Source organism: Papaver somniferum, unplaced genomic scaffold, assembly GCF_003573695.1.
Source record: "Papaver somniferum cultivar HN1 unplaced genomic scaffold, ASM357369v1 unplaced-scaffold_117, whole genome shotgun sequence".
Taxonomy (NCBI): Eukaryota; Viridiplantae; Streptophyta; class Magnoliopsida; order Ranunculales; family Papaveraceae; genus Papaver; species Papaver somniferum.
Window position 1 is genome coordinate 3,196,401 of NW_020620714.1, and position 144,179 is coordinate 3,340,579.

General features: G+C 36.9%; 8 protein-coding genes and 1 long non-coding RNA gene across 10 annotated transcripts; 3 read left to right on the forward strand and 6 right to left on the reverse strand.

The window, feature by feature from the left end:
- Positions 1 to 27,023: 27,023 nt before the first annotated feature.
- Positions 27,024 to 32,690, forward strand: LOC113329629 (putative disease resistance protein RGA1). The gene is made up of 4 exons (XM_026576484.1): positions 27,024 to 29,957; positions 30,120 to 30,875; positions 32,265 to 32,331; positions 32,436 to 32,690. Exons 1-4 carry the CDS (start codon positions 27,124 to 27,126, stop codon positions 32,688 to 32,690), a joined length of 3,912 nt encoding a protein of 1,303 aa, XP_026432269.1. The 5' UTR covers positions 27,024 to 27,123.
- A 9,468-nt stretch (positions 32,691 to 42,158) lies between these two features.
- Positions 42,159 to 43,058, reverse strand: LOC113330247. The gene is made up of 2 exons (XR_003350122.1): positions 42,709 to 43,058; positions 42,159 to 42,616 (listed from the first exon to the last, which is right to left on the reverse strand). It is a non-coding gene; the product is annotated as an uncharacterized LOC113330247 (long non-coding RNA).
- Positions 43,059 to 49,506: 6,448 nt separating this feature from the next.
- Positions 49,507 to 53,539, reverse strand: LOC113329419 (WD repeat-containing protein WRAP73-like). The gene is made up of 6 exons (XM_026576295.1): positions 53,184 to 53,539; positions 51,335 to 51,823; positions 51,004 to 51,225; positions 50,828 to 50,900; positions 50,418 to 50,528; positions 49,507 to 50,206 (listed from the first exon to the last, which is right to left on the reverse strand). Exons 1-6 carry the CDS (start codon positions 53,298 to 53,300, stop codon positions 49,788 to 49,790), a joined length of 1,431 nt encoding a protein of 476 aa, XP_026432080.1. The 5' UTR covers positions 53,301 to 53,539; the 3' UTR covers positions 49,507 to 49,787.
- Positions 53,540 to 66,767: 13,228 nt separating this feature from the next.
- On the reverse strand, positions 66,768 to 67,565 carry LOC113329630. The gene has a single exon (XM_026576486.1). It carries the CDS (start codon positions 67,563 to 67,565, stop codon positions 66,768 to 66,770), a length of 798 nt encoding a protein of 265 aa, XP_026432271.1.
- A 19,123-nt stretch (positions 67,566 to 86,688) lies between these two features.
- Positions 86,689 to 87,745, reverse strand: LOC113329631 (tropinone reductase homolog At5g06060-like; the record flags this gene model as incomplete). The annotated part of the gene is made up of 3 exons (XM_026576487.1): positions 86,689 to 86,984; positions 87,086 to 87,302; positions 87,530 to 87,745. Coding segments are annotated over 3 exons (729 nt in total), but the record flags the coding sequence as incomplete, so codon positions are not given.
- Positions 87,746 to 93,837: 6,092 nt separating this feature from the next.
- Positions 93,838 to 94,798, forward strand: LOC113330004 (protein NDR1-like). Its single transcript, XM_026576856.1, has one exon. It carries the CDS (start codon positions 93,866 to 93,868, stop codon positions 94,532 to 94,534), a length of 669 nt encoding a protein of 222 aa, XP_026432641.1. The 5' UTR covers positions 93,838 to 93,865; the 3' UTR covers positions 94,535 to 94,798.
- Positions 94,744 to 97,081, reverse strand: LOC113330005 (uncharacterized protein YwbO-like). The gene is made up of 8 exons (XM_026576857.1): positions 96,900 to 97,081; positions 96,492 to 96,639; positions 96,299 to 96,418; positions 96,178 to 96,221; positions 95,962 to 96,087; positions 95,542 to 95,626; positions 95,361 to 95,417; positions 94,744 to 95,026 (listed from the first exon to the last, which is right to left on the reverse strand). Exons 2-8 carry the CDS (start codon positions 96,621 to 96,623, stop codon positions 94,937 to 94,939), a joined length of 654 nt encoding a protein of 217 aa, XP_026432642.1. The 5' UTR covers positions 96,624 to 96,639; positions 96,900 to 97,081; the 3' UTR covers positions 94,744 to 94,936.
- A 147-nt stretch (positions 97,082 to 97,228) lies between these two features.
- LOC113330003 (uncharacterized protein At3g06530-like) lies at positions 97,229 to 109,670 on the reverse strand. Of its 2 annotated transcripts, none has more exons than XM_026576855.1 (38): positions 109,171 to 109,670; positions 108,977 to 109,072; positions 108,651 to 108,768; positions 108,385 to 108,558; positions 107,780 to 107,950; positions 107,578 to 107,633; positions 107,376 to 107,465; positions 107,131 to 107,279; positions 106,848 to 106,930; positions 106,639 to 106,767; positions 106,474 to 106,548; positions 106,042 to 106,204; positions 105,735 to 105,874; positions 105,512 to 105,619; positions 105,232 to 105,409; positions 104,681 to 104,763; positions 104,451 to 104,600; positions 104,194 to 104,356; positions 103,928 to 104,076; positions 103,638 to 103,719; positions 103,318 to 103,495; positions 103,089 to 103,164; positions 102,743 to 102,913; positions 102,584 to 102,652; positions 102,397 to 102,501; positions 102,168 to 102,257; positions 101,858 to 102,069; positions 101,545 to 101,734; positions 101,254 to 101,436; positions 101,051 to 101,146; positions 100,871 to 100,938; positions 100,466 to 100,796; positions 100,108 to 100,323; positions 99,183 to 99,851; positions 98,659 to 99,068; positions 98,091 to 98,337; positions 97,809 to 97,979; positions 97,229 to 97,650 (listed from the first exon to the last, which is right to left on the reverse strand). In XM_026576855.1, the coding sequence occupies exons 1-38, from the start codon at positions 109,542 to 109,544 to the stop codon at positions 97,420 to 97,422; spliced, it is 6,444 nt and encodes a 2,147-aa protein (XP_026432640.1). In that variant the 5' UTR covers positions 109,545 to 109,670; the 3' UTR covers positions 97,229 to 97,419. The 2 variants fall into 2 exon arrangements, with proteins under 2 accessions (XP_026432640.1, XP_026432639.1); XM_026576854.1 differs by having other exon boundaries at positions 104,681 to 104,781.
- Positions 109,671 to 126,449: 16,779 nt separating this feature from the next.
- LOC113329602 (nitrate regulatory gene2 protein-like) lies at positions 126,450 to 129,899 on the forward strand. Its single transcript, XM_026576461.1, has 4 exons — positions 126,450 to 127,765; positions 127,867 to 128,048; positions 128,224 to 128,447; positions 128,834 to 129,899. The coding sequence occupies exons 1-4, from the start codon at positions 126,610 to 126,612 to the stop codon at positions 129,633 to 129,635; spliced, it is 2,364 nt and encodes a 787-aa protein (XP_026432246.1). The 5' UTR covers positions 126,450 to 126,609; the 3' UTR covers positions 129,636 to 129,899.
- Positions 129,900 to 144,179: the final 14,280 nt, after the last annotated feature.

The following is a 144,179-nucleotide window of genomic DNA, read 5'->3' on the forward strand; positions in this document are numbered from 1 at the left end:
GAATGGTGAGTTGACTGAACTTCTCAGATACTGCGAACATGAAGAAGGAAAGATCAGTACACGAGCGATAAAACCGCACAAAACAGAAAAGTGCAGAAAAATAAATGGCGAACCAAGGCAGTCAGCTCAATGTGACTACATTCCTTCTGAGAAATGAAATACTGAGACAAGGCGACACTACACCAAATTTAGTTATTAGCAGCGGTAGCTGGAAGTTGCAAAACCAAGTCGCAACAGTCCTACTCTGTTACGAAAGTCGATGTTGCAATATTTCGCAATGGCTTCAACACCGTTGCAAAGTTTCGTTCTTGCAACATTTTTCAACTGTTACAAATTTGTTTGCAACACCAACAAAAAATTGTGGTTTTGACTAGTCAAAACCAGATATTGACCGGTTAAAACCAGGTCAAGCAACAACAGAAAAAAAAAAAACTAGTAACAAAATCAGGTTTTGACCTGCAGTATTTCCTTGTAACAAAATCAGGTATCCATGATCATTTGTAGCTCAAACTAATCCAACAAAACCATGACGAACTCCATCCATACACCCACAAAGTAAGACATCACAATTCACAAAAATCATATGAAAGGAATGTCATCTGGAATTTTGGATATATCTATAAATTCAATATCACACCAAGGTAATCTTATAAAATGAATTAAAGAAGAAGAAACTCTCACATTGAAATCTAAATACATAAAGCCTGCTCAGTAAGATGACGATGTGATCAGATATCTACAAAAAAGTAGTTCGTTAGTATGTCAAAATTCACAATCAATCTCATACAAAAGTGAATTAAGAAAAATCTCATAACAGAAATTTCGTAAATTTCAACTTCATTTTTATCTTGAGAGTTTGCTTTAATGTAGAAAGAATTAACAAAAATCTCATAACAAGTCAAGTCTTACCGATGATGTTGCTTTGGTATTAGAATATGCTTTTTTGCACTGGTACTGGGAATTTGATATTTTTTGTTGTACTACAAGTTGTTGCTGCATTGTTGTGGTTGCGGTTGGACCAAGAACCCCGACATTCCATGACTCAAATTGTTTGCCAATATTCTGCATCAACACAACCAGCAGGGAGAGCATTAGAATGGTGGGATTTGCTTGCGACAATGTAGCATATAAAAAATTAGGACATGAATGAAAGAAAAAAGAAAAGAAATTAACTGGGAGGCCAACAACAAAGTAGACTAACCCGTAAGGATATGCGCAGGTCATGATTAGTTGCTCTTATTAACAACGTTCCACACGAAGATCTTTATTGGTCAGACAAAGGCAAATCAGTTTTAATGAGATGTCAGAGTCAGAAGAAAGTTGACACTGATATCACCACACACATCCCCAGTTCTTGTCGGCTTGTTACCACCAAGAAATACAGAAACACCCACTGGGTAAATCTGTGAAACAACAACACAGGTAAGCAAAGCCATATTTAATAATAAACACAAAAGGAAGCCTTTCTAGCAAGAAAAAATTCTTGAAAGGATACACATGTCTATGCTTGAAGCGGAGAACTTGCATGATTTTAGTTTGCAGAAATTTGCTTAGGAATCCAACAAAGTGATCTCTCTCCTTTGAAGCCGAGTTTCAAGTAGATAAAAGCAAAAAAAGGATTCATCAGAGGAAAAACATATTGAAGTATGTTAACAGTTAAACTAAAAAAATATGATATGATTATGGATTTCCAATGGGTCATGCTTACTATTGAGCTGTTCTTTAACACAACAGGAACTGCTATCTGGACAGAGCATTGTGCCTCCACCATAGGGCTTCAAACTATTTCCCTATAACCACAATTTATTTCACTTACTGAAAAGATTTCCAGTCTAAACTCTATCATTTGTCATTCTTTATTATTAAATATTAATAGGATGATATAGAATTTTATTCTCGTTAGCCTTCCAACACTCAAATTGATGGACCGATCATTTATAATAAAACATCATCTAGCATTTGTATAATGCCATCAAGAACGCGGAAAAAGTTTAGAAACCCATGGACACAAAAATTCACATTGATGACTAAATGATATTGCCTCCTACTTAATTGAGTAGTTATTAATCCCATTGATCAGGTGGATATGAGCCACGGTCCAATAAATAAAAATGATATGTTTGTGGCCAAAACAGAACCTACGTAGTAACACAAATCATAAAGAGATGATTTTGAGAGTTTTACTTTTCAGCTGAGATAGACGGACTTTCTATGAATAACTTCTATTCCAACTAACGAAATTTGGGTTGTAGAATTTATTCCCACATCATTTGCTTTTAAGAAGGTATAGGAAATTGGACAGTATAAGAAATGAAGTTGTAGATGAACAAAAGCATACCTCTTCATCAACTGGTACTGCACTTATTGTAAATAGTTGATAGACAAGCTGCAAACGACAAATTCACCAATATATTATATATTATCATGTACACAATATTAAAACAAAACTGCACAGTTAGGGGATGCGAATACAAGAGAGTATAGTTTAGAGTATGAGCGGTTCATGTTAAGGAGATATTACACTTGGGAGCTCACCACTGTCGAGAAGACAGTACCTCCAACTGATTAAAAGGGCATAAATAAGTCACTCCGTACTCGATAGATTCAACAGAGGCAAAAACCCAACGGTGATTTAATCTCCCCGTTACAGTAGGCTGCAACCTATAAAAACCGCAAAAAGAAATTTTTTTTATTTAAAATGAAGTGCTTCAAATAAGCTTATATCCTCAGTTACCACAAACAGAATTCACTAAAGACAGCAAACAGCCAAATGTCTTCATACTTAAAAGTTAAATTAAAATTTGAAGAACCAAATAAACTAAAACCATACGCACATTAGTCTAGGACAATCCAAGAAGCAATACTTCAGGACAGTGTTTCAGTTAATACTCAAGCATCGTCCAAAGTAGCCAGCATGTCTCGACAAGTTGGCATAAAACATCTAACAGGTCAAGAGTCAAGACATAACCAAGACTGATTTCCGTTTTCAGCTAAAGCTTATGACCATGATCTGCATCAATGTACACCCGAACAATAGACCAGAAATCAAATGAATCCAATAAATATAAATTACTTTAAGTAGCTATATATACGAGCAGTAGACTTGCTTCAGAGTTAGCTAGCACACAGTAATTTAAATAACTTCGGATAACTACATCAACTTAACGCACCATTAGAAGCAACAATAAATTTCTAGATAAATCACCAGAACCGTCCATAAGAACACTAACATGGCCAATAAAATCTATTCTCACCTGCAGCTTTTATTAGTGCAGAATTACATGCCGACTTAAGCTTTGAACTTGATCCAAGATCACACATCACTACCTTTACGTATAGCAAAATTGAATGACTACTTACAACAGAAACAATTAAAATCAATCAAAAATACCAGAATCTACCCATTTGAAATCCAAATAAGAACAAAATATTAAAATTAAATAACCCCTATTGAGAAATTGAAATCAGAAGAAGTAATGATGTTTGCATACCGTAAAAGTTGTTTCTCATGAAGTTGTTGGATCCGTTCATTCAAAACCCTTTTGAGCACCAACCAAACTGAAAACAAAAAATCAATTTATTCATTATCAGAAACCCTAAAACCCAAATCTAATAATCAAAATAAAAATTAAACAAAACCCGTATGCAAGTCTTTCCATTATAGCAAACAAACCTAGCAAACTAGAGAAATCTTTCTAAGAACCTTAGATTTCTTCGTACTGATTCGGATAAGAGAAATCTCAAAACTGGGTCTAATAATTTCATTTGTGATGGATCTATTTGTAGACAAAGAGGAAGCTAAACCTAAATACTGAGTTTGCATAAGAAGAGGAAGTTATACCTACTGATATACAAGCGATTTATTACGATAGAGAAAAAAAATATACTGAATCATAGAGAGTGAGGAAGAGAGGAAGAGAACCAGAGAATGAGAGGTAGAGAAGAGAATAGAAGAGAAAGAGGTCTTCTCGATAATGAATGAATCAATGATAATCCCTAGTCAGATTTTAAGCTGACTCTGAGTATCTGACTGGGACGGGACCGAGTCAGATTGAAAGTGTGGGCTAGCACACACACGAGTCGCACGCGTACAACTCCATTCTGTTGCGAATCGCAACTGAAGAATACAGTTGCGAGTTTCGTAACTGTTTGCAACTGTTGCGAAGTATTTGCAACAAAAATTAGCAACTGAAAATTCGCAACAGCTGATAATCTGTTGCTAATCTGAGTTGCTAGATCCCATATTTGGTGTAGTGCGAGACCACTATTTTTCATACTCTCCGGATGTTTATCAAAATCATCACCTATCCAGCCTTCAAGATGTGAGCGAATTTTCATTTCATCTTGAGAGAGGGAGGCATTTCCCTTCTTTAAAATGTCATGTGAACTTTTTATCCGTGTATGTTGTTAACGAAGCTTATTCATATCCACAGTCAGCTTTATTTTACTCATGATAATCTTTTCATTTTCCGAGGACACTTTCTTCATGTCTATGTCATACTGATTCCTCAGAGTGCGAAGAGACTCCTCCTGCTCATTACAAGTCCGCCGTAAGGCAAGATATTGTTGTGTAAAGGCTGCCTTGTCATTATAAAGGGATTGTTTTTCTTCGGTAAGGGTGTGGCTTTCATCTGATAAAGTTTGATTCCTTAAATCATCACTATATAACAACCCAGAAAGATTGGACACTTGGGAATCCAGAAAGTCATTTTGTGTACTAAGACATAGATTTTCATTCCTCATGTTGTCGGTTTGATCAAGACAGTATGAATGATTGTTATTTAGTTGATTTAATTGATGCCGCAACTCCTCATTCTTTATACATGCGTCTTCAGCAGAGTGTTGGAAATCATATCTCTCCATGACACGCTTTCGGTTTAAATCTATGTGTGTATGCGAACAGAGGCAAAGAAGGAAAAAATGCATTCTTGGAAATTCAAAAGATTAACAAAAACATGGTAAAATCACAAAACAGCCAAAAGGAAGGAAAATATACCTTCCATCTCTTGATTTTTGTTGCTAAGATTCTCATCCAGGGTGTCTCCAGCAAATACATCAACTCTCAACTTACCGTTCTGGCGAGAAAGTTCTTGAATGATGGAACTAAACTCCGAAAAAGTTTCAGCCTGGATAAAGCGACGACGAGACTCCTAAACAAGAAGAAAGAAATTCGCAAGCAAGGAATGGTAAAAGAGGACAAGTTCGAGAAAAGGAGGAGATTAAACATCTACCAAACAATCAAAAGCTGCATTAATCCTAGGGTCCAGCTGTGAGAAGATTTCACTCATGGATGATTTATTTGGAGGTGAATCACTCAGCAACTTAACGAGAGACTCGCACATACGGTGCTGGGAAGGATCATTCGTAGATGAATAGGATACCTTGATTATATTAAGTATAGGTCTCGTCCCCGAAACAACTCCATCAGAGGCATACATATCAGAAGTTTTGTCTTTCAAAAAGGAAGAAGTGGCTGGGACAAGAGGACAAATGGTCATCACAGTACTCATAGAGGAAATGATGGGATTAAATGACGCAGAAGGAAAAGTGGGACAATCCACAGATGCGGGAATAGTCGCAGAAGAAGAAATAAAAACACTTTTCATCGACGCGACAACTTTCTTAGTGGAAGAAGTAATAGCTTGAGTTACGTGTGCGACATCTTTAGAAACGGAAATCCCTTTTATATATGAAGAGGATGTTGGAGGAGTTGAAGCAGCGATATCCTTCAAGGGAATGTGGACAACATCAACAAAAGAAGTGGTGGATGTTAAAGATGTGGTAGTGTTCGCTAGTATACGAGGGGCAACATCCTTGGAGGAGATACTAACTTCCCCACCATAGGAGATCTTTTTTGCGGGATTAGACTTCTTTTTGAAGTCAGGCAAAACCATGGTAGTATTAATTGAGGGAGGATTGCGGATCTTCTTAGGCTTCTTCTCACGATTAACTATGCTCACGTCAGCCTTCAAAGAACAACATAGATAAGAAACAGAGGCAAGAATATTGTTTGAAAAGAATAAGGTGTTTCTTACTACCTTTCCCTGCAAAGGCTTCCTCTGGAGAGACTCATCATCCTTAGATTTCGAAGCAAGATTAGGGTTCGGGACGGTGAAACGGAGAGTACCAGAAGGAGAAACCTTGATGCAACAACACCGGTATGGGAATGATCAGAGTAATAACAATAGCAGGAATGGAAAACACGAAGAACAGCAGCAGAACAACAGTGGCGGCATAAAAGTAAAAAAATCAAAGAAAAACAAATAAACATAGAGGCAATAGAGGAAATAAAAACAAACCTTTGTGGAGGATCCATAAAGAATATCACTAGCAGGAGTTGTAGTTGCATCTTTTCTGATGACTACACCCAAGTAAGATTAAAGACTAACAACTACTAAAACATAAAAGATTCAAGATGAACAAGATGTAAAGAGTATGAAAAGTAAAGATTGACACAAGCATATAACGTGGTTCGGACATGAAGACCTACGTCCACGGGAAAGATGATGTTTTCTTATTGATTATAAGGTCTTACCCTTGAAAGAAGTATAAATATCACTTAAATTTCTAACTTAATCTCTATCTAGATCTCTCTCAGGAATTCTTTGTATAAATACCATCTATTGTTACATAAGTTTTCCATCTCATTCTACATGGACCGGTATTTATAGACAGAATAAGACTCGTGAAGGTCTGGCCTCGCCGAGCATATGGAGTCTGTCGTCTGTTTCCTTTGGGCTTCGAGTGAGCTTCTATACTACCCCTCGTGATAGCATGCTGGGTTCCTCTACAAGATATCTCGCCCTATACACCATTGTGTTGTTCTTCCCAAGTAACCTCGTGTTGCATCATTCTCGGGCTATAGTATAGGTCGTACGAGCTTTCTGAGATGCTGTAGACTCGCTCATGCTTCTTCTGATACTTAATTAAATGGCGTCCTCCTTTTTATACTTGACCGTCTGAATTGATTAGACCACTCCTTACACGCGTCATACATGTAACGTAGTAGCAGGCATCTCGATTCAGACGAAACTACTTTATAGATTATGATCTCGTGCTTCTCTCTTATCGTCTCAGCATGAGATCATCTTCTGATATGATGACACGTGGCGATCGGGTATTTTACCCTCACATTTTGCTCTTTTTCTTTGCAACTTGCCGAGGGCATGATGGGAAAAAAACTTCGTAAACGCCCGGTCCTTTCACTACGTCAGAGATTTCCTCCAGGTCTACACTTTTAGTGCGCTTTTACTTGTTGGACTTGAGGCGCCGATTGGTTATCCTTTGGTTTGTTATAAGATCTTTTGGAAGGAGAGATTGTCTCCTTTATTATCTATTTTCAGAGTTCAGAGCTTTTATATTCTCTCTCTCCTTTGTCTCTTACTGTTTCTTCTTTGCTTCTTGTCTCCTATAAAGAAGCTTATTATGTCTGAGAGAAACTCTCCATCTCGATCTTCAAGACTGTATGGTCCCCTGGATTTACTTTTCTTTTTGTTTTCTTCCGTGGTTTTTACACCATTATTTTGAACTGTGTGTCTGTTATGCTTGTCTGGATCAATGGTTCTTGCCATTGATTTATTTTCATCGGGTTCTGTGATCATCATGATTATTTTCTCCATTGTTCTTCATCTGTGAAGTGTCCGAGAATCGCCATTATCGTCTCTGTTTTGTTGTTTTTGTCCACCTTTTTTGATTTCTTCCTTCTGTTTTCCTTTTAGCAATATTGGGAAAGATCCGATGAGAAATCCAGGCTCCGACCGTTCCTCCGGCATTTCTGATGATGCTTTCCTGGAATCGGTGAGGGTTAGACATCATCTTCAAAGGTTTCAGATCTTATTTGCTACTCCCGAGGGTTAGTTCGGTGTTCTTCCGAAGAACCTTTTTGAGAAGAATCCTTGTGGTCCTAACAAGATTATTGTTTCATTGGGCCAACTCGATGTCGGCCTTCGTCTTTCTCTGTACTGCGCGCTAGATCCTTTCCAGTACGAGGTATTGTGTAAGCTTTACCCTCAGCGATCTATATTTCAGCCCAATGGTAATTTTTATAGGATCGCCGGAGAGTGTTCTCGAAGAAGTCATGGTAAGGTTACCGAGAACGAGTTGAATCAGTTCGTTCCTTCTCAGAAAGACTTGTGCAACTCCACTATTTTTGTGGAGAATTATTGGTATCGGAAAGCTATCCGAGGTCCCCTGCTTATGATCGATTTAGATCCTCCTGTTTCTACCCAGCGTTCTCTTCGTAAGACTCACGATCCCAAGTGGCTTGTTTCTCCTATTCGGGTTGTGGGGCCTTATATTTTTGGTTGGGATGAACTTGTAAACGTTATTCTTCCTGGTATTCCTAAGATGCGTTCCCATCTGCCATCTTACAGGCCTTGGGATCTTAAGTGGATCATCTCTCGCAGGCGTTTATCGCAGTATGCCCGGGCTATTGAGGATGCTAAGGTATAAAATACTCTCTATTTTGACGTATATATATATATATATACCTAACCCCTGTTTTGTGCCTTAGCAACTGATGGTTTCGAGTTTTTGGCAAAAGAGAAGGGTTGCTGATGGTTCAGGGCCGTCTAATGCTCATGCGGATGTGGCCGAGCATGCCATGGAATTGGATGTTTGTGCTTTATTTGGTGAAAATGAAGTGTTGGACCTTACTGATTCATTCTTTTATGATCTTGATCAAGCTTTGTTGAATGATCCCGTCCATCCCGATGCTTCTTTCGGATCGGAAGTGAGTCTTCCCCAGGCGAGTGATCTTGCTGACAAGGGTGCTCTTCCCGATACGAGTGCCCAAGGTGGTGGTAGTCTTTCTGTGGCTCTGAGTGTTGGAAGTCCTGGTGTACCGAGTAGATTTGTTAGTGGCATTCCCCCTGCTCCAGCGGTTCTGTCTAGTTCGTCTTCCATCGTGTTTTTGTTTAGTGGAGGGTCCGAGGCGATGAAGACGCTATGATCGTATAAGTATGCTCAGCTGAGCGAGGACGAGCAAGATCGTATCTTAACTTCCTTGCCTAAGTATGCTCAGCAGCAGTTAGTGCATGCGGTATGTGTTGGACAACTTTTTTTTATGAGTTTTAAATTTCTTAGTGCCAAATTTTGACTAGTGTTGTTGTCTGATGTACTAGAGCAATAATTTGAGGACTGATATGTTGTCCGAGACTCGTGTTGCTAGGAGGCGATACAAGGATGCTGAACAAGAGATCCAACATCTTCGTTCTGCCGTGGAGATGGCTAAGCAAGAGTCCTTATCTTTTCCCCATGATAAGAAGGAATTATGAGGTATTTATATTCCTTCGTCTATGTTTTGCGTCTCCATAATAGGTTTTAGACTTCTGAAATATCCTCTATATTGGTAGATATGATCAAATTGGTAGAGGAGCAAGTAGAGAATGCTAGTCATAGGCATGCTAGAGAACGTAACAGTCTTAAGATCGATGTGAGTGCATGCCAGTACAAGATAATGCAAAACTGCAGGAGGATGTAGATGTACATAGGGACCGTATTGTGGATCTTCGTGGGTTGTTGGATAAAGATAAAAAGGTAGTTATGGATCGCTCGGAAGAGATCAAGCTCCTTCGATTTCATAAAGACGAGCTTATTGAATGGCAGTCCAACCATTTGCCTCAATTGGCGCAAGCAAATGATGATAGAGAAGCATTGAGGCAGCTTAAGCGAGAATTTGTCGCACTTGAGAGGGAGCGTGATAAACATATGCTATCATGCCCTTCTGGTGATGCGGTTATAACCCCTGCCGAAGCAAGGATTAGTGCTCTAGATACGGAAAAGATCCAATTAGAACAAAATTTATCTTCCATTTTAATTGAGAATGAAGGTTTCTTTGGTAGCAATATTAATTTGTTATGCATTTATTTTGAATGCTATCCTTGTTGAGCTAATCGTCTCCACTTATGTTTCTTGAAGAGGCTCGTAAGCGAAGTGCAGAGTTGGAGAAGCAATTGGAGGGAGAGAGAGATGCTATGCAAAGTCTTGATGAAGAACTTAATGAGTTGGTGAATCAACATGAGGAGGAGTTAGAGGCTGAACATGCTGATAAGAACAGGAAGTTGAGTAATCTTCATGCAGAATACAAGGTCATGATGACAAATGCGTGTAAAGCCGCTGTTCTCCGTGAGTGTCAAAGGGTTGCGTCAGCCAATGTTTTTGCCAGTGTTGCGGTCCAACCCCTTCCTGTCCAGTCCGAGGCCGAGCAAGTCGCTCCTAACGTTGTTGCAGGCGAGGATCAGATGGATACTGACCAAGGCGCTCCTGGTTATGGACAGACTTGAGCTTGCCTGCCCTCTTGTACATGTAGGTGTTTCCTTTTAAGAACTTTGAATTTTCTTCTTTTGACCTCTGGGTTTCATCCAAGGGTATAGTAGTAACGTTTTTTGGTAGGTTCTCGTGCTCCTTGCTAGAGGAAAATACTTTTTTATCTTTGGAAAGTCCTCAACTGTGGGAGGCGCTATTTTGCTACTCGTATTTTGATAAGTCCTCATACTGGGAGGTACTTTGATATTTTATGTTAATATGGTTAGCAATTTCTTGCTTTGTATCGTGCAATGGTCCAACATTATTGGCTTTAAAGGGTTTGGGTGTACATTATTGGTCCAACCATAGATGACATAGACAAGGAGTCATAGATTCCTTGATTGGATAGGCCGTCTCTTACGGTGTTGGGATTCGAATATAACAAATTTCCTTTTATATTTCGTGCCTTTGTAGGCTTTTTAATAGTGTCCAATTTAAGTTACACTTGCCCCTTGATTGAGTGACCAGATGTTTGAGTCACGTTCTGCTTGTTTGACCAAGTTTTTTTTTGGAGGGCGATACCTCGGTCGAGTGATTCTTTCCCTGACCAGAGGTAAGTACCCCGATTCTGGATATCTCCTGTTCGTGATGGCATTACCTTAGGTATGTTTCCATCTCAGATAACTTAGGTGTGTTACCCGCATCATTTTATGGAGAATGGAAGGTGTGGCTAGCACCGTGCCATAGTTTGTATGGGCTGTCTTTGTAATGAAAATATGACATGATTAATCTATATGCAAATTAAAGTAAAAAACGAAAAACTAAAGGGAAAAATTTAACAGAAAATGAAGATGCAAAATCAACAAGAATACAGAAAAGGAGTAATTTTATTATCTTCAAAAGAGGGTTCGTAGACCCTTAGTACATTTAGTAGAGGTTTCATGACTTGTTTACAAGTAGGGATTAGGCCTTATTCTCCTATGTTGACCTTCTAAGTGTCAGCCTTCATGAGCTTTATACTGCTCTAGGTATTTGATATCTTATGTGTGCGTTATAGCTTCCCTTTGAAGTTTGGGAAACTTGTGTGCTTCATCATCTGCCTCGACAATGATCGCGCGGGCGTCTTTTCGAGTGGGGATAGGTTCCTCTAACTCGTAGTGGTATGGTAGGGTCTCGTGCCAAATTTTTCCGTCTCAGTCGAATTGTCTCTCTCGGGTATACGTGTCATGTCCCCGAGCCTGTCTCCAGTAACAGTTGTCAACCCTTTGAGGGACCAGGGCTTGGTTTTCCTCAGGATTGGTTGGCTTCGACGATGTTATCTCGGAAGCGAGTTCCTTCTCTCGTATCTCGGCTCAACCATTTGGGTTATTGTATCAGCTTCTATGACAGCCGTTGTGTTAAAGGTGGGAACGATTGGGATTGTTTCCGTCATCGACCTATGGATAGTCCGATTGGCCCACAACATGGTGCATAGATGATTACATCTGCTAGCTCCACGTGCTTCTATGTCTGTTATGACCATATTAGCTATTGTTTCGCTAGTGACCCTTTGAATGTTGTTTCCGCCATCTGGTGTGGTGGTTGTTTGATTAATGTGAGTCACAAGAACGTTAGAAACGTCGTGGTTTTGGGCGCGTTTATGAGTTGTGTTTTCAGCCCATTTTGCAAAGTGATCCTGTGTAGTGATTCGCCGTCCTGTGCCAGCCCGAAGGGGCTCAACGATGTTGGTTCCCCTATTGGTGAAGGGACAAGAGCTCAGTACGAGGCTTGTAATTTCCGAGGGGGTATGCCTTCGTCTACCAACCTCGTGTTGCTCTAGGCTCGTCATGGTTGCTTTCTCTAAGCCTTTTCCTTTGTAAGGCCTAATATGCTCTTGTATTTTAGCCTTGCTAGTTGGGGAATTGTAACCCGAATATCTATCCATCAGGGATAGCAGTTCTCCTGTGGGTCCGACATTTGTGAGTCTGTTGAGTTTTTGCGGACTGTTTCGTGAACAGGTCCTTAAAAGTTTGCTGGTGTCAATGTTGTGTCCCTTGCCTCTATTCATCTCTGACATCGTAGTTATGTCAAACATCTTTGGCTATGGCATGATTCGCCGTGTGTGTGTTGGACCCGATTCCTCAGAGACCTCCAATTGGTGCATTAGTGTCACCTTGTGCTCTGGACCAGTTCTCAGTTGGTTTTGGCATTCTCCCTTGTTTTCTTTGATGGTGCCTTCTTCCCTTTTATTTAAAATAATGGGGGTTTCAACCTCTGAGTGGAGGTTAGATTCGCGTTCTCCCTCATCGAGGAGGTTCTGTGATTGTTATAATGGCCATGTAGGAGACCCCGAAATTATAGTGTTGCAAGAGGCTAGAGCATCGTCCGAGCGTTTTGGCTCATTAGCTATTGCTATGTATTCGTAAATTTTATCCAGGTTATTGGCATTTTCCGGCCCTGCTTGCTTGCACCTTTGGGGAGTTTACCTTGTTTTCGCCGTTCTGCACGTCCATCTTGTAGCAGTATTTTTCCTCGCCAGAGTCTCCGACGATTTCCGCAACTCCATCGGGTGTAGGGAACCTTAGCCTTTGATGGTAAGTCGAGGCCACCTCCTTGATCCCATGGACCCAGGATCGGCCGACAATGGATCTGTAGGGTGATAGTACATCTACCACACAGAAAGTGGTTATGGTGAGGATTTTTCCCATCCGGATTTCCAATGTCCCCTCACCCCTTGGGCGGGTTGAAGAGTCGTTAAAGACGAATATGTTGTAAGTAGAGGGTATTAGGCAATCGTCTTTAAGACCCATCTGTTTGAATGTTTCATAGAACAGGATCTCTACGGAGCTACCCCCATCGATTAGGATTTTTGGCATCGCCCGTGGCAATGCCTTAGGTTTTTCTTCCCTGCCTTCGTGTTCGGGAAGTGCAATGGCCATCATGACCACTAGTGGGTCGTTGTGATTTCGTCCCCCATCAGGTGCATCCTAGACCGAAAAGATGATGGTTAATTTCATCTACTCCTTAATCGGGGGCTGTCTGGATACACTGAAGACTTCATCACCTGCGAAGTTTCGTTTGTGAATTCGTCCTGTAATATTCCCTTCAGGCGTGGGGGCAGCGATTGACGAGTGCGATATTTAATTGCACCCCAGATACTGCGCCTCACGAGGGATCTCCACACAGTGTATGGGTGCCCCAGCGACGGGTGGGATCGCTGGTTGCGCGATGTATTCCTGGAGCTTTCCTTAATCGATCATTTCTTGCACCATCTTCTTCAAGTCCTTACACGAGTCTGTCGTGTGGCTATGGAATTGATGGAATTCACAGAAGTCAGTTCTATTTTTGGTCGGCTCTGGATGCTGACCTCAGTTCTATTTTTGGTCAGCTCTGGATGCTGACCTCAGTTCCATGGCCGGCTCGATCTTCTCAAGGATCTCGGATATGGGGGTGTTCAGCTTCGTATAGACTGGGTCTACGAACTTTCCCTTCTTTTGCTGGTCTAGGTATCGCCCCTTCCATCCTCCAGTCCGATGTTTTTCGAACTGGGTTGACCCGTTGTTGGATCGCCCTGCTCCTTGGGCTGGTATTTGGGGATCCTGTGGTTCTACCACATTTGCTCCTCTACTAGTTCCTTTTACCATCTTGTCGTAAGTTCCGTCTTGTAGTTCTTCCAAGGCTACATAATCCTCTTGGATTTTTCTTAATTTTCCCAAATTCTTTGGCATGGTTTCATACATGCGGACAAATATTGGTTTTGTCTTTCTAAGACTATTTTTGAAGCCTAAGATCGCGTAAGCTTCAGGGAATTTTCCAATCTCAGCACATAGTTTTCTCTATCGTGTTACCAGGGAGCATAGTGACTCATTTGGTCCTCTGGATATCTGGAACAACACGTCAACTTCGGGTCGTACTCTGCTATTATGAATGTATGTTTCTAAGAACAACTCGGATATGTGAGCAAATGATACAATTGTGCTTTTAGGCAGGTTGTTGAACCACATTAGGGCTTCGTCTCTTAGACTCGCCGGAAAAAACTTACACAAAACTACACCATAGTGATCCCATTGGGTTAGCGTCATGCGATAAGTCCTAAGGTGCTCGACTGCGTCTCCTATTCCAGCGAACGGAGCTGTGAACGTCGGTGGAGAGCATTTCCTTGGAAATGGAAATTTTAATAGATTTTCAGATAGAGGAGATTATCCTGCCTCCTGCATGACTTCCTCCAATTTCTTGCTTTCTTGCCTTCCTGTAGCTTCTCTATACATTGCCTCGAGCCGGCAGAGTCGGGCCTGCAATTGGTCATCATTCCGTCTTGTTTCGGCCTTGTTCTTTCTTCCCTGTGCCCTCTTGGGCGAGAAAGAAAGATCCTGGTGGCGACGCCTTGATCGCCCTGAATCCTCGTCCGATTGTTCAGTATATGATACAATCTTGGATCGACTTGAACTTGAGGTCTCCCCTCGCTTGGGGTTCACAACTGCGAGGTTCTCGGCTTCGCAGTTGGTTCTGACGTCATCGATTTTATTCTTATCTCGTTTGTTCTTGGGATCAACGTCTGATGATCCCTCGGATGGGATATCCTCCTAGTCAAGGACTCTCATGCTCTCTCTGGGGAAGCGATCTGATGTTTCCTTGTTCGAGGTGTCAGGGATATTGATTCGTTCGTCGTCCGGTAGGTTCTCAAAAGGATTTTCCTCCTCGGGGATCTCTTTAATGGTAGTGAGTGGCACCTTCTTCTTTGCTTTACGCTTCAGCCTGCGGTTTCTCCGTTCTAGCCTCCTCTTTCTTTTCTCTAATATCTTCATTCTCTCATCCTGAGCTTCTTTGGCTTTCAGGATGGCTGCGATGGTAGCGTTGGCACCGCCGAGGTCTGAAGGGTTGTCCTTTTTGGCCTCGTTGTTCGCTGTTTTCCTTGGAAAACCGTCCAACCCTTCTGGTTGGCTTAGATGGACATAATCATGCCTCTCGAAGGGGTTTCCCTATTCTTCGGAGATAAAATTGTCAGTTAGTTCTTCCTGATTATGGTCCTCGGGTTGTCACTCTCCTGGGATCTCACCATTTAGCATGTCTCTCCTGGCTCCATGTCATCTAGTCCCTCTGGATGGGCTTCACCGTTTTCACCTTGGCTCGTGCGAGCAGATCGTCGCGTCACCATTACCTTCCCTGCAATATATGAAATAATACTTAATTTGTCTATTTTCTCAGAAAGATGGGTCCGTAGATTTGCAGGTCATGTGTGCAATTGCTAAGTCAGAGTTCAGACTGGACAGTTTAGTATAGGAAGACTTTGCAGTAAATTTTGGTGACATGTGAAGATGTCAAAACATTCCCTACTTGCACAAGGTGTTAAGGATGAAGAAAAGGTGTTTTATCAGTCCTCTTCTCTCGAGAAAAATACCTCATTCAACACGTTATACCTCTTATGGGAAGAAACCAAATTATGACGATTAAGCATATCTTCCCCATTCTAGGAGATATCTCTCATCATCTTTAGACTTTGGATTTTGGTCAAACTTTTGAGTTTGATGAATGATTATGTACTCATTAACCCTCCTTCTTTACTTAGAGTTAGATTTCTAAGAAGAGGTTTATGGATTATCCTGAGTTCCCTTGAGGATGAAGAACAACTAGTTTTTACAACTTTCATATGAAGATATTTTCTTCCATGGAGTCTACTGATAGCTTTATTATTTGGGACTCTTTCATGAAGGAGATTGTTTGAGTGCCGAAGTATCAAAAACTCAATTTCCACTCTGATCTTCAACTCTCCTGAGCACATTGAGAAAGATATTGAAAGCCGCTACTAGACAAAAATCTAAAAGAAAACTAGCGAAATAAGTGTAGATCTGCTAATTTTGAGGTTCTTCTAGACTTCACAGATCGTGTAGATCATTTTTGAGTCCGAGATTTACTCATAAATCTCAACAGAAATCTACTCAGTAATATGAAAACTACTTCTCTCATGGAGATTATGAAGATAATATAGAGTTGTTACTAAGGAGGTAGAATAGATCTTCATACCTCCCTGTTTCTAGCGCCAAAATGTAGTTGCATCTTTTCTGATGACTACACCCAAGTAAGATTAAAGACTAACAACTACTGAAACATACAAGATTCAATATGAACAAGATGTAAATAGTATGAAAAGTAAAGATTGACACAAGAATATAACGTGGTTCGGACATGAAGACCTACGTCCACGGGAAATAAGATGTTTTCTTATTGATTATAAGGTCTTACCCTTGAAAGAAGTACAAATATCACTTGGATTTCTAACTTTCTATCTGTCGAGATCTCTCTCAGGAATTCTCTGTAGAAATACCATCTATTGTTACATAAGTTTTCCATCTCCTTCTACATGGACCGGTATTTATAGACAGAATAAGAATCGTGAAGGTCTGGCCTCGCCGAGTATATGGAGTCTATCGTCTGTTTCCTCTGGGCTTCAAGCGAGCTTCTATACTATCCCTCGTGATGGAATGCTGGGTTCCTCCCCGAGCTATCTCGCAATGTACACCTCGTGCTGCATCATTATCGGGATATAGTCTAGGTCGTACGATCTCCCTGAGGTGATGTAGACTCGATCATGCTTCTTCTGATCCTTCATTAAAAGTGGTCCTCCTTTTTAGACTTGACCGTCTGAATTGATTAGACCGCTCCTTACACGCGTCATACATGTAACGTAGTAGCAGGCGTCTCGATTCAGACGAAACTACTTTATGGTTTATGATCTGGTGCTTCTCTCTTATCGTCTCAGCATGAGATCATATACTAAGATGATGACACGTGGCGATCGGTTATTTTACCCTCACAGGAGCAGAAAGAATGAGGATGAAGATTTTGAGAAGACAGAGATAAAGAAATTTGACAAAAAAGAAGTAAAGAAAACAGAATTTCTCTCTCCGGCAAAGATTAATAAATAGATAAGAAGGTAAACGGTTGAAGCAAGTTGAGGAAAACACGTGTCAGTTGAAATTGTAAAAATGAGAACGTGTGAACGGTTACGCTGAAAATCCAGGAATCTGTCGGTTAGAAAAAAAACGAAGAGACAAGAAGGTGCGAGGGTGCAAAAAGATGAGTAACTCAAATTTCTCTCACCGCTTCTTTTTTCACAAAGACCGCTAAGAGAAGAGGCAAAATGTAGGAGTAAAGTATCGCACACTTAGTTATTATGTGAAATGATCTTCTCAAAAGGAAGCAAACGCTAACGCACTTAACATATCCGAGATGACGAACCTGATGACGTCACCAAGTCACAAGTAAGGTTAGAAGAGCCATGCGGCATTAGAGAACACGTGCAATACTTTTCAATATACGCGTGCGTCAATGACGTACGCCAGATCCAAAAATAGGGGATTTATTAACTGTCCCCCACTATGTAATCTCCTATATAAAGGACCAACCACCGTTGTACTAAGGGAGATCCTTTGGATAGTTGAGATCGAACTTTAGAAGAGAAAAAGTTATTTGCTTCCCAAGTTAGGGTTTTATCTTATCTCTTTGTATTCATTTCTAAACTCAATAAAATCTCTTAAATATTCTTCATCATGATTTCATAGTTAGATTCATATATTTTTAGTGGGGTGTAGTCGTGGGATTTCCTGCTACTACAGTGTGGTCATTAAATTATACTTAGTTACCTTAGTTATCCGGGTAATAGGTAAGCCAAACAAGACTCAAAAGTCGAAACATACGCACCAGAATCAAGTAAACAGCTAAATTTAAGAAAAAATCAATGAAAATGAGAAAAACAAGACTTACTAATGCGAGGAGACGTCATAGCAATTAATTAACTATATCACTGCAAGAATTCAGCCAACTTGAAACGATATTGAAGGATAAGGTGAAATTTAAGGCGTCATAGCAATCAGTTAACTATATCACTAAAAGAATTTAGCCATCTTGAAACGACATTGAAGGATAAGGTGAAATCAAAAGCAATTCAAATTGTCTATATCGGTGAAGAAAAATTGGATAATTGAAAAATATTTTTTTAATTTTTGGATATTAAAATATTATCAAACTTACATGTCTTTTTCATTCAAGAATTACTATTTTAGGACTGTTTGATTAACTTTGTGAAAATAGAACTTGTACGATAAAGGAAATTAATAGGTTGATCGTGGAAAATACCGAAAAAAAACCGTGTAAGAGAACAAGCGAGACCCACTCCCACCATCCCTATATATCCTAGTGTTGGAATCGCTGCCTAATAGCCCTTGGATCTCTCCGCGGTTTTCCCCCGGGATATTTGGGCGTAGGTGTAGAACCACTCTAAACCGGCATGATAAACAACATTTATATCTCTACGGCAGAATGTTGAAAGTGCGCGAGAATAAGCATTGTTTTAGGGATAATTTAATTATTCAATACTGTGTTATTTGACTTTTTACAACTGTAAAATTGATTTGAAAAGAAAATCATATTATACTATACTAATTAGATAAAATATTATCCATGTAATCTTGTTAGTATCCACGGACACTATAATTCTCACTCTATCTCACATGTCGAATGTCGTTTTTTTTAACAAAACCTAAATGGTAACTGGTAATAAAGATAATATTTTGGGTATATGTTTCTCTTACAGAAATACACATACTGTAGCTACAAGAAATCCTATAACCACATCCAAGTATTGATAGAGAACAGATCTAAGACATGGTAAGGAAAACTTAAAGTATTATTGTTATTAAGTGAAATAACTATCACTGATATAAATATAAGCAAATCCTAACTTGGAAAGCAAATAACTTTTTCTGTCATAAAAATACTCAAAAATACAGATTCTTCCTCTCTTTCCTGGCTTTTTTCAATTTATATATGGGTTACATAGTGGATGACATCTAATTAAGATAGTGGGTTACAGCTAATAAGCCCCCTTATTTTGGATCTACAAGAGCGATTATATCACATAACTGGCATATCATCGCGCTCGCCTTCACGTTTTCTTCGTGAGTCTTGTGACATCATCTTCGCCCTTGAAATGACTTTATCGCGCCATTATGTAATCTTCGTGCTTTCTTATTGGCGGAGCGATATTTTGTATCCACACATACCTATCAAAAATGAGCGCATTCCAAAATACGAATCCTCACCATCTACTAAACATAATTTCAGCGGTTAAAGATTCGCTAGTAGTTAATAGTTGATTTTCAAAGCAGTAGATGGTGTAGTTATACTGTGACGGACCGAAAAAGTACGCCTGGCGCACATGTGCCCGCTGTCCATAACTTCCCCGATGCACCATGATGATGCTACAAAGCACGGGCCTTAAAGTTAGGCAAATGCATGTTCATATGCCCTTGCAAGCATGCTCGTGGAGAATTATGCGGCTAACTTAGCTTACACACTGTTCCAAAGTCACCCTTGTCCGCAAAAGGTATAAGGCCATTAGGCCAAGGCCAATGCATTCTTGCATACATCATCGGCTCTGCCTCAACGTAGAGAATTCATCACCGAATTTCCCATCTATCTATGTAATTATCATACTGTCGAGTCTTGCCAGGCATATGGAATAAGCCTTTGAAATTTGGCATAGTCCCCTCCAATCATGTTGTCGTTTTCTTACTCTGCTCGCCAAGTTAGCTCCCCGTTTAAGTTTTATTCAAAAAATGGCCTCCAAAGAGATAATGTGAAAATTACCATGTGACTGGATCCACCCTTGTAAAGGATCTTAATGATGAGTTATTAATATATAATAATAAGTAAAAAAATTGGCTACTTTTCCCCGTTTTTGGACTTACGAGTTGATCATGGTTTTTCGTTTCCAGAAAAAAAAGTTGATCATGATTTACATGCATTCCTTCACAATAATCGTATACTACTATTTCATCTAAATGTACTCGCTGTGCGTTTCAGAAGAAGAATCATCGATGCTCATGATAGTTAATTTACTGTCTTCCACTGTCTTCAAGAGTAATCTTCTTTCTCTGTAATAAGGGATCCCAAATTGCCACATGTCGACGTCACGATCACTCTTAATTCTGGTGAAGCCATGTCACCCCAGTTTTTCCATGTCACCATTATCTGATTGGCTCCTTCCATATAAAACATAATCCAGTAGGAAACCCCAACAGTCCATTAAAAGACACAAAAGGCATTTCCGAAAGGCATCTATAACAGACACTTAGAATGATCAATAATGACACTTAGGATGATCAATGGATGCAATTTTAAATGTATAATATAACCCTCCTGCACCAACAGTTGCAAACTCAAATATATGGAGCTTTAAGGGAACGTTTTATGAGAAAATCACATCCGTTTGTTTAATTAGTACCCCTTCGCTTTAGTTAGTGTGACAAGATACGTCTTCTGGTAAATAGAAATGTATCAAGAGACGCATCTTTCGGTAATTTTGAACCCTATAAGTTATTTTGTCAATCAGAATCAAGATAAAGTGATTGGAAACCAGCACTTCAATAAGTGGTATTGTCAATCAAAATCAAGATAAAGTGATTGGAAACCATGTACGTAAAGAACTAAATTCTTAACGCACTAGCAACTCCAAAGAGGTAAAGAAAAAACTCTTTCATTCTCTTCAAAACCTTTCAAGACCATCCGAATTGGGAGTAAACCGGTGACTCTCTGCATCTGGAGAGTCTGTGAATAGAAGATGACAAACAGGTGTGAATTTGACGTAGTTATTAAAGCACTGAAGAGTCGTGATGGTACTGAAAACAAAAAAAGGGTCGTGGCGGTAAACCCTAAAAACGCGTGTCGTAAGATAGTTTTCTCATTTATTTGCTTGATTCTTTTCATCCATTTTGTTATAGGTAACAATCGTTACCAAGAGACGTATCTATTCATTCTAATCTGACTCTACATGTAAGGTATCACTTGGCATCTCACGTGGAGCTCTATTGTTCCAGTATTTCTGAAAATGTATCTCCAGGCGGCACATGGGATTAAGCATTCTTTTGGCAATTTTGAACCCTATATAAAGCAAAGTTATTAAAAAATAAGAACGATATGCGTGGGCGGTGATTATTGACCCAGGTTGATATAATATGACCAGAAAGGCACTAACAGGATCTCTATGTGGTAATATTTCCATACATATCCATGATGATGTTGGAAGCGTTACAGAAATTCTGGAGAAGTTATGCTGTCGCTGGAAACGCTAGCCGCACCTTAGCTTATAAGTCTTTCATCTCCTTATGTTCTTCATCTTTCTTACCAAGCTTAAATCTTGCAACAAAAATTCTTATACAAATCTTCTTTCCAAGAATAGGTTCATATTTTTATTCTTCGTACGTGTCTTTGGAAAACCAACAACGGGGAGTGACGAGAAAGAACAAAGTATGTAGTCAAAGACTTTGATCGGGACGACAAGAAATCGCACCTGGAAGCAACGACAAAGAAAAAGAAAAATATGAAATAAATAAGAGGGAGAGTTCAAATTGTCTCCACTTAAACAAAGTGTCCCATCAAATTACGACTTATTCATTTCAAGGTGGAGACCTCATAGCCAATGCAATTTTTAGTGTGTGGTAGTGCTTCCTTCAGAACAATGACAATGACTGCAACATCATCATGTACGTGAAAAAGTAAAGGTTCAACAAATGGATTTCAATCAGTTTACAAAGTTGGAATTTTAAAAAGAACATAATTAACTCTGCATGGGTGTGGAGAGTTCAAGCGTCCAATGACAAACTCCCCGATGAAAATCAAGGTATAGAGAGAGCAGAGAGGAAAAAACGCGGAACACACGTGAGAGTTACATTGTGTTAACTGATTTCCATATTTTTCATTAACATAAAAGTTTGCCTTTACTGGCTACAAAACACGACTCAATAAACCTGCACTAACTCCACAAACAAAACATGTTCGCAACAGCCAACGATCCGAATTACTAGGACACAATATGGTTTACAAGACCACTTCGTACACCCACTAACAGATGTGTATAAACAACTTAAACATCCCTTAGGACCAGGACTAATAATGACCCACTAAAATCATTACTCCATAGTTTCAGTTTAACCAAAACTCCAACAGCCTCCCTTAAACTCAAACTACAATAACAAATTTCATGCGTTGTTCCCTTTTACCTAGCAGAGACGTTATCTATGCCTTCCCTGGCATTCTCCCGCGCTGATTTCGTTTCATTTGCAGACCTACCTACTTCACTTGTAGGCATATATGACTTCCCCGACATATCTTATCATAACATGGCTCTATCACGGCCAACCTACTTCACTTGCAGGTACATATGACTTCACAGATATATCGTATCATAACTCTTACTGCCACTTGAAATCTTCCAGCTGCTTTTGTGTCTTTAACAACTGCTAGTATATTCGCCAACGTCATACTTCTTTTTTAGGTTATAAAACCCACATGTACGGAGGACATAAACAACACATACATCATCTATTTGACTCAAACAAGTCATTAAACTAAAACTATCCCATACAAAAACAGTACTGTTAATGGGTATAACCAAACCATTAACATTTATAAAAATAAATTTTGCTGAAAACAAAACAGAGCTATGCTTAACTTAGCTTTACATGGCTTGCTCGAACTGCATCACTTCTTGTTTCATTCATGGAGACAAACTCCACATCCACAGACCTTTCTTTAACAAGCTAGAGTTGTCGCTCTTTCCCTGCTTGCCAGTCATACATGAAACCAAATCAAAATAATCCTACCTTATTTACTGGATTACCTTCAAACAGTTTATCATCACTTCTGAAATTCAAGCCTCTTTCACACTGGCATTTCACCGAACATCTTCTGAGCACAATTTCAACTCCTCCTATGCTGCTACCAAGTTCATCATCACCAGCCCAAGTCTGCAACAACTCCTTGCATATTGCTAATTCTCCTACAAATCACACCAGAGAAACATCAGGATCAGACTTCCAACTTCTGTTAACACAAACAAAAAACACTCTCTCTAATCATCTATCCTCTCTGAGATTTTTCTAACACCTCTCTCTCTACCCTAACTCTCTGATACCATGATGAAAATCAAAGTATAGAGGGAGAGCATAGAGGAAGAAACGCGGCACATACGAAAGCGTTATATTGTGTTGACTGATTTCCACATTTTTCATTAACATAAAACTTTGCTTTTATAGGCTACAAAACACGACTCAGTTAACCTGCACTAACTCCACAAGAACTATGATTTTGGGCATACCAAAATCTTCCAAGACATACTGAACGAAGACAAAAAAGGTTGTGAAATAGCAAAATCAGATAACCCTTTAACCCAAAAAAATTTTAATGACAAATCTGCCCTTTACGTATTAGTGTTAATAATCTTGATTAGTGATTAAATATTTTGTTTAGTGATTAAAATAATTTTCAGAATTATAAGAGTTGTTTAGATGAAAAATTTGAGGAAAAAAAAATCAAAGTTTTCGTTTGGTTAAGAAGGAGAAAAAGAGAAGGAGAATGATTTTACACCCACTCAAACTCAAGCTCAAACTCAAACACAAACTCAAGATGATGATTTTTATGAGCCAAATCCTGATGATGAAGACATTGATGAGGAACCCAATGCTTGTAATACACAGGTACACTTATATACTATACTTAATCTTACTTCTATAGCTCTCAATTATCAAAAGTTAGGTTTTCTGAATCATGGTTCAGCGAAACAGGTTGAGGTTCGGCTCACATCTATGAGCCGAATCTACCAATTGATGAACGGTTCGGCTTACTGAATCTGTTTACTGCATGCGCAAAATCTATAATTTCCAATTCCAACCCTTTTGCTAGACACTAGTTCGGCTTATATGAAAGTTTCATAGTAAGCCGAACAACATCCTGAATAGCCCGGAATAGAATCATTACTAATTCGGCTTATATATCCAAAATTGTATGTGCCGAACATAATTTTTTAATTTCTGGGTTGAAATATTGTTACTAGTTCGGCACATATGGAGAATATCGTATCAGCCGAAACCTCTTATGTTCAAGGTTCGTCACATAATATGATTATTGTCTGAGCCGAACATGAATTTATTAATTTTTGGGTTAAAATATTGTCCGTGGTTCGGCATATATTGAGGATATCGTATAAGCCGAAACCTGTAAATGTTTATAGTTCGGCACATAATGTGATTATCGAATGCGCCGAACCTTGTTATTATATTCCCTTTTTAGTGTTTTACCTTGTGATATTCTTTGTAGATCGTGCTTGGACCCATGAAAAATCAACCTGATCCAGTAGACATAATTCACGAAGATACCAAGGATCACTTCCAAAATGATTTGACATAATTCACGAGCATACCAAACATCACTTCTAAAATGATTTGGTATGTAACAACCTTTTGTTTACAAGACATGTTCACAACAGCCAACGATCCGAATTACTAGGACACAATATGGTTTACAAGACCACTTCGTACACCCACTAACAAATGTGCATAAACAACTTAAACAGCCCTTAGGACCAGGACTAATAATGACCCACTAAAATTATTACTCCATAGTTTTTTAACCAAAACTCCAACACTCCCAAAGGTGCTACGTTTCTTTTACAATTCTAATTCAAGGAGAAAATGAAATTACATTAGTCTAATTCAAGGAGCAAATGATAATATTAATGGAGTGATTTTTTAAGACCGATGAATACCACCATGCTCACAAATATACACACTTCGTTTTAGAATGAAATGTTTGGTAGTGTTCTGAATCACTAACTTTGTGAAGAGGCTTTATAAAACAGTGCATTCCGACATAAAAATTTTATCGTTAGTATTGGTGTTCAAAATGATATACCTTGCTGAAGTAAGACGTGATATTCTCCCCCCTGACGCTAATAATTGGTATTTTTCATATTTAACGGTTGAAAATGCTAATATTATTGTCGAAGCTTTTAAATTTAGAAGAATGTTTATTTTTCTTCATATGGAGAAAACGAATAAAGTGTCCATCATGCTTCTCTGATATTTATTACCGATTTCACTTCACAAAGCAGATTTCGAGACTTCACATAAATATATCTTCCAGTGATGTTATTCTACGAGTACTGATTGTGGCTGTGCCTGCACTTTTCCAACTCTAGGAAACTACTCATGCCTTCAGAATTCGTTGCCAATAACAAATTCGAACTTAGAAAGAAAGACTCAAGCAGACAAAATTTCTTGGATAAGGATACAAGTTTCAGAGGACCAACATTTATATAGTGGGTCATGTATACATGTGAATCCATTATTGACTGAGAAGCTTCAACGAATAGTTTCTACTTTATTTACAGCTAGTTCATATATACAATTTTTTTCTCCCCAAATGTACTAATTGAGTGGTCGAGAAGAAGAATCGTCATCAATGGGATGTTAGAAAGAAAGAACTTAGCAGGAAAAATGCTCTATAAAGTATAAAGATCGAGTAGGCAGATTAAAGTTTCAGAGGACAGAATTATATATAGTGGGTCATCGTGAATCCATTCTCGACAGTAAAGCTTCAACGTAACTTTCTACTTTATTTACAGCTAATTGACCGGGACTAGTGAGTATTCATTCATTAGAAATGCTGAACTCAGAGCATATTGCAACTTCATTCTCAAACATTATTTTTAACTTTTAATTTCGAAATATAAATATTCACTCCGTCCCACTATTAAGTGACCTAGTTAAGTACAATTTTTAAGACAGACAAAAGGAAAAATATTTTTAAGCATTTTTTATGGTTATACTTTTGTGTATGATAATAGTGAAATTTTGAAATGATTTGTATCTCAAACTACACCATGGATGTTGCCAACCTTCAAAATATTGAAAAACATTTTAAAACAGCTAGGTAAAGAATATAAACATGCATATCAAATTATGCACATTTCTTATAATCAAATAAAAGGATAATTTTAGGAATATCTCCTTGTTTAATGATACAGGTCATTTATTATTAGACAAAATCCAAAAGTAAATAGATCAATTAATAATGAGATGGAGGGAGTATATATCTTCAAAATAACAGGTTAAAGAGCCTAATATAAGTTATTGAGCATTTGCTATATAGATGTAGTACAGTACATATATATATATACTTTTTTTGATGCTGTACGTATATATATACTTAAGCAAACCAAAACAGCAAGGCATAAAGACAATGTCGACTAAGTAAAATTGTAGGTTCTTGTTATTCCTTTGTAAGTTTCTCAAGCAAATTAATTAATGTTCATTGCCTTTTACTGTACATTTCATGCATGGGTGAGTCCAATTGGGTTCTTCCTTATCAGCGAAGAATGCCTGTTGTTGTACTTGTTTGGTTTTCTGTCGTTGTTAAGAAAGAGGTGTGCCCAAGCCAAGCCAACTGTTGGATATATACCTCGCTAACTAAGTGATAAAGCAACGCAGGATACTCTGATTAAAGTTTACTGTCTTCAACTATAACTTTAGCTTTTGCACCAGCACTGATTGTCGCTGCTGCCTGCACTTTTGACCATTAGGAACCATTAGGAAACTACTTATCCTTTCAGAATTCGTTGCCAATAACAAATTCAAACTTAAGCACACAAAATATATTGGTTAAGGATGCTCTGATTAAAGTTTTAGAGACCGGCATATATATAGTGGGTCATCTATACATGTGAGTGAATCCATTATTGACATGAAAAGCTTCAAAGAATAGTTTCTACTTCGTTTGCAGCTAATTGACCACCACTAGTCACTACTCATAAGAATAGTTTCTACTTTGTTCACTACCCATAAGAATAAGTTTCTACTTTGTTCACTACCCATAAGAATAAGTTTCTACTTTGTTCACTACTCATAAGAATAGGATAATTGAGCATTTGCTATATATATATACATGAGCGTTCGAACTCACAAGAATAGCAACTACTTACTCTTAAACATCAGTTTCAAGTATTATCTATAGTTTCTGAAATTACAAGTGCTCTTGATATCTAAATCTTCATCGTATTATTTTACTATGGCGTTTCAAGAGATTCTTACTAGTGGTGCAACAGAAATCTTAAACAAATTGGTTCCTATTGTTGCTCAAGAAATAAGTCTGGCATGGGGTGTTAAAGATGACTTGAAAAAGCTTCAAAACACCTTAGAGATGATTCTTGCCGTCATAGCTGACGCTGAAAGGAGGCAAGAGACCGAACAAGCTGTGAGACTTTGGTTGAAATGGCTCAAGGATGTGGCTTACGATGCAGACGATGTGATGGACGAGTTCTCTTATGAAAACTCACGTCGGGGTCAAAGAGGGGAGCGCTTGAAGGATAAGGTGCTCGATTTTGTTTCATCATCCAACCCACTTGTGTTTCGTTTTAAGATGGCAAGAAAAATAAAAGGGATAAACAAAATATTAGATGAAATTACAAAAGATATGGAGAGGTTTCAGTTGAAAATTATAACTACTGATGCTCATGGGGAAAGTAGAGAGCGACGAAGCCGGCAAACCACATCCTTCGCGAGCCAGACACAAATTGTAGGAAGGGAGGATGACAAAAATAAACTTATAAAAATTCTAACAACGGTCACGGCACCATCATCGGCCTCACCAAGCAGTCATCTCCGAGAAGTACTTCCTGTCGTATCTATAGTGGGGATGGGAGGACTTGGAAAGACGACACTTGCTCAGCTCGTTTACAACGATGATTCAGTAAAAAATTACTTTTTGCCAAAAATATGGCTTTGTGTTTCTGATGATTTTGATGTTTACAGGCTTTTATCAAATATCATGGAGTCCATAACTAATGAGAAATTCAGTGATTTATCAAATTTTGATGTACTGGTGCGCAAAGTTCGTGAGCAGTTGACTGGGAAAAGGTATTTGCTTGTCCTCGATGACCTGTGGAACGAGGATGCCGAACAATGGGAGAGATTACAAAGTTCCTTGGTTGTTGGATCTCAAGGGAGTAAAATATTAACAACTACACGTAAAAAGCAGGTTGCGGATGTTGTGAAGGGAAGCATTTCTCCGTACTTCTTAGATCAATTACAAGCACATGAATGTTGGTCTATTATGGAGAGAATAGTCTTTTCTCCTGGTGGAGCACTGAAGACTCCAAATATGATTGCTATTGGAAAAGAGATCGCTGATAAATGTCGTGGTTTGCCACTAGCTGCAAAATTTCTCGGTAGCCTAATGCACTCGAAAAATAACGAGAGCAATTGGATATCTATTAGAGAAAATGATATTTGGAACACACCTGAAAGTCAAAGCAAAATCATACCAATATTAAAACTGAGTTATGACAACTTGTCACCTGATTTGCAGCGGTGTTTCTCGTACTGCTCGATCTTTCCCAAAGATTTGGAGTTCAGCAAGCAGACTCTTATTCAACTATGGATGGCGGAAGGATTCTTACAGCATTCTAACGTGGGAAGTGATTGCTCGGTGGAGGACATTGGAGATGAATACTTTGAAAGCTTAATGTGGAGTTCTTTTTTCGATGGGGTGGAAAAGAATCAGCTAGGCGACGTCATGACATTCAAGATGCATGATCTTGTCCATGATCTTGCCCAGGCTGTTTTCGGAAATAATGAACGCGCAACTACCAAGGTAACTGAATTGGAAAATATTTCTGAAGTTCGTCGCTTAAACTTAATAATGGATAGGGAATTATCAGCAACCTTCCCTAAAACTATAAACAACATAAAAAAGTTGCGAACGATTATCATTCTTGAAACAAATTATGGTTTGAACCTCGGTAGATTCTCAAGTAATAAACACGTACGTGTTTTACATTTGGGTCATCCGGCTGAAGACTTTTCCAGGATCAGATATACAAATTCTAAGTTTAAGCAATTAAGGTACCTCCATGTTTCCTTTATAAGTCTAGTTGATAATATTTCCTTGAGTAGACTTTACAATTTGCGGACGCTGGTATTAAGTGGGTGTGGTTTTGTTAAAAATCTTGTAAAAGAGATGGGATCTTTGAAACACCTTAGGCACCTTGATATCTCATTTACAGACATTCAAGAATTACCTGATTCTGTCACTAGCCTCCCCAATTTACAAATACTGGATCTACATCATTGCAAACACTTGATGACCTTTCCCGACTCTATCACTGGGTTGGAGAATCTGAGATTTCTCGATATGTCTTTTACACCTATTGAGAAGGTACCTGATTTTGTCACAAGCCTCTGCAATTTGCGGACATTAGATGTCAATACGTGTGATAAGTTGACAAGTTTACCCGAGTATGTGGCAGGTCTTAAGAATTTGAGTATATTTAATTTCAAAAACTGCCCATTAGTAGAAGCATTACCAAAAGATATTGGAGCACTGTATCAGTTGAGATCTCTTGACTTGGAGGGTACTAAAATCAAAGAATTTCCAGAGTCTTGTGCTAACCTCTACAATCTTGAGTATGTGGATCTTTGTGATTGTGATCTTCCAAAAGAAGTAACAAGTTGGGTAAAACTGAGAAGGTTTTCTTGTCGTCAAATGGGAACACTAATGGGTGTTGGGAAATTCATTTACCTGCAAAGTTTGATGTACAACGTGCAAGAAAAAGGAACAGACAATTCTGAATGTAATTATGGTGGTATTGAAGAGTTAGCGAACTTAAACTTTCTTGAGGAGCTACAAATTATGGAACTTCAATACGTCAAAGACCCAATGGACGCGGAGAGAGCAAATTTGAAAGGAAAAGAGAATCTGCGTGATTTGGTACTACTTTGGAGTGGAATAGAAGAAGAAGAAGAAGGAGAAGAAGAAGAGGAAGGAGAAGGAGAAGAAGACGTAGAAGAAGGAGAAGGAAAAGGAGAACAAGACGAAGGAGAAGGAGAAGGTGAAGAAGACGAAGGAGAAGGTGAAGGAAAAGAAGACGAAGGAGAAGAAGAAGAAAAAGAAGAAGAGGAAAAAGAAACGGAAGACGAAGAGGAAATGGAAGCAGAGGACGAAGAAGAAGAAGAGTCAAGCAATATTGATCTTCAAGTATTTGAAGCTCTCCAACCTCCCGTTAGTTTGAGAGGATTGGGTATTTATAACTTCATGGGGTGTGAGCTTCCCAACTGGATGTGTGTTCCATCATCTGGTACTCTTCTGAATTTGGATAAGTTGTTATTCATCGACTGTAAAAGAATAAAACAACTTCCAGCAGGTCTTATTGGGCAGCTCCCACGTCTCAGGTTTCTTTATCTTACAGGAATGTCTCTGAAGAGTTTAGATATCAGCGGATTTCCTTCTTTAATATGTCTTGATCTTACTAATATGCTCCTTCTAGAAGACTTGTGTTATTCGCGTCCTCCTTGTCTTGGGATTCTGAAAATCGATGGCTGCAAAAATTTAACAGAAATACCTTCGTTTCCTTCTTCGTGGATGCTGCTAAAGCTATATAGGATTGATCACAAATTAGTGTACTCAGTTGGGAGAAGCCAGATGACATCTATCACGGAGCTATTCTTGGAGAACATTGGGGAGTTTATATACTTCCCAATAAGCATACTCGAAAATAATTGCGATCTTCGAATTCTGAAAATTAAAGAGTGCAATCAGTTTCTGGGATTTCAAGTAATTGATGACGAGAATGCTGAGGAAAAGTCCTCCGAATTTCATATTGGCTCTCTTCAGGAATTAGAATTCATTGATTGTCCAGTCCTTAAGTTTCTTCCAGATTTACGAGGATGCACTTCTCTTCAGAAATTAACCATCTTCAATTGCCCACAAGTGAAGGAGTCTTTAAACTATGATCTCAAGTCCCTCACATTTGTTAAAGAATTGTATGTTGATTTTATTTGAAGAGACAACACACACAGCGAGGAGATCCATCTGACGTTTGGTTAGTTTGGTGAAAAGTAGCAGGTACTCTCATAGTTTCATTTTTTTGATCATCTGTCCATCTTCCAAGGTTTTATTAATCTACTAAGTTAGTGGGTGTCGTCTTGATTTTTCTTACTTTTATTTGTTTCTTTATTGCTAAGCAGAGGAGAACGTTGTAGTTTTAAATTGTGTTCCTTTTCAGAGTTGTTCTTGGTCCAGTTTTTCTACCAGGTTTTTTATTAAAGTTATTATTTCACATGCACAAAATATAACTTTGATCATCACATTTATAAAATTTATACATTGGCTTCTCATAATTTTTAAGGCGGCATGAATCCCCTTACCAATTGAATTTGGAAACAGTCTAAAACCGGGAATCGAAAGAATTGACGCAAAGGAAATTTAAAGTATTTATAGGAGGTTGATGGGAGATTTTTGATTCATAGCTTAACAATAGAGAAACTTCTGCCTAGAGAAATCCAAGTAGATACTTTTTCACGGTTACCGGCTGAAATTCTCTTGCCGTCCAAACGAGTATGCAAGACCTGGCGAGATCTCTTCCTTGATAACCACTTTGTTGATGTTCACCTACGTCGCCAATTTATAGGATTTCAAGACAAAGAAAATCATCCGTACTACCATAAGGAGTGTTTTTCTTCTTGTTCAAGTAACAGCAAAGATAAATCATTCTATTTTGGAAATTATTCCGACCAGAATCAGCACTTCACTTATAAGAAACTTAAAGCAGAGAGGAACGACCACCTTTCAACGCCCAATTCGAATTATTCCATCGTTGGCTCATGCAATGGCCTGATTTGTTTCTCGACGTTAATAGCATGTAGTGTAAGTGTGTGAGTGAATTTGTGTGGTATAGTGCAAGTGTGTGCAACACACGTGAGGAGTCTAAGAGAGAAAGAGTTGAGTCTGGGTATATATTCTCATGTCTGTCCTGTAAACAGAATCATCTTTCTTTATATCAATTCATTGATTAAATCGTTCACAGTGAACATGTAGATTCACACTTCTTTCATGGTATCAGAGCTAGGCCCTGTATGAGACGTAAGACACAGTAAGACCCAAGAAAGTAGGGCAACCATATAACGGTCCACGATGTAGAGGATTCACGGAGCTCTACACGTGGAGGAGCATGTTGGAGAACTAAATATAGTCCCACATAACTAACTCCTTAGTCTAGATCCTAATATATAAGGTGTGGAGCCACTCTACTCATTGTCAATTGGTTTTGAGTTGGAAGTCCACACACTTCGAACCAGTGTTCATATTGCATCCGGATTTGGTTACCTTCCTTTGACTAACGAGTACAAGGTTGTCAGAATTTGCTACTACAGATGTGCGGACGGGTACAAGGTTGTCAGAATTTGCTACTACAGATGTGCGGACAGGTTACACGTCCAGGTATATACTCTTGGTAGTGGCAACGGGTGGAAAAGGTGGAAAGGAGTTGGAGGAGATGTCAAATCAATCCGACTGTTTAGTTTTATCTGATTACTGTATCACAGGGTGTCTATGCAAATGGGGCTCTTTATTGGCTGAATATCGAGGAGCACGAGGAAGAATTGAGTCTCGTGGCTTTCGATTTGGCAAAGGAGGAGTTCCGTATCATCTCACCACCATCATGTTTCAATATAGATAAGCCTGAAAGCTATCAACTTGAGGTGCTGGGGGGGTATTTATCTGTCGTTCATCAAACGAGAGGTGAATATGTGGACATATGGTCACTGAAGAAAGAAGGGTCTTGGAATTGGATAAGATAGTTGAGGATAGTATGGCAAGGAAAGTGCGATAGTGAATACCATCCCTTTTCCCTCACAAAAAGGGGTTAAGTATTGTTCTGGTATAATCGAACTATTCTATCTCTGTATGACGCTGAAGTTACAAGTGTTACACAATTAATGGATGGTGATGATTTGGGTTCCAAAGATTTTCGAGCCATTCCTCATATCAATAGCTTTGTTTCAGTCACAGCCTTAAAAAAAGAAATATGTTTTGAAGTATACTAAATTTTTTGAGGCATACTAAATAATGCCAAAATAGGGTCCCTAAATAAAAAACAACACCCTTTATCCACCCTTTTCGATAATGGCATAACTATCCTTATATAACTAGTGTTAATGATTATGATTTGATTTGATTAGTTTGGAATTTTAAGGATTGATTAAAAATTAAATTATTAGTGGTGAATTAGTAGAAAAATCAAATGTATGTGAGTGAGTTGGGATTTTTGAGAGGAAGAAGAAGAAGAAGAGGTGAAAAACAAAACTTGGGTTTGTGACCAAACTGTGTGATTCAAATCAGAGGAAAACTTTTATACGAGGTTTGATTTCCTTTTTATAAGTTGAATATGTCAAAAAATTGAATTTTTAAAACCCAAATCTACTGACCAGATGAACAGTTCTGAGGATAACTTTTGAGCCGAACCTCTGTTTTTTGAAAGTATACCTAGATTTGGCTAACGAGTTATCAGCGGAACCTAGGTATAATTTCAAAAAATTGAGGTTCGGCTCAAAAGTTATCAGCCGGACTTCACTCTGTAACTGACGAATTTAGGTTCGGCTGATTCGAACAAAATCTAGCAAAGTCGCATCAGCCGAACATAGTGTTTCTCTAAATTATACACTAAGTTTGGCTCAAAATTGATACTCCAAGATCAATCGAACTGATCTTCTGAAAACCGTAATTTCATCTTTGAAATCATATTCTACCGATCAAACAAAATAAAGTCAATCAAAAACAAGATGAGTTTGTGACACATACACTCTAAAATACATCTAAAAGCAATTGAGATTTAGATTTCGCACTCCAATATCGCTCACTTCGATGCGTGTTTCCTTTGTTTGATTAATTTGTTGATTGAATTGGAGTCCTGGATGTTTAAGTTTAAAGTTTATGTTGATTTTAGGTTTTTGAGGATAAAGGTACTCTGGTAATTCAAATTGTTTAGAGATATATAGGTAATTGCACTACCTTTAGACACCCCTTATAAACCCATCATACATGATATTATGAATGAGTATGCTTCAAAAAAAAATTGAGTATGCCTCAAAACAGGTTTCTAGGAAAAGGTTGGTGTATATATATCAGCTGGAGGAGGAGAGGGCGGAGTCCAACAAAAATGACTAGAGCTTTCTACCTGAGCTTTCAAGTCCAACCACAAGGTATCCATATTTATCTGTTATAATTATCAACGGGAATCCTATGTTCCTTTAACAAAAAATAAAAGGTTTTTAAGGTGGACATGAAATTACCGAAGCTACCCTTGTACTTTCTATTTCCAAGTACGGGGCCTTGTATACTTTGATATCCATACAAACTACTGAAATTCAGGTTCCTACTTCCTACCCAAACTTGCCAGCAAAATTGGAACACCTCTAAAGCTCATAATCTCGCAGTCTATGAGCATTCTGCACATCAATGGAGTTAACAAGACCCCACCAATTGAGATTCTAATTTACCCAGAAATTATAAAAGTAGAAAGAAGATAAACCCCTTCCAAGTGCTGGACAATGACTGCAATGATGACATAGATTTGTTTACAGCAACCTCGCTAGTAGATATATGACCACTTTTGGAGCATTCACCTGTTAAAATCATTCAATTCACACAGGAATCAATTGAATAGCTAAATTCAAGATAACAATATGAAAATGTGAACTCTGTTCATATCTCTACTACTACATACAAATGCTATTACTAGCTGCTTTTCTTGTATCTTCTACGACCCATACATCCTAGCTAACTCACTATGCAAAGCTGCTTGATACCATTCATGACCCCGATTTGCAAAATCATTTCTGACAAAATTTCAATAGAAAGAGTTGGTATAATATTTGTCTTGATTTTTCAAATTTGCGTATGAAGTAGAAGTGGTAACAGTCTTCTAATTGACACAAAAATCATAAAGGTAAACAGAAGATACATCACTTCTAAATGCTGGACCAGGCTCGACTGCAAAAGTGAGAAATACTTTTTCACGTCAACTTGAATAAAATATGAGACAACTCATAATCCATATTCTGCAATGCTTCAGATTTACCCACTTCTGCCAATACAGATAGATGCATGGATTTGAGTCATTTTACATGCTACATTAGCAGGAACTCTACTGTACATTCTGCAAGAATGATGCCTTTCAGGTATCTGAAATTCAGAAGAGAATCGCCAATAAACTGATTTTATTCAATAAGCTCCTCAAAATTGAAACTTCATTGTGCAAACAGTAAACTTTCTACTAAAAGCTATAACCTAAACCTTCTGAATGTGTAGCAAATTTTTGTTACAAATAGAGGCTAATAAATACAGTAACAAAGAATTGTGAAGTATTCGTTTTGTAATCCAAGCAGAAGAGAAATTAATATTCAGCAGCAAAAAAGTTGAAGAAAGAATGTCATAGGTGCTCCTATATTAGAGATACCAAAAAAATTACAATGAGAAAATCCTAAAAAGTCTTTGTTTCATCACTATCTTCTAATCCAATTATATGTAGAAGGAAGGAAGACAAACGCCTGTGCTCTATGTTCCAGAATATCCAGATCTTCCTAGTGTCCCAGAATATCAAAGTGAAAATAAAATTCAAACTAGTTGCATTACCCACTTCATTATAATCAAGTGAACAGCTAAAAATTAGATAAAAATCAATGAAAATGAGAAAAACGAAACTTACTAATGAGAGGAGAAGTCATTATCGCAACCAGAACTAAATAATTCCTTGTGGCTTGATAGTTCAGTAGAAACTCTTTAAATTAATACTCGTTAAATTAATTATTTCTTTAAAATAATAACATTTGATGATCCCACTAGGCTTGCACAAGCTAAAATTTAACTCGTTAAATTAATAATCTCTCTAAATTAATAGATTTCTCTGGTTTCAGGGCTATCAATTTAAAGAGTTTCTACTGTTGGTAGATCTTTAATAGACGGCTGTTTTTTCCAGCTTCTTTGCTCTGAAGTCTGCCTTAGGAAAGCAAATTCCTTATCTTTAAGGCTAATCCAGATTACATCTTGCTATGTTCTTTCGGGTTCAACAAGGATCTTCCTTTTTACTAAAAACAAAACAAAATGTAGCGGCAGACAACTTTTATTCGGTCAGAATGTCCATCGCAAGATTTGCTGTTCCTTTGATACTCTGCATATACACAAAAAGACACACGGAATCGATAGTGTAAGTAGGGAAAAACCAATAAACAAACTATGTAAAATCAAAAATTAAATACTAACTCTAAAACCTCCTCAAGAAAAGCATCAGATACTAACTCCAAAACCATGCAATTGTCGTTAGTGGACTGTGGGGACAATTCTCATATCTCTACCATCACAGACAAATGCTATTGCAGTATTGCTAGTTGCTTTTCTTGTATCTAACATCCGAGCTAACTTTTTCTGGATGTATAACTAGTTTGATGACTAGGGATCGATTCTCTACGAGGCTGTGCACAGAACCAGCAACTTAATGGAAATTAAGTGAAGCAATTAGAGATACACTATGGGTGTAGGCATACATAATGGTTTTCAGTACCACGTCATTGCATCACTTATTTATCATGAGTCATCATTAATAACGAAACCAGAAATAAAGGAATGAAACATCTCTCTGCTCTGTGTTTCAGATTACCAAGAACTTCCTACTGTTCATGGTGCAGTAAATTTAAACTAGATGAGATTACATACTCAGATTCGGTGTAATATATAAGTCAAACAAAACTCGTTAGAAAAAAATTCACACTAACAATTTGTTATTGAGGCTAAAATCAGAAACAACTGAAATATAGAAATAAAAATCAATCAAAATTATAAAAAAATAAAAATTACTAATGGTAGAAGAAGTCATACCCAAATCAGAAAACTGTATAACGTGGGAACCTCTAATTTTATGTTAACATCTGCAATTCTTCTAGCAAGCTTGAAACAAAACTGCAGGACGAGGCAAAGTCACATACACTTCACGTCTTCAAGTTGTTTCTATTGGTGCAGATGCAAGAGGTTTGCAGGAGAATTCATACAATAATTTATCACCATTGCAAGCACTCTGTTTGGGCTTTTTCAACTATTACTTGAACTCAAGGGGTTTTTTAAGAGAATTCACCATTATGTCATCAACATCATAAAAAGTTATATATTGGCGATATGAAAAGCCAGGACACAAGAGAAACAAATGCTGGACTGTAAGATGAATCAAGTAAGATGTCAAATCCTAACAAAACATAATCAAGTAAGATGAATCTGAGTCTAGAGATATAAAAACTGAAATAAAAACACTTAGCACATGATATTTGGTAGAATATCTTCCACAATAATCTTGTAGAGATATGATTCTTATTTATATTACGAATCCAACAGATTTGTTACAGATTTTGAATATTTCCTAACAAACAAAGAAGAGTTGAAAACAACTTAAAAGACCTAGTTTCTAGCCTATAGACTAGAGTTGTTGAGAGTCTCTGGGAAGACTGGAGATTGGCAGTTGTGCTAACACCACCCCTCAAGTTGTGCTGTAGTTTACGGATGTGCAACTTGGACCGAAGAATTTGAAACCTTGAGAAGTCTGTTTCATGGCCCCTTAAATTCCCTTAACTGTTGTATGAGAAAATTGGTGTTTCTCTTCAAATTCATAGTGTGAGATAGTCAAAATACCTCTTCAAATGGTTGTGTGAGATATTCGAAATACCTCTTCATTTGGTAGTATTGATCTGTATTGGTTAACAGATAAAATTGATAATGGTATTAATTTGTTCGGGTATTGTTGTTGCAAGGTGTTAAAATTGGTTGAAAGGTATTGAAATTTGTTTAGTTGAAGTTGAACTGTTTTACCACCATTATCTTTGTGATTTGTGACAAAATTATTATCTCCAAACAGATGATTATAACCGTCTTCAGCTTCATAAATAGTTTTCGCAGCAACAGGCCCATGGGCGTTACTCCTCGTCGTCTCATTAAACCCATTCATCCAGGTAGGCTCGACAGGGTGGATCTCCCTGACTTGAGTAGGATCAGCAGGAGCATTATTTGACAAATTATCTTCATCATTCCCATGAGGGAAGAAATCCTTCCTCCACTTGTTACTAACTGGGGAAAGATCCATCACATCCCCATTAGCCTGGTTTAGTGGTGATGGTGTATTTATTTTATTTTTTTTTATTTTTTTTTTTGCTTATTGAAGGGTGCGCTCCAGAGAGAGATGATGTAGAGTTCAAAACTTTTTGTATGTTTTTTTTTTTTTTTTGAAACTAAAATCAGATGGTGAAGATCACAGCGGAAGAATGAGGATCGAACCCTCCTGATACCAACTTAGCACATGATATTTGGTAGAATATCTTCCACAATAATCTTGTAGAGATATGGTTCTTATTTATATTAGGAATCCAACAGATTTGTTACAGATTTTGAATATTTCCTAACAAACAAAGAAGAGTTGAAAACAACTTAAAAGACCTAGTTTCTAGCCTATAGACTAGAGTTGTTGAGAGTCTCTGGGAAGACTGGAGATTGGCAGTTGTGCTAACAAAAACCTGATACAAACCCAAGAATACGAATCACAAAATCATTCAACTGACTGATAACCCCTCAAAAACTCTCTTTTTATCAACACTATAAATTCATCAAAAATTTGAGTAGGAATTTAATCCGACTTAAAATAGACAGAAATGTAATTGAAATCAATGATTAGCAATGAAATTTCAAACTAATTTCGGCAGTTTGTTTGATACTTATTCTTCCAATGATTAATGATAAAAAACCCCATTTCGAGTCCACACAAACCAAACACCCAAATCGGACCATTTTCCATCCTTCCAGGGTATATGAGACACAAAACCCATGTTCCATTTATAACACATCGATTGATATAGCCATGGAGGAGGAGGGACCGTGTTGGACAGAAGATGAAGACGGCGGCGCTGTTGAGGAGGATCGAAGAGTGAGCAACACAGAAAGAGGCGGAGAAGTGAAAAGAGTTTGATATGGTTAGGTTTTTAAGTTGGAAAATAAATTACCTAAGCTACCCTTCAAACGTGTCGGTTTTGTGGTTCGCAGTATGTGGCACGGAACATTACTTCGCATCCACTTGACCTTGACCTTGGTCAACAAACGTGCCCCCTTGTTTTCTTTTTTTTTTATTATAAAGTTCAAAATAATTTTACTACACAATTGTTTAACTTTTAATTATTTTTTTAATATTAGTTTTTTTATTAAAAGATAAAGGATTACATTAATTAGTTGGAAGCCTAACAAGCTAAGCTCCAACAACACACTACTACATTAATTGAACAGGTTATCGTGCTAGCCTACCAGCGAGTTTTATGGGTAACCTAACCAAGGTAGCCGAAGCGGATGTGGAGCTGAGATTGTGTCACAAGGGAGGCAAGTTAACTCTATCTTCCATGTGAATTCCTGCAATATTATGCCATTGTTTAATTATTTTTTATTTTATTATTTTTTGAAGGTTAGAGGTAACCCTCTGTTTCATTGATAAGATAAAACTGAATACAACAATCCCAGATAGATGTCACATCCAGTAGCACATCCAAGACCATTTGAGGTCCAACAACACAAAAAATCTGTTACCATCTCAACTGCTAAAGGGTCACACCTTTTGTTCGGAAATTACTGACAGTCTGCAAATTCAAATTTCGTTTACGATAACAGTTACTGGTTAAGTTCTACACAACTACCACAGTTCAGTTTTACATCAACAGTCACAGCTCACTTCAACACCACTCCGCTCCTGCATCACGCTTCCGCTGCAGACCAGTTCAACCTTATGTCCTATTTTTGCATACAACAATGGTTCATACCCAACTATTGCCCGCCGATCTCCCAGTCACAACAACCTCACTTGGGGGCGTCTTGATTGTGATTTCCGCAAACAACAAGGGAAGTTTTCCAATCACCTCAGCATCAATAATTCACACTTGGGGGCGAGTTTTTTCATTGACTAAGGAAAACGAATTTTCTTAACCCCCAAAAAGTTGGAGGTTAAGAGGGGGCGATGTTTGTACCATGAGTAAAATTGCCACATATTGGACCAGAATGTTACCTGGGCCGCTGTTCAAGCCTGCTAACCAGTCAGCCGACGCAGCCCACCAGCCTTCCCCAATGTTACATAAAGTCAACGTCGGGTCAATGGTCAAGGTCAATGATCAAAGTCAACGCCTGGTCAATGATCAAAGTCAATGCCCGGTCAATGGTAAAATTCAACAAACTATCAACGGTCAAAGTCAACCATCAGTCAATGTCAAGGACGTGTTGCCGATGGTGCTGCCATGCAGTTTCCACTCATATTGCCAGCGGTGCTGCCAACCAATTCCTAGTAGAATACTCTATCGTACTGCCAGTCAGTTCCTACCCGTGCTGTCAGCTGTGTTGCCAGTCAGCCTACATCAATGCTGCCAGCCATTACGCATGTCATCCAGCCAATCCAGTCCGCCAGCTAGCATCCATCCATACTGCCAGCCATTATGCATGTCAGCCAGTCAATCCAGTTTGCCAGCCACTATCCATCCATACTGTCAACCATCAATCCACTCTGCCAGCATGCAAATTAATTCAGGAGAAATGAATGAGCAGTTTCATGCAGAATTGAACAAGAGGGCAGTTTCATGGGGTTTCATGCATAATTTTAACATGGAGGCATGCGGTATTAATTCCATCAGTTTCATGCAGAATTTAACATGGAGGCATGCAATATTAATTCCAGAAGTTTCATACAGAATTGAAGATGGAGGCATGAATGAGCAGTTAATGCCATTTAAGTTTATATTGAAATTAGATATTGAACTGTATAAATAGAGAGGAGCCGAAATCATAGAGGAGGATAGCCAATACAGAAAAAGAGCACTGCAATTCTAAATATCAATAAAATATCACTCCCCTAGGGGATTCGTCCGTGGATGTAGGAAAACCATGTCGAACCACGTTAAACATGTGTCTCTTTATTTGTTCTTCAATTCGTCTCCTACCCAAAAATACACACCAAATAAGCGATCAATCGTGTTTCGTTCCCAAAAGTAATTTTGGGTACATACAGTACTCCTTGTGAATTATGTAAAGGAATGACTCCTCAAGATACGGAAATGCAATTCCAAGCACTCTTCATCACACTAATCACCACTCAAATGCTAGGCGTTGTACATGTATTGTTCCATTTTATTTAACCTGGACCCATCCTTAGAAAAAGGGGTATACCATTTGAGAAATATAGGGTTCAGATATTATGAGTTGTGAGTACAGTGGTGTTTTGTGCTGTGAATATCATCACCGGTTTTGTTTGACCTGTCAATGGATTTTATGTTGATTAGAACAACGCTGATGGTATGTTAACCGTGTCTTTTCAGAGACAACTTGTATTGGAGATACACAAAAATGTGTGATAAAAATTAAATTTTGAAGTAATTGCATTCGAATTTACCTTGTTGGTGAGACCAAAAAAATACTCGTCTTCAGCCACCCACCGTTTTACTGACGTTAGGTGGTGCAATCTGGTGAACATGACATGGATGTAATAAGAGAAAAATGTTAGGCAGATATGGTAATATACGCAATATCCTCTGTAGCCGTTTAGCCAATTCGAGTGAAACGTTTGGACATCCAGTAAAAGGACACGGAGGTCATTTATAGAAAAGATAAGCATATACTAGTAATAGTATTGTTTCCATCTGCCACCCACCATAAATGATCTCAGCCACGCAACATCCGGAATAAAGGGTTCTTTTGTCCTTTAACATGCACGTGTAAAGCCACTCGTATGGATTGTTTGACCATTTAACGCCTCTTGGATGGAAAACTGACGATGGGCATTTTTCCATAACTTTTTTTTTATTGGGCATTCCCTATGGGGCATCGTAATATGGAGCATTTTCACAAGTTTCTCAAAAGAAAAAGACCTAACGCAATTAGGTTACCGATGATACCGGCAGCTTCACGACCTTCCGGAACTCAAATTACCCAATAAGAGCACCGCTTTGGTTTACTCCAGTGCCTCAGGAAAGATCTTTCAATTTGGCTAAACGCTCTCTCTGATCTTAAAACAAATAAAACCTCTTAGCTAACTCGCCGACGGAGAGTAAGAAAATTAAACAAGCATATATGGTGATATTAGAGCTCAACTGACGTTGATACTCAATTTAATGGTCTTAAAAGGAACTTAACAATTCACGACACACCCATGAATCATGTCAGCTCCATTTTCTAAGAATAACAAGAAAAAAAAAAGAAAAAAAACATCAGAAAAGTATTTCCATATTTTTTCTTAGAAATTAATTTTCCTTTTTAATTTTTGAGTATTGAGTTACATACTGATACACCATTATTATATAGACAAACAACAAGTAATAACACAAAATTGATTTATCCACCGGGTCAAATTCTTAATTCAAATGTTAGTCGTGAAAACCAATCCTAATGGATATATCACTTTATAATCAATATAATGTCTCCTCCCAAAATAAATTTACAAAAATAAAATCGGAGCGCCGAACAATCACTAGATGAAAGACATCAAAACATCATGAGGCTTGCTGATCCTTTGCAATGCATACGACGTGCGGAGCTATTAAGCATTCCGTAGAGTTTGTAAAGCCACTATATCGCTTCGAGCCTAGCTAATTCTCGAACCCAACTTGATCTGAAGCTTAAGTTATATGTATATTGTACTAGTAGGATAATCAAACTTTGCCATGCAATCTTGAAACTGAATCATACGACGAAGTTACCACTATCATGCATTATAATACGAGGCAGGCAGTATTTGCAATTTGTCATGATGATGACTAAGAGTCTTACCTTATCTGCAGGTTCAAGTACGAAATACCCGTCATTGATGAATTGTGCTGATGATCCAAAACAAAGAGGGTTACCCGAAAGAGTTGCAGTTCAAACTAGATTTTTGCTGATTTAATGAACCATATTCTGACAACGAAACGTCGAAGAAGAAATCCAGGGTTAGCCGAAGGAGAAATCCTTATTCTTGTTCAATATAGGGTTACAAGAAGGAGAAATCCAGTACGAAGAGTCGTCATTGTTTGGTGATGTAGGGGCAGTAATAGATGAGTTTTTTGTAAAATGGGAAGAGGATTCAAACCGTGAATATTGATTGAAAGATTGGTAGAGTTAGAACTAGGTATTTTGGTAGAATATCTTCCACACTTTGGTTGTGGAGATAGAGATTATTTATACCAAAACTTGTTACAAGTTGTTACAAATTTAAGATATTGACTAACAAATTGAGAACGAGTTTGAAGCTAACTTAAAGAACGAAATACAAGGCTATTCCAAACTGCAGATTTATTCTTTCTCTGACTGATTATTTATTCTCCATCTGACGGTTGCTGCTGAGAGTCTTCAGCAAGACTTTCAGTTGTGCTAACACTTCCCCTCAAGTTGTACTGCATTTTACGAATGTGCAACTTGGACCGTAAAATCTGAAATCTAGGTGAAGCCATACCCTTAGTAAATATGTCATCTAGTTGATTTCTTGAACTGATGAACTGCACCCGCAAAGAATACATAGTAACCACTCGTATATCGGTGATCATCTAAACATCCAGCCCCGTCCGCATTAGAATAGGAATGTAGTGTGAAGTCTTGAGAAGATTTGATATCCATACCATAGTCGACTATGTTCTTGAGATATCGGAGAATAGCTTAACTAGCTCCCAATGTTCGATATAGGGGTCGTACATATACTGGCATACCTTATTAACAGCCACTGATATATCTAGACTGGTAAGGTGCAGGTATTGTAGAGCTCTAACCACACTGCGATACAAAGTAGGGTCTGCAAATCTTTCACTGCCTTGCTGACGAAACTTCATATTTGGTGCCATTGGAGTGCAGACTGGTTTTAATCCATCAAGTTTAGTTCTCTTTAGAAGATCAGTGACATACTTCCTCTGTGTGAGAACAAGTTCACCACCTTGCCGGATAACTTCAATACCCAAGAAGAAGTTTAGGTCACCCATATCCTTAATTGCAAATTCTGCTCCAAGATCTTTAATGAGCTGAGTTATATAAGCTGAATTAGACCCTGTGAAAATAATGTCATCAACATAAACAAGCACATATGTAATAGATTCTTTTGTTTTCAAAACAAACAAAGAAGTATCTGCCACTGAGCCTTTGAAACCTAGTTGAAGTAAGTAGGTACTTAATCTTGAAAACCACGCACGTGGCGCTTGTTTGAGTTTATTTAAGGACTTGTGCAATTTCCACACATGGTTAGGATAATTAGGATCCACATAACCTGCTGGTTGCTTCATGTATACATCCTCTTCTAGTTTTCCATGGAGGAACGCATTCTCAACATCTAGCTGCTTCAACGACCAATTATTCATCACAGCAATTGATAGAACAAGCCTAATAGTACAAGTCTTTATAACAGGACTGAATGTTTCCCCGTAATCAACACCTTCCTGTTGGTTAAGCCCCTTTGCAATCAGCCGTGCTTTGCGACGTTCAGTGCTTCCATCAGGATTTTTTTTCACCCGAAATACCCATTTAAAGCCAACAACATTCATCTCTGGCTCATACTTAACCAGTGAATATGTACCATTGCAAATAAGGGCATTTATTTGAACATCCATTGTTGTTCTCCACTTCGGATTTTTGCATTCCTCTGAGTAACAAGTTGGATCCATAAAATATGAATCTTGGAGAGGGTGTTTTGTAGCAGATAAACACAGCCTTTGTACAGGTTTGCTGATTCCAGACTTGGCTCTTTTATGCATAGGATGAGAGATTGGTGCTGCACGAGAATATTGCGTATCTGACTCATCTTGTTGAGTTGAACTCGTAACTGATGTTGCTGAGTTATCAAGTGATGCAGAATGCTGTTGATGAGACAGAGATGGTGATGCATCTGAAATCTCAGGATTTTCCATAGTAATTGGGAGTGAATTTGTCGTTGACAGTGCTGGTGATGTAGGAGCACTTGCTGTGTACATGGTAATATTCTATTCAGAAAAGGAGGAGATAGAAGAACGCTAGTATCAGATGGCACTATACCTGTACATTGCAATGGTACTCACTGTTGTTGTGGCATGAATGAAAGGACTTTTCTTCAAACCGTACATGACGATTTATATATATTCTGCCAGTTCCTCCGTGTAAACAAAGATATCCCTTATGCGCACTACTATATCCTATAAAGACACACGGTAAAGAACGTAGCTCAAGTTAATTGGAGTTATAGGATCTTAGACAGGGATATGCTAGGCAGCCAAAAGACTCTTAGGAAAGTGTAATCTGGTGTTTTGTTAAAAAGAAATGCATCAGACCAAAAACAGTAAGGCATATGTGCTTGAAACAAGAGTGATAACCCAGATTCTGTTACATAACCAATGTGTCTCTCTGCAATGCCATTTTTTGGTGATGTATGAGGACATGAGAATCTGTTTTGAATGAGAGAATCATTCAGATACGCTGTGAACTTTTTATATTCCAACGCATTGTTAGATTGAATGACCTTAATCATATGGTCAGTCAGATTTTCAATTTTCTTGCGGAAGTGAATAAATGTTTGTAAAGCCTCAGAACGTTGAACTGGTGGAAATACCCATGCAAAATGTGAGTAAACATCCATGATTAACAAGTAATAACGAAAACCAGATCTTGATAGTTTAGGAGATACCCAAATATCAGAAACAATTAAACTCAAAGATTGTTCATAACTTGTACTGCTAAGAGAAAAAGGCAGTTTTTTGCTTTTGCTAACATGGCAGGAGTTGCAAAAATCAAACTGTTTATTAGAAACTGGTAAAGAAAACCTATTTCAAATGCTAGAGACAGTACGGAGCATTTTGTGACCCATACGTTGATGCCACATGTGGATTTTCTGGTTTGTCTAGTTTGTCCAAGCCTTCAAATATGTATAGTCCATTCCTATTCAGCCCGCGCAGCAGTATTGTTCCACTGAGCTTGTCCTTTACAAAGAAATGAGTAGTGTGAAACTCAAAGAAAACACCATTATCATTGCAAAACTGAGATATAGATAACAAGTTTGTTTTAATCTGAGGAACATGGAAGATATTATTTAAACTGAACAGGAATAAGTTATGCGTGAAAGTTGCATTACTAACATGAGCAATGTTTAAGGCATTGCCATTACCAACTTGCACTTGTTCAGTGTTATCATATTCATGAGGGATGATTAGGTTCCTCAGATCAACAGTGAGATGATGAGTAGATCCAGTATCTGTCACCCACTCATTGTTTGCATTACCTCCTGGAAGAGCTATGTAGGCAGCAAGCGGCTTTTGTTGGTTGTTGTTAGATTTTTCATATCTAAACCAACATTTGTCTTCCTGATGATTATCTTTTTTGCATATCTGGAAAGACTGTGCAAACTTCTTTGGACCAGGGCACCAGGCTGATTGCGACGCTGGAAGCTGTTATTCTGCATCAGATTATACCCACGGTTCTGCTGATTGTAATTCCTTGCACCAGATCTACTAGAGGACGTTGTGTTGGTATTTGTAACTTTGGCTATGGGTTGCTGAATTGAAGTGAGCTAATGTTCAAGCCGCATATCAAAACTCATAAGGTGAGAATAGAATGTTTCCATCTCCATATCCTCAATTGTTCCCAGTGCAGTGAAAATTGGATCATAGGACTGATTTGGTCCATTGCAGATCGATTGTTTCTTCTCATCATCAGTTGTAGTATACCATGATGTTGCAAGTTGATAAAACATATTTTTAGCATCATTCAAAAACTTTTTTAAAGACTTGTTACCTTTGCTCAGGGAGTGAAGTTGTTTCTTTAAGTTCATCAGATGAACCTTTGTTTTTGGCACAAAGTATCCTTCAAGTTTGTCCCAAACCTGTTTGTCAGTATCTAGATTTCTTATATGGCAGAGGACTTCTGGAGTAAATGTTGAATCTAACCATCCAACTAGCAGAGAGTCCTGCAATTTATATTATTGGTACGATGGATTTATGGCTTCTGAATTTGGGAGTGTTCTTGGTGGTATTTCTTCGGTTCCATCAATGAAACCGTGTAATCATAATCCTTTGAGGATAGGTTTGAACTGATTCTTTCAAAGAGAGTAGTTTGTTTCAGCGAGTTTGAGGGTGACAATGTGATGTATCTGGATGTTTCTTAGGTTATTGGTATTGGTATTGTTATTGTTTCCCGCCATTTTGTTTTTAGGGTTTTGTTATTGTTGTTGTAGAAGCGTAGATGGGATCGAAAGGATGATACCAAGTTAGAACTAGGTATTTTGGTAGAATATCTTCCACACTTTGGTTGTGGAGATAGAGATATTATTTATACCAAAACTTGTTACAAGTTGTTACAGAATTTTAAGATATTGACTAACAAACTGAGAACGAGTTTAAAGCTAACTTAAAGAACGAAATACAAGGCTATTCCACACTGCAGATTTATTCTTCCTCTGACTGATTATTTATTCTCCATCTGACCGTTGTTGTTGAGAGTCTTTAGCGAGACTTCTAGTTGTGCGAACAGGTAGAAGAATAAGTAATGCAAGGATATTAATGAAGGAATGGTTTTTCATGATTTGAGTTCTTGTTTGTGTTTGTGCATCCAATTCTTTTCTTTTCAGGATTTGTAACTCAAGATATCATGACCGGGGAACATACAGAAAATAAAACAAATAAACTCTAATGAGATTAAGTAAATTTTTTAACTAAATAAAATAGATTAAAATAGAATTGTACATGAATCAAAAATTAATAACCTACTAGTAGAAACAACAATAAAAACGACTAATTAAATAAAGATAAATAAATAAACTGATGGCGCAGATTTAGACCATATCCGTGAGCTCTACTTTGCCACCTCCACCAGCCTTTTCATCGACGGTCTTGTTATTGATCTTGGATTGCAGGAACTTCCACCAGTTTCGTGGGTTTGGCCAGGAAATGTAATCTTTTGGCTGTGGGTACTTGAAAAAGTAGTACCCAATGACACTAATCTGAATTAGTCCCAAAACCAAACCAATGCCATTGCTCGTAAGAACATATTTATCAAAACCTAGCAGCGAATATGCTAACCAACAGAGACCATTGAGAAAACAGGCTAACGAAAGCCAGAACGGCATGTACTCTAGACTCTTTGTGTTATAAACCCGGTAAATCGCCAAACATGAAATAGCATACATGCCAATGTTGACGAGGACACATAATCATCCAATTACCACACCTTTCCATGACTGTGGATTCGGGATCAAAGAGCACAAAAGCACCACCGCGACCAAAAACACAATCTCAGCCAGACTCCAAATACATGGGCGCTTTCTTTGTTTGTTATCGGCATAGAAGAAATAAAAGGCCACATAAATCAACTCGATCACAAGACCACCCCCATTGATCGTTATAACTCGAATACTGTTGGGAGTTATTAAACCATAAAAAACCCACAAGGCACAGTTGAGGACGGTTACTATATAAGGGTAAGGAGAGAAATTCTCAACTGCACCTTTCTTATAAATACTGAAAAACGTTGGTAAAGGAGAAAGAAAGAACGAAATTACATTACCCACAATTCCAACAATTCTACGAGCCGCAGCTGCGCTAATCATCTTGAACGGCTAACGATTAATCAACTAAAGAAGAGCAGAAAAACTATGAAGAATTGGTGAAGAAGAAAGGTGTAAGTTGTAATCAATGAGATGTGAATAACTAAGAGACGAATTCATTTACTCCCTCCGTCCTAAATTAAGAGTCTGCTTTGACTTTATCAAGATATTAAAGAAATTCTATAAAATGTCATGACTAGCCCTTGACTAGCCTATTTAATATTATGTTATTACCAAAATTAAAATTATTAGTGTTAAAAATGGTAAGAATAAATAGAAGTATTAGTAATTTTATAACTACCTATAAATGCTTTTATTATATAAAAGAAATGGCAAGTAATATAAAAAAATATTGAATGGATTTTCTCCTTATATATGGTGATGACATTTATGATTTTGAATTAAGTTTTATATTAAAAATGATTTTATAATTATAAAAAAAAGAGTATATTTGATAGTTTAAGAGAAAAGTATGTCTATAAATAGAGCAGACACATAAAAATGGACAGATCAAAGTAGAAATTAGGACAGATAAAAATGGACAGAGGGAGTATATATATATCGGGGAAATTATCTGAATCCATAGAAGGATATTTTAGAAAACTTCATAATAATAAAATTATACTCTTGCCATTTCACCGAAATTTGCACCGGATATAATTCGACTTGTAATCCAAGTCTGATTTACCAATTCTATTAAAAAGAAACTTCATAATATTCCCTCCGTTCTTTTTTAATAAGTCAGTTTCTATAAATAAAAGTTTCAAAAAAATAGACCAGTTTACTAATTGAGAAAGTCAAATGTTATTTTAATTTTTTAGGACCACTTTTCTCTTAACTTCTTTTGATGAGAAGTGTCATTTGGACCACTTCACTTTACTTCTTTTGCTAACAAGTGTCATGGAGACCATTTCATTTCTCTTCTTTTATTGACAAGTGTCATGAGAACCACTTTCAATGATTAGTTCTTTTAATTTCCTTAAATTTCGCTAAAACAAAACTGACCTATTAAAAAGAACGGAGAATAATAAAAGGAAACTTAATAATAATAATAAAAGGAATTATGATTACGGATTACGAAACTCAAAAGGATATTTTGGTCCGACAGAAAACACAAAACTTGACTCACCAGTCACCATAGAAACGACCTGGTTAACGAGTTAACACGACGATTTTTGCTCTCCCTTTTAATGGCCTAAAAAGGGAGCCAATGACACAAGATAATTTCCAAGGCTCTTAGACCGAATAAATTACAGAACAACTTTTTGTCACAGAAGCAGATCATAGTCTTGCTTCTACATAGTTAAAGAGCACAAAACAAGCCTCAGTCAATGTCTGAGCTATCATCATCATAATCATCGTCATCTTCATCGTCGTCATCTTCTTCTTCTTCACCGGAATCAGGTACTAGGGGAGGGACAGCAGCACAACAAAATGAGTCTTTATCTTTGAGAAGAACACAACTTCCATCCAAATTCCATTTCAGGTCAGTAATTGTAAACTGGGGCAATGGAATACTGACGCAATAAGCACCCGTTGGTGTCCACATGTACAAGTGGGAGCTACCAGTACACAAAATTACACGTGGACATGTAGGATCCCATGCCGCTGAGCGTATTGCTTCCTTCTGCACCAGTATCGCTGCAAGCTCCAGGCGCCTCATATCCCATATCCATAGAACAGTAGGCATGCTGTCATTACGAGTGAAGAGATATTGGCTGTCATTGCTCCATGACAACAGACCTGTCAACAGTTGGAATCATTATACACCGTCTAGATGCATTTAGAGCAGCGTGGTTAAGTTCTATTTGACACCTAATGATGGTATTGGTTTACTATACATACTTCCAGCGTTATGATCAGATTTGTAGATTGGGAGAAGAATAAAGAAGTGCTCAATATATGTTTACTTTATCATTCTTAGCTAACAAGAGGGGGGATATAGTTTGCTTACCAACGCCCTGTTTTGGGTTTGGTTTGTCTACAGGAGGCTTTAACGAAGGCAAGCTAATGGGTAGTTCCATAATTTTGTATCTCACCGTGACGGGTGCCTCTGGATGACTATCTGAGACAGGACAACAAAACAAATGTTTGAACATTACCCAGGCATTATCATGACAAAAAATCCATAAAAGAAAGGCTTATGGAAAGTACTGTATTAATGGAAGCATGGGCGACTAATATCACAATCAAAATGCATTCATGCTGAAATTGCAAAAGGCGGTCGGGTAATTGAATATGCAGCTAGAGATGACTCGTACAAAAAGCCTGTAGATTTTAGTTAGAGCAACTCAGGCAGAAGTAGTAAACCTTATCTAAATTTAGGTCCACATAAAAACAGAGTGGAATGGCAAGAATATTCACCAGAATTCCCACGAATGAATTCATCGCTCAGACGTAATCCTGACATATCAAGCTGTAAAACTTCGTCAACCTCCTGTTACATTGAGAGCCAAGCAAAAAATGTCATGTAAATGTTAATTGTGATACTAATGCTATTAGGCAAGACTGTAAGAGTAATGGTTTAAAACCATACTAACCTTAAACACAGTAGCAGCGCAAGGACCACGAACAGTGGTTAGGTGTATGAATTCTGCAAAGTTTTTCCATGTTAAGTGATTCAGAACCCGCAACATCTGGTCGTAGCTACCGACTGCTAGAAACTGACCACAAGGAGACCACACAATACTTTTCACACCCAATCCACTTTCATAAGCTTGGAATTTAAATAAACACCTTCCATCTGGAGAATATACTAGAACCTGTATCAAGACATGTCAATCTCGTTTATTATTTGCAAGATTAGCTGGAGCCATCAATGTGGTCCCAATTGTAAACACAGGGAAAAATGAAAAGAATAACATTAAGTACCTTGTATTCAAGAAAAGAATCCCAAACCACGATGGCACTATCATCTGGAGACCATTCGACATCCGCTAAATCCAATGTGTCAACAGGAAAATCATCCATAATCTCCCATGTGTGACAAGATAGAAGACTAATATAGTCTTTACAATCACGTCTTGTGCAGATTACAGCAAACTTCCCATCTTTGGTAAATGAAACCCCTTTAGAGGCATGTTTTGGCCATTGCACATGCACACAAGCTGTGTTTAACAGAGACCACACTGTTAGTCGCAACTGGAAGTCTGATGTGGTAAGAATGTGGCGACTATCAGGGCTCCATCTAGCATATGCAATTCCAGCTTGACCTTCATCTATTTTGCATGTCCACTCAGGCTGGGACAATGACCAGGCCTGGATCATTGGTCGCTTGTAAAGACCACATAATATGTACTCAGAATCACGGGCCCATTCAATGTAGCTTATCTTATCTAAGCAAGAAAACAGTTGCACTACCTGCATCAGAAGTAAGACTTCAATACCCACAACCATAACCAATGAATTCGCATGTCAATGATACAAAGAAGTGGAATTCAACAAAAATAAGCAAAAATAAAACACTCTTTTTCTATAAACTGAATTATGTGAAGAGCAATCATGTATTTCCATAGTATCAGTCATAAGTGACATCCTTGAATCTTGGCAAACTGAAGTGAATTATTTCAATCATGTTAACATTAGCAAACTAATTTAAAAATCCATTCACTATCACAGAAATCAGGAAATTCTGGACCTCATAAAATAGCTCCTTATCCGAGACAGCAACAGCTTCAACTTAGCTCTCACAAAAAGGCTCTTGCTTGTTATTACTAATTGATGTAACGTAGTACATCTAAAGTTGACCTGTAATTCACTCTCACGCCAATTCTTTAGTGTACCAGATTTTAAAAAGTAGGCAATTTGTACCCAAATCACATGGGACTATTTTACGGTTCAAAATGGCCAAAGAGGGGAGAACTACCTTAAGCATGACCTAAAAAACATTGTGTGCAGAAAAGAGTTCAAATTTTAACTCAGACTGAGACTGGGTAGTTGTAACTCAGACTCGAACAGTACCAGCTTTTAGAGCAGGATTCTCTATATCTACATTATGTTGATGCATATCAAGAGATTACTATGGGTTCCAAATAACCAAACGAGAAGAAATTACTACCATCAGCATGACCTAGAGTGAAGCCAAAGTCTTTAAGAAACCCACACAAGTGAATGTCAGTTATCCAAATCCCAGTAGTTCTCTGCCCCCAACCCAAATCCAGCTGGTTCGAGCCGTGCCAAGGATGGGTTTACTTTACACTCTATACTGCTACTGGCTCAAACTAACACTTCACTTTTCACCTAATATCTCTAAATTTCAATGGTGGTGGTGGGTGGTGGTGATGGATGATAGTTGGACCTGCCTGGACCACCACCAACTCACCACCAACACCCATTAACACTCTCTGCCGCCACCACCACCAATACCCACCACCAACAACATCAATCTTGTGGGTAAACTGAGGTGTTACTTTTTCTACTGTGAGGGAATTTTTCTTTTTTAACACCTACTCGCCCTAAATTTCAACGGTGGTGGTGGTGATGGTTGATAATTGGACATGCATTAACCATCACCACCACCACAACCACACATCAGCAACAACACCCATCAACACCACCAGCATTACCACTCACCCATTACTAATCTGGGTTTATCCAACATTCTCTGAGAAATCAATTTATGGAGAAACTCTAAAATCCACTGAATATTCCACGAAATTGAAATTTATTTGGAAATGAAACCTAATTGCAAGAAAAAAAATTGAATAAAATGAATGATTACCTTAAGGGAGAAAGAATCTCTGATAACAAGTCGATAATCAACAGCAACAGCAAGATAACGAGAATTTGGTGAGAAACAACACGGACCTGTTTGTTTATATGACTCAGTAAACTCCATAACCCAAGATTATTTACAGGGGAAATCAGATGAAGAAATAAAATTTGTTGAGTTCTCACTTGTTCTACTTGCCTACATTTGTTGAAACCCTAGAAAATTTGGGGGTGAATTTGTTGAATATCGAGAATCTAGAGTGAAATAGATAATTTAGGGAAAGAGAAAGGGGTAGATCTGCGCGCCAAATGGTATTGAAATTCAGTCGAAAACTCAAGATTTTGACATAAGAAAATAAAGTGAAGGGCATTTACGGTAAATGAAATTCACTTGGTGGATTTCAAAACTCCGCCCTTGAACTCCCCTTAGTTGCGAAGCTGTTGAAAGGGTGTAGGGTGCACCAAATTGCTTGTAGGTGTACCAATATGCATATTTGGGGAAACATGATTGGCGAAAAATGGGTACATCCTTAAGCAATTTTGTATCCCTATTACCAATTTTGGAAAACTAAAACAATAATAGTTTGTTACCGATAGAGGGCAAATTTTAAGCGTATTGACGGTTTCAAGTCATCGTAATTTTTAGTTAAATTCAACCATGTGTACAAGTGTAAAAGAATGAAATACATGGTGAAAAATAATCATTATGGTAGGGGGGTAATTTTGAGCTTCACCCATCACACTATCCATCAAACGACGTGCAAAAATTTCACTCGTCGCCTTTCCATGCGAACAATGGTTACCTAAAGGAAAATGGTCTCAAGACAACCTCAATGTGAGTTTTTTCATCCCTTAGCTATATTGCACAGAAACTGAGTTTCGTAAAAATATTGACCAATGGATATTCAGTTTCCGTTTCTTTTCTCCAAATTCTTTCCGCTGGAGTAATTATATAATTCAAAATAAAATTAGGAGAAAAGAAAAAGGAGTTATAATAGGTAAAATAAAGAGTTTCATTAAAAATATTAGTAAAAAAGAGAAGTTTAAAAATTATAAACTCTTTTAGTTTATCTTAAAAAAGTTCTAGAATTTTGTCTGCTAAAATATTTATATCTTCCGACTATAAAGGAATTTTTCTTTTTTAACACCTACTAGCCCTAAATTTCAATGGTAATGCTGGTGATGGTTGATAATTGGGCCTGCATTGACCTCCATCACCACCACGACCACTCATCAGCAACAACAGTCATCAACACCACTAGCATTACCACTCACCCCTTACTAATCTGGGTTTATCCTATATTGTGAGAAATCAATTTAAGGAAAGAATCTAAAATGCACTGAATATTCCATGAAATTGAGATTTATTTGGAAATGAAACCTAATTTCAAGTAAAAATTGAAAAAAATGAATGATTACCTTAAGGGAGAAAGAATATCTGATAACAAGTCGGTAATCAACAGCAACAGCAAGATAACGAGAATTTGGTGAGAAACAACACAGACTTGTTCTTTTATATGACTTTGTAAACTCCATAACCCTAGATTTCTTCTCTTTAGAGGGGAAATCAGAAGAAAAAAAATGAAATTTAGTGTTACACTCGTTCTACTTTCCTACATTTGTTGAAACCCTAGAAGATTTAGGGGTCAATTTGTTGAAAATCGAGAATTTATAGTGAAATAGATAATTTAGGGAAGTGAAAATTGAATGATTGTCCTTATTTATGATGGGCCTTCACAAATATCCCTAACAGACTTCACAATATATCCCTAGTGACATAATTGAAATTTTCAATAAAAATATAATTCATAATATCCCTTATTTGACCTTTCCCTTATTTCTTCCCCTTCTTTGTTTCATCTTTCTTCCCCTTTTTCGTTTCATCAGCAGATAAAAATCACCTGAACCGACGACCACCAACTCCATCGCTACAACCACTACCACAAGAACCACCACTACCGTCTCCGAATTCTATCAACGCAACGTCAACCAACTCCAAATTCTATCAACGCAACGTCAACCAAACTCTATCAACGCAACGTCAACCGACGACCACCAACTCTATCAACGCAACGTCAACCGACGACCACCACAAGAACCACCACTACCGTCTCCATCGTTACCATTCAGATTTGGGATTTAAATCAATCGAAAGATTTTTAATTAACCGGTTTCAGATCTGAAATTTGTGAAAACTAATTTTACGAATTTTAGAGAGAGCTATGGATCGGGTTTGTATTAGAAACCCTAGAAATCTCCATTTAATTTGAAAATCTCCTTTTTATGATGTAACATAGTGTAAACTAAGTTGTAGCAATACATGAATTTATTGATATTAAAAATTGTTGGATTTCAAAATTAATGGTAATTATCATCGTTTTGACCTAATTCAGTAGTGGCGGTGGTGATGGCGGTGGTGTGTGTTGGTAGTAGGCTTTTTGGTAATAGATTCAATAGTGTTGGTGATGTTTTTGGGGTTGGTGGTGTTTTTTAATAAATATTGGTGGTTCCGGATGTTTGTGGTGATGTTGGTGGTGGAGTTTTAGTGTGATTGTGGTGGATATTGGATGTGATTTTTGTTGCATTTATTGATGGTGTTCCAGGTATAGCAATTGTCCTTTCAGTAAACCTACTTGCTTCAGTTTTTACGGGATCAGCTATTGTTGTTGATCCCATTTATTGGATCAACTCCTATTGTTGACCCAAATTTTTATGGGATCAACTACGATTGTTGATCCATTTATGGGATCAACTCCTATTCTTGACCCAATTTTTTATGGGATCAACTACTCTTGTTGATCCTTTCAACTCCTATTATTGACAATATTTCCTTGCATAAGTATAATCATGATTGTAGTTTAAACCTTACTTGTCGTTTAAATCATGTAAATTTCTTCCAATGTTGAACTTGTGGTGCAATGGTAGCATGACTGACTCCATGTCAGATGATGCGTGTTCGATTCACGCCAAGTTCACTCAATTTACATGGATCAACTTCAACTGTTGATCCTTTTTTCTTGGATCAACTACCATTGTGGATCCCCTAAATAGGATCAACTTCTAATGTTGGTTCTATTTTTATCTGGATCAACTATTGTTGTTGATACAAATATAGATGAACCAGTGGTGGCGGCGACGGTGGTGGTGGCGGCGGCAGACTAGTGGTGGTGGCGACGACGGACTAATGGTGGTGACGGTCGGTAGGTGGTGGTGGAATGGTAGTTGAATTTTGGTGGTGGTGATGGTGCTAGTGGTGGTGGTGAAGGGGTAGCTAGAGGAAGAAATTTGTTCCATTTTGAAATAAAAAAAATATTATATGGGTGAGGGTATTAAGGTAATCTAATTTTAAATGGATACGCTTATTAAAAAATATGGATATATTTATTGTTGTACAATTATATATTTGTAAGTTGTTAAAACTAGGGATATATAATTAATATACCCTTTAGGGAAAGGAAATGCGGTAGATCTGCGCACCAATTGGTATTGAAATTCGGCCGAAAACTCAAGATTTGACATAAGAAAATAAAGTGAACGGTGTTTACGGTAAATGAAATTCACTTGTGGATTTCAAAACTCAGCCCTTAAACTCCCGTTAGAAAGTTGCAAAGTTCCTGATAGGGAGTAGGGTGTACCAAATTGCTTTTAGGTGTATGATTATAATTTTTGATTGTAGTTGTAGTAGTGGTAAGGGGTATCGTTCAAACTCGAATTTGTGAAGGAAATGGATTTTTAGATTTAAATAAATTATATACATAAATATTGACAATATGGGCGAGCGTACTGGGACTTAGGATTCCATCAAACTTAAATTTCATGCAGTTCAAATACCAATTCTAAACAATGATTGCTCATAATATAAAGTTTCACCGACTCTAATTCATTGCCTAAAGTAGATTGCGAAAGTAAATGATGTAAATCTAAAGTATGGGATATCAAAACATTTAAGTAAGTATAACCCACCAATTGAAATGACAACAATTCAATGATAATCATAATTCCATTAAATAACTTTACAATTAGTCATAAAAAGAATTAATATAATTACCGCATTCGGTAAATTTGACTTCCTCCGTCATCCCAGTGTTTGAGTTTAGCTCATCATAGTAAACATGCTCTCAAAGTAATTATTTATGCTCAAAAATGGTTCACATTGATGAAATGGAGAGAAAATGGTGAAAATCGGGAAACTGTAACATTTATAGGCGTTACAGAACACCGTTAAAAGAACGAAAAGTCGAAAGTGTTGTTAAACCATTGCATACGACCCTCGACCTTGTGGCGTTTACGCTGTTGATAAACGACCGCTTCCGCGAGTCCGTTCTTCGTGTTCTTCACGCACAACAGCAGCATAGGAAAATGGTGGAATTGATTTTTCTTCCTCTGCAGTGCTCTCTTCTCCCAACTCTCGACACCCCTTCTCTATGGTCCGAGCATCCTATTTATAACCATTTCACGCATTGAATCTCGTCATAACTTCAAAATATTTCCCATGACTCGGCAGTAAAGAGAAAATATTCTCAGATTGTTTTCTTTCCTTTCTTGCGTACTCACGCTGTCAACCAGTGTTTACACGCTCCAAACATGCTCCCAGATTATCATGGAATGGGTCAAGACGTTGAAAACGCATGCCATCTTTCCATACAGCATCGACACAATCCCGAGTATCTTTTCTCAACCACGTATTCCCTGATTTCTTTCAACCGAGAATCAAGCCCAACTGGATCAATCCCAACAACCAAACTAGCTTCCCATATCCATATCACGTCTACCCAACAATAATCAGAGGTTTAGTCTACCTCTAACCCCTCCAAAATTCGATCTAAAATCTGCCAGGGATTTAAGTTTATTTTCCCGCCAAAATGAAATTTGAATTTGTGAAGAAGGTCACCCCTTATCCATTGGTCGCCCCTTATCCGTTGCTGGAGTCCGAATAACAATGTCCCTTGGGGTGCCTTTAGTAATTTTTCTGGGGTGTTTCCAACACTTTCTATGGGTTCTTCCGTCGCATTTCTGGGGTGCCTTTGGTACTTTATCCTGGGGTGTAAAACACCACTTTTCGAGCCAATTTCGACGCAAGAGCTTATTTCTCTATAAATACCTACAAAGACATAAAATAACAAAATACATACAAAATCGAGCACTAAAAATACATACAATTGAGACATATTAGACACATAAATGTGTCTATCAACACCCCCAAACTTAATATTTGCTAGTCCTCAAGCAAAACTAATCTTGAAAATAAAATCCTAACTCACTAGGTGGCCCCAGTGACTGAGTTAATCTCAGGAGGGTTTACCAGAGGTGTACCCACAAAACCAATACTCCAGAACCTAGCTATCTACACAGAACCTTGGAAGGCACTAAAGAATCTCCTTGGTTGGCATGCTCTCATTGACTACAGGAGGAAGTACCCTGATGCGAAATTCAAATTGTTGTACACGAGTTTGCACTCAAGCATACTAAAATTCGTATATAAGTGACAGAGCTCTACTCAAATATTTTCTGGACATCATAACTGGAGTCAACCAATCACATGGAAAGATTAAGAAGATGGATAAAGAGAAAAAAAACGTAGATGTTGACTAAGGTGAACCTATCCTAATGGACTGAGATACCGGTCAGACTAATATCAACATAACTGGCATATACAAGGGTTCCAGTGGTTGACTTTATTGAATTTATTCCGGTTGGTATGATGGTCTGGTCTCAATTTTTTATTTTTTTTGTATCCCAATCACTCTATTTCACCCTAGCACTGGTAACAACAAAAAGAAAAGAAGTGATCAGGATTCTTTAGATGTTTCCATCACGAGATATGGCGAAACTACCATGTTTTTTTTTAATTCTAACACCTGAGCTATGTGATTTTATGAATAGACTCTTTAGATGTTTCCATATAATCAGATTGGTTCCTCAACTCCTACATCCAAGATGCTTCCATCCACTTAGATTGGTTAGTGCAAACCTTAATAGGCATAAATTTCTAGGCTCTAGAGTTTAATAATTGCGACTAAAAAATTTCTCCCATACCCCCAATGTTCTAAACATAAAATTAAAAGCATGAACAAGGAGAAACTGTTACCATTTGAAGCAAAAGAGTTAAGGAAAGATGTTACCGTGTTGCATGAGATTGGGTTACCTCCCAAGAAGTGCTAAGTTTAAAGTCTTCAGCCAGACTTAGGAAAGGATTAGTCAACTCGAGCCATAAAGTAACAGTCGAAATAACTGCGGGTCTTCAAAACCAAATAGAGGTAACCAAAGGAAACTGCAATAAACCAAGAAATTGAACAAGACTAGCATGCCCTTACCTAGTTTCCTGATTAAGAAATTTATATCTAATTGTGGTTCAGGTTCCGGTTCTACGAAAGGGTCTAAATAGAACGTTTTCATTGGTTGCGTTTCTTCATAGGTGGGATCCGAATTATTAGGTCCTAGAGTCTGGAAAAACTCAGATAATAATTTAGAATCACAAAATAATAACCTAAATAATTGAAGATCATTTAAGTCAATCAGGTTTGACTTACATAGTTGACCACAGTGAGAGTGGTGGTCATTCTTAAGCAAATGTGTCGATTCTAAATTCCTAAAGCATTTAGGTTTAGTCTCACAACTTAATATTCGACACATTTGAAATATAAATGTTCCCACATTTGGAAGAAAACTATTTGGTGGGAAAATAAAGTCAATCTGGGTGTCATAGCCTGGGAAAACCACATCAACCAGAGGATGGGTTTCTAACGACTGAACTTCTTCCTGGACATCATTAGGTTCGGGAAAACGAGTATGAAGGTAATCTTGTAAAATGGTCGAGGCAGATATATCAAGTCCTAAGTGAAGGGACTTTCTGAGAGTTAAAGGTAAGGCACTGAGAAGGTGATAATCACCCCCAAACTTAGAGTTTTCGGTGGCTCCAGATAGACCTCTATTTATTTCTTGAATTTCCGTATCTTCAGAGTCCTTAAAATATTCAAGAGATTCTTCTAAGTTATTATCAGGTAGTGCATCTTTACTCATCTCTACGGGTATATCTTCTTCGTCTAAGACTATTGTTTCTAAGTCGTTAGACTCTAAAAAAATATTTTCGGAATAACGTCGTTCCTCTAAACCACTATCAGCTTCGTAATCAAAAGGAAAAACTACATCGTCTAAAACGGTGGTATCCCTAATCAAATCCTCGTCCTTTATGAATAGGTGAATAATCATAAAAATTATTTGGATTTGAACTAGAAATAATATAATCATTATGAAGCTCAATTGGATTAATAGATTACTGATCACTATGCCTACACATTTCAGATTCTTCATTACTACTATCCTCATCATAATAGTACGAAGATGATTGAACCTTATCTAAATAAGCAGTGTCTTTTACTCTAACCTCGTCCTCTAAATTAGGCAAATATTCACTATTGATATCAAGGGTAGAATTAGAAACACTATTTTGGAAATTTAGATTATTTCGAGCAGCATTAGCTAACTGTTCATTTTCTGCCTCTAGACGTGCCTTAATTTCACTGAGCGTAACACTTATACGTTCACAAGTCTCGTTTATCATCTCAGAATACCGTGTACACTCTTCTTTTGAACTTTTCATTGCAACTAAACGTTTATACGAACAGGTTCAAAAATATCATAATCAGGACTAGTTTTTAAGTAATTTTCCAAAAACGAGTAACTAGTACTACAATGTTCATGATTTTCTTGCTCGTAAGACCAATTCGCGTGTGGATAGTAATTGGGCTCACCATGGTATGAACCATAACCTTTAAAAGGTTGGCGTTCCCAACTCCTATTCCCACCATGGTAATAAAAATGATGATGTTCATATTCAAATTCAGGTCGATACTCATTGTATTGGATTCTATCATACCAGTTAGACATTATTAATTGCAAGGGAATTCTACACAATCACAAAAAAGGCTATCTCGACCAAATAAAACCTATAAAATCTAGCAAACAAAAAGTATGATGGCTCCACTTAGATTGTTTCTAGACCATGTTCTATCTTTTGAAAGGGAATTCGTTACAATTTGAGCATACCCCTCTGGAATCAATCCGAGCTAATGTAAGTGAAACAGAGACGAGGGAAGCTCAATGGAGCTTTGATACCCAAGGTCTCATCGGCATTACAAGGCGGCACGTTTCAACTTACATCAACCATCATGAACTTTAAAGTATTCTTAAAAGAGTAACCAATATCTTTCGAAAGATTTTCCTACCAAGCTCGTTACCCTATCGGTCTCGTTCTAATCAAATTTTAAGCTTGGGTTCGCGTTAGGTTTCGTTTTCCTAAGGCAGGCAAGAAGGGAACGGTGATGACATCCGAACCCTTATCTTATATGGCCAGTTCTTGCCCTTTACTAGGAAATTAAAGCAGCCGATTCATTCCTCAACATATAATCACCTTAAGGAAAACAGTAAACCCGCTGATAGGAGATTCGCGGGTGTTTCGAAAGACTTACTCCCGTACCATACGGGCGATGAGCCGCTGTAGTCGACTCGGGCCACGACTTCTATGTCATGTACGGACCCGAGGGGCCGAGACGATATTGTAATCGTCGTCCTTCCCTGTAAACAGTTTATATTTAAGGGTACCCTTCCGTAGGGTATAAAAAAATAAAAATAAAATGTCCAAAGTTCACAGTCCAAAGTCCAAAAATAAAGTGCAAAAACAAAAAAAAAAATTATAAAATATTTTCTAATACAATTCTAAAAAAGAATAAAAATAAAATAAAATACTAAAACTAAATCCTAAAAAATAAATAAAATTATTTGTCTTCTTTTTTTTCTTCTCTTTTAGCTTTAAGCTTTGTTCCAAGTCCTTAGTATCCAACTTCAAACCTGCAAATCAAAGACACATCCAAAGAAACGTAAAGAGGAACAAATGAAAATAATAATTAAAAAAAAATCTAAAAATGCTACCTAAACACAAATCCGCGTCAGAGGCGCCAAAATGATTATAATTTTTGATTGCAGTTTTAGTAGTGGTAAGGGGTATCGTTCAAACTCGAACTTGTGAAGGAAATGGATTTTTAGATTTAAATAAATTATATAAACAAATATTGACAATATGGGCGAGAGTACTGGGACTTAGGATTCCATCAAACTTCAATTTCATGCAGTTCAAATACCAATTCTAAACAATGATAGCTCATAATATAAAGTTTCACTGACTCCAATTCATTCCCTAAAGTAGATTTCGAAAGTAAATGATGTAAATCTAAAGTATGGGATATCAAAACATTTAAGTAAGTATAACCCATCAATTGAAATGACAACAATTCAATGATAATCATAATTCCATTAAATAACTTTGCAATTAGTCATAAAAAGAATTAATATAATTACTGCATTTGGGAAATTTGACTTCCTCCGTCATCCCAGTTTTTGAGTTTAGCTCATCATAGTAAACATGCTCTCAAAGTAATTATTTATGCTCAAAAATGGTTCACATTGATGAAATGGAGAGAAAATGGTGAAAATCGGGAAACTGTAACATTTATAGGCGTTACAGAACACCGTTAAAAGAACGAAAAGTCGAAAGTGTTGTTAAACCATTGCATACGACCCTCGACCTTGTGGCGTTTACGCTGTTGATAAACGACCGCTTCCGCGAGTCCGTTCTTCGTGTTCTTCACGCACAACAGCAGCATAGGAAAATGGTGGAATTGATTTTTCTTCCTCTGCAGTGCTCTCTTCTCCCAACTCTCGACACCCCTTCTCTATGGTCCGAGCATCCTATTTATAACCATTTCACGCATTGAATCTCGTCATAACTTCAAAATATTTCCCATGACTCGGCAGTAAAGAGAAAATATTCTCAGATTGTTTTCTTTCCTTTCTTGCGTACTCACGCTGTCAACCAGTGTTTACACGCTCCAAACATGCTCCCAGATCATCATGGAATGGGTCAAGACGTTGAAAACGCATGCCATCTTTCCATACAGCATCGACACAATCCCGAGTATCTTTTCTCAACCACGTATTCCCTGATTTCTTTCAACCGAGAATCAAGCCCAACTGGATCAATCCCAACAACCAAACTAGCTTCCCATATCCATATCACGTCTACCCAACAATAATCTGAGGTTTAGTCTACCTCTAACCCCTCCAAAATTCGATCTAAAATCTGCCAGGGATTTAAGTTTATTTTCCCGCCAAAATGAAATTTGAATTTGTGAAGAAGGTCACCCCTTATCCATTGGTCGCCCCTTATCCGTTGCTGGAGTCCGAATAACAATGTCCCTTGGGGTGCCTTTAGTAATTTTTCTGGGGTGTTTCCAACACTTTCTATGGGTTCTTCCGTCGCATTTCTGGGGTGCCTTTGGTACTTTATCCTGGGGTGTAAAATACCACTTTTCGAGCCAATTTCGAAGCAAGAGCTTATTTTTCTATAAATACCTACAAAGACATAAAATAACAAAATAAATACAAAATCGAGCACTAAAAATACATACAATTGAGACAAACTAGACACATAAATGTGTCTATCAGTGTTCCAATATGCATATAGGGAGAAATATGTATTGGAAAAAATATGGTATACCCTCGAGTAATTTGATACCCTATTAGCAATCTTGGAAAACTGAAGGGATAATAGTTTGTTACGGGTAGAAGGCAAATTTTAAGCGTGTTGACGGTTTCAACTCATCTTAATTTTTAGTTAAATTCAATCATGCGTACAAGTGTAAAAGAATGAAATGCAAGGTGAAAAATAATCATTATGGTAGGCGAGTAATTTTGAGCTTCACCCGTCACACTACCCATCAAACGACGGGCAAGAAATTTCACTCGATAATGGTTAGACCAAGCAATATGGTGAGGCTTTTCCCATATTTATAGATTATTTAAAGCTAAGAAAAAGGGCCTCAAGGCAACCTCAATGCATGTTGTTTCATCCCTTAGCTATATTGCACTGAAACTGAGTTTCGTTGAAATAGTGACAAATGGATATTCAATTTCTGTATTTTTTCTCCAAATTTTTTCTGTTGGAGTAATTATATAGTTTAAAATATAATTATGAGAAAAAAAAGAGATATAATATGTAAAATAAGGAGTTTCAGTAAAAGATGAGTATAAAAGAAAAGTTTAAATGCATAAATATGAAAATTAGAAATGGGTGCTCAGTTTCCGTGTAAAATCCCACTGATACGGAGTATCCATTTCATACTCAATTTTTGAAAAGTAGAAAATCACACCGAAACTGAGTTTTCTTATCGTATCCCTTCCCTACATGATGGATGAAATGTGTTCCACTTTTAAATATAGCCAAGAAATATCGCTACATTTAAGCTACACGGAAGACCGTAGTGGTTTGATTTCGCTATAATTAATCTATATCGAAGGAAAATCCTTCTTCATAATTCTTCGTCTTAGGATATAGATACATATAAAATACTGTCCGGTGTGTATGTGCAGCCTTAAATTAATTATATAAAAATCTCGAACGTTTTTAGATTACTTGACAAATCTGGCATCATTATATCATTTTCTATATTGTGGTGCACAATTCGAGTCATGGAGTTAATAAGATTTAGATTTATGAAACAATAATTCATCCAATAAATTTTGGAATGCCAAAAAACCCCCAAGAAACATCAAACATTTCCGACGAGATTCATGGAGCAATTCTTAGATAGCAAGTACTAGATCCCACAATACACTATATTGCCGGATTTGAGACATATTTGTTTTTGGGTTCGAGACACATATACATGTCTTTAGTGTTTCCACTCATATAAGTATCTTAAATAAAATATATGAGTAGCTTTAGTTCTGATTTTTCAACTACTCTTATGAGTGTCTTAAAATGTCTTTACAAAATTTATAATTTTAATATATATCTAATTTGTCATTTCTTTTCCATCATAATTCTATTTTATTTTCCTCCCAAATTCCAAAATTCCCCAAATATTCCAGAATCCCTTCCTTTCCGGTTTCCTCACATTATTTTCAATCTCAAATTTGCCCCTACATTCCCCCCCCCCCCCCCCACACCCCCACACCCCCCCCCCCCCCCCCCAAACTTTGTCTCAGACCAAATCATTTTGAAATATGATCTTCATTTACTCCACCATTTATTTTTAGTTCCCACCTTTTTTTTTGGACAACCATTAATATCATGGACCATTTTGAAAGAACATCACCGCATCAACCATTAATTTTTCCCGATAAATACATCACCACCACCATCCTCCTCCTCCTCACAGCTGATTCTCCAATGCTAGAATATCAAAACCAACCAGAACCAAAATATTCATTCTCATCTCTAACCCCATGATAGTATTGGTGATTTTGCACCCATCCTCAGCTGAATTTGTTGCCATTGCTGAAATCCAATCGATTTTCTCAACAACCTTCATCATTTCAATCATTAAAACATGGGTTAAGAGTCAATATGCCCCAAAGTCGACTATCACCTTGTCAAAATGCCCCGAACGTTAAAAAAAAAGTCAAAATAAGTCCAAATTCTTGTAACTCCAAGTTTGAGTCGTTGTGGCAATATGATCATTGTAACTCCAACGGAAATCACAACCCTCAACAAAATAAGTCCAAATTCTTTTAATTCTCCGACAATCATAAAACAAGTGAGAGCTTGTTTCATCTTCTTCTTCACAAAAACTACATGTTCTATCCACATCCATTCCCCTTCACATTCGCGATAGTTATGTACAAAGCATATTACATTAAAAAAGCCACCAAGAAAGTGTATCTCCTGAACGAGATTTGCAAAATACCAAGGGACAAAAGATTCTCGTTTGCACATTTGAGTGATGTATGTAGAATCACTCTCAACTACTAGTTTTTTAACACCCAAGGATATAGCTAATTTGATGCCTTGCCACACAGCCCATAGCTCAGCCATGTTACGGTGGTTCCGATAGATGTATCAAATTCCCTCACAACCTCATCTCTACTGGATTCACTCTCGATCACTTTCTCTCTTGCTTGATCGATGAAATCGTTTAATATACGATGTATTAATCAGATGGGTCTGGGCTTGATGGTATCCAAGGTCTTTTTATAAGTCTTACCGGGAGCCAGTGTTGGCCCCTCTGTATTGGTGTTACTGAGGATTTTTCCTCCAATTAGGGGTGAGCCAAAACATCCAAATTTAGATGTAAAAAATACGTTGTAATATTTGTAGAGATCTGTTGCATGATACTTGGTTATGTAAGAGCCTACGGGAAGGCAACCATGCTGCTGTTATCTTGTCCAAAACAGCTGCAAATGATGGCCTTCGCTTGGGAGACTAGCGTTTGTTTGGTTATGTTTCGGTGAGAGGCTTCCCAATATCTGCAAGGCTCATGTAGTTTTTGACTTATACCAAAAAAAAAAAGGAATAACAGAATATATCAATATTTGCATCTCAAATAATAATATATCAGACGCCTAAATCCTTCCAATATAATTAAAATGAAGAACACCAAAGGAACTTCTAATGTAATTAATTAAGATGAAGGAAGCACACTCACGACAGAGTTTTAATTAAATAAACCACCAAATAAAACAATCCTTGCAAAACAAATTCAAATACGGAGATCATAGAGGATAAGTCAATGATGCCGATCATGAGAGGGATAACTCATTATGCCGATAACCCGAATCTGAAAGGCGTTGTATCAGTATCATCACCGAGAGCAAATCGGTCTAACTCATTAATAGCATCATCACATGGAGTACGACCCTGGCTTGGATGAACATCGTGTCTCTTTGAAATTTCTCCCATACCTTCCAATGATGCAAAGGTATTTAAGTGAGCAATTGCCTCCACATCTTCGAAATAATCATCTCTTATTGGATTGTCGGAAATCATCTTCAAACATGTTGTTCTCGTGTCATAGCTATATAGCACAGATTCATCATATAAGAATATGATTTCTCCCTTCTTTGTAAGTAAAATCGGCTCAAGCTTCTCCTTACGAGAACCTACTACTGCTTCGTAATCTATATCGAACGCCATACCCCACGTCTCCTCCGCGTCGCTGCTTTCCGTCAACAACCAGATTTCCATACGCAACTTATCCATATACAGACACAAATGCCTTCCCAATGCTACAAGTCCGCATTTATCTTCGACCTTAAGGCCGTTTGTCAGACAAGGAGGGGCAGGTGATGGCAACCAAAACTCCTCATCAACCAAGTCAAACGCCAAAACTTCTTTGTCCAAAATCCAAAAGATATTGTCATTTGCATAGGTGCCCGTTTCATTGCTCCACGAATCCAGTCGATAAGGAACCGAACCTATCGCTCTCCACCCGCAACCACTTCCAAGTGTGTACACTTCAACTTCTCCTTCATCGTAGTCGATGTAATGGATTCTAACAACCTTGTATTCATTGGTTGACCTAACATACCCAAATCCACATGCTACGCTAGAAAACATGTTTACCTCTCCTCCCCTTACACGTGGATTATCAAGACCAACGTCTTCTGGTTTGACAACTAGTTGAGGAAGATAAACATATTCTCTGGTAAGGGGATTACTAATATAGATGGGATCTAAAACTAAATGGTGGATTTGATATACACAAACCAAACCATTGCAGGAGCCAACTAAGTGATCGTATATATCAATAAATGTAGATATTTATTTTCTATGAATGAAGTTACGTTTTTTACGGTTGGGAATTTTAAAAGGAATATTAAATATTTTTCATTAAAAGAAGATGGTTTCAGTTTAACTGTATAAAAACAAGTTGTGCTTGAAAAAGAAAAACAAGCTTTTAGAAAATCTATTACGAGAGAAGAAATATCATGCACAATTAAGATAGCTTTAACACTCAATTTCTCGCCGTGCAAGAAAGTTTGAAAGATTAAGAAGTTGCGTGTGTTAATAAAACCACTCAGTTCAACTCCTTCTCTCTCACTGTGTTTTATTTCTTTTTCTCCTCTCGACTTCTTTCTTCTTCGCTCAAAAGAAACCAGAGATAGAATGAGAGAAAACTAATACCAATCTGAAACAGAAACTGAACCAAAATTCTTATCTGATTTATGATTTTCTAAACCTAAAATCTCATTTGAAAAACCCTAATTTACAAATCAAAATCTTTGATTTTGTAAACTGAGTTTTGCTTTTGGACTGAAACTCTCTGAAGAAGATTCAATTGAGAAGTAGAAACCCTATAAATCTCTATCCTCAGTTAAGAAATATCCTTTTGACATAAATCGATTTTGATTTCTAATTATTGTGTCTGAAATTCGCAGAAGAAGATTGAAGTAAAATCCTTGAATATTCAGGTATTACCTCTAACCCTATTTCTTTGTTTTTTTTTATCTCTATGTTTTCCAAGTTGTGTGTTTGATTTACTATGTATTTATGAATTGGTGAGGGTTATGTGTTTGTTTTTTTACCGTGGGTCTGTGAACTGATTTCTGTTTGATATTAACCCTTTTTTTTTCTTTCTCTAGATTTTTCAAGTTGTGTGTTCGATTTTTTGTTTCTATGAACTGATTTCTAATTGAGGGTTATGTTCCTTGTTATGTGATTTCTCGTTCCCTGTCTTTGAGTTTGCTTTTTGTTAAAAATTCAGTACATACTAAGTTCCATTTTCATATTGCTCGAGGTTTACCTGTTGGTTTAGTTTATTTTGTGTGTAGAGAATTTTGGAAAAATCAAGTCTTTCTTAAAGGGATGACAAGTTCATGCTCTACATGCTTACTGCTGGGAAGAAAGCTCTGGCTGATGGGGGGATCTCGGAAGAGGTCATGAATGAACGGGATAAAACTAGGTGTGGTGTATTGATTGGCTATGGGATGGGTGGTATGAAGGTTTGTTTGTTTGTTTCTTTATTTTTTTTGGATTTCAATGCGGGTTTTGACCTTGAACACACAATATGGGGAAACTAGTGTCGATTTACTGGTCCAATGGCTTCCATTAGGATATAGACGCGTTTCAGGAAAAAAGGCGGTGCCTTGTTTACTTTAACACGCCTATCACTTGCTTACTTTTCCGTAGCCATATGTGCCATGAGAAGCTTGGTGCTACCTAATGATCCATTTATTTAAGATTTCTATAGATATTATGAATCTTCTCATTACCACAAATTACTGATCCAATACTCCATAATATAACTAATGCCAATAAAGAAAGTTTTTGATAATAACATGAACCAACATAAGAAGTCTCAACAGAGATTGAAAGAAAGTTATTCATGTTGTTTCAGTGATTTTCTTACGAGAATTTATTACATTTTGATATGGAATGGCAAAGACTCGGTTTTAGGTTCACAAATATTATGTGTAATAATTTTGATTAATGGATTGATGCTACGTGAGCAAAAATCATTGGTTGAAAATCAAGTCTCGGATATTATTTAATTGCTCGAAAGACACAAATCAGTTGTACGAAAGTGGGTCTTTCTGACCTAATACGACTGTAATAGCAATTTTAAAACGGTATAAAGCAAGAATTATTGCCAAAGATTTTACTCCAAAACGATGCATTGATTATAAATAAGTTTTTCTCTTGTGTCAAAGAAAGACTTATTCAGAATTGTCATAGTATTATTAGTAGCTCAGTATGACCTAAGAGTTGCATTAATTAAATGTGAAAATAGCCTTTATTAATGATAAATTTTAGTCTACAAATTTTAGAAATCAAAGTATGAAATTTAAGCATCCTCCCATAATGGTATATGAAATTCAACAAAACTATAAATGTTTCAAGTTTTGGATGAAATTATTACAGATTTATGCATATACCTCAAGATCACTGGGAGAAATTCATACTCTTGGTCTTGTATGTTAAGACGTACTACCTACGAGTAGTGATCTTGACTTTATGCATATCTCTATAGTTTTTTTGAAGTAAAGGATATGAATGAAACTTACCATGTGATAGTAATATCATATGGATTAATAAATCTCTCGTATTAGGCATATATCGAATATTCAAAGAATTTTAAGATAATAACATATTTAACAGATTTTATTTCATGTTAGATAGAAGATATAAATTAAATCTTCATTACGTCTTAATTCTGATATGAAACTTATAACAAGTTGTTGATATGTTAAAGAATCGAAGAACCAATTACAGGAAAGCTATCAAGAGTTTTGAGATACTATTTTAATTTATGTCTTATAATTAGTTAGCAAACCCAACAGAGTTGATTGGGTTTTCAGACTTCAATTTTTGTGGATGTATGGATTCTATAAAGGAAGAATCCATTAATATTAATTCCACAATTGAGTTTGAATATTTACGACTGTGAACTTAAAGATTTAAGTTTGTCTCTACATTGCTGAAATTTATCGTCTTAGTATCGCAGCATTAAAGCACGATATGATACAAAAGGAACAAAACACATGAACCTTGAGTATATATGCGTGAATCAAGAAATTCAGAAACAATAGTTGTTCATGTATCAGTTAAGCACAATTGCATTGAGAGATGTACGTATTGAACAATTACATTTTAATACCTCTTAAGAGAAGAATAAAATCTTAGGTATGTGGGAGTAATTGATTATTGAATTCAGCTAATTTATATGTCTGTTTATGAACACTTTATGAGCTCTTATTAATGTCGTTCTGAATTATTTCTGTATCCGTGTTTAGGATACACTTATGTGAATGGATGAATGTTAACAAAAATAGTCTTTTGTTTAAAGACATCATTGGACCATTATGATATCCCAATTTAAGGCCTCGTTAAGTAAGTTATTTGTGTTGTGGTACATGGAAGGGAACATGTTGATAACAAGACAACGTGCAACCGCTATGACTCGCATGGATAGCTTAGTTGGCCAAGGTATTATGTTAACCATTAAATTTTGTTAGCAATTACGCGCGCCTTATGTTTTTATACGATTAACCATTAAATAAATTATCACATGGACCAGTGGGAGAATGTAAGAATATTTCTACACATAGAAATATTTCTTGGGCCACGTAATAATTTTGGTTAATTATAGAATATTGCTAACTTATGTCGGTTACCATTTCTTGGATTATTTCGTAATATCTTCTTTGATGGATAGTCGAGATCTAATGCTATTAATTGAATTCTAGGAACTTGGTCCTCCTTCTGCCCATAAGAGGAACACAATAGCCATCGATATTGGGTTCGAGAATTATAATATTCATAACATAAGAGGTGAAGAAGGAGAAACCAAGACCTCCACAAGGTATTACCGATCGATGCTCCAAATGATCATTTTACCATGGACTAGCGCTACCAGGTATTTCCATATACTATTCTTGCATATTTATTGTGTGATTATCATGAAGTTCACGATCCTGATTAAGTATATCTATAAAATAAATCTTATAAGATGTTGTTCCAGGGATGTGTGAGCGTGTACTATCCATATCTGTCTGTGAGTTCGTACGCCCCATTTCCAACAATGCTTTTAAAATGAAAGGTCCTTCCCAATTTTTTGCGAGATTTCCTCCTGATTCTCCCTGAATGGTGGAATTTCGCGCAATACCAAATATCCAACATTGAAATGCCTTGGCTTGACCTTTTTGTTGTATTCTCGAGATAGCTTTCTATGATAATTGATCATGTGTTGCAGCGTGATTTCTCTATTCTCTTCTGCATCATCAAGTTTGGCCAGTATAAGATCTGTGTTTAAGTTCTTTTCCCAAGCTTCGCACTTTGTGGTTGGTATGATGACTTCGGTTGGTAGAACAGCTTCAACGCCGTATGTTAAACAGAAGGGAGACATTCTGGTAGCTTCTCTCCTTGTTGTGTTGTATGCCCATAGATATTGTGAAGTTATTCGCACCATCATTTATGGTGTCCATCAAGCTTGTTCTTCAAAGTATCTGTCATGGTTTTGTTTGTTGCCTCAGCCTGCCCATTGTTTTGATGGTAGAGAGGCGTTGATTTCCCACTCTGGATTTTTGAAGCATTAAGTAACATCGCTATAATTTTTCCTTCAAATTGCTTCCCGTTATCTGACACTAGTTGCACCGGTATCAAAATATGCATATGATTTGTTCAAATATGAAGAAGAAGACATCAGTGTTTATAATGTGTTGTGTCTCCCTGGCTTCGACCCATCTCATGAAGTAATTTGTCGCCACAATCAGGAATCTTCGTTGTTTGCTACCGGGTACTAGGGGTCACACTATATCTAGGCCCCATTTTTCGAAGGGCCAGACGCTTAATACCAAGTTCGAGGTTCTTTCAGGTGCGTGAATACGCTTCCCATACCTTTGACATTCCTCACATTTGGTCGTTGTATACTTTGCATCTTCGTGCATTATTTTATAATTCTTAACAAAATAAACAAAATTAGTCATAAAACCCAAAGGTGACCAAACTTGTGGTACAAAAACCCCATTCAAATGTTGGGATTCATTAAAACTCCATCGTAAACTAAATTGATAGAAAAACCCCCAAATTTTAAAAATTGATACAAAAACCCCAAATTTCAAAATTGGTTTCATCAAATTTTATGATGAAACCAAAATTTGGTTTCGTCATATTTTATGAGGTTTTATCAAAATTTTGTTTTTTGGGTTTTTGTGTTATTTTTGTTTTGACGGGTTTTTTGTGCACGGATAGTGACACCTTTGAGATTATACCTCGCAGATCACAAAATAAAATTAATTTTTGTTTTCTTTGCGAATGAAAATTTTATTAGCCCCACGTCAAGAAGTTTCCGATCTTAAACTGCCCTTTGGTTTGAGAACTTGTTCAAATGTTGGATGTAAGTGCCCTTGGTACACACTGTTTAACCAGTACCATCATTAGGTGTTAAATAGAACTTAACCACGCTGCTCTAAATCTAAATACATCTAGACGGTGTATAATGATTCCAACTGTTCACAGGTCAGTTGTCATGGAGCAATGACCGTCAATATATCTTTACTCCTAACGACAGCATGCCTACGGTTCTATGGATATGGGATATGAGGCGCCCTGCAGCGATATTGGTGCAGTAGGAAGCAATACGTGCAGCGTCATGGGATCCTACGTGTCCCCGTGTAGTTTTATGTACTAGTAGCTCCCACTTGTACGTGTGGACACAAACGGGTGCTTATTGCGTCAGTATTCCGTTGCCCCGGTTTACAATTACCGACCTAAAATGGAATTCAGACGGAAGCTGCGTTTTTATCAAGGATAAAAACTCATTTTGTTGTGCTGCTGTCCCTCCACTAGTACCAGATTCTGGTGAAGAACAAGAAGATGATGATGACGATGATTATGATGATGATAGCTCAGATATCGACCGAGGCTTGTTTTGTCCTCTCTAATTATGTAGAAGAAAAGAACATGTTCCGCTTACAATGAGATGATCTGAGGCATCTCTTGATCATGGAGGCCTGGGAATTAGACGGCTCAAGACAATCAACAAATCTCTGTTCAAGAAGTGGTGGTGGCAGTTTGGGAGAGAAAGAGATTCTTTATGGGCTAAGGTTGTCGAATCAAAATATGAGTTGGCTGATATAGGTTGGAGAACTAAGGCTCCTTCTAAATACGCACGCCGTGAGTCTTTGGAGAAATATCTAAAAAGTGGCAGATGATTTCTTCAAGAAAACCCAATTTAAAATTGGTAAAGGGGATTGAATTAGATTTTGGGAGGACAAGTGGTGTGTACAGGGTCCTCTTTTTACGTCTTTCCCAAAATTATTTTCCTTGTCTAATTCTAAATATTCTTCTTTGAATCAATTGTATGTGCCTGACGGGTCTGGTTATCATTGGAACTTCGACATCTCGAGAAGAAGATTGTATGACGTCGATATTAGCGAGTTGATTTCTTTGATGCATATAATAAATTCTACTATTTTCAATCCTGATAAAGAAGACGAGTTGGTTTGGATGGATGACACTTTGGGCGTGTTCCCGGTGAAATCAACATATTGTATTGATGATTGTGCAGCCAATTTATCAGATTTCCCTCGTAAAAAAATTTGGTCAAGAGCTTGGCCTCACAAGATTGGTTTCTTTCTTTGGCAGTTAGTGTTGGAAAAGCTTTCCACCACCGACAACCTTCAAAGAAGGAACTGTGCTCCGGTGAATAATGCAGGTAGTCACTCTTCTATTCTCCGCAGTTTGTGTAACCAAGTAAGTGAAACATGAAACCATTTATTTTGGGACTGCAGCTTCACTAAACAAATCTGGGAGTTCTTTTTCCGGCAAGCAAACCAGCAATGCCCTCGTTTTTCTTCCCTCTTAAAAATCTTCAAGAATTAGAGATCTTACAATCTTACTTATATTGGTGGAAAAGAGATATGGAAGAGAGTCCCTGCTAATATTTATTGGAATGTATGGTTGGAACGAAATGCCACAATTTTCAGTGGTAGGAAGCGCAGAATTGATTCTGTAATCACTGACTCAAAAGTTAATACGTTTCACTAGGCTCCTACTTCTCATAATCTGTCTGGGTCATCTTAATGATGTCATTATTAATTGGAAAGGGTTATTCTTTGATCCTCCGTACTTTTTTTTAGCTGCGCGATTTTGTAAATTTTCTTTTATCTTAATATATTTTTTTTACCGATCAAAAAAAATAAAAATAAATATATATATATATATGATCTGAGGCAAATTCAGGGCCAGTCTATGATCTGCTTCTGTCTGGAAGTTGTCATGTAATTTAATCGGCGGAAGAGCTTCGAAAATTATCTTGTATCATTGGCTCCTTTCTAGGCCGTTAAAATTGAACAGTATGATTTTGTTAGGTGGAGGCCGTGGAGCCGCGGAGAACAAAAATCTCGTGTTAACTAGTTGACCAAAATACCCTTTTAGGAGTTTTAATGGCGAGTCAAGTTTTGTTCTTCTGTCGAACCAAAATACCCTTTTGGGAGTTTCATAATTTTATTATTATGAGGTTTCCTATCAGAATTGGTACATCAGATTTTAATTACAACTCGAATTATATCCACGGAAAATTTTGGTTTACCGTAGGATTCTTTTTGTTAGTTCTGGTTGGATTCGGATAATTCACTCACTATATAAAGAGATGGAGATCGTGTCTTGGTTATTCATCTCATTCATTACAACTCACACCTTTCTTCTTCTGCTTCTTCACCAATTCACACCCATCATTCATAGTTTCTCTGCTCTTCTTTAGTTCTAGTTGATTAGCAGTTCAAGATGGTTAGCGCAGTTGCAGCCCGCCAAGTTGTTGGAGCAATCGGTAATGTAATATCTTGCGGTCTGTTTCTTTCTCCATTACCAATGTTTTACAGTATTTATAAGAAAGGTGCAGTTGAGAATTACTCTCACAATCCATACATAGTTACAGTTGTGAATTGTGCACTGTGGGTGTATTATGGTGCTATACATCCTGACAGTCTATTGGTTATCACCATCAATGCGTTTGGTTTTGTCATCGAAGTACTGTACGTCATCTTTTATTTTATCTACGCCAGCAATAACCAAAGGAAGTGGGTAGGCATAAAGAGTCTGGGCGGGATTGTTAGCATCTTGTTGGTGATGCTTTCGCTCTCTTTTATCCCAATGTCCAAGTCATTGCAAGGTCTCTTAATTGGAGTGTTTTGTGACATCGTCAACATTGCCATGTATGGTATGCCATGTGATGCGATTTACCAGGTTTACAAGACAAAGAGTCTCGAGTACATGCCACTTACGCTCTCGGTTGTGGGTCTTCTCAATGGTATCTGTTGGTTGACATATGCGTTGCTCCGTTTTGATCCCTTTATTCTTGCAAGCAACGGCACGGGTGTCGTTTTGGGTCTAATTCAGGTCGGTGTTTTTGCATACTACTGGTTCAAATACCCCCAACCAAAGAATCCCAACTGGTTCAAGCAGTCATACAACTGGCTGAAATCGAAGATGAATAACAAGATCGTCGATGACAAGGTTACTGGAGGCGGCAAAGTAGAACTCTCCAATATGGTCTAATTTATTTATTTTTAGGATTGATTAATTATTTATTTAGGATTTACATCGTTTTTTATTGATATTTTACTAGGATAATTAGCTATTTGTTAGATTTGTTTTAATTAGCCTGATATTTTATGTTAATCTTTATTTAATCGAATGAACATTATCTGTTTACTTAATTTCATAAAAGCTTATTTAGTTTTATTTTATTTTTCCCCGGCCTGGATCATATGTTATCTTGAGTTACGAAATTATGAAAAGAAAAGAATTCCAGATTCAATAAACTTTAGATATCTTACTCATAACCAAATTTTCATAAATCTCAGAATCACAAGTATAAACACTGTATTGGATGCACAAACACAGGCAAGAACTCAAAACATGAAAACCCTACCTTCATTAATCTTTGCATTACTTATTCTTATACCAATCTTTAGATGATTACTGCTCCGACTTCGCCAAACAATGAAGAATCGATTAATTTGTCGTTCTGGCTTTCTCACTCGGATAACTTTGCTTTTGGTTTCTGCAAATTGCATGCTTCTAATCTTAGCATCAGGTTTGTCGTCGGGATGAACATGGTTCATTAAATAAACAACTAGAACTCTAATCTGGACTGGAACTCCTACAGGTAACCTTCCTCGTTTTGGATCATCCGTACAATTCAACGACAACCGACCGGTATTTCGGACTTCAACCTGTAGAAAAGGTAAGATTAACCCATTACTTAATCATGACAAGTTGCAAAAGCAACAGGCATCATAAACAGTAATGCATGGTAATGGTAATTTCTCTTTGGGCATATTAAAAGGCATTACGGCACTAGTATCATATTAGGAGGCGGGGCCGTCTTATGACATAAGCGGTTGCCAAGAGCTACAAATTATTGGGGCTTAATTTTATTTTTTCTTTTCTCAGAATAGAGACGAACCTCATACAATATATCGATAACACCGACTATGAAAATCGGAAATATTACAGAGATTTTTCAAGTTCATCATATATTTATCGAAATTACGGTGTCTCCCCCAGTTCTTGAACAATCTTATCCTCACAGACATACTAATTAATTTGTGTGACGGCATAATGCAGTGACTGGATTAAAACCAACCCCAAGTTCTGAAGATCATGTACAATAAAATAACACGATATGTTCTCAAAGTGACAATATCTACCTAAATTTAAGTAATAGGAACAGTAACACCAACGATTTCTAACCTAACAAGGGGCATCGTAATAAAAGTCATTTGAATCAATTTTTAGCGGTCTGGATCGGAACAAATCGGACTTAATCGGCTTAAGAGTCTTTGATAATAGTGGTTGTGACCGATGAAGTAGAAGAATAACTTGATCTCGTTGTATCTGTTTTTGTTTCCGTACCTTGAATTGTTTTAGTTCTTGTTGAAGTTATGGATAACCTTTCTCCAAAGAATCACTTCAACAGATTGAAAATAACTAAAAATTCGAACTCTAAAAAACTTAAACCTAAAACAGCTTTCAAAATTAATTTTCCACCGTTGTTCACTTTACAAAAAAAATTGGGTGTTATAATTGGGACTAAATAATTTCTGTAGTTATAAGGATCACTAAATTTTATAATTGCGACTAAATAATTTGTGCAGTTATCGGCATCACTAAATTTTTAGTTTTTCGAAATCAAAAACAATTTCGTTGGAATATTATAGTGAAAAATGATACATGCCCTAAAACTTTTAGGTGTTTTTCTTTGTTTATTTGCTATGAAAGATGACACTGAGATGCATTCTAGTTGTAAAATCTTTTAATTTAAGATTAAATTTTAAAAAATTGTGGTATCTAATTCCAATTTTGCGCAGCTATAACAAATTCTTTGGGGATAAAATAAACATATATACTGAAAAATAATAAGTAGCCCAAAATTTTTAAGTGTTTCTTTTGTTTATAAACATATATAACCAATTTTATACTAAATCTAGAGTAATAACTGAAAAAAATGGTTTAACCAGAATCGGTCTTTATAAGAAATCAAAGGCTATACAATCTGCTTACGTGAACAATCACATAATCCGTATCAAGTGAAAAAAAACAGAACTTGGTATTTCTTCCATACTAGAATTGGGTGATGTGGGCATGAACATCAACCGATTCTGGTTAAATGTTCTTCAACAAGAAAACACAAACAGAATAATCGGTTAGTGTGGTCATGAACATAGACCGATTATTATAGAAATCAGTCGATATGGATATGGACGTCAACCGATTTTAGTCAAGCACAAAAACCCAATATTGTTTGTAATTTTCAATTTTGAATGAATTAAATCAATCACAAATATAACTAAGGGTAATGGGTTGTAATCGGCGATGTTTAGTTGTTGTTTTTTAATTTATTTAAAAAAGATATGAAATTTCCTTTAAAACGATCGTTGTAGTTAGAATCGATTGATGAAATTCAGTTTTAATTTTAGTTTGCGAGAGAAATAATTCGAATGAGTTTTAGTTTTGAAAGGATTTGAATAAGTTTAAATCTACTGTACAAGGATAGGGATTAAGATCAAACTTAATAATGAGGGTAACTTAGTACGTTTACCTAATTTAGACACCCTTATTCTTTTAGTATAGGTGGGTGAAAAAAGTGATAGGCCTCAAATAATTCCTATAAGTCTGATATTAAGGACAGTTACAATCAATTCACCTAGGACTTACATTTTCTTCTTCTTCTCTTTTTTGAGTAGCAAGTGGACCAGAACAAAAATTAACTAAAATATGAAATTTGATTGACTCTTTTTGTTGTTTTTTAGACACCGACTCTCTTTTGTCTGTTTCGCTTTTATAAAATGGAGACTATTGTCTCCATATACAAATGTTCTTTTTTTTCCTGGCATGCCATGTTGAATTCGATTAACCTACGATTATACACAATCGGAAGACAAATATTATATAGCATCTTCTGATTCTGGGTACTAATTGTGTGTCCCTACATGTTATAATTCTCTGTTATAATCATAAGGAAACATATAACCTATATAACGATTATGTTAATTTTATGGTTCAATGGCGAACAAATTTGTATAATCGGGAGTAATCTATAAAACCTAACTCCCGATTCTGGTCGATGTTACCGAAAACTCTAGAAAATGGACACAATCGGGAGATAAAAATAAGATCTAACTACCGATTCTGGGAAATAACTGAAAACCCTAGAACTTATTTTCATAGATTCGTCAAATTGAAGCAACATAAACACTTAAAACGATACAAACTTACCTAATTGGGGTCATTTGCTGGAGAGTTTGATTATCAGAATCACCACCACCACCTACATCAGTGGCGTAGGTTCATTATTATCAGTCATCGTTTTATAGAAAAATCAACAATGTTTTTGATTCGGCGATGAACGACGATGATGAATTGAAGTTTGAATAGGGGGAATAATGTTTTTACTAGGTTTTGGGTGGTCTTAATCGTCCAAAGGTGGGTTGGAAATTACAATCGGTAATCATATGATGTTCATTTGCTACCGATTATAGAGGGTTGTCCCAAATTCATTTTTTCTTCAAAACCGATAAAATTGATTTTTTCTATTTTAACAATCGGTAGATATGATATGTTAGTATTCTAGCGATTATGGCAATAACCCATTCTTAAATAAATTAGTAATTCGTAGACCTAACTATATTCTAAGATTACCGATTGTGAAGGGACATATAAGTATTTTCAACCTATTTTGTCTTATTTGGTCGCCCCCACACTTTGACGCATTCATAAGAAGGTCATATACCTTTCCATAAACCATATGGAGTTTGATCTGATCCTTAAAAGGGTACTTTATTCAGGATATACTAGTTAAGAGGACTGGCTCCCCCCACAAGGCCGCAGGTAATCCTGAACTAATCAACATGGCAATTATCATCTCCTTAAGGATGCGGTTTTTATGTTCAAGGCTTCTAATTGGTTTCCAACTTCAAGTTTATACATCTTAAGGCTTCTAAGGCGTCATCCTTATCCCTAAGAAAGTATACAAGATAGTACCTCGTACAATCATCTACGGAAGTTATAAACCATCTTTTACCACAGTGGTTTTGGGTTGAACTCATGTCAACTAGGCCTAACTGAATTAATTCTAAAGGCTTAGAATTACTCTGAACACTTGTGATAAAAGGTTTTATAGCATATTTTGATTCTTCACCATTTCACTTTTGTGTTCAAAATCCAAACTAAATTTGGGTACGCAGCCTATGCTAGCCAGTTAAGCATTGACTTATAAGTTTACGGTTCCAAGTCTACCACGTAAAACAATCAATCACACAAAGAAAGCACAAGAATCAACTACGTTCACATCATCAGTTTTTCCGTTAAGCTTATATAGACCCAAAGTCCTATAACTCTTGCTTAAAAAATCACTGCCTAGTTACAACAAGTTTTCCAGATTCAATTAAGATCTTAAATCTTTTTCCATCTACAACAGAACAAGATACAAGATTTTCGCATATGCTCGGAACATGAAAACTTCATTCAATGTGAGAATATTACAGATATGAGCTTCTGCTCGACCTTTTCCTTTTATGCAACCTCTATTGCATATGAGTTACTCAATAAGAGTTTCTCGACATCCTCTATCCTATGATAGGAGGTGAAAAGGTCTCTGTTTCAACAAACATTCTTGGTGGCTCCAGAGTCCACCTACTGGTCTCTCACATTGGTAATTAAAATAATTTCCGACATCATGCCACTAAACTCGTTCTAGTTTGTTTCAACTAAATTAGAATTAACTTTATACTTATTAAGGTTTTTATGTTGTCTACAATTTACTGCCGCGTGGCCAGGAATTTTACAAACATAACACTCACCCTTAACTAAAGTAATGTCGGATTCAGTTTTACGAAACATACCTTTCTTCTGAAGAGTACGCTTAGAATTGTTTGATGTTCTCGACTTTGTCAACTTTGGAAGACTTGTGTTCATCCACGGGCTTCTGGTATCCATGACCCTTCCCAATTTCATGTCATAATCTCCGTTTATACTTTGACCACGGACACGGCAATTTCCCAATCACCTAATACACCACATCTTACAAACCTTAGTTCTGAATCGGAAAATAAAATATGAGTTTTTAAGATAAATTCTAGATCTACAAACTTCGTTTGAATCACCGTATCAAAAAACTCCTGGTTACCCCATAAAAACTACTTTAGTTAACAACAAATTTCTGCTCGTCAGAATTTTTCAGGAACGTTTCTTTGTTTTGTAAAATATCAAAAAAATACTTTTACAACTCCACAAATTCTGAAATTTTTCGTGGGTAACTATCAAGGTGTATACTACATTATATCCAAAGGGTTCGTCGATATTCCTTATAGATTAAAAAATAAAATTAAAAATCTACAGATGACCGGAAATTCGTTTTTGTTTTTCATTCCACAATTAACATCCATGATTAACAAACCAATCAATCGTTTTCGATTATTACAAATAATAATGTCTTAATATTGTTGGGTGCAATAATCAAAATAAAGAAAAAATCAAATAAGCAAAAGTTATTGATACTTAGCTCCTTTATAATGGAAGTGAATGATTGACGAAACGAACGAGCTTCACATATCTCCACAACAGCAACAAGGCAAAACTTTGGAAAAACAGAGTGAGTCACACGTGTTCAACACGTTTCCCATAAGACATTAGCGTCCGGCTACACTCAAGAGTGATGTTATAGCCCTTACAGGACGGATATCTCTAGGATAAAACACCCTACTACACCTACTACTAGCATATGTAGTAGATGCTCAACTTGAGCTTGGCAACTCCGAAAAAACCGTTAAGGAAAATCGCGAACGCTTAAGAAACGCTATAAAATATTTTTCCTTATGGGTCCCTCTAAAATATAGAGCAACCCATTTTCCATGGATTTTACAAAAGTAGTGAATTTGTTTATATAATTGATAAATACAAATTAAAAAGATGAATTCCCCGATGTGGGACTAAAAAGCTTATATAGTCTCTTAAAACAACTAAAGAGTGAAAACTCTACGATGTGAGACTAATAAGTTTTTCATTCACAAAAGAAACAATTAATTAAAATCTTTAAAAATCAATTTTATTAATCGTTTTTCCAACAAGATGAAGTCCATCGGACATGTTTTGAAACATTTCACGGGATTAGGCTAGGCAAATTAAACGGCAGTCTCAGTGGTTCAAGATCTATTTGGAAACAAGTCTGGGCCAATATCGTGTATCGCAGAAATAAAAAATGAAAACCTTTAATTTTGGCTTCTGAAGATTTATCGTTCATTTGAATTAGGATTCAGGAATGAGAGAAGGATATTGCCGGCAACATAGCTGATGTGGATGCAATCTTGTAAATCAAATGCAAACATGTATACCGCCAAAGGCAGGAGGACGTGTAGTTTCCCTTTGTAGTTAGTTGTTCTTTTTTAAACCAGTTTTATAAATAGAAATCTGTTTCGAGGAATACCTAAATGTTTCTAGACATACAAAACCATTTAGGGTGGGATTATAAGGGGTGTCGTAGCAGTGGTAGATTATTAAGTTACCCTTAATTATTTTAAATACTTAAATATCCTTCACCTAAATTTAAAACATAAACAAAAATCAAATATTATTTTCAAAAAAAAAAATCATTTTTTTCCAACCTAATTTAATCGTCCACCTAACTGTTTTGTTTTTATTTTTCGTCGGTGATTAATTATTGATTCGTAAATCGATCATTGATTAACACCACAAGTATAAATGAGTCGTGTGAAGTGTTGCACAAAGAGATTTAGCTTCAGATCCACGTATATTGGGACCTAGTTCTTTGTTCTTCCTTTTTTTTAATGTTTTAGAAGAACAGTTCGGCTGATAATTGAACATGAAAAGCTGAACTTCACTTTATTAAATAACACACTTAGTTCAGCTATTCAATTTTTTATTCGAATCAGCCGAACCTAAATTCATCAGTTACAAACTGAAGTTCAACTGATTACTTGTCAGCCGAACCGTTCATCTAGTTAGTAGATATAGGTTTTAAAAATTCAGTTTTTTGACAAATTCAATTTTTAAAAAGGACATTAAACCTCGTTTAGAAGTCTACCTTTGTATTAACAAACATTAATTATCTATTACTTCAGCAAATTTCAGAAGTCTTTTTCTTATTTTTCTTCTTTAACAAATCCTAGCCTAACTATCTTTCAAAAATAAAAAAACTTTAAAACTAAGATTATTATTAATATTAGATTTCAATTATTATGATTAACACTAATGAAATAAGGATATTATTGTCGTGATAAAATTATGATGATAAGGAGTTACTGCATTTACCATATAATAATTCTATTTTATCATTACCTTGTATGCTCAAAATAATTTAATATGCCTCCACGATTCTATAAATACTTTGATCCTTATGGATCCTACTATGAGGCCCATCAAGGAAGCCCATTATATCCAAAACATAATTCACTTAGAGTTCAATATAAAACGCACGGAAATTATCATGCCTAATCGCTCAAACCTTGGATGTCTGCACTATTTATCTCGATAAACATCTTAAGAATCGAAGTTGTGAGGAATTCTTTGACATCATATCATGTGCTACGTCTTCCGCCGTTATGGTAACTAAATTGCTTCTCCAGTTTACTCCAACGCCTCATATAGTGACCAGGGGAAAGAAGTTAATACACAAATTTGCTATTAAATCCTATAGAAGCTAATGATGGGGATATGTTTTTGATGCGACATTAAAATTTATATAAGCTAAGCACAACAAAACAAATGAACGGCTCATGTAAAATGAGTGCGTCCCTGCTTCTAGGATTAAACACTCGATTTTCTACCGCGGTAAATAATTTTCTAAAGTAATTTTCTAGGAAACAATGCCCCTGAAGACTTCCCAAATTTTGTTAGAGAAGTTATGTTTTTGTTGCTTCTTTACTACTCTTGTTGTAAGATATCTAATGTAGTGCTGAAACATGGAAGCTATGGTGAATGCACGTTGTGTCAACTTCCTGAAAGCTCCATCCTATAGGCTTGGTTACTATCAATGTGTTCCTTTATCCTTTACGCCTGACATTATATGAGCTCAAGGATTAGATGACACAATTCTAGCATTGTGTCGCTTAACTTAGTATAGTTGATTCCATGTTATGGGGATTAGGAGAGATTCAAGTCACACCCATATTATTGTTTGAACTTGGAACTATTCTGCCAATATAGACTTGGGATTTTGCAACTGATAAAGGGTCCTTACTTATCACTCGAAAATCTCCTTTGCCCAAGTTATAAGAAATTGATGTGCTGAGTTCCACTTAGTAATATCATTATGACTCTGGAAGTTCTGTGCCATAGCAATGGAAAACAAAAGTAGTGGGTTCCTGGTTTAAGCCTTGGTTCTTGGAAATTGTGATGTTGAGATGTACTTGGCTAGTTGCTTTAAACTTGCTCATATTTACACGATACAACTTTTAGAGCTACAAATTAAACAATCTGACATTGAAATGTTTGAATTAAAATACAGGTTTTGAGGTCAAGGTAGTTACATCAGACAACTATGTAAAGTGTGATAATGGACTAATATACTCGGACATCAAAGTTGATCAAGGTGATTGCCCACAGGATGGTCAGCAGGTTTTTCTTTCATTGTCTTGGAAGCTAATGTTTCATTCATATTTTGGGAAATAATTCTATATGTTTTTATCGCTCTTTTGCAAACTCATTACCCTTTAACTGACGAAGATACATTTTTTGGTGGCAGGTGACTTTTCACTATATTGTTTCAACGAATCAGGTCGTCGTATTGATAGTACCTATTTACAGGGAGCTCCAGCCAAAATTCGTGTTGGCACCAACGCGTTGGTTCCAGGTAAAATCCTAGACTTAGACTCGAAAATCGTTGTTCCTGCTCCTTTATCTGTGCATTGTTTTTGATTACATCAGTAGCTATACTAATACACGTATTACTGTAGGATTTGAGCAAGGAATTAGGGACATGAGACCTGGAGGGAAAAGAAGAGTAATCATTCCTCCAGATCTTGGACCTCCGGTGAGTGTCATCTCCTTCTCTTCCTTTTTTTTTTGTTTTTTTTTTGACTTGAAAAGTTAATTGTATTGGATGGAACAAGGAGCCAAGAGTGTAAGCTTGTGAAACTCCAATAGAAAAACCAAACAAGAAAACATCCATCTATTCCTACAAGATCAAACTATTTCTTCTTCCCTGCAGATCTATGTCCCCTGCCCATTTTATCAGAGCTTGCATCTCCTTTCCAACCTAATTTTTCTATCTCTCTCTCCTTTTCAGTTTTCTGAGGTTTCTCATCTTTCTCATCCAAATCTTTGTACAAGATTTTCAATTGATCATCTGTACCTGCATAAGAGACTCCCAACAAGGCAGTCATTTGCACTTGTTTTACTAAGCTTTGTTCTCTAGTCTTGAGAATCCAAGCATTCTCCTTACTCATTTCTTCTCCTGCAGAGTTCACACCTTTGTCGGCATCAATTATTTGCGTTTCAGATTCTGTAAGATGTAAGAGTAACTTCCTCTGATTCATTAGCATCCGATTATAATTTCTTCCACCACACTGTCTTCCTCACTTACGTTTGCGTAGTTCAGAATCAAGAATGCTACAAGGATTCAATAATTCTGTACGCTTCTGAAATGTCCTGTCTGCTTTTTTTCCCAGATTTCTTCTTCTTCTTTGGGTTTAACCATTTTCCATCAGATGGATTAGAAACCATCTCCGAAACACCATTCCCTTCAGCACTTTCGGTTCCTTCTACAACAGTGGGTGTTGATTTGCCGGTATCAGCCTTTCCTGTTAGTTGCTCACGAACTGTCCCTTGCTGGATAGTGACATTCTCTTCCCTTACTCCAGCTGCTGCAGTATCCACTGGGATACTAGGGATGTTCTTTGGTATCCAAATGGTTTTAATCTTAGGTGCAAGTTTGCACTTACCACTAGGGTGACCAAAACTCTTACAGTGTGAGCATGAGGGGGGTTTCCATGGGACCACCAACTTTTCATTGTCAATTCTGTAAGGAATCTCAGCTGGAAAAGTGCAATCTGTATCAACTTCAACACATAATCTTGCATAATTCATCCTAGTAAAGCTGTAAATGCTTTCTAATTTGAATCTTAACTGCTTACACTTGTTTCTGCATATGAACATCAGGTTGGCCCGTCAACATTTTTCAGTGCCAAGCAGTTCGAGGTTTTTGACGTGGAATTGCTCAGTATACAAACTTGTGAAAGGAGAACGATATTAGCATTTTACTCTGATCTCGTGTGCAAATAAGAACGGACCATGGTTTTCGCCCTCATGTAATAGAAATCAATTTGCTTAGTTCTTTTTCACAATTTTGTAGTGAAATGTAAAGAACCGGCTATTCTGTTATGGCTCTTGCTGTTAGAGAAACCCATACAAAACTTGTAAAGAGATGTATCTAGAGATTATAAATTTAACTATATCATGCCAAATAGTACTACACAATTATGACGTGTTTGGTGCGAGGAAATGAAATCACTTTTCAGGAATGCAGTTCTGTTTAGTAAACAGAATTAGAGTGGGAATGGCGAACAGGATTCCTCCCAAAAAAAAAAGGGAATTCGAGACAGAAGAATACGTATCTTCACACAACAAATACACCTCGCTCTACAGAAAAGGGTACATAAATTCAAAATCATCAAAATCCCATCCGAGATGCAAATCACAAGCAATATTCAGGAAGCTCTAATCAATCTTGTGTCGGAAAGAAACCATTTACTGTAAATCCACCGTCGACACAGATGACTTGGCCAGTGATGTATGAAGCACTAGGAAGGCATAAGAATGCCACAAGAGATGAAACCTCATTTGGGTCCCCAAGACGCCTCATAGGAGTTCTGGCTATGATATAGTCTTCAACCCTTTCTACTAGCAGATTATGTTCTACAAGCCCGGTTCTAATAAACCATGGTGCTACACTATTGACCCGAATCTTATCTTTCGCCCATTCAAAAGAAAAGTTCTTTGTGATTTGATGAATAGCTCCTGATTCAAATAGAATACAAATTATCTTTTGGCAGCATTGAGCCTTGCATAATTTCAAACTATGGCGCGTATGAATCAGAATAATCAAAATTCAAATATACCGTTGCATGCCGCATAATTGGACACCTTTGGTGCAGCAGCAATGCCACCAACAGATGTAATGAAGACAATGCTTCCTGAACCAGATGCTTTCAAGAGAGGGTGTGCTAGTTTTGATAAATAGTATCCAGAGTCGAAGTTGATAGCCATAACTTTTGCGTGATCCTCATCTGTGTAATCCACGGTATCTTTGTACACAGCTCCTCCAACATTATTAACCTATTCCGGTACATAGACTCTCTCATCAGTTAAGGTTGGAAGGGGGGAAAAAATCTATTAGACAAATAATGAGGAAAATTTGTGGGATTTTTGTTGTGAATATACACTACTAGTTTTAGGATCTAATAATTTGGAAATGAGGACAATTACTCATACTGGCCCTTGTCAGTATGCAGTTGTAGTTTCAAATATTTGGTTAGTCAACAAAAGAAGTTGCAGACACTTACAAGGATGTTGAGTTTGTCACCAAAAACAGATGAAATAGTCTTGATTAACTTCTTTCTATCAACCGGAACCGTGGCATCACTGACTGTACCAGTTACTGTGTAACCTTTTTCTCTCCAATTTTGCAAGCACTGCTGGATATCAATTTCACACTCAACAAGAACAAGTATTTGACGAGGTTGAATCCTCGGGAAGGAATAAGCAATTCTATAAACGATTCAGTTTCAGTACCACAAACATACAGATGGGTGACTTGAAATTTCTATGGTCTTTTAGAAATGGGGAGCTTTTAATCAAAAATGGATGTGACAACCTGTTATATGACCCCAAGGATGATAAGTTCAAAGTCTTAAAATTCCAGGGTATGGACGATATTGATTTGCGACGTAGCGTACTGTTGAATTATGTAGAGAGTTTAGTTTCACCTAACTCGATCAGATAAAGGTGTCATTTCCAAAATATTGCCTAGACAAGATATGCCTTTTCTACAAGATGAAACGCCAATTAATATGGTCTTCAATCCTGAATGCTGGCTCGGGTTAGCGGTAATTGATATTATGCAATGGAGCTTAGTTTCACCAAGAAGATTCAAGTTGATGACAAAGAATGAGGTGAGAATTTCAAATGTTTACCGTTCCCCATCCTAAGTGTTTACATTTGTTTATAAATATGAACATCAGGTTGGTCCATCAACATTTTTCAGTACCAAGCTGTTTGAGGTGCATCAAATTTGCATTTGTGTACATTCGAGTTACATTTTATTTTCATTTATTTATTTTCATACAAAACTATTTTATTGCCACAAGATTATTTAACCTCAGAGATTATTTTTTCAAGCAATTTAACTATTACTTTTGTACAAGTTATAGATGCACCATATTATTTTGAGAAAGATTTTTTAACACTACCACACAAGAGAACGAATAATCAATGGAGGAAAGCGTTGCAGAGAATAATGTAAGTACATGATGGATATTCATTGGTGTCCCTTGAGGCGTTGGAGAAAACCGAAAGCCGGAAAACAAAAATACGTTACTGATAGCTTCTCCAAAGAAGCTCCGGGAGCATGGTTTGAATGTTTCACAGCTGCCACAAATATTTTAGTCTTCTTTATGTATCGATAATATACTTCTCACGTAGCGCTTTGGACGACGGCTAAAATATATATCACATTCAACTCAAAATCAACTTTTAACGGAAGCTCTATATATGCTTATAAAACATTTGGATTTCTTTGAGAGGACTGAACTTCCAACCAGCTGGTATCAGGAAGCTAACCATCAAACAATACCGTTGATTCTAGCTATCAAATGCATAATACAAAGTCATTGATACATTGAACACCAAAATCACCAGACCCTCCAAATTTTTCACTTTTATGACTGTTGATAGAATCTTTAAGTCCATTGACAACAGTTTTACTGTGATCCGGGTGCAATTGAGATTTAACCGGCATCTTTCTATAGTAATCTCAATTTCCTTTTTGCCTTCTACGGTGAAGTGTAAAGAAGCTGAATTTTACTGATTGGTGTTACACAAGCATAAAGCTGCAAAGAGATGCACTTAAACGCTAGTATCTCAAGAAGTAGCATTTCAGCAGACACTCGAGTGATATTCCGAATCTACTGATCGTTCATACGCAACTCGGCGCGGTCATATCCAACCAACCAAAAATATTTTACAAAACAATTAACATCCATTATTCTTTTAGCACCTATTTTCAATCTTAAAACATTTTTTTTCTTGGATCAAAAGTGACTTGGATTAATTAAAAGATTGTACTAAACCACTCCAAGTGCTCTTTAAGTTGGTCGGCAATACAAGTGGCAAATATTTAATGTCTAAATACAATCGGTTAGATGGCATGGACATAAGCAAACACAAATATTATACTAAGTTTTTGTATTCACTTATATTTTTATAGAAAAAGTGTTTCATGCCATATGATACTACCACACAACTATTTCACCTCAGATATTATTCTCATGCAATTACAGGTTATAAATGGCATATTTTGATAAAGATTTTTTCACATCGCCACATACAAAAAAAAAAAATCAAGTATACAGTGGTGTTAGATAATAGTATTTCCTATTGAAATTGTATTTTCTTGTTTATAGTCTGGGTCTTATTAGGTATTTTTGTATGTCTAGCCTAAGGCAACTGTATCTTTTGTTTTACGTCAAAGTATGTAAACATATATATAAACATAGTTTATCTCTTGGTTTTCTCACGTTGAGAAACCTATTACAATCTAAATTCTGTTTTGGTATTATATTATTTTTGTTGATGTTTTCAGTCGTTTCACTTGGATTTATCCTATGTACACAAAATCTGACGTTATTGGTATTTTTGACGTCTTTTATCATCAAGTGCAAACTCTCTTTGGTCGAAAAATCAAAGTCTTCCAAACCGATAACGGTACTGAATATAAAAAGCTTGCTAAAATTTTACAACAAAATGGTACCCAACGTCGCCTTACTTGCCCCCATACATTTGCTCAGAATAGTCTTGCCGAAAGACGACATCGTCACATAGTTGAAACCGGTTTAACACTTCTCTCAATGGCTTCCATTCCGCCTTGTTTTGGTATGATGCTTTCTCCACTTCTACTTATCTTATGAATCCCATTCCCTCTGTTCCTACAGGTGTTAAGTCTCCTTATGAGTTGCTCTTCAATAAAGTTCCATACTTGTTGTCTCTTCGGACTTTTGGTTGCCTATGTTTTCCCCATCTTAGAGACTATCGATCTAATAAACTTGAAACCTGATCATCTCCTTGTGCTTTTCTGGGCTATTGTGCCACTCGCAAAGGTTATAAGTGTTTGCACATTCCCACTGGTCGTGTTTATTGGTCACGTCATGTTGTTTTCGACGAGTCCTCTTTTCCTTTTGCAGCTTCCAGCTCCTCGGTACTACCATCTTCCCCGGATCCCTCACAGGTAATCTCTCTTTCCCCTTTCTTTTCAACACCTGCATATGTATCTTCCACTCCTCTTTCCGCTGCTTCGCCTATTCCTCCTGCACATGTTTCTGCCGTCAGTTCCATTGCTCGTAGTTCCACTAATTCATTGCAGGTACCTCCAGTTGATAGCCTGCCTTCTTCAGCACATCCACAGCGTCCTGGTGACTCTCTTATGATGATGTCTCATAACAGCACATCTGCTGTTACCCTTCCCACCAACCGTGCATCAGAAACTATGCCTGGTGTTGTGCCAAAGTCTCCTACTAAGACTGGAAGGCAGTCATCTTTGTATGCTCCTCCTGATTCACCTCCGTTCGCTGCTACGTCGCCGGCATCAGCTCAACAGTCTCTTCCACCTGCAGTTCCTGTCACGGCATCAACTACTGCAGCTCGACGGCCTACTCCACCTGCAGTTCCTGTTGTTATGTTACGTACAACAGCTGAACAGTTGCTTTCACCTGTTACTACCTCCACAATGGAAGTCCAACGGTCTTTTCAACAAGCTTCCAAAGCTACGGAAGTCCAACAGTCTACGGAAGTCCAACAGTCTTTTCAACTAGCTTCCATAGCTACGGAAGTCCAAAAGTCATTTCAACCAGACTTTCCTTCTGCTACTCGGTTTGGTCACACCTACAGCAGACGTTTACCCCATGTTCCAATTGCTTCTTCTGAAGTTCCGTTTCAACCCCCTGATGGTGATCACCCGTACGTTAGTTTCTGTTTCCGATAAACCAGCTGTTGATATTCAACCAACTACTTCTGATGACGTCCAAGAACAATTACTTTTTGATGTTGCTGTGCCTTCAAGTCCAACAGTGACCAATTTGTTGCCGTCTCCTTTACCTAAGCAATCTACCGCAACTTCTCGACCACCGACTATGAATGATCATTCCATGATTACAAGAGGAAAGGACGGTATTTTCAAACCAAAAGCTCTTTTAACTTCGAAATATGCAAAAATTACTGATGCATTTTTTGATCCAACTTGTTATTCACAGTCAAAGCAACATCCTAAATGGCGTAGGTCTATGGATGACCAATATAATTTTCTTCTTCAAAATGGCACTTGGTCTTATGTGAAACGTACTCCGGTTATGAATGTGGTTGGCTGTAAATGGGTGTTTCGTGTCAAACGCATTGCTGATGGCACTATTGAACGTCATAAGTCTAGACTAGTGGCACAAGGCTTTCATCAACGTAAAGGGAAGGACTATGGTGAAACTTTCAGTCCGGTAATCAAGCCTTGCAAAATTCATGTTATTCTTACTTTGGCTCTTACATCTGTCTGGCCTATTCGACAACTTGATATTCAGAGTGCATTTCTTAATGGTTTTCTTACGGAGGAGGTTTATATGAAGCAACCTCCGGGTTATACTGAACCACATTATCCTGATCATGTTTGTCGATTACATAAATCGTTGTATGGTCTCAAACAGGCACCAAGAGCATCGTACAATAGACTTAGTATGTTTTTACAACAACTTGGTTTTTGTTACATCTTGAGCAGATTCTTCCTTGTTCGTTCGTCGTTCATCTAGTGAGGTTACTTATGTTCTAGTGTATGTTGACGACATTATATTAACAGGCTCCTCTTCCTCTTATTTACAACATCTCATTGACACTCTCCACAAAGAATTTGCGCTCAAAGATCTTGGTGAGTTGTCTCTTTTCCTCGGTGTTGAAGTTACTCGAACACCTGATGGTTTGTTTCTTTCTCAGTGTCGGTATGTAGAAGATTTATTGGAACGTGCCAATATGCAAGGAGCTAAGCCTGTAAGTACTCCTTTTACCACTTCTACTGAGTTAAATCCGCATAATGGAATTCCTTTGAAAAATCCTACTGAATATCGGAGTCTTGTTGGAGGTCTTCAATACTTGTTGATCACACGTCCGGAACTTTCCTTCTCAGTTAATAAAGTTTGTCAGTTTATGCAACATCCTACTGACCAGCATATGCTTCTTGTTAAGAGAATTTTGCGCTATCTACAAGGTACTTCTACTTATGGTCTTACTCTCCGGCCTTCTTCTTCTTTGCAACTAAGTTTTTAAGCCTATACATATGCTGATTGGGCTGGTGATCCAATTGATAGACGTTCCACTAGTGGTTATTGTGTCTACTTAGGATCGAATATCATTTCTTGGAGTGCTCGAAAACACAAAAAAAGTCTCAAAGTCAAGTACCGAGGCTGAATATCGAGGGCTTGCCTGCACTCCTGTTTTATGGTGTGATAATCTTGGTGCTACATATCTTACCATGAATCCTATTTTTCATGATCGTACTAAACACATTGAAATCGATATCATTTTGTTCGTGAAAGGGTTCAACGTGATCAGCTAATTGTTCGTTTCGCTTGCTCTAAGGATCAGATTGCAGACGTCTTTCACGAGATCGTTTCTCATTTCTACGTTCTAAGCTTACTGTCTCTAACCACCCGCTTAGATCGAGGGAGGGTGTTAGATAATAGGAAACCCAGTTTTTATTTCCTATTGAAATTGTACTTTCTTGTTTATAGTCTGGGTCTTATTAGGTATGTTTTGTATGTCTAGCCAAAAGCAACTGTATCTTTTGCTGTAGGTCAAAGTATGTAAACATATATATAAACACAGTTTATCTATTGGTATTCTCACGGTGAGAAACCTATTACAATTTAAATTCTGTCTAGTGGATTTGGATATTGATAGAAGTAATTCATTTCTTGGGACGTTGGAGAAAACTGAAACGATAAAACAGAAACTAATTAAAAATCGGTTCAATCTATTAAAATTGAGGGTAAACTTCTCAAAAAAAATCTTATTAGTTATAAAAGTTTGGACATAATAGTGGGAATATATTACTGCATCCCTATCAATTTTCAAGTCTTCGTCATTCTGAATACTATTTATTTTATTCATAGGTAAGATATTTGTAATCTCTTCTAGAGAAAAAGAAAAATAAAGCTAAAGGGCATTATTTTGTTATTACCTACCTAATACAGAGTATATTAAATTGAATCTTTAGCAATTTTTCTTGGATAAAAAGTACCTTGGAATAGTTAAAAGATGTTAAACCACTATGAGTGCTCTTAAGTTGGTCGACATGTAATACAAGTGTTAACTGTTCAATGCTAGTTAAATACAACTGGTTTAATGGCATATGACATAAGCAAACACAAATACTATGTTTATCAGAAACTTGGGTTGAATGGTGACAGGCAGCCTTTACACTAGGCTTCATCACAGGAATCACATTTAAAATATATGATACGTTGAAATGGATTCCTAGCTGGGTTTTTAGTGGTGATCTTATTGATTCTTATCCTCAATTCCCTTTATAAAGATTCTTATGAGTATAAAGAAGAAGAATTCCTCTTCAACAAAACCCATCAAAACTTATCATGACCGCCTCCACATCAAAACATATCATGGCCACTGCTGAAACTCCTCTTGCTCCTGCAAATCCCAAGGGTAAACCAAGGTTTTTCATACTGACTTTTATTGATAGGTATTTCTTAATGTTCATTGCAATTGTAATCACTGTATCGTTAGTTTCTCTAATCACATGGTTTGGTATGCATCCGTTGAGACCTCGTTGTACGCTCGGGAAATTTTACATTCCGACACTTGATAAAGCTTCAAATGCTACCAATACAGTGAATTCCACAGCCATATCATTCGAGCTCAGTTTTTGGAATCGAAATACGGAGAAGAAAGTTTACTATGATAAGGTGAACATGACTTTCTCTTATTACTACGGTAACGATGGCTTAAGCTTACCGATTGGAAATACATCTATACCTCCATTTCATCAAAGGTATTTGCGTACAAGAGATCATGTAGAGACAGTCCAAACTTTTGGGGTACCCTGGGAGGAAGTTAAGAAAAAGGTTTCTAATGGAAATACCCCTGCAATATTTCGAGTCGATTTGGATACACATGTCAGGTTTAAGAATGGGATATGGAAGACAAAAAGGCACGAGTTAAGATTAGGAGTTAATGTTACTGTTAATGACCATGGAATGATGTCTGTTGAGCATGGTTTGAGGCTGCAAAGAAAAATAGTCTGAGGCTGCAAAGAACACATAAAGGCTGTCTAATGCTTCTGCGTGCATTTGTGATTGTGACTGTATTCCTGCCACCGTATGAATAGTGTTGTGTTGGCTCTTATTTTGCCTCTTTTGATTTCGTTTTCTGGGGTACAATTTTGCATTACTGCTCTGGTCAGTGCCATATTGTCTTGGTTCTTATTTTCATCAAACTCTTATCAGACACCATTAAGGAAAATTTTGAGTTCATCTGAGTAGCAAAATAATTCAGGCATGTTTTCTTAATGTTCCATGTTTGTGTTCTTACAATAAAAACTACTTGGAGAGACGCCGGAAAAAAAGAGTCATGTTTTACAAGATAACAATTTCATCAGATGGTAGTGGTAGTAGCAGCATCAAATATAAGTTCTTCTTGCACATGGATTAAGAGCTGTTGTCATTTGCAGCCGCTTGAAAAGTTTTCAGGAACACCTCTGGCGGTTGGCCACCACTGAGCTTGTGCTTTCCATTAATCTGTTAGTGAGAAAAAGAACCTTAGAGAAGACCAAAACATAGCGTTGAGACTATAAAGTCAACAAGAGGCCTTAGAGGAACTAAAGCCATTTCCACCCAGGCAGACATACTCTCTCGGAGGAACACAAACTCAGTTGCAATCATGAAACGAACCTAGCAAATAATTGACAGTCTCATTGCTGCTTTAAGTTTTTACAAGTCACCATTGACGAATAAAGAAGTAAAGGTTTGGGGTGTCTTCTGGAAAACGAAGGTATACTCAACTGCTTATTTCTGTGGAACAAATATGTTTATCTGAACATCCAATATACACTTAAGAACAAAGTTAACTTACCACATAAAAAGGGACTCCAGAAATCTGTGTCGAATACTTTTGTAGCTCCTCATGAACCTTTTATCCAACAGTTATAAATTTAATAAGCAAACAGAAAGTAACAATTTAGTTTAGCTGCTTCAGCTGGATTAAAGTGGACGGTTAAGACAGTAATTGTTTTCAAGATTATGAAGAAAATAACCTCATTGAGCCCATTGTTAGGATTTTCAAGGAATTCTGCAGCCCCCTCAATCCCAACCTTGCTAGCAGCTTCAACAAGAAAGTCTCTGCATTTAGGAATCCATTATTTAGAGAAAGGATTATCCAACTACAAGTACCTACATGCTCATATTTGTATTGCTTTGTTTTTCTTGCATACATATTGACACTAGAAGCTAGATGCAGTGTAAATTAAGCAATCTTATCATGAAAATGTCGTTTAATAAGGACAAATATTGCAGTTACAAGATACTAGAATAAGAAATATCAATTTGTGTATCACTGCTTATATGCAAATAGGAAATGAACAACATGGTATGCACAAAAACCACCAACCTTTACGCCCCAGGTTCGGTTGTACGACAAGTGAAATGAAACTAACATCCTAAACAAAACCGATTACCTGTCTCCTATGTATCTTCCCTTTGTGAAATAGCCAAGGCCCAATTCCTCCACAAGAGCATGTTCCTTGTCAAGTCCCTGGTGCCCGGCAAAAGTGATGAGCCTGTGGCTATCCAATGTATTTCCCCTGCAAAATTATGAACCATTAAATCACAAAAACTGAAAAACCATAATTACAACCCATTATCAGCTGCACTAAACTATGCTTTATACATACGTGAGACCAGACATATCATAGTTGTACCCAATTCCACGGAACACCTGTAATAGAAATGGAGATGGTTAGTATACAAATCAGTGCATCTATCCTTGATTTTGATAGTGAGATCGAGACAAACCTCGGTCATTCGACCTTCAATTTGTTGAACCCGAGCTCCAAACTTTTCCCTGTAGAAATCCCGCTTAAGAACACCTTCTTTTGGAGCAGAAGGATTAAGCATATATGGATGCCATCTAACCTGCATATACACCTCTAGTAATCAGCAAAACTAACATGGCGAAAGTATGATTAAAAAAAAAAAAAGGACCTACCTCGAAGTCAAATTGATCCTTCGATGATTCAATAGCTGTATCCAAATTCTTCTTGCCTACAAAACACCATGGACACACGGTGTCTGAACTGACATCAATTTTGATAAGCTTCTTCCCACTGGTGTTAGCCATGAGATACTTTGTGTATCTGGAATAAAAGAATCTCATCAGCACAATCAACTCCTAAATGAACACAATTAACTGAAAAAATTAATCGAATTATCTTCTTGTTTTCTACCGATCAAAGGTTCTTGTATATACAATTCAAAGTTGAAATCATTAAATTCTTTGAAATCTCTATATATTTACAACACATTTCCCAAATCCATTTTAAATTAACGAACAATTGAAGAGAAATTCAATAATCTTTACGAACTTAGAAATCAAATTCATAAGACAACGACTTACACTTGGAAGAGATCTGTTGATGTTGCAGAATGGAACCACAAATCCAAGGAATTTCAGTTAGCTCGAAGGGAATTAATTTCTGTTGGTTTTTCAAAATATCTTTAGTATATGCTCAGATGCTGGTTTCAGATTTTCAGACCTAACAAAACAGTGTAGACATGAAAAACGTGTACATTTGTCAACGGAGTTTAATGTGAAAGATAACAGTGAGAATAAAAATCGGCTAGCGCCACCTGGAAGAATTGAACGGTCAGATATCAAGAAGTCCGTATTGACCTATCAACACCAGCACTAGCCATAGGTAGATCCATTTAGAGTAGTCAGTATTCTTGCATCAAAAATTTTAAACAAGATCATTTCACTTGGAAGATCTGTTGAAAGTATACATAGTACATATTACAATACCATAATATTAATATTAGTGAAGAGGATCTCAAACCCCTTTTCTCTGCTGATGAAATCATTTACAAATTCTATTCCCCTAACAAAAATGCACTTTCTTGTGCCTCTCAGACTGCGACTACAAGTAATCCCGCAAGTTTTCACCACTGAGTGTCTCCATTTCTTTGAGAATTTCTTGAGTAAGTGTCTTAACAGGAAGCTCCATATCTTCAAGTAGTTCACCAAGGAACGGAATTGTCTCGGGAAGAAGTGTGAGGTATTCTTCTTTCAGATTCTCTACCATGTACTTGACGACTCTCAATCCTAATATTCTCGCGCGAATCTTCTCACTCCTTGTTTGCATCAACACCTGCAATAAAAACCATAAAAGCTTAAAACTACTATAGAATGGACGAGTTCAGGTTCTTACTAAGAGTCTTTGATCGTTCAATGAGTTCCTAATCTTAACAAACTTGATCAGTTATGCTGTTATATAAGATATAAATACAAGACATGTTCTTCACTCACCTCGTGGTTTAGGGGCTTCCACAGTAGATCTGAGCCAGAAGTTACGGCCATCTGACCAAGACACGCAACCAGTGAATCATTCACTTCCTCAACAGATGGTGCATCTGGAAACTCTTGTAGAGAAGATGGTGGTTCCACCACCAACTGAGCGACAATTGGTTTCAACAAAGTCTACAAAGATAAAAACTCAGATTAATTAACTGAATAGATTTCAAGAAAGAAAAAAAGTATCTACTACTTGATGAAACACATATTTAAAAACGCCAGGTGAAATTAACTAACCTGAAAATTAGTTGCATCAAGAAACTGCAAGCTCCCAGCATCATACACAAAGCATTTGTGCAAGGAAGAAACCATTAGTGCTCTAAGATGCCATTGTCTAGGTGATATTTCTCCCTTACTAGTTGCGACAACTTCGGCAACCTTGGACTTCTTTCTCTTTGGTGTCAACCCAACACTCAACGCATCTTGTGTTAAATAAAGTGTGCATCCATCGAGCAAATACTTGAAATAGGGAACAAACAAAGATCTGCATTGAAAAATACAAAGTTAAGTTGAGCAGAAAGTGCTTGAACCAAATGTTGGTGAATTTCTAAAAGAACACTAACTAATCATTATAAATCCCTAGAACTAAAAACAGCTCTCCACTGCATAAATTTATCTCTTGTAGGCTCTGTAATTAACCTCTATAGACTCAAAATTATTCCCATGCAATAAATAACCAGATCGCAATTAGGCTAACCAACCAGAACTTCTACCCCCAAATTCCTTACCAACCCAAAAACACTTTCTATCACGCTCCGTCAGACTTTCACACACAATAAACAAAAGAAAAGGAAAATCATCTCACCTGTGGCGTTCAACAAGCTTGCTGATTAATCTGTAGAAAGATATAGTTCTATCTAATTTCCTGCTCTCAGTAGAACCAGGTCCTTCGACTTCAGATTCTGCCCATTCAAGGCTTCGGAGAAAAAGAGGCTTGAACATGTTCTCCGTAAGTTTCAAAGACAAAACAATCATCGAGTCAATAACACTTTCTTCTACAATATCGACCTTCTTAACTGAAACAGGACTTTCCCGGCGAAGATCAAGTGCTAAAAGGCACAGTTCAAATATCCTCACGTGGTACATTCCAATAGCGGATTTATCCATGGTACCAATTAGATTTGATAACATTTCGAAAGTAACTAATAAACTGGATTCACCGGATTGGATAGCCTTTGTGTACACCTTAAGCAATGGTGCAACAGTAAGACGGACCTGAACAAAATAACAAGTCAAATATTATATAATGAATACGACCTTATGTAATAAAAAGTCAAAGGAAATACAACTTCCATTCTCATTTTAAACTATCTGTGTATAAAGACTTACAGGTACTTTCTCACAGACGAGTCTCCTCACTGTATCTGCTTTAGCCTTCAACTTTATATCCGATCCTGAAGCATATTCTGGATGCAAGACCATGAGCTCTATAATATCTTCAAGGTAAGGATTTAAAAACCCACCAAGCTTGTCTACTACAGCCTCCAAAGTAACAAGAACAGATGTCAAAAGAGAATCCTGAAGTCCTGCCTTCTCGTGGCTGTTTTGGAGTACTTTAGCTGAAGATGTGATGTTACGAGCCCTCTTCAACAAGTAGTCCATGATATGAGGAAGCTCTGACAATGCCCTGGGACCAAGCACATTGACTAAAGCACCTGTCGTGCGAAGGCAGCTGGAAGAAACCGACAAGTTTTCAGAAGCAATTTGCTTTGTAACAGATTCAAGGCATGAGTTGAAGATGGAATCTTGCGAGGGAAACTTATTAGCCAATACTTCAAATGCAGAAAGTGCAGATAGCTTTACTGGAACACTGGACTCATTTGTAGAACTATCAACCAAGTGAAGAATTTTCGAGCACATTCCTTCAAAAGACTTCAAAGAACACTCGTCCAAATGAACCCAGGAGCTAGCTGATTCGTGTTTCAAATTTGATTTACCCTTCCGCTTTGGTTTAACCATGTCGCGCTCCCTGATTGCCTCACAAAGAAGCCCAAGAGCCTGCATGGTTGAAAAAAAATGAATTAGTTAGTCCAACATATTAAACCAAACAACTGCAAGCATAGATGTTTAGAAGCTAACCAAACATCCCCAGCTTTCATAACATGAATGCTGGGGCAGAAGGAAAACTCTTCCAATTCATCATTTTACACGTTACTAGGTGTGAGACTGAGTAAGCCACTCTCAAACCATAAAACACTTCCAACGGCCCAATATCAGCCAGGCCTAATATTGAAAGATACAATCACCACCATACCTTCTTTTTCACATTTCCATTTGAATGATCTAACAGCAGAACTATTCCTTTAAAATATGATGAAGGAACCATTTCTCTTGTGATGGTCTTCAAGACAGCATGCATACAGTCCCTTAATTCTTTCTTCACACTACTAGTAACCTTCGATTGCTTTCCTTTTCCATCGAGAAGTTCCAAGTGAGAAACAACCTGCTCCAGAAGTGCTCCTAGTGATCTCTGTAAATGCACCCACCAGATAATTTTTCAGACATCAAAGGAAGTATGGTTTAGAAAACTGAACCAAATAATTATGTTGGCCAAGAAGAAAAGAGATGAGATGAGACATTCAACTTTGGAATAAAAACCTGAAATCGCATACCTGAATTTCATCCGAGTCTTCTCCGGATTCAATTTTGAAAATCAACTCAGTGTCCTGAAGTTTGTGAGCAACAAACTGCATTCCAAGTAGCAACTCGGCAAGTTGTTCTTCAGATTGGTTACCCACCGTTATTTGTTGAAGAAGAGAAACAAGAGATGGAAGCCATATAATGCATGAATACTGCTCGCACAGTTGTGTAGCAAACAGATACTCCCACTCTTTGCGAGTCACAGACGAAGCAGAGGACTCTAAGGACATGCTTGTCCGTGAAATCAATGAACGAATAAGCAGAATAAATACAGACGCCAGGGTAGTTCGTTCTCCAAGAACCCTGCATTATAAACATGCCAATTTGAGTCTCCGAACATGAAATTTTTGAGAAATACTGCAAGAACTAGAACATACCTCAACAAGAAGACTACAAGTTTGATCCTTCTGCACTCGGCAATTTCAGGCAATACCTTTATAAAAATCTGAAAAACAAAATTCACCAGCAGATTCATCAAGGAAAAATTAAATAAGCAAAAAGGCAGCACAATATATTTGGTTATCACTTGAAATAACACGAATAACGAAAAAAAGTACCTGAAGAAGTTCCTCAGCGTTATTTGTTTTAGATATCCAATATGGAACTACCGTTGATATCAAGTCCTCAAAGACTGTTTGTGAATAGCTGTCACTCTGAAAACAAATTAAAATAAAGTAGCAGAGTCAACGCATAGCTTATGGTTCCATAACAGCGACTTTCAGACAACAATAAGAACTAGGTAAGGTGAACATTAACCAACCTGGGAAACTGCGGACTCCCCAATTACAGTAAAGATACCAAAAATATGGTCCAAGACTTTTTGTGGTGCAACTTTCGCGATTGAAGTTAACAGAGAGAACGCATGATTGCGTGCCAGTGCATCCTTCGCTGCCCATGCACACTCAACCAAGAGCTTAATATCCAATTTATTACTTATGTTATCCTGCATTCGGAATATGTACAAGAATGCAAATGAGACTAAAACAACGATTTCTTGTATTCTTTTATAAAACTATATATGAATTATTACAGTATGTGAACGTGTGGATACCTCTAATGGAACAGCAGAGAAAAGAGACGTAGTTATGTCTTCAAGGACTGATAACACAGCCTGTTGAACATAACTTACTGTACTGCCAGAGGTTTGTGTAACTGCAGAAGAATTCTGAGCTTTGCCAGCGAGCCAATCATCTGAAAAGACCTTTTCGAGAACCTCAAATAGAGGCCCAATCAGAGACTCCCTACAACATAGAATCCACCCTTAGTTAATCTTACAGCACAATATTGTTGCTTAAACTTTGGCAGCAGACAGTAACCACGCTAATGAAATAATCTTAAAAAGAGTCATATTTAGGTGTCAATACCTGTTTTCTATAGCTTTCTTCATGAGCAAAGCATCAAGGAGTGAGCTAAGGAAAGTGACTATGCTTCCTTCTTTATAAAAGAGATCATGTTGTAGGGGGTCACTCAACTGTTTTACTTGTTTCTTTTTCTTCTTTCCACTAGAAGAAAGACTTAACTGGCCTTCTTTTGCAAGAATCAACTTAAGCAACTTGCTTACAGTTAAAGAAGTAACCTGCCAAACATTAGCACAAAGTGGTTAAGTTCAATTGCTAAGCTAAAGGAAACATCCAAAAGTGAGCACCAAAATTCGATCAAGGTAGAATAACAAACATTGATTCGAAGAAGAGCATCTTTCGCTGCATTCTGGATTTCACCACAGTCATTTCGGAACAGAAACACAAGATTTTGAACAACTTGGTCCTGGTTAACAGAGAGAGGAAGAAATTTAAATAACATGTAAAACAAGTATTGTAAGCTGGTCGATAACATGGTAACTTTAGCAATGCACACCATAAAACAACGAACATTTGGAGAACAATCAAAAAAAGCACAAACAAACCTGTGTCTCAGTATTCAAACAATTGTATAGGGAGCAACTCAGATTTTGAAGCACAGTTACACAGGGCCTTATGATAGCAGGATCTTCTGGGGGCTCACTATCGACCTAGGAGTATAGAAGAACAAACACGTTAGTATAAATGAACAAATTAGGCAAGTAACAGTAACCGAATAAACTAACTGCTTACTTTCAATGCCTTGATGAGATGCTCGGACCATATCGTTTCAGAAGAAGAAGCACTAGATGAAGCGCAGCCCTAAAAGGCCAAAAGTTACTCTTTCAGATATTAATATAACTACAGCAACAAAGCAACAAGAGAGGAAGTCTTAAAATTTTATAAAAGTACCTCCAGCAGAATGCATAACGTCTCGATTTCAATTGTTGATAATGCTTGGAAGGATTTATTGGGGCTAAAACATTGGCTGCGCCTTTCCAGGAGTTCAGACAGTAATGATTTAACACCACTTATATGCATGATAGAACCGCTCATTCCTTTAAACAATGACAGGATGACAAGCTGCGAAAATATTCTTCCTTAAGTGAGAGAAGGTCCAAGATTTATAGAACAAGCTAGTCTGCTCAACTAAAAAAGCAAGAACTTGAAGACTAATTTCTCTGCTGAAATAGTGCAACAATGCAGAAGACACATAACAAGGAAGAAGACATAGATATTTATATATACTAGGGTGTACCTTCCCATATGGAGATAGTTTGAGCACAGATTTTAAAAGGAAAAGGAGGATAGCTTCCTTTGTGCGCTGATCAAAACTGAACATAGAAGACAGAAACAATATATAAGAGGAAGAAGAATGACAAGGTAAGATAAGCAGACTAGAGAACTGCAAGTGTCAAATGACAAGTTCAGGACATCTCCATGCCATAAGAGTAAATATACTAGTCTGAGAAGAATGTTTATAGAACCTTTCATCAACACTTTGCGGCACTACAAGACTATTGCAAGGAGGGCCAAGTACAGCTGTAAAAAATGATGGAAGAAAATCCCAATCCGATAAGATCAGCCTCTTCTGTTGTACAATTAGATCCAAAACTTTCCCTAGGGAAGGTGTCCATGTGCTACTAGTCAACATAGCATCATTCCCTGTCATGTTAAAAGCATTAGAACACTTCAGTCTAAATCGGAAAACATGAAATAATGATAAGAAAAATAAGCCGCATATAAATAAAGGTAGACTATTTGATCTATTCAAAGATTGTTCTAAGCAAAATTAGCAAATAGATACCATTTTTCCCGCTAGATTTGAATACGTACTGCCACAGTGCATCGAGCCCCTCCATGCACGTCATGGCTGCTGCTCGGATGTCCTGAAGATGAAGATGAAATGTGGCATTAAGGTACAAATAATTATAATAATATAACAGCAAATTACACACAAGACAACAAAAAACTGCAATAGAAAAACAGAATTGTTAAAAATAGAACAGGAATGTGTACTATACAGCATTCAGTTACCATAATTATTAGCATTAAGTATAAAATTAAAAGACGCAGAATGAGCAACCAAGAGCGAACCTTGTTTTCGCTTGAAAGCGGAACCAAAACAGAAGGAAAACTGAGAAGGGGAAGGAAGTGGTCATTTCTTAAATTTTTCTCCAGGGACAGCTGCGAACAAGTAGAAGCAATACTATGAAGACTTTCAATTTGAACTGCAACAGGAGCGCCTGAAAAAAGAAACTCATTAGAATGATAACTACAGCACCAAATGTCATCAAACCAAAACAAAGAAGAAAAACAAAACTCCACCAATCGCCAGGCATAATCAAAAGAAGAATAAGAACCTTCTTCAGTAAAATATTTGGACAGGAAGCTGACTGTAGAGATGTTGCATTTCGCCACAAGTGAATGAAACTGTCCCCGCAAAATATGAGCCAATCGAGATGTTGCAAAGAAGAAAAACAACTCATGAAGAGTAGATAGCAACTCTTTACTGTCATCTTGAGCCTGCAAGTAAAGATATAAATCCGTGAATGAGTGACTATACACAATGCAACAACTAACACTAGCCAAGACGATTAAATAACAAGCAGCAACAGACCATGTTATTCAGCTGGACCGCCGAAACAAATGTTTGCAGTAACCTCCAAAAAATGCAAACCAAAATATTTGCATTTAATGCTTTGAAGTTGGACTTAAAAAGCTGGCCCAAGAAATCATCGCAACCCCTATCCAGCTGCTCCACAGTTAACTGTCACATGAGAGGAAATGTGAGTAACAGGAAGTTTGCAAGTCACCAAAATCTGAATTTGGCTATAAATTAACATCTACCTCTTGCTCTGGAAGGTTATAACTCGTAGACTCATATACACTCCATTCCTGCTTCAGAACTGGGAAGCAAGCTTGAAATAGTACTGAAAATCCAGCAGAATCTAATATAAAGATACACAAGTCAAAAGAAAATCAGGAAATAAAATACTAGAATTACATGGCAGACAAATAAATGACTAACATACAAGGATCTTAGCATGACAGAAGCTACTGATATAGTTCAAATGTTTGGCACTTGAAATATCAAACGATCTAAACATTTCAAATAGCAATTTGAATATCATATATAAAATCTTTGAGAGTGTCAATTTCACCATGTACCAATTTAACCTATACAAACTAAAGAATACAATGGTTTAAACATCGATTGCTCGCTAGAGAAATAGAGATGATACAGTACAGAAAGTATCTGTGAGAGAATGATACAGATAGGCATAATAAGAAAGAAAGAAAAGGGATGCAAAAATGTGAAGTAAAAATGTGAACAGAAAACTTTACTGAACTGAAGAAATTGGATTAAGATTCCTGAAGAAATAAATGCTTAATCTAACCTTTCTTCTCGATATTAAGTGATTGCAGTATAACTAAGAAGAACAATGTCTTCGACAGCTCTGAATCGTTGGAGCACTCAATCAACCAAGTTAAACATTCCACGGGTTGTGCGGCAAACGTTTCACCAAAAGCACAAATAGTCTTCATATTAATTTCAGTTGAGCTAGGTTCCAGTTTCTGCATCGTTTAAAATTAGAATCAAATCTATTTAACTCATGGCAACATGACATTGATCATTCAAATTTGTCCTGATCTTTAACAGAATTCATGAGAATTTACCTTGTCTTGCGCTGAGGATATTAGATCACATGAAAGAGATATACTCTTGTAAAATGACCATTGAATTTCCGTAGCCAATTCTAGAGCCTTTAAGTTTAACTTCTGTGTCTGTAATACAAATGCATCAATACAATCATAAACCAATTTTTTCAAATTGATTGGGGAAATAAACGAGAAAATGCATTAAGATTTAAGAGAAAGGTTGTAAAGACAAGTAACGAACCTTCGGAAGAACTAGAAGTAAGGGAAACAACATTCTAGCAACTTCTTTTTTATATTCAGTCAGATCTTTGAAGTTCAAAATTGCACATTCAAGGCATGAACGAGCAACAGCACTAGCTTCAGATGGGACAAGTGTCACACCTACAAAAAATAAAATCCTAATCAGAAGAAGGTACATGTCAATCAAGATTGGCGACTTCAAGGAGAGACAAAATTGTAACTGGAGGCAGAAGAATAAGAGGACCTGACTTCATTTAATTCTAACCGACACGTGAAGGTCTTTACAAGTATCCATGAAGAATACTCACTTGTGATTTCAGCACATCTAAGAAGAATATCACGTAATGCCTCGAGAAGATCAGGCCCGCTAATGACTCTAGTCAACCCGTCCAGAGATAAAGCCGCTTGAACAACACTAAGATCATCATCTTGAAGCCGCCTCGATATTGCTTGTTGAATAGAAGCAAGCTTCTGGAACACAATATATAAGGGAGAACGAAATCAGTTGACTATATTGGCTATCGCAAATCTATCGAGCCCAGGAGAAATCATGGTCCAGAGTATAAGGGATATGTTAGAAGCGAAGTATACTGGTGTAATACAGCAGAAAAGTAAACATGCCCAGATCTCCATATTTTTCAGTACAACTACAGCAGAACTTTTTTTCCATGTTAGTCATGTACAGCAGAACTAAATAAGATTCAAAAACTTCTTACGTAATAGGAGATAAAGCAGCGAACCTGAGAATCATCAGCTTCAGCTTTCAGAATCTTTGATTTGGACAAACTGGATAGGGTAGCTTTACGGATCTCCGCCTTCCAGATTTTAAAAGAAAAAATGTCAGCTAGAAGAAAAGCAAGTAATAAAATCTACTTTCTGACATAGATTTTCCTTGAAATGCATACCTTAGGATGTTCAAGTGAGAACCACAGTTTTGAATCAGTTATAGGTAGTGATGGATCGACACTGCCATCAAACATCATGCATAGAACCTCAAAAACCGAGTCCCCTTTCTTAGTTTTCTCACTTGAGTCCTACAACAGAGAAAGCATAGTTAAAATTTGAAATTGTAGAAAAAGTACAGAGTATGAAAACCTCCTATCAGTAACCAGACCTCCAGGAACTTTCTAACAGCTTCACGCAGCTCGGATGGATAATTCTTATCAATAACAACGAACACTTGTTTGGCCCAGCATCCTGAGCATGGTCACGGAACAATACATCTATTAGTAATGCATACTGCCTACTTATCTTTTCCAGATTTGGTTCAATGCACAGAAATCATGTTTAACAGCGCAATCAAAGCCAATGTGCTAAGGATGTAACAGCTACATGCTTCGACTTTAGCCAAAAGAAAAATCTGTAAAAGTTAAATTCCAATGTTGTCATCAAAGTACCTGAATCAGGTAATTCAGATTTACCCATTCTTTTAGATAACGCCGTGCATGAAGTAAGCACCTTAATCACAATATTATGAATATAATCCTTTACATCGACAGTCTCTAATGTGGATATCAAGGCCCGACGGCAATATTCATCTGAAGAACTGTCAAAAAAAGAGAGTTGAGAATCTCAGTCTTGCATTAAAATGCAAAAAAGAAGACAATGTCACGCATGTGGTGTTACAGAAAAGGTTAGTCACCTATAGTTAACCAATGATTCCAAATAAACTGTCAAGAACGTCTCAATATTGAACTCCTTCAACAGTCCAAAAAGTACTCCAGCAAAATCCCTTCAAGAGAAAATGAAAATATTACATCAGAGAGTTGAAAAGTGACAGAAGCGTACGCCACGGGACTCATAAGATATAGAAAATTATTCAAGTTCAGTTCCAAGGGAACTACCTAATTTCATTAAGGGTCTCCACTGCTTTCTTTGGGAATATCTGAACGGACTGTGACTGGCAATACGCAAAGAGACAAAATAACAAGAATTAGAAACGCACGAGCCAAACATGGGAGGCCTAGACACATAGTACACAAACTAAATGCAGTAAGCTGAAATTTGATACAACCAATAGTCCAAATGTACTGAAGATGGAAATACCTGCACGATGCTTATGATAGCCATGAGTGACGTACGAAGCCATGGTAAATCGGCAAATTCTTTTGCATCTTTTTGAGCAATCCTTGCAATTGACGCAATCAAATTCTTGATAACATCAGACGCCAAAGCTGCTCTGTTTGCCAATAAACTAGCTATCATCAAGGCACCAGCCTGCGAGAAAAAGATAAAGAACAATGTTTAGCACAGCCATAAACAAGGAATGTGTTATGAAAGAAAGGGGAGCCATAGCATTACCAAAATGGTAAGAAGAAAACTGACAAATGATCTTAAATATTTTTATAACAATTTCTTATAACTAGTTAACTACTTTCAATAGTGATATGTGTGTCTCATTAAGGAAAACTAGTGATCAATATGGTTCTCTAATGTCTACACAGAATTTCTCATGCGAAAAACAAATTAAGCAAATACCTTTAGCGTACAGATTTACACTTTAAGCAACTCTCTCTATCTCATTGTAGGCTTCCATTATAAACTAGTTGTAGAAAATGTTTTAGCATGTCTAAACGAATCAATAAAATTATAGTCGGAAAATGAATAAAAAGCAAAATACTTCAAAAACCATAAAATAGATGCAGCCTTACCTTATGGTCAGGGCCTCCATTCGCATTCGGATCAAGTCCTTTAAATACAAATTGAATAACATTTCTCACGGTATCAGCATCTATAACCGTCAAAGCCCCAAGTACCTCAACAGCAACTGCAGTAAAAAAGCTAATAACAACTACGGAAGGCTGGTATTTCTTTGCCGGCATTGCCTGCAAAAAAAAATACATAAACATTCCCCAGAACACTCAGAAAAAACTCCACAATCTAAACAAAGAACTACAGAAGAAGAAAAATCACCCACGTATTCACATAAAGTCACCAAAAGCCCTCTGTCTCGTATACATTGTTGCACTAAAACATTCCTTGGTGGTGGTGCACCTGATTTCTGAACCGCTTCAAGAAATCCCCACTTGCTATTTCTGCAACAATAAAGAAAACAATCAAAATTTTGTGAAACCAACAGTACATGTTCAACTCTTACTTCAATTGCACTACTGGCACCATCCTGACAACCGCACAAGTATGCGGCGACAAGGCAAAAGCACAATTTACCAATTTAGTAAACACGAACAAGAAAATAACTACAAGACAAAAACACATTTCAGCTCAATCAACAAAAAAACTTACTGCAATTGCACTATCTGCACAATCCTTACAAACGTAGCTGTATCATGATAGGGCAGCGCACAATTCACCAATTCATCAATATTATACACATGAACCCTACAAAATCAAAATCAACAAAACATCAGCAACTCATAAACCACAAATAAATAAGTCAAAAAAAGAAGTAAAAATTGAAACAAACAAAAACACATTACATGTAACGCCGCACAAGATACTCCAGCGTATGCAAAGCCGAATCAACCAACAAATACCCAGACAACAACCTCAAATACGAAGAAATCGATACGTCAATCTCTTCATTTTCAACTCTGCCTTGCAAAACCCTATTCAATTCTCTACTCTTATAACTAAACAAACTATTCTTATAAGCTTCAAATCGGAGCTCACTTTTTACCAACACATCTAAACTTGAAATGGCAATAGAATAGAGTGAATCGATGTCTAGATCAGCTGCGACTCGTGGATCGTACAAGATTGATGGATTTGTGAATGGTTTTTTTGTTGATTTGATTTCTAAGTTGTTTAGGGATTTGATAACTCGTAACTGTGCTTCTAATGTCGTTGCCATGGTTGATTTTGGATGGCTTTAGGGTTCGTGGAGATGGGAATTTGACTGTGGGAAGCTTAAACCCTGGTAATGGAGGAACCGCCTTTGGGAGGTGGCGGGGCGATTAGGGTTTTAGGAAGAAGAGAAGAAAAGAGTGATAGGTATATCAAGTGTTGAGATATATTTGCACCGGTAGTTTATGGCTTTGTACACCCCACTAAGTGAGGCTGTTGGGGTTTATGATGTTTGGGCTTTTAATTGAGCTTAGACTGCTTAGCTTGAGCGATCCATTTGTAGTTTGAGAGGATTTACTCGGTTGAACAAAAGCTCAAATCTAAGCATTCATCCCGTTTCAAGTTGGGTAGATAGGCTCAACTGGAGACGATAGGCTCAATGTTGGTCGGTCGGTCAAGCCATGGACGAGCATCGGCCATGTTTTGGACGATCGACAAATATATATATTAAAAAAACAAAAAAAAGAGTTATTATAAACAGCAGTTTATCATGTAGAAAGTCCATTTTAGTGGGATCCTATGCATTCTATACACGTTAATAAGAAATCTCTCTATCTTCTTCCCCTCTACTTTGCGTATTCTTCTCTCTATTTCACAAGAAGAGTTAGTTTTTCTTTTTTTATTCAGTTATAATTTTTAAACTATAAAGCGGTCCCCTTTCTTAAGCTTATTTTGGTTTGGTATTGCTACCGCACATAATTTTGAGAGTCACGATGATATTACTGAGGAACGTCTTTATCAGAATATGTTTGCTTCTCACTTCGGGCAGTTAGAAATAATTTTTCTTTGGACTTCCGGAAATCTATTTCATGTAGCTTGGCAAGGAAATTTTGAGTCATGAGTGAAAGACCTTTACATTTAAGACCGATTATGCGTGCAATTTGGGATCCTCATTTTGGTCAACCGGCGGTGGAAGCATTTACTCGAGGGGGTGCTATCGGACCGGCGAATATTGCCTATTCTACTGTTTATCAGTGAATATTGTTAGAATGGGCCTTATTTAACTCAAAAGGGGTCCAAAATTGAGCCTAGCAAAGAATCTAATCCCACCAGACTTGCTCTAATGTGTTGGGTGAGATGTTTACATGATAGCTTAGATCTAGAGAAACAATTCATATAGAAGATAAAGAGATGATGAACCTCCTTGACTCAATCCTCTTTGAGGAGAAAAAAACATTACTAGGGGAATCATTTAGGAGAATGGAAGTGATGACGGTGCATAAGCATTGTTCAATCATCTTACACCAATCTTCATAGAACTCTTTCAGAGTAGGTAGAAGAAATGGTCATTTTATCCAATCAAAAGTTTTGGACGTCTCTAGCTTGACAGCCGCCAAACCATTTTTAGCGTTGCAATTTTTCATAAAATGAATTAACTACATTGTATCTAATTAACCTACCATAAAGAAAAGTTGTTTGATAGGGTGAAATTATCTTATTAAGAAGAGAGTTAAGTCCAATATCTATTAACTTAGATAAATTTGTATGTAATATTGCAAAGGTTTATAGGTCTAAAACCAGCTGTCTTTTTTGGCCAGTTATGCATAGGAATGAGCGTAGTAAAGTTATGATTTAATTGTTTAAGCATAAACTTAGATTGAAATAAATATTAAATCATAAGGACATCATCATTATCAACAGTCTCCCACACTTCCTAGTAAAATCCAAGAGAAAAGCCATCTTCCTATGATAGTAGTCCAAGGTTGAATCCCAAAAGAGATGTGCTTAACTTCTTCGTGAGTAGGTATTTTAGTTAGCATTTTGTTGTCATCATCACTCGCACAAGGGGTGATGAAATAGGGATATTCAATAGGGTATGGGGGATTAGAATTTCTACTCATGTTTAAGAGGTGAGAGCTCAGATTATCTACAATCTCAGTTCTATTAGTAAGCCAAAGACCAACATCATTTTAAGTGCAATTAATATTAGTCATATTTTTTCTATATTTGCTTTATTATGAAAATAAGTAGTTCTTTTGTCACCAAACTTGAAGCTTCATCTTTACCTGATCTTTGTCTTCAATAGTCCTCTTCAGCATCATACCATCTGTTTAGGTCTTTGTTCAAATAAATAACACAAGTTGAATTTATGTGAGCACCATTGGCCAGTAAATGGTTGATTTGATCCTCCAGCTTAGTAATCTGAGTTGGTATATGACCAAAGTGATTATAATTCCAATCTCTAAGTATCTGTTTTGTGTCAAAGAGAGTTTCAGCATGTCTAAAAGTTGTTAATCCACTATCGTTGCAATTCCAGTTATTTCCAATGAAAGTTTTACAAGATGCCAAAGAAGAATTGGGCAATAATCACTAGCATTAGGTATCATATAATAAAATATTACATTAGAGAAATTATTTATCTAATTAACATAGCTAAAAGCCTTATCCAATCTTTTCCTTCTATTTGTCCAGGTGAAGGTATTTCATATACAATGAAGAGTATAAAGACCAACATTATCTGGAATGAGTTTATCACTGTCAACTTGGGCTTGTGTTACAGGATTGCCTCTATCTTTCTCTTCTTTGTTTATTAAGAAATTTATATCTCATAAGCATTGTGGGAGGTAGAGAGTACTGAAAGCTTCAGTCATGAAGTCTCATTAAGCATCTTTTATGTCAGAATATAAAGTAAAGACCCATATATGAAGGATTATTAAGGAGCAATTGGTTCTAGCATACATATTGATAATACAATTTATGATGTTAAGGTCATTGATATAAATTCGAATATTAATACCATCCTTCCACAAGAGATAGAGACCACCGAATTGACCAATATGTTTAAGAAAATAGGAATTTGAGTAATTGTACCTGGATATATAAGTTTTGATATTCCTAGTTTGGTTTCTAGTTTAAATTAAGAAAGTAATGTCAGGGTTATCATATCTAACCAACTCTCTAAGATGATCTCTAGTATACTTATTTTCAGAACCACGTACATTCAATGAGAGTATTCCCATCCTGTAAGTGGAATACATAAAACAGTGCATGAACATATGTTTGGTATTATGAAAACTAAAGATGCAGGAAACTCTAAATTGAGATATTATGGTGAAAAGAGGTTGAAATATGGTTACCTGATTCTCTCTATTTGCTGATAAATTTTGTTTAATCCCAGCAAAAAACTTTCTTTTCACCTTGAGTGGTCTTTCTTGGTCGGGACTTTTTTGTTGATCAGTATGTTAATTGACAGAATTAAAGTCAGGATTATTGAGGTCTTGAATATGGATTCTAGCGCTTCTTGGTCTCTTTCCTAATCTTGCAGCTCCATTATTTTCATTTTCCTTTTATACATTATCAGGGGTTTGAATATTTTTTCCAAAACCTTGAACCATAAAACCATCATTTGGGGGAATACAATAGTTGGTTTCATCACTTATTTGAATTCAAACCATCTCATACTAGGTGCACAATTCCTTTCTCTTGTATTATACCTTTTTTTCTATTCTTCAGTTTCCCAAAAAGTAGTGGTTTATTATGAATTTCAATCAACTATGTGGCGATTTTCTAACAAGCATATTTGGAGTGCTTAATGAGGTTGCTTCTCATAAAAATACCTAATGAGGTTGACCCAAAAACAGTAATTGTTAATGCTTCCCTACACAATGAAGTTTCTGAATTGATCCTAACATAAACCTTTAAAACCTCTCCATTAGCTACAATCCAGATTTTGGTTCAATCTCTCTTACTTCTCCCATCACTGCATCCATCTCATGAACTGCTTTTTGATTTATGTGCTATGGACCTATGGTAATAGAAGTTTTATCTGAATCAAAAATTCTTAAGTGTCCCAATACAAGTCTTTGTATATAATCGAAGGGAAGTAGACATGTAGATCCACAAGATACCCATAATTACTTCATGGCTTCCATTCAAAAATTTGTTAAGTTAAGTCCAGTTTTCAAACTTAACGATCATAACAATTTGATCAACTTCAAAAATTTTAACTTTATCCTCAAATATGAAATCCCTAGTGAACTTGATATGTTTTCCCACTTTTTTGTCCGTTATCCTTCCTCCCATTATGATTTTTCTGATCAAGATGCATCTCATCTCAGAATCTTCAGCATTATTCTTATTGACACAAATTATTATTCTTGTTTCTTTTCATTGTTTTCTAGCTAGAATTCTTGAGTTTGAGTGTATTTTTGTTTTTGTCTTCTTGAGGAGAAATGAGAGTATGGCTACTCCAAAGCAAGTTTGGGTTTTAAAGTTTGGGGAATGAAAAAGGTAACAATTAATCATATGATTAATTTTAAATGATAGATTTTATGAGAGGATTTATGCTTTTGACAAGGACATTATAAGTGTTGAAAATGTCAAAAAAGAAAACTAAATTTATAACAATATTTTGAAATGGGCAGAAAAATATAGATTTTTTTTCGGAGTTGAGTTAAGCAGGATGGAATTGAATCATCTTGATGTTAGTTAATTGAAGACTAATTAATTATTTCCTAAAGTTAGCCGTGATATTTTAGGAAAGGGGTTTCCCAAACCGGTTATAATTCTTGGTGGCCAAGTTTGTAACTTATATAAATAGGTAATTAGGCCTTGTAGAATTGTATTGTGAAGAAAATTGTTTTAGAGAGTAAAAAGAGTTCTTTTTTGTATATCTTTTAGGGTAAAAGCTAGGGTTTCGTTGTGAGAGCATATTGGTGAGGATCAAGAGACAAGGTTATCGTCTCGGGTAATTTTTGCGGTGTAACCAAGGGTTTGCTGGGATTCACACGACATTGTAATCGTTTTTCTTCATAGTGGATTTGAGTTGGTGCGGATCAAAGTGGATGTAGACAATATATACAAGGTGTATGTATTGGTCGAACCACTATAAATCTTGTGTCTTGTGAGTTGATTTATCTTTCTCGTATTATTATAGTTGCTTGTGCTTGGTTTACTTATTATTCATCATAATATCTCAAGATCCGTTATTCCGCAGTTGTCAGTGATTCCATAAGCAAATCCTGACAACTGGTATCAGAGATCGGGTTAGAGCTTTAGGGTTTATCATAGTACGATTGGAGTGGAAGTTATGGGTGGTAATAACGAAATTACTGTAGCTAGGGTTAAAGTTTTTAATGCAAGAACTTTGCGCTTTGGAAGTCTCAGATGGAAGACTACCTACATGAGAAAGACCTTGCTGATCCATTGGGAGGAGTTGCGAAAAAGGGAGCACGCAAAGATGATGAATGGACAACTCTTGATCGCAAGTGTGTAGCCGTGATCCGTAGATGTCTAACAGAAGAAGTGTACAATAACGTACAAGAGGAAACTAATACGAAGGATCTTATGGATAAACTTGAAAAGTTGTATCAAAAGTCATCAGCCTCGGGGAAGATTATGTTGTGTGAACAATTATCTAATCTGAAGATGCAAGAAGGCGAAGCGATTTCAGCACATCTTGGGAAGTTTAAATCAATTATTTCCCAGCTTTCAAAAGTTAGTATTACTTTTGATGATGAAGTTCAATCTTCAAGGTTGTTATCGTCATTACCAAAGAGTTGGGAAACCGCAAGAACAATTATTAGTAATTCTACAGGGAGAGAGAATTTGAAGCTTGGTGATGTGCAACAAAGGTTAATTGCTGAAGAGGAAAGAAGAATATAACAAGGTTATGGCTCTAGTACTTCAAGCTCGGCCTTAAGTATGCAATAAGAAGATAGAGGCAGGAGTTCAAATCGGAACAACAACAACAACAAATATAGATGGAAGTCTAGAGCAAAGTCTAGGGGGAGATCTCAATCCCGGCCTAGAGGTGTTGCTGAGTGTTGGGCGTGTAAGAAAGTAGGACACTTCAATCGCGATTGTCCGGAAAACAAAGGTGCTAATAATGGTGGAAACAAAGGTAATCAAGAAGAGGTCAATATAGTTGCATCTGCGGAACCGGTGAAGGTCCTTGTTGATAACAAGAAGGTGATTACAGAAGGTTTTCTACTACTCTCTGAGGACAAGCAAGATGAGTCTTGGATTATAGATTCGGGAGCTTCTTTCCATGCAACGGGTGATAAGAGTATTATGATCTCTTATAAAGAAGGATATTATGGCCAAGTATTCTTAGGTGACGGTGAAGCATGTGACATCATTAGTTTGGGTGATGTGATCTTGAAAGTCAACGGTTCGACATGGAAATTGAAGGATGTACGACACGTTCCAAATTTGAAGAAGAACTTGGTGTCTGTGGGCCAAATTTTTGATGATGACTGTGAAGTTGTGCTTATGAAACACAATTGGAAAGTGAAGAAATGAGCTATGGTATTAGCTCGTGGAGTTAGAGTCGGTACTCTATACCGGACTTCAGATGGAACTACTTTAGCAATGGCTAGTAGTGGTAAAGACACTAACTTATGGCATAAAAGATTAGGGCACATGAGTGAGAAGAACATGAAGATTCTATGTTCGGGAGGATATCTACCTAAGGTGAAGTCTGTTGATATAAGTTTTTGTGAAGACTGTGTTCTTGGAAAGCAAAAACGGGTTAGCTTCAGCAGAGGAGGAAGAGACTTAAGAAGTGAGAAACTTGATTTGGTTCACATGGATGTATGGGGACCAATTGATGTTGCATCTCACAGCGGGTTCCAATATTATGTCACCTTTATTGATGATCACTTAAGGAAGGTGTGGCTTTACTTCATGAAGAATAAGTTCGAGGTGTATGAAGTGTTTAAGAAGTGGAAAGCTTTGGTTGAAACAAAAAATGGTCTGAAGTTGAAGTTTCTAAGGTCAGACAACGGTGGTGAGTATAACAAAACATAATTCTTTCAGTTATTTGCTATAAATGGAATTCGTTTGGAGAGGACAGTTCCAAGGACTCCACAGGAGAATGGAGTAGCAGAACGTATGAATTGGACGTTTAATGCACGTGTTGGGTGCATGAGGTTGCAGTCTGGTTTGCCCGAGACCTTCTGGGCACATGCAACAAAGACGGTTTCTTATCTAATCAGTAGGACACCTAGTAGTCCATTAGATATGAAGATACGATAGGAGGTTTGGACCGGCAAAAAGGTAAATCTTTCATGTTTGAAAGTTTTTGGTTGTGTTGGTTATGTTCATCTTAGTCCCGGTGAGAGGTCGAAGATAGGTGCTCAAGCAAATAAGTGTATATTTATTGGTTACGGAAATGACACTTTTGGGTATAAACTTTGGGACTACGAGGGTCACAAAGTTATTAGAAGTAGAGACATCACTTTTAATGAGAATCAGCTGTACAAGGACAGGAATAAAACACAAGTTGAAGATGTCGGATCAAGAAACGTCGATAAGGAGTTGTGTATCGATATTGATGATGTTTCTGGAAAAAGTGTGGTACAAGAAGGGCACGGTGTTACAGATGGCAAAGAAGTACAAGGTGAAGAGACTTCTGATGCAGTGGGAGTTACTCCTATAGTTCCACAAGAAGTACGAAGATCATCAAGAACTCCAAAACCAAACCCAAGGTATGCTCTGAATTATCTATTAATTACGGATGGAGGTGAACCTGAAGATATTAAAAAAGCACTGGCAGCTGATGATTCAGGCAAGTGGCAACTTGCTATGGAAGATGTGATGAATTCACTTGAGGAGAATGACACTTGGGTGTTAGTAAAATTACCAAGAGGTAAGAAGGTGTTGCATAACAAGTGGATTTATCGGATGAAGTCTGAAACAAATGGAGATATTCGCTACAAGGCGAGGTTGGTTGTGAAAGGTTTCTAGCAAAAACTTGGTGTTGATTACAACGAGATATTTTCTCCAGTTGTGAAGATGACTACTATTCGAGTAGTGTTAAGTCTAGTGGCTTCTGAAGATCTCTACCTTGAACAGTTGGATGTAAAGAGAGTTTTTCTTCATGGTGACCTAGATGAAGAAATTTACATGAAGCAGCCAGAAGGATTCATAGTAAAAGTCAAGGAAGAGATGGTGTGCAAGCTAAAGAAGAGTTTGTATTGTTTAAAACAAGCCCCGGGACAATGGTACAAGAAGTTTGATAACTTCATGCATAGAGGTGGTTACTCATGGTGTAATGCAGATCATTGTTGTTACTTCAAAAGGTGCGGTTCTGACTACATCATATTATTACTGTATGTGGATGATATGTTGGTTGTCGGAACATCTCTACAAGAAGTTGAAAATTTGAAGAAACAATTAGCAAGTGAGTTTGTTATGAAAGATCTTGGTGAAGCAAAGCAGATTCTTGGAATGAGGATCATAAAAGACAGAGCTAAGGGTGTACTTATGCTTAGTCAGGCTGAATATATTGAACGAGTATTGAAAAGGTTCAATATGGAGAATGCTAAACCAGTTAGTTCTCCACTTGGAAGTCAAATTCGTCTTTCAAGTATGCAATGTGGGAAGACAAATGAAGAAAAGGAGTACATGGCTAACGTACCATATTCTTCGGCTATTGGGAGTCTAATGTATGCTATGGTGTGCACGAGACCGGATATTACATATGCAGTGGGAGTAGTGAGTAGATATACAAGAAACCCAGGAAAACAACATTGAGAAGTTGTGAAGTGGATTCTCAGATATTTGAGAGGTAACACAAACATACCATTGTGTTATGGAAGAGGTGGTTCTATCTTGAGGGGTTATGTGGATGCAGACTTCCCAGGTGATGTAGATAAAAGGCGAAGTACGACCGGTTATGTTTATACTATAGGGTCAGTTGCAGTGAGTTGGAACTCACGTTTACAGAAGTTGGTGACATTGTCTACTACGGAAACGAAGTACGTAGCAGTAACAGAAGCGAGCAAGGAGATGATTTGGTTACGAGGTTTGTTAGATGAGTTGGGAAAGGAACAACGAGATAATGTTCTGTTTAGCGACAGTCAAAGCGCTATACATTTAGCCAAGAACTCAACCTATCATGCTAGGACGATACATATAGATATTCGTTATCATTTCATTCGGGATCTCTTAGAAGAAGGAGAGTTGAAGCTCGAGAAGATTCTTGGTTAGAAGAATCCGGCTGATATGTTTACCAAGGGAGTTACATCAGACAAGCTAAAGCTCTGCAAGGCTTTAGTTGGTCTCTCAGAATGAGGATCTGGGAGGGGATCCGCACTGACAAAGAAGATGTTTTAGCATCGTCAATCCAAAGTTGAAGATTCGAAGATAATCAATGAGTCTTCAAAGTGGGAGATTGTTAGTTAATTGAAGACTAATTAATTATTTCCTAAAGTTAGTCGTGATATTTTAGGAAAGGGGTTTTCTAAAATGGTTATAATTCTTGGTGGCCAAGTTTGTAACTTATATAAATAGGTAATTAGGCATTGTAGAATTGTATTGTGAAGAAAATTGTTTTAGAGAGAAAAAAGAGTTCTTTCTTGTATAGCTTTTAGGGTAAAAGCTAGGGTTTCGTTGTGAGAGAAAATTGGTGAGGAACAAGAGACAAGGTTATCGTCTCGGGTAATTGTTACGGTGTAACCAAGGGTTTGCTGGGATTCACACGACGTTGTAATCGTTTTCCTTCATAGTGGATTTGAGTTGGTGCGGCTCAAAGTGGACGTATACAATATATACAAGTTGTATGTATTGGTCGAACCACTATAAATCTTGTGTCTTATGAGTTGATTTATCTTTCTCGTATTATTATAGTTGCTTGTGCTTGGTTTACTTATTATTCATCATAATGTCTCAAGATCCGTTATTCCGCGGTTGTCAGTGATTCCCTAAGAAAATCCTGACACTTGACTCATATTTATTTTCAACATACTTAATCAACTGCGATGCAAATGCAACTAATAAAGCAAACACCAAGATTTAACAAGAAACACCCCAATGATAGCAAACGCTGTGACCGCTTATGAGTATCCGGAAAATGCCACCATAGCTCAAATAAATCTGTTCTAATAACTAAGAGAAAACATTGTTTCAATGTCTTTTTTTAGCCGGACTATAAACTAATTATGAGATATGAAATGATATAAAGGATGATAGAAAGATCATAAAAGGAATATGGGCCAAGAAAGAAGACAAAGGATTAAAAAGACATTGAAAATAAGATACTGATTATCAAATTTATGTTACGAAAAGGAGTAGAAACGGGTTAAAATGTTGTCTTTTGTTCGACTGAATGATCAAATTGGCTTAATTCCTCTTCTTCTTTTTTTGTAGATAATTGAAGGGCAGTAAACATGTAGATCCACAATATATCCATAATTACTCCATGGCCTCCATTCAAAAATTTGTTAAGTTGAGTCCAGTTTTCAAACTTAACGATCATAACATTTTGATCAACGTCAAAGATTTAACGTCATCCTCAAGTATGAGATTACAAGTGAACTTGATATGTTTTTCCACTTTTTTATCCGTTATCCTTCCAATATGATTTTTCTGGTCGGGATGCATCCCATCTCAGAATCTTTAGCATTATTCTTATTGACATAAATGATTATTCTTGTTTCTTTTTCATTGTTTTCTATGTTAGCATTCTTGAGCTTGTTAACAATTTTGGTGACCTCACCTGTAGTCATAGCAGAGGATGGGTTTTTTGTGCTTCTATTTTGAGTGTATTTCTGTTTATGTCCTCTTGACGAGAAATGAGAGTATGGCTACTACAAAGCAAGTTTGAGGTTTTGTCAGAAAGAATAATGTTGCTAAACAATCTCTTAAAGATGATGAAGAACAATTTCATTAATTTCTTGATTTGATTTTCATTACAGACACAGGACTCTCTTACCAGATATTTATTGAACTATCTGGCTGACATAATACAGGCTGGAATAATAGCTAAAACCAATATCTAACAGACACGTAACTAGATACTAACACCAACGTACAACAAACACCTGTAATAGATGGAAGTGCACACGAGTGATTCGTACGCTGAAGACTTATTCTCTAACACCCCGCCCCAAGTGCAGTGTCTATGAAGAAGCAGAGACACTGAGCTTGGAGCGTAGAGCAGAGAACCTAATGGTATCCAATCCCTTGGTGAAAATATCTGCAATTTGGTCCTGAGTGGAGTTGAAACGAACCTACAACGACTTGCAGGCTATAAGTTCTCAAACAAAGTGAAATGCAATTTCAATGTGCTGCATGCGATTGTGAAAAATTGGATTTGTAGTTAACTATGTCGCACCCATATTGTCATACCATAGAACTGGAGATCTTGGGGAAGAGAATCGAAGTTCTGACATTAGAGATTGAATCCAAACAAGCTCTGAAGTTGCATCAGCCAGAGCAAGATACTCAGCTTCAGTGCTGGATCTGGAGACAATATTCTGTTTTCTAGAACACCAAGAAATCAAATTGGGACCCATAAAGATGGCCATGCCACTTGTAGAGCGTCTGTCAGTAATATCCCCAGCCCAGTATGCATCTAAGAATGCTTGAAGTTGTAGAGAACTGGATTTCTTAAACTGCAGACCATATCCTAAAGTGCCCTGTAAATACCTGAGAATGCGCTTCACTTCAATCCAATGATCTTCAGTTGGAGACTGTATAAACTGGCATGCCTTGTTGACAAAAAATACAATATCTTACCTAGTGATGGCGTCATATTGCAGAGCACCAACAAAACTTCTATATAAAGAGGGATCACTAAATGGTGTAGCAATAGAAGTTGATGAAGCATGAGCAAAGGTCATTTTTTTCTTGTGCAATAAATTGGATATGTATTGTTCTTGAGACAGTAAAATACATTCAGTGTTTTGTAGAGCCTGAATACCAAGAAATAAATGCAATTCTCCCAAGTCTTTGATTGCAAATTCTCTACCAAGATCAACAAGTAGCTTGTCAATTGCAGCAGAAGAACTCTGTGTGACAAGAATATCATCTACATAAACAAGGACATATAGAGCTTCAGAGGCAGTGACTCTAAAGAACAATGAGGTATCTGTTTTAGAAGGATGAAAGCCACATTGTAAAAGAAATTAACTGATCCTTGCAAACCAAGATCGTGGAGCTTGCTTCAATCCGTATAAGGATTTTTGAAGTTTACAAACATGGTTTGACAAGAACTTGTCAGTGTACCCTGGAGGTTGAACCATAAAAACATCCTCTGATAAACGACCATGGAGAAAGGCATTTTTCACATCAAGTTTCCTGATTTTCCAACCTTTGTAGAGAGAGATGGAAAGAATCATGCTTACTGTTGTTGGCTTGACAACAGGACTGAAGGTATCCTGATAATCTATGCCTTCAACCTGATTAAAGCCTTTAGCAACTAGTCTAGCCTTGTATCTTTCAATGGTACCATCAACATTTCTTTTAATTCTAAAAATCCATTTGCAGCCAATAACATTGTCACCTGAACTGGCTAACACTAATCTCCATGTGCCATTTTGCAGTAATGCATTAATCTCCTCATCTATAGAAGCTCTCCACTTTGGATCTTTGCAAGCTTCAGAGTAACAAGTGGGAACTGTAATGTCTTCACAAACAGTTTGAACTTCCGAGGCAAACACTTTAGGCTTAAAGATGCCTTTTTTCCCTCTAGTTGTCATGGGATGATCATTACTAATTGGAGCTGGTGCAGATGTAGGCACTGGTGGAACTTCAGTGGGAGTGGTAAAAGTAGGTGACATAGAAGTATCAACCTCATTAGAAATATCAGCAAAAGTGTGTAGAAATGGTCTGAGACAAGGATAACATGCACATCCAAAAGTGTGTAGAAATGGATAGTCAGGCTTGATACGAAAAAGACACTCAAGTGGTGAAATTTGGTTTAATGTTGGTGTGGGAAGTCTATTTATCAGGTAATTGGCAGTCTCAAAGGCATAACTCCAATAAGAAATAGGTAGTGAAGCATGAAATAAAAGAGAAAGTCCAGTTTCCACTATATGCCTATGTTTCCTCTTAGCAGTACCATTTTGAGCATGTGCATGTGGACAAGATACTATGTGACCAATGCCACAATTATCCAAATATGTAGAAACATTTATGTACTCTCCTCCCCAATCAGATTGCACAAACTTTATCTTTCTGCTCAAAAGATTTTCAACATGAGATTTGAATTTGATGAATGTGTCTAGGACCTCAGACTTATAAGCTAAAGGATAAATCCATGTAAATCTACTATATGAGTCAATAAAGGAGACATAATACTTATATCCATTGATTGAACAAATGAGAGAAACCCATACATCTAAGTGAATAATGTCTAAAGGACCATACACTTTATTTGTACTAATAGAATATGGTAAAGCATGACTCTTAGAAATCTGACAAGCATAACAGACTTGAGAAGATAAATGTTTGTCAATTACTTCATCTACAGAAGATAAAACATGCTTCAAAGTGTTATAGACATGATGACCTAGTTTATTGTGCCAGTTTGATGATGTTGTGGTTGAGAGTGCTTGCTTGAGTTGAGATGCAGAGAATTCCAAATGATACAATCCATCTTTAACAGGGCCAGTGATGAGAACTTTGTGAGTTACCAAATCCTTCACAAAGAATGAATCAGGATGAAATTCAAAAAAGCAGTGATTCTCCTTGGTAAACTGATGAACATAAATAAGGTTCTTTGTAATTGTAGGTACATGAAGTACATTAGACAACGTAAATTGAACAATATCATTCTGAGAAATGGAAGTACCAACATGAGTAACGTGCAAACCTGAACCATTACCAACTTTGACCTGATCATTACCTTGATATTCAAAGTGAAGATTCATATTAGAGAGAATAATGTTGCTAAACAATCTCTCAAAGAAGATGAAGAACACTTTCATTAATTTCTTGATTTGATTTTCATTACAAACACAAGACTCTCTTACCAGATATTTATTGAACTATCTGGCCGACACAATACAGGCATGAATAATAGCTAAAACCAATAGCTAACAGACACGTAACTAGATACTAACACCAATGTACAACAAACACCTGTAATAGCTGGCAGTACACACAAGTGATTCGTACGCTGAAGACTTATTCTCTAACAAGTTTTAAGGTTTGGGGAATGAAAAAGGTAATAATTGATCATAGGATTAGTTTTGAATGATCGATTTTATGCGAGGATTTATGCTTTTGGCAAGGACATTATAAGTGTTGAAAATGTCAAAAAAGGAAACTAAGTTTATGACAATATTTTGAAATGGGCAGAAAAATCTAGATTTTTTTTTTGGAGTTGAGTTAAACAGGTTGGAATTGAATCATCTTGACTCATAATTCTTGTCAACATACTTAATCAACTGGCGATACAAATGCAACTAATAAAGAAAACACCAAGATTTCCAAGCTTCAACAAACAAGACCCCAATGATAGCAAACGATGTGACCGCTTCTGAGTATCCGGAAAACACGATTACGGCTTAAATAAATCCATTCAAACAAGAAGAGAAAACATAATTAGCTAGACGTATAAACTAATTGTGAGATATGAAATGATATAATAGATGTTAGAAATTTATGGGCCAAGAAAAAAGACAAAGGATTAAAGACATTGAAAATAAGATATTGATTATCAAATTTATGCTATGAAAAGGAGTAGAAACGGGTTAAAAATGTTGTCTTTTGCTCGACTGAATGATCAAATTGGGTTAATTCCTTTTTTCTTTTTGGTTCATTCTGTATATAATGTGTTTTAGGTGTTCTCTCCTCATCTATGAAACTACAACAACCTCAGTCCCAAAGTATCAAGTTATGATCTGGGGTGAATGAAAATGATTATCAAAGTCTCGGTTTATTTTTCACTTGGTGTTGGTGAGTTTCGAATCCTGGTCATTGGTATCATCACCTAAAAATATTATCACCGTATTAACATGTTATTGTGTCAAGTTTGGTATTTAATCAACTTTGTTTTAAGTTTTCTTTTATTTTCGTGTATAGTATAAAACTTAAAGTACGTTTTTTTTTCATGTATTTAATAGTCAGTAGTTGTTTTCTTCAAAATTGCAACTATATCAAATTAGGGTATTTCACTTTGAACAATACGAATATATCACGTTTTCCACATATAAGCAAATAATATTATTTATATTGTTTTTGAGGTGTTTTTCGTTTCTTTAACGCAAATATTTAATTCTTTTTTTATTTAGCAAATACACTTTTTTAAAGTTCAAAAAAATGGGTCCACAGATTTCTCCTAAAATTTCAAGCAAATCTTAGGTGAAGATGATATTTCAATTGGGGGATTTGGTGTTTTCCTCTCTGCAATTTTTCGGTGTCCCTCATCCAAAAGAAAGTAGCCTTTAGCAAAAACAAACCAATGCCTCATCCTTTGACAAATTTGACACGCCCACGTATTAATTGTGCAATGACGATGATATTTACTTTAGGAGACAAGCAATGCAGTATAGCATAAATCACTCCTTTACAAATTCCTTAGTGGTTGTTTTCCTTTTTACTTAGAAAAATATTTTTTTTATTTGTTTTGAAATGTAATTCTTATTCCATTGAAAGAGATAGAATTTATTTTTCTCGTGTGACCCCCTGTTTTCCATTGAGAAATAAAAGTAGGTCGGGTCGATGGATAGAGATGGTGACATGCGATAGTAGATAGAAGAATATTATTTTGATCAACAAATAAAAAGAAGATTTTTTCTAGAAAGAAAAAGATTAAAGTAGACAAAGACGTATAAGCACTTTTATGGAACAAGTATTAATTGTGTATTCTACTTCAAGCTTTTGAATTAGGATTTAAATCACACATAAACAAACATGATTGATAGACTTGTGAAACAACCCCGACAAAAATATCAACAATTCATATTTCGTTGTCAAGGTTGATGATATAGAGGTTATTAAATTTGAAGGGTGCTCCTCTGGGTGGATCCAGTGATGATGATTGGTTTATTTTTATATGGATTTACTGACTTCACGTGGAATTTGGTAACTTAGCATAGCAATTATGTGCATCGTTTGGTAAGGAAAATGTGTCAAGACGGTTATAAGGGTTATTAAATTTTAAGACATTACTAATCTAATGATAATGATTGTTTTGTTTTATATGGATTTAGGAACTTCACGAGAAATCTGATAAGTAGTGTGGATTGTTCGGTAAGAAGTCGTGTATAAACAATTCCAAAGAAAGATACTACTTTGCTCTCGTTACCGTAGCGAAACATTTAATAAATATGCTTGTTTAAACAAATTGTCTAGCGTACAACAAGTCTTATACCGTGCTAACATGATAATTACATTAAAGAGCTCATCATCTCCTAATCCATGGCTTTCGGATAGGTTCACTGCTTTGTACCATCTCACAACTCACTCTTTAGGTAATCAGAAGCAAATTGCATGTCCATTAACTAGCATCATTTTTCTGCATCAAATATAACGTAAAAAATTTTGATCAATAACATGGTAATTTCTTGCTAACCACCCTGAAAATTTACTTAGTCACTAGAAACCCTTGAATCATAAGATTTATAAAATTAAATCTTTGGGATTAAGGATCCAATCATACTCACCTGAATCATACCCATCATAACTAACTCTGATTTATTAAGTCTGACCTAAAACTTATTAAATAATCATGTCATTAATTTTTTTTGAAAATTCAGTTAGATATATATCCAACGAAGATTTATAAGCTGAGCCAAATACTGAGCCAGATATCAGAAAATTGAAAATACAAATGAGTCGACATATGATACAACCTTATACCGCCTCAAAATCAAATGTGCGAACCAAGTCGGACATCAGGAAAACAAAACACAAACAAACTGACATCTGACCCGAGTCAGACCCAAACAAGCAAAACGAACTGATATCTGACTTGAGTCATCCCGAGTCAGACCAAAACAAGCAAAAGGTGTAAACCAAGTAGGTATCCAAATCCAAAGTGCAATACCAGCCATGTATTTTTTTTATGGAGCAAGTAGGTTTCCCAGAAGTGTTAAAGCATAATAGGGCAGGTACAGTATTCTGTAGTACAATACTAGCAAGTAGACTACAATGAATACAACAAAGTATAGCCTAGTAGTCAAACAGAGAATAGAAAGGAAAAAAAAAAGAGTAGTATTTTCTTTGTTTGTGGAGAAAAAAGAATAAAGCAAAAAACTCTTTTCTCCTCACTTCACACACTCTCTGTAAGAACTTGTCTCTCTAATGTAGAAGCAATAAACTCCTCTTCTTCTTCTTCTTCTACTTCCTCTGCAACTCTCTCTCAAAAACCCCCTCGTCTTCTTCTTCATCATCATCAAATGGGTGGATGTACAGCATCAAAACTAGACAATGAAGACACAGTCCGCCGCTGCAAAGAACGAAAACGATTAATCAAAGACGCAGTTAATGCAAGACATCATTTATCAGCTGCCCACTCCGATTATCTCCGTTCACTCCGTTTAACCGGCTCCGCTTTACTTGAATTTGCTTCCGGTGAACCACTTTCCGTTTCTAATCAAACCCCAACTGTGTTTCTCCACACTAAAACCCCCCCTTCATTTGCTCACAAAGATCCTCCTCCGTTTAACCCTAATTTGACAAGAACACAGTCTTCAATCTCGTACCAGAACTCTGATTTTGGGGTTCAGGCGCCGAAATTGACGAAAACCCATTCTTCGCCATTGAAGGGGTACTCTTATTTTGATGAGAATGATGAGTCTTCTTCACCGACGATTACTAGGTCTAAAGTACCTCATATTTTGTCTGAATCAAGCCCTAATTTTACACCTAATGTGATGAAGAAGAAGGTTATTAAGAAGAAATCTCAATTTGGGGTTGAATCGAATTACTCTGAGACTCAATCACAAGCTTCTTCTGTATGGAATTGGGAGAATTTCTATCCACCTTCCCCTCCTGGTTCTGATTTCTTCAGAAAGAATTCTCATCTTGAGGAGGAGGATGATAATCAATCAAAAATGTCAAGCAGTGTTTATTCAAAGCAGCAGCAGCAGCAACATCATCATCTGAAGGAGGAGTTGGAGGAAGAAGAAAGGGAGGAGGTGCAGTGTAGTGAATGGGGAGATCATTACAGTACAACAAGTTCAGATACTGATGATGAGAACGATGATGACGATGAAGAAGATTTAGAATCAAGATCTGAAATGGGTTCTAGATCAAATTTTGGTTCATCTGTTCATAATGGTGTTGGGAATAAATCAATGGGGCATGCTCAGAAATCTGATTTTGATGCTGGATCTTCTGTTAGTTGGAATATGGGGAATAAGTCTGTTCATAATCATGGCGGCGGTGGTGAGATAACAGATATGAAATTGGTTGTTAGACATAAAGATCTTGCTGAAATTGCTGCTTGTATCAAAGAGTATTTTGAGAAAGCTGCTGTTGCTGGTGAGCCTGTCTCAGATCTGCTTGAAATTAGTCGTGCCCAGCTAGACCGGAGTTTCCGTCAATTGAAGAGTAAGTTGGCAAGAAATTCATGATTAGTGTTATGTTTTTGAATGAAATTTGAGATTAATTTTGATTCAGGATTGATTGGGGTTTCACATTTTGCTGAACAGAAACCGTGTATCATTCAAATAGTCTTTTGACAAATTTGAGTTCAAGCTGGACATCGAAACCTCCATTGGAGATTAAGTATCGATTGGATACTGGCGCGCTTGTGGAGCAAGGTCCAAAGAGTCACTTCTCAACATTGGAGCAACTCTTGGCTTGGGAGAAGAAGCTATACCAGGAAGTTAAGGTATGCATACTTCTACTGCTTGTTTGTGACACAAACCACTGGGATGTTGAACATTAAATTCATTGTAAATTGGCAATTTGGCTTTTGATAATTTAGATTTTAATTGGCTTGTGAATTAAAATGTAAGCTGGAGCATTAGGTTGCTTATATGTGTTTTATGTTGCTTGATTTTTAGGCTCGTGAAGGGGCAAATATTGAGCATGAGAAGAAGCTATCTACGCTGCAATCCTTGGAATACAGGGGAGGTGGAGAAGCTAAATTGGACAAGACTAAGGCATCTATAAAGAAGCTGCAGTCTATGATTTTGGTAACATCAAAGTCTGTATCCACTACTTCATCTGCTATTGTCCAAGTTAGGGACACTGAGCTCACTCCTCAACTTGTTGAGATATGCCACGGGTAACTCAATTCTCCTTGTTCCATTTTTGCTTTAATCTACATGCTGCCAGTGTCCGGTAGTTGCTGGCATCTGAAATTTTAAGTGCCCAACCTTGAAATTAGATAAATCTCATGCTTAAGAATTTTATTTGTCACAATATGCATGACTTTTGCCAGATTATGATACTCTTCTAGGTGTCCTAATATCTTTATTCTTGTTTGGTCATCAACCTTGTATATGTTGACCTACCTTCGTAGCTAGTAAAACACAACGTAATCAACAATGGGTGTTTGATTTGTGTTGATAGTCACAAAACTCACATCAGAGACTTCAAACTGTTTTTCAGTTAACCATGTGCTAAGTAATAAGAAATTGCTCATTTATGCCGTGAAATACTGAAATGCAGGTTAATGTACATGTGGAGGTCGATGAATCAGTATCATGAACTCCAGAATAACATTGTTCAACAAGTACGTGGCCTCATAAACAGAGCAGACAAAGGAGAGTCAACCACTGAGCTGCACCGACAAGCAACCCGTCATCTTGAATCAGCCGTCTCCTCTTGGCACTCTAGCTTTTGCCGCCTCATAAAATACCAACGTGATTACATTCAGTCCCTTCACAGTTGGATCAAGCTCAGCCTTCAGCCAATCAAGGACATCACCACCACCGAACCTACCACAAACCCTGCAAATCTCTTTGCATTCCTCGACGAATGGAAACAAGCCCTAGATCGCCTCCCTGACACAGTTGCCTCTGAGTCTATAAAGAGTTTCGTCAACGTGGTCCACGTTATCACCACAAAACAGACAGAAGAACTCAAAGTCAAAAAGAGGGGAGAGATAGCTGTAAAGGAGCTTGAAAAGAAGGCTTCGTCCCTTCGAACCATCGAAAAGAAATTCTACCAATCTTATTCCATGGTCGGGATTGCAATGCCGGATAGTGGAAGACAATCGGATGGCGGACCCCAAGTTTTTGATGCACGAGACCCACTTTCAGAGAAGAAGATGGACCTTGCAGCATGTCAGAGAAAAGTAGAAGACGAAATGACAAAATATGCCAAGGCAGTCGAGGTAACACGAGCAATGACACTGAACAACATACAAACAGGTCTGCCAGGCGTGTTCCAGTCCATGACAATGTTCTCCAGCTTGTTCAACGAGACGCTTCAAGGTGTGTGCACTCGTTCTTACTCCATCAGTAGATAATATTTTTGTTTTTGTTGCGGTAAAAATAGATAGATAGAGATTTTTTGTTTTTTGTTTCTTTGAGTTTTTCTTTCTGTTTTTTCGGGGGTTGGTGGGGTTTGTGTGTGTAGATATAAAATTATCATCATCTTCTTGGTGATGGAAAAGAGAAGATATGATCAAGAGAATGTGGCTGTGTACAGAGAAAAAATTTCTTTAAATGTTGGTTGTAACAGAAATTAGGTTGCAAGTGAAATAAATGTATAATGTCATTCTATTTTTGTCCTTTGTCTCTCTACCATTTTTAATGTTGGTACTACTACTACTCAACACTCTTACCAAAATATGACATGAATCTCTGTTTTTTTTGATTCAATGACTGACTCTCTGCTGTTTGCTTTAACTTAAAAGCTAAGGTTTGGATAGTGGGAAAAATCAGGAAGGAATGGGTGGTGGAGAGAATTTGTTCTGTATGGATAGATAGATAGATATTCTCTGGTATATTTTTGGTTGTAGTGGTGGTGACTGTTTTTTTCTTTCTTTGTTCAAACTCTTTAAACTTTTCTTTGGTTTTGATTAAAGTTGTATTTATGAAGATGCTTTTGAAAATTGTTCTTCTGCTTCTAATTTGTGTGGGTATTCATTCAGTCACTAATTGAGGTTTAGCTTTATCAAAAGCTAATGAAGAAAAGTGATGTGTTGTTGGTAAGTGGATTGCCTTTTCATCTACTTCCAATAATCAAGATTAAGCCGAGTTAAATTAATTGGTTATCTAAAACCCTAGAAAGGATAAACCTTCTTGGGCAACCTGACTGCTCAGTATCTATCTCTCACAAAGAATACAATACTTCTACGCTACTACCTATCTTCTTTGGTATTTTCTTTGGAGCACCATCCTCAACTATTGTGTTTTTTTCTAGAAACTTCGGAGTCAAATTTTTAATAAATCAACAAATTTTATTTCAGAGAGATATATTCAAAATGACCAAGTCAGTCAATCATCTGAATTTTACTATTTATATGAAATTATATTAAAAAAATCGAATCGTACAGTTTACAAACACCGAAAAATCAACCATCAGTCTACATTCATCATTAATTTCAAAATTCTCAGCTTAGAAGTTAGAATCATGGAACCAACCACCATCTATTTTACCACCAACTACAATTCTTACTATCTAGACATATTCAAAGTTACCACAACCCCAAACTATAAAAATCAAATCAACAAGTTGATGAGTGACCAGGTAGATTATACAACCTTGGAAGTAGTTTAGTAGTTTCTCCTCATGTGGGTGATGTCAGTGAGAACAACTGAGCCACCGACCAATCCAACGGCCAACCACTCTACAAAGACAGATAGATGAAGGTTGAAGAAGACATGTGGAGTTGATGTAAGTGGAGAGAACACAAAATAGTAATAAATAAATTTTAGAGCAAATCTTTTGAGCACACAAAATAAAAAGATTTCCCTCCTTCCTCACTACCAGTACACTTGGTTCAGTTCAGTTGTCTTTAATATTGTTCTTATTCTTAATCAAATGGCTTATTTTCCTTAAGACATGCTTCTCTGTTTTTATTATTTTCGATTTATTTACTTCTTTTTAGAAGCCAGGATTCTGGTAAAGAAAATGTTTAATTTATACTCAAACTATGGGATCAATGAAATAGATTGATGCTCTTTTCATATCGTGTCAAGTCCATGTGATATTTGGTGGTATTTTATTTCATTTTGTGTTCTTGTCCAGGAAATTCTTTATTAAGATATAATCAATGACCCATTCTACTTAGTCATGCCAAATTCACTTTAACCTGCAACGTCGTGCTGTGCAAGCTGAAACTCTCTAATGCACCATTCAGATGTGTTCGGGCCATAGAGCTTCAAGAGTCACTAGGTAAATGCATGTTAATTTGTTTTCCCAAAAATGTTTTGAGGCAAATGAAAAATTGATTGATAAATTGAACAGTCTCGAAGATGTAGATGCGGGTGTAAAGTTTTGGGAACCAGTGGTGGAGAAGACAAAGAAATAGAGGAACAAAGTCACTGCAAACGAGAAGCCTCAAGGAAAATCGAGCAGCGTCCAACCTGTTAAACAAGGAGGAGGTGGTCGTGGACGTGGTCGTGGTGGTGATGCTGATGAATGAATGGTTTCTTTGTTTGCCAAGCGTATGTATTTAATTATGGATAATTATGGAGTCAAAACTTATGTCTTTAGCTTATTGTCGAATTATGTTTGGTTATTTTTGCTAGTTTATGAATGACTGAATCTGGTTAGTTTTGGAAATTGTTTGTGTTTGCCTAATATGTGACAAATGAACCAACTACAATTTGTGTGCAAAAAATACAGGTTTCTGGCAGTTTATTCAGTGTTTACGTTTACCTACATAAAAACGGATTCTACCATTTCTCTAGGGGTGTAATTTCTGAATCGGGTTTTAGGAGTGCACCACATAAACCGATTTTGGGAATTTCATTCACTTGTTTTGGAAGCGTTCAGAATCGGTTTATATTGGATATTATTAAAGACTGAATCTGAAAAAACAAAAAACCTAGAATTTTGACAACCTGCAAAATCGGTCTATGTGGATATTGTGTCCTTAAAACAAAAAACCCAGAATTTTGTCCTCAAATCGGCACGGTACATTTGGGAATCGACCATGTCGGCACTACTACCGGCATGCCCGATAATGAACTTTCTGTGCCGGCAGTGTACTTATAATTTCGAAATTTGGGATATTGTTAGGGCTGTTCATGGTCGGTTTTGGTTCGGTTTCTAGCCAAACCAAAACCGAAACCAATACTATTGGTTTCTAAAAATCTAAACCAAACCAATCCATTAACCATTGGTTCGGTTTCCAAATGGTTCTAGTTGGTTTCGGTTTGTCCCAGTGGTTTTTGGTTAACCAATAATTATGTCAAACCAAAAAAAAAATACACAAATTTACAGATAAAAAAATTGTAGTTGCCGATAGTATTGGTTTACACAAATATACAGACAAAAAAAAAATCAAGAATAGTTAAAGCTTACTCTAATTCTAGAGATCAAAAGAAGATATATAATATATCTTAATTTAGTTATTGACAAATAAAAAAGAAGGAAGACGGGAAGAAAAAAGTCTGAGTAGCAGCAGCTGTAGTTGGGGGTGGAGAAGGGAGGCGGTTGAGAGAAGGAGAAAGAGAAAGAGGGAGAGTATCATAATGAAATATTAGATTTAGGGTTTTTATTTATCCTCTAAATCAATGGGTAGAATCTAATACTTTTAAATCGATGGTAGAAACTAAGTTTAAAAATTAATCGGTTTCCCAATGATTTTTGGTTCGGTTTTCAGGTCAAACCAAAACCAAACCAGTAATGTCGGTTTTTCAACTTTTTTTACCAAACCAATCCAAATCTAAATGGTTTGGTTCGGTTTCTTGCTTATTGGTCTGGTTCGGTCGGTTTCCAACGGTTAACCGACACCATGTTCAGCCCTAGATATTGTGTATCGGCATGGTGAAGGTATGAATACCATGCCGATTTGGTCCATCTCGGCATGGTATTCATACTTTTACAATGCCGGCATTGAGTTTTTCAGGCGTAACAGTGGCGGATTCAATGAAAAAAAATTAAATTTCAGTGCATTAATACCTATACATGACTAATTGTAGCACTTGTATATTCAGCTTGTTTACTTTCTTGGATTGGTTGTTCACCTAAACCTTCATGATCATAAATATCTTGATTTAATGTTGTTGCATCAACAAATTCGATAGTAATGATTTATTCTAATGATTATCACACCAATCTATTATATTAGTTAATCATTATTAACCACCACATATAATTAGTGAACCGTAGATTAGGAATTAGTTAAAATAATACATGGATAAGTAACTTTGATTTATTATTTATATCCCGTTTTTGTCTTTTTTCCTCTATCTCCCAATTAATATAAGTATCCCAATTGCACGGTCATAATAAGCCCATAATCCAAAATTTATTGTTATACGCTCTTACACTATAATTTGTAGTAAAATATTCTGCACCATAAATGCTCAATGTCATAAAGTTTGGAAATTTAAATGCAAATCCCATATACATATTAAGTAAACGAGTAGATGATGAGCCCAATTCAATTGACTACAAGTGTTCTTCTCTACTTTTACGGTGTCCAACTATATCAAGGAAAATGAAAAGTAGATGAGAATGATGTACTACTGCTTCAAAAATAGTGAATCTTCGGTTGCCGTCCATCATCATAACAAAGCTTTTTCAAAGATCGCATTATCATCTAGCAACTTGTTGATGCAATGAAACAAAAAAAACAAAGTGAAAAAGTATTATTGAGAGTAACGGGACAATGGAACACCCCGCAACATGCCATAAAGTTGAGGTTACATTTTACTCTTCTTTTAGGCTAAATTTGCGCCAAGTCGTAGTGAAAGATCCTTTCAATACTACCCATTCCGTTTCTCTTTAATAGGCTGGTTTTCCAATTCGGAAAGTCAAATGTTACTTTAATTTTCTGGGACCACTTTTCTTTTAACTTCTTTTGATGACAAGTGTCATGTGGACCATCTCACTTTACTTCTTTTGCTGACATGTGTCATGGAGACCATTTCACTTCACTTCTTTTATTGACAAGTGTTATGAGACCACTTTCAATAATCACTTCACTTCCTTAACAGAGTACTATGCAATGAAAAACATTGCCTTACTATCACCATGGGTTACTAACTTTTACAAAAAAAAAAAAATCTATCAATGATTATTTTGTTTTATATGAAATTAATAACTTCGCTAAAATCTGATACCCCATTTAAAGCCATAGTTTAGTATTATCTTCTGAAAGCTTTGCCAGGATCGTAGAATCTGTTGAAGTGGAATCTTATTTTGCTCACATCCTTTTGGAATAATGTAAATCTGTGGTTAGCACTATGCAGATGAAGATCAAATTTTCTACTTCCTTAATTAGTGCCGATATATCTGACACTAGAAATATTGTAACGGAATAAACAAATAGCCGAGGACCCCTCCACCGTTATTTAGGAAAATTGATTTTGTCAGACTATCGTCCTAATTCCCCTGAGCAAACCCAGTCCAACACACTTGTATCCTAATTTTGCGAGCCCAATTCTGGAAACTGAGGGATGTTTTCCCCCGTAAAAAGCCCGAGTCCGTTGTTTCTTTCGCCGCTCCGCTTAAAATCTTTGCTCTTCCGCATGGAATGCTTAATAGTGACACTATGGGTATCGTTCAAAATGAAAGGATTATGCAGCTGGTGGTAAGGATTATGCTTACATTCGATAAATATGTAAGTCATGTAGGAATCACCATCAACGTGCATAACTAGATTGAGTTCGGCACAGTACGTGGATGTGGATTATGTGAACTTTGCCAAATTTTGTGTGAAAAGAGCAAGAGCCAAAAGCGTAAGATGTACGAACATACATATTTATTTTATGAGCTTAATAGCGAATCTCCGAAGATATACAAGGCCCAACTCTAAGCCCAGGTGATATGAGCTCTCCTAAAAGTCTAAAACATATGTTAATTTTCCCATGAGTTCCCCGATGTCTATCCAATTGTTTATATGATTGGATACACCGGATATTCGTTTCCGTGGATATAATAAGTGGGTTTTCTATTTTGGGACCGTTTCCACATTGAGGTGGATATCCTAATCAAGGTAAGAGCAACTCCAGTTTTATGATACGTGGAGACCTAAAAAGAAAGGTATTTAATAACATAAAATCCAAATCCAAATCTTATTTTGATAAGCATTTCCAGTGGTAGTTGTATCCATATCTAAAAATTAATTAAAATAATCACAAACTAATGACGTGAGTATGGATGAGAGTCTCCAAAAACCTATACTCTCCTCCAAACTCAAATTTACACGTCGTATTAAATTTTGATTACCCAACCACCAATGGAGAGATTTTTTTTGTTGAGAGTTTCTAAAATCCTAGGTGGCATAAAAAACCTCATACTCCATTGGAGATGCTCTAAAATAGAGTTTAGGAAAGAGTTTAGTTTCCTAATATGAGATTAATACTTGATGGCCAAATTTGTGTTATATATATATATATATAAAACTAGAATTGTAGGTTTGTAGACATCCAACCTAGAAGAGTGGTAAATCCTTGTGTTTTGGATTTTGGTCTCTTTGTAAGGGAGGGTCGAGTGCTACCGTGAAGGTCAGTATCCTTGTGAGAGAAAAACTTCTAGGAAGAGTATTTTGGTGTTCTAGTGTGTTAGGGTTTAGGGCCTTTCTAGTTTCTAGTGTTTCCATGTTTCTCTTACTAACAACTAAGAAAAAGGTGTAGAAGAGAAGACAGGAGGCTGGTTTGAAGAATGGTTTAGAGAGTTGGTTTCAATGGTTTATTCAATTGCGCTCTCGGGTACGTCTTGGATTGCGGAAATAACATGTAACAGTCTTTGATTGTAATGGAAGTTTTTCTGGTGGTATTGGCCGTGGATGTAGTCTGTAAAGGTGAACCACATATATCCTGTGTTGTGTCGTGTTTTTATCTTATGTCTTTCTTATTCTTTCTTCCATATTTGGTTAAAATCACCAATTGTCCTTTGTAATTCTGTGATTCCGCTGCGCTCAAGGTACCAATTAATTTTTCCAACACAGTCACCATTGAGTACCGGGCTGGGGTTATTGAAAAGAAAAAAAAGACCAAACAAAAATACAGATAAAAAAGCAAGTTTTGCATTCTGATGCTGCAACAAACATGAGAAAGTTGCAAACACCTGAATCTCCATGAACAAAATATCTTAATCCTAAAATGATAATGTTGTCAATTTTAAAGAGCAAATACTAGCACACGCTCAGTGCGCAGTGTTGTCTCTAACGTTTTAGAGTCATTGGGCAAATATTTTGAAAAGGACCGCTCCTTAAATGATAATAAGCAATCAATAAAACATCATGTACATAAAAGTATAATAAGAATTAATGAAGATTATAATTTAAAAAAATACATTTTTGTAAGATCAAAGAGGTAGATGAAGTGCCACCAGTACCAAAAGAAAAAAAAACATCATCCTCATAGATTATCCCTCTTAGGGTTCTAGATGCATGCAGATACATTATTATCTTGAATCTAAGGATGTGTAGTTTAGAATTCAACAATACCAACGAGAATAGAAAGCCTAGGACAGGTTTAAAATCTTTATGATCTAGGACTGATTGTAGTTAAAATTTTCAGATTTTTGAACAAGAACAAACTTCATAGGGTTAATATAATTGTTATAATAGAAAAATAGGGAAATAAATAAACTAAAGTGCTAAATAAACTTATATAAATATCATTAAGGTTGTACCTCAATGATATGTGAAAAGGTAATTATCACATAAAGATTTTTGAAAGCCTTCAGGTACCAAAACTGAAGAAAGTTTCGCAAACCACTGACGAGAAGCTTGTTTAAGTCCATAGGGAGATGTTTTGAGTTTAGAAACTTGAGACTCACCTTTCCGTGCTAATTAAATCAGGAGGTATCTTTATATAAATTTTTCCATCAAGGTCCTCTTGAAGAAACGCATTGTTGACATCAAGATGATGAAGATACCACCCTTTGATGGCTGCAATAGATACTAAGACACGAACAATGACCAATTTAGCCACTAGTGCAAAGGCATTACAATAAAACTGGCCAAAGCCTACTAAAAATTTTCAACAATAGAAAATTTTAGTTGCCTAAACAGTTTAAGACACTAGGAAAGGCAACTGGGGCTTTGTATTGATTTAAGCCACTAAACGGTAAGCAACTATATATTCTAAAACCCATTAGCAATAAAGGTGCGCCAACTAAAATAATGCACTAGTATCTTGAGATATTCAACCACATGGAGAAAACCAACAACAAGACATGATTTTCCTAATCATGTATTTAGCCACTGAAGTAACGCAACTACCAGTAAACCTAGTTGATTAAACCTTTTGGAACCAACCATGCCAACTACAATAGGCATATTCATTAAGCTACTTTTAGAACCAACTTGAGCATCTTAGTAGATTAACTTAAGAAGAGTAACTAATTTAATGAGGGAGTGACTAAGATGTTGGTGTATCGAAGCCTTCTGGCTGAGCCCTTATACTCAATAGTCTAGACATGTTATTATGATCACAGTTTAATTTTGTACACATGTGGTTGTTGCAGGGAAATTTAGTAATTAAGTTGTTTAAAAATTGTATCGACTACATATAGAAGCACTCGTCGTCAATGGAAAATCATATTATTAACAGTTACCAAGTCAATTGTAAGAAAACTTTATTTGTTTTAAGAATAATGAAGGCTAAGGCCAAAACTTCCATCCCTAAAAGTCGACAAAGATGCTCCTTATACGTTGTAATTTCATACTGAAGTGGTAACAATTTACTTGAAAATAAAATAAAAATTCCATGTACAAGATTATGGGTCAAGCTAGAAATCAATCCAAAAGCAAAAGATGATGATGATGAAGAGGAGAACGTAGATACATGGGCCATCGATAGGATATTGATTGATCCTAGCAGTTCAGTTGATATTCTGTTTTATCACACATACAAGATTATTGGTGGTAAAGATGAGGAACTAATCCCATCAACTTATAAGATTTATGATTTCAACGGAACATCCAACAAGCCAAAGGGGGAGATAACGAGGCGAATTCTTCTAAAGAGTTTATCAACATAAATCGTATTCTGCGTCGTTGATGTAGAATCACCCTATAATGATCTGATAGGAAGACCATGGTTACATGGTATTCTAGGAGTGGCACCCACTTTCCACCAATGCATCAAGTTTCCCCTACCTGATAGGTGCCAAATATTGCATTATTTTTCTACCATTTTATTGGCACTTATCCCTTTTTGCATACCATAAATTTCCTTTTTGCAATGAATTTTGTATTTTACTCTCCTCAAGGATAAATATCTTTTATTAATTAATTTTGCATTTTTAGGTACTAAATAAAGACTTGGATGAGTTGCGGAGCGAAAAGAGCATAGACACGGGAGAAAGACGACGGAAACTCTAGCGGAAAAGAAGTGGAGATTGTGGTATGGAAGACTCAAGGATAAAAATGGGCTTAACAAGGAAGAATTTGTTCTTAAAGAAGAAGTGGGCTCAGAATTGTCCAAGCCCAAACCCATTTCCCAAACTCAAACCCATTTCCATATCCTAAAATCCAAGCCCAAACCCGCTTCTCTCTTTAGCCGTAAGATTGGATCCGTTCCATCATCCAACGGTCGCTTCATTAGAGTACATCGCACTATGAAGTCCCTGTCTAACATCATAGCACCTAACCCCGATCTTCGCCGTCAATTTTGATGAGTCTAATCATCCAACGGTCGCTCCATATCCATTCCATCGCGCCGTTGGATCACTCCATCACCTTTTCATCCTACGCTTTTCATCACCGATCATCAAATTTTGATACACCCGCTCAACACCCTAGCACCAAATATCTTCTCCCAAAACCATCGACTTCTTCTCTCCTTCTTCTCCTCTTCTTCCCAAATTTCTCCTTCTTCCCCGACCAACAGACCTGCAACACCATTCTTCCCCTTCTTCTCGAGCTTCACCATCACTACCTTCACCCGACATCACAGCAGACTAACCCTAGACTCTCTCTAGCTTAGTTTTAGCTTCTCACAAAGACGCTACAACCAAGAAAGAGAGAACTAGGGTTTGTAGCAGAGGCGATGTAAGAGACAATTGGACCAGAATGAGTAGCAGAGAAGGAAGACAAGACATGGGTCGAGGGGGAGACAACAAAAGCAGAGACAAGTGAGCTTTAATTTTAATTTTCAATGAAAACCCTAATTTGGGAATTTTGGGGGAAACTGTTAAGAACCCTAATTTTGGGTATAAATAGAACATGGTATTGTGTGTGTGTGAGTATGCCTGGGTTAGCCAGAGCTCAACCTTAGAGGCCTGGAGTAGCCAGTGCCCTCCACTGATAACTTTTGTTCAATCTTAAGTTCATTGTACATTTCCATTGCAATTGTTAACTATGTTTAACATGTTTTAATTTGCTTGCTAAGGTTTCAATGAAACTCTAATCTGCTACTGTGCATTGCACTCTGATAGTATTGCTCTTGATTGTTAAAAATGTTCATGAAAGAATTAACCTAGTACATCAGCATTTTTCTCTCATAGTGTATGCCATGTATGCATTGTAGTTAGGCTCATACTATGTTGATAAAGCTACAACTCATGCTAAACTAGAGTATCATTGATCCTTAGACTAGTTGTGCTTTACCAGACAACTAGTACTTTGGAGAAATGCTTTAGTTGTGATTAATATTTCTAGTGGGGAAACACCTTAGATGTAGGGAAAAATAGAATCTCAACCCTTATCTGTTATAAGGACAAGAGTAGTGTAATCAGTTCAATGCAAAGTGTAGGTTAGAGGTGGATTTGATAACCTTAGTTCCCTCATTCTCACTGTTTACACCCTTAGTTCATTCATGCTCTTGTTTATTAAACATTGCACATTGCTTCCATTGTCTTATCTTTGCTCCTTTACACACTGCTTTGCACTGCTGTGCTTTTTGCTTTCAATCACTGCCCAAAATTCTCTGAAATCAGTTAAGAAAAATCCTAGATTCAACTACACACACCAAGTCCCTGTGGATTTCCCTTATTTGCTCACTAGCTACTCTTGGCCTTGTGCACTTGCAAGTATTTTAGAACATAGGTTTTGGGTCTTTTATATCCCTATCAAGTTTTTGGCGCCGCTGCCGGGGACTTGGCTGCTTTGTGGTTGAAGCTTTGTGTATCTTGCTTTGCTGTTTTCTGTTTTCCTTGCTATTCATCTTAGTTTTTCTTTACTTACATCTTAGCTAACTTACTGTGCATTTAGTGTAAGCATATTTGTTGTTTTTCCTGTAACTGCATTTTAGTTTCTCATCTGTAGCTGCACCTGCATCTCATATTCTTAGCTGCATAGTCTTGTAGTTTTGCATCACTTGTTGATAAAAATACTTGAGTCTTCCTACAAGGAGAAGCTGGTGCTCTGACAATCCTTGTTTTTCACTTACAGGTACCACTGGTGCTCTGTTGTGAGCTGATTGAAGACTTTGAAGCTGCTGGGCTGGGCTTGTCACCAAGCTGCTGTTGCTGGTGAAGCTAGGACTGTTGGTGCTGCCCCTCTGCTGCTGGGTTTCTACTTCTTTTCTGTTAGGCTGTGCAATGTGAAACAAGAGAACAAAGCCCAATTGGGCTTCACAAGTTGGAGTGAAGATTGCTTCAACAAAAGCTTAGGAAGATCCAAATCCCAACTGGGCTTTTGCAACAAACACAAAGGGACCAAAGCCCAACTGGGCTTCCCTCCAAAAAATAGGTAAGCCTAAACCCATTAAGAGAACCCAACTTGTGGGCTTCCATTTTCTGTTGGATTTGTAATTTAATTTCTTGAGGGCTTGTAATCTTAATTACTTGTGGGCTTGTTTGTTTTTAAACATTTATGTTTGGGCTTATAACTTTGACAATCTTTAAAATTTTCAAATTTTCAAAACCCAACAGCTGGACTTCATAACAAAATCAAACTGCTGGGCTTGGCTCAAGCTTCAAAAGTTAAAATTTTTTCAAACCAACTTCCAACCCAACAGTTGGGCCCGTTCAAAACTTCCTTTTGGGCTGCACAATTCTCCCACCAATGTGGGCTTGCTCCTAACAACAAAACCAAATTTTTCTCCCAACTCAAAACCAAATTCTTGCTCCACCAATGTGGGCTTGCTCCCAATTTCAAAACCAAAGTTTTTCTCCCAATATTAAAAACCAAAATTTTCTTTTTATCTCCCAATTAAAACCAAAAGTTTTCTCCCATTCAAAAACCAAAATTTTTCTCCCTCTTTTTAACCAAAAATCCCAAATAGGCTTTACCTTTAAAGCCTAAAAACCAAATTTTTGAAACCCATAACTGAAAAGTGTGGGACTTATTTCTCTTTTTGAATTGTGTGATTGTTTGATAAACATAACATGTCTGGATTTTGGTCTGCCACTGGGAATAAATCTATTAGAGAAGCTTACGGGCAAGATTCACCGTATGAGCCTCCCACAGACCATGATGTCAATAGTTATAGGGATTATTATTATGGACCTTCTGTAGGTCATGAACCTCAATATGCAAACCCTAATGACTATTCACACATGTATCATCCACCATTGAGTGAAAATGAACATCTAGACAATATCCAAGTCACACATTCGTCACTTGTGAATCAGTTAGAGGCTCGGATCACTGCTTTAGAAATGCAAACACATGAGAAATCTGTAGCATCTAGTTCACATAGACGACCTGAAATCTATGCATGTACCTTATGTGGTGGTTTAGACCACCCTGATAAATATTGCTATATTTTGCATGATTATAGGCAATTTAGAGAATCCCATGAAAATCCAAATTATGAAATGCCCACAAATTGTGAGGCTGGTAGTCATTGGGACCATAATCAATCCTTTGAGGGTTGCGATCAATCTTTTATAAACCCTAATGATCATGCACACATATACCATTCACCACAATTTGAACATGAAGAATTTTGTACTCCCATGAATTTAGACTCCACCACAGAAGCTTTCAGACTCAGTGAGCAAAACTTTGCTAGATCTACATCATGAATTCAGGCATATTTAGATCAGATTTTGCTTCACCTACAAAAGGAGGAAATTCATGAGGAAATGTATGTTGTCCCTAATGAAGTGTCTAGTCCCATTCATGTAAATGATGTTGAATATAAACCTAATTTAGAGGAACATGAATCGACTAATGACACCACCACTGTTAATGAGGACCAATATGCATGTTACCATGATGATGATTATGAAGATTATGATGATAATGATGTTATGTTAGAAGAACATGAAAATATTGTGGAACCTTTTGGTTCAATAACATATGGCTTCTCGCCCTCGACCTTCATGAATGTTGTTTCTTCTAATACTCATAGCAAATCATATGATTTTGATATTGATATGGTACTTGTACAATTGTTCTTCGAAGATGAGCATGACATAGGAATAGTTGAATCTTCTGTAGACACTAATGTTAATATGCATGAAAACAAATTTGATGTGTCTGATTCCTTGCCTAAGTCACAAAATGTTATTTCTTCCGATGTTGATTTGAGTACTACGAACAATCATGATACCGATTTAGGTCTTGATATTTTGTTCGATGAATGTGAGCATGATTTACCAATTTCTGATTTAGGGGAAGTATGTGTTGGTACTATTGATCTTATCCATGAAAATAACTTAGAAGTACCAACTTTCTTACCTAAATCGCATATTGAGATTATTCCACCCAACCTAGATTTGGTTTGTAACAAAACTTTTGAACCAAATTTTCTGAAAATTCCCAACCTAGGATTGGAACTGTGTGCCTCCCAAGTCATTTGGGACTATTTTGCATCAAAATACAATACTTTTAAGGAGCCACAATTGGACTACATTTCTTTGCCCATCCCGCAAAAAGTCCATTTTGAGTTAGACCTGGTGAATCCCGAACCCCCAAAATTGCTAGATTTTGTGCTTAAAAATAAATCTGTTGAAAAATTCCGGTTTAGGGGTGATTCATTCGGTTTTTCACTCTCACTCCTATTTAAGTCCAATTTTAGTGTTTTGAAACTGTCTATGTTTCAACACTTTGTCTTTTGGGTTGATCCTCAACTCTTTAGACTTTATGTATATAGTGAATTTTTTGTATATAATCCGGTAGGTAGTTTTTAGTGAAATTTTATGTTTCTTTATATTTTGCTACTCCATGGTGATCGAGGCTGAAATACGTTGGATTCTAACCATGAATAATGGAGTTCGTTTCTTTGTTTCGTCAAATCGGGTATTCTCTTTCCTTTCTCTTAAAACTCAACATGTTCTTCTGATATATCCAAGTTATAAATATGTTTATCTTTAGAAACATTGAGGACAATGTTTAGTTTAGGTTTAGGGGTGAAAAGTAGATACCGTGATATCATGCTATAATTGAAAACAAAACTCCTCCCTCTTTTTGAAAAATAAAAAATCAAAATAAAAAATTAAAAAAATTGAAAAAACATAAAAATGGAGCTCATTTACCTTGAAATGTTGACTGTTGTGCAAATATGTAATTTTTAGGATTCTTAGTCTAGATGTTTAGGCACCCATTCTAGCACAATTCACATAGTGATAAGAAACTTGCACGCGCACGATTTACCAATACATGTATATCCTCAACCTTGAGGTGTTCTATCGGAAGTCACGATTTCCAATCACTTTAGAATACTGAACGAAACTTGACTAGCTTGTTCTTTGGTTGGTTGGGATAGAAGGTGGAGGTTACATTAAGAAAGACAACCATCGAATTTAACTGGGTGCATCAAAAAGGGCTACCTCTTGCTAAGAGTCATGTAATTTTTTGTTTATGTATCAAAAGAGTTACCATGTTGTAAAAAAAAAAATCCAACTTTTCCAAAAAAAATAAAATAAAAAATGATGTATATATTCAGAAAAATATCAGAAAAAATCAAAAAAATCAAAAAAATCAAGTATTTATCAATTCCATTCTCTCTTATCCAAAAATAAAAGAGAGTAGTCAATGTAAATAAGA

Bases quoted from the DNA above. Each gene is read 5' to 3' on its own strand.
- LOC113330004 (XM_026576856.1), top strand. From the start codon at position 93,866: ATGACCGCCTCCACATCAAAACATATCATGGCCACTGCTGAAACTCCT.
- LOC113330005 (XM_026576857.1), bottom strand. From the start codon at position 96,623: ATGGCTAACACCAGTGGGAAGAAGCTTATCAAAATTGATGTCAGTTCA. The intron at 96,088-96,177 runs GTATGTATAAAG...ATAATTTTGCAG, and splicing joins TATGATATGTCTGGTCTCAC to GGGAAATACATTGGATAGCC. The intron at 95,418-95,541 runs GTTATTTTCTTC...GTTGGATAAAAG, and splicing joins CTAACAATGGGCTCAATGAG to GTTCATGAGGAGCTACAAAA.
- LOC113330003 (XM_026576854.1), bottom strand. From the start codon at position 109,544: ATGGCAACGACATTAGAAGCACAGTTACGAGTTATCAAATCCCTAAAC. The intron at 99,852-100,107 runs GTATGGTGGTGA...TCAACCATGCAG, and splicing joins ATGGAAATGTGAAAAAGAAG to GCTCTTGGGCTTCTTTGTGA. The intron at 98,338-98,658 runs GTGAGATGATTT...TTTTCAATGCAG, and splicing joins AAGCTTGTTGAACGCCACAG to ATCTTTGTTTGTTCCCTATT.
- LOC113329419 (XM_026576295.1), bottom strand. From the start codon at position 53,300: ATGGAGTTTACTGAGTCATATAAACAAACAGGTCCGTGTTGTTTCTCA. The intron at 51,226-51,334 runs GTACTTAATGTT...GTCTTGATACAG, and splicing joins ATTCTTTTCTTGAATACAAG to GTTCTAGTATATTCTCCAGA. The intron at 50,529-50,827 runs GTGAATATTCTT...GTCCTGTCTCAG, and splicing joins ATTCATTCGTGGGAATTCTG to ATAGTCATCCAGAGGCACCC.
- LOC113329630 (XM_026576486.1), bottom strand. From the start codon at position 67,565: ATGTTTTCTAGCGTAGCATGTGGATTTGGGTATGTTAGGTCAACCAAT.
- LOC113329602 (XM_026576461.1), top strand. From the start codon at position 126,610: ATGGGTGGATGTACAGCATCAAAACTAGACAATGAAGACACAGTCCGC. The intron at 127,766-127,866 runs GTAAGTTGGCAA...TTTGCTGAACAG, and splicing joins GAGTTTCCGTCAATTGAAGA to AAACCGTGTATCATTCAAAT. The intron at 128,049-128,223 runs GTATGCATACTT...CTTGATTTTTAG, and splicing joins AGCTATACCAGGAAGTTAAG to GCTCGTGAAGGGGCAAATAT.
- LOC113329629 (XM_026576484.1), top strand. From the start codon at position 27,124: ATGGCGTTTCAAGAGATTCTTACTAGTGGTGCAACAGAAATCTTAAAC. The intron at 30,876-32,264 runs GTATGTTGATTT...TTGCTACTACAG, and splicing joins CTCACATTTGTTAAAGAATT to ATGTGCGGACGGGTACAAGG. The intron at 32,332-32,435 runs GTATATACTCTT...ACTGTATCACAG, and splicing joins CGGACAGGTTACACGTCCAG to GGTGTCTATGCAAATGGGGC.